This window comes from Salvelinus alpinus, chromosome 12, assembly GCF_045679555.1.
Source record: "Salvelinus alpinus chromosome 12, SLU_Salpinus.1, whole genome shotgun sequence".
NCBI classification, from domain to species: Eukaryota; Metazoa; Chordata; class Actinopteri; order Salmoniformes; family Salmonidae; genus Salvelinus; species Salvelinus alpinus.
The window spans coordinates 9889559-10033737 of NC_092097.1; the positions used below are offsets into that span (position 1 = coordinate 9889559).

Sequence of the window (144179 nt, forward strand, 5' to 3'; positions counted from 1 at the left end):
CCCTGTGTGGACAAAGTAATGGAACCTTATGACATTCAGATGAAATGAACTACATTTTTCAGAGAGAAAACCGGTCAAATCAGACATATTTTTTTAAAGGCAGTAAAGAGGCTAAATTAACTGTTTCGCTGCCAGACAAGGCTCCGCTGATAGCCAGGTGTAATTCGACCGGAACACAGTAGGAGGGTTAAATAATGATGATGACTGCTAGCTAAGATTTTGAAATATGATTTTGACATGATCAGTCCAATTAAAGCTACTGTACATACAGTATAACGTGATATGACGTCATTTTATCTGTGGCCAATGACCTTGAACCTTCTTGGATGGGCACTTCTAATGTAACTCTATGGCAGCACCCAAGGGGGTTGGATTTGTATTTATTTTTTGATTAAAATGTGGGGCTCAAAACATGACGGGTCGCCACTGGGATGGAGGGAAGGAGGTGGGAGGGAGGGGGAGAGAGAGAGTCAAAACAGCAGGTCCGGGACAAGGATATGGCTAATGCTTTACAACAAAATCAATGGGGGCCAGACTGTCTAGCTTTTATTTTTTTGATTGTAAGTTCTCAAAGATTCTAGGCTATTATAAAAAATATATATAGGTCCATTATCTTTTCTGCATACTTTCTATTGCATTTTAGTCGTTTACGTTGACAATGAAAGAGTTTTTCCATCCCGAAAATGTATTTCTAAATTTGTGCAATTCACAAAAAATGTCATCCCGTGACCCACCTAGACCCCTGCTGCGACCCACAAGTGCATCCTGACCCACAGTTTGAGAACCACTGTCTTAGCAGGCACAGAATAGGTCAGAATAGCACAATATCCATTATTAACACCAAATCTGAAGAACACTGGGCCTCCATTTTCCTTTACGGTGCTATTTTGATAACCGTCAAAGTCAAATGAATGAAGTCATCAAACTAACCAGAGGACACTGGGACTTCACTTTGCATGTAATTACGACATTGCTTCATTTGACTGCTCTGGTCTTGATTTGAGGATCATGAGGTGACCCAGCCCCTGTCTGTGACACAGCTGAAATGAGGTGCCATGGGAGTGTTCATGTGGCTGTGCAGAGGTTTATGTATTAACAGGCTTGAGGTCACAACAACTCTTTACTTAAATGATATGACAGTGACCCATGAAGTATGGGGTAGCGTTGTGTTCTACATATGTAAGATGTAAGACAAAATAATGTGATGACAGTGAATACATGTGGAAAACTAATTGAATTTGCAAAAAGTAATCAATGTAAGAGCATTTTGTCTTTTTTCAACCAAATTGTAACATAAATCCAATGACATTGGTGACCTTTTTGGTTGATTTCACCTTGAATTCACGTTAGTTGAAAACTTAACCGAATATAAATGAAAACTAGATGTTGAACTGATGTCTGTGACCAGTGTGTTGCTACAGCAGGAAAATAATCCTGCAGCAACAGGAAATGTGAATTATTATGTGGGATTATAATTCATGTACATTTTTGTAGGGGCTGATAAAAAAATGCTGGAAGGCTCTCATGCAACAGGGTGATCAAATTAAGATCCTACATCTGTAGCTCTCTGAATGCTACTTGATGTGAAATGCAACCCTATCACAGTGATCCTTAATATTTCTCTCTAAAACCGACAGATTGAACTATTTCAAACTTGGCAGTGTTGGCCATGCCCTCTCCAGATCTCTCTCCCTGGTGCCCTATTAAAATGTTTTGCATATTACCAACTCTCCATAGTACTGGCAGAAGATTAATTGAGTCAAGCTCTTTCTGACCATAGAGACTGTCATTCTCTATTTGGAGCTTTTATTGCATTTTTAATAAGACACCAGACAGCTCTTAATACATGCCTACATGTCTAGCTAAATGTGGATAGGTTGAAATACAATCAAAAGCCAATTACTTAGATACAGACCTACCAGTTTAAAGTTATATAATGTTTGTTTTTACAATTAATTTCCATTATAGTCCAGGACACCGTTACAAATCTCCCTCAGGCAGTGGTGTAAAGTGCTTAAGTAAAAATACTTTAAAGTACTACTTAAGTAGTTTTTTTGGGGTATCTGTACTTTACCTTACTATTTATATTTTTGGCAACATTTACTTTCACTTCACTACATTCCTAAAGAAAATAATGTACTTTGTACTCCATACATTGTACATTGTACTCAATACATTTGGAATGCTTAGCAGGACAGGAAAAGGATCCAATTCACACAATTTTTTTTATTAATGTAGACTACACTGTCCCGTGAATGTCCGGCAAAATCATCCCTTTGTCCCGCATTTGGGTATTTTAAATGTGTACGTGTGCCCCTGGCTATACATACACTTAAACAAAACACAACAATTTCTGTGTCTGGTTTGCTTAATATAAGGATTTTTTTTATTATTCATACTTTTGCTTTGATACTTAAGTATATTAGAAATTACAGTGCATTCGGAAAGTTTTCAGACCCTTTTACTTTTTCCACATTTTGTTATGTTAGAGCCTTATATTAAAATGGACTAAATACAAAATGTTCCTCATGAATCTACACACAATACCACATAATGACGAAGTGAAAACAGGGTTTTAGACATTTTTGCAAATGTATTACAGATAAAAAACAAATACCTTATTTATATAAGTATTAAGACCCTTTGCAATGAGACTCAATTGAGCTCAGGTGCATTCTGTTTCCACTGATCATCCTTGAGATGTTTCTACAACTTGATTGGCGTCCACCTGTGGTAAATTCAATTGATTGGACATGATTTGGAAAGGCACACACCTGTCTATTTAAGGTCGCCACAGTTGACAGTGTATGTCAGAGCAAAAAACAAGCCATGAGGTCAAAGGAATTGTCCGTAGAGCTCCCAGACATGATTGTGTCGAGACACAGATCTGGGGAAGGGTGCCAAAATATTTCTGCAGCATTGAAGGTCCCCAAGAACCCAGTGGCCTCCAACATTCTTAAATGGAAGAAGTTTGGAACCACCAAGATTCTTCCTAGAGCTGGCCACTCTGCCATACTGAGCAATCGGGGGAGAAGGGCCTTGGTCAGGGAGGTGACCAAGAGCCCGATGGTTACTCTACCAGAGTTCCTCTGTGGAGATGGGAGAACCTTCCAGAAGGACAACCATCTCTGCAGCACTCCACCAATTAGGCCTTTATAGTAGAGTGGCCAGACGGAAGCCACTCCTCAGTAAAAAGGCACATGACAGCCCCCTTGGAGTTTGCCAAAAGGCACTTAAAGGACTCTCAGACCATGAGAAACAAGATTCTCTGGTCTGATGAAACCAAGATCCCTACGGTGAAGCATCGTGGTGGCAGCATCATGCTGTGGGGATGTTTTTCAGCGGCAGGGACTGGGAGACTAGTCAGGATTGAGGGAAAGATGAGCGGAGCAAAGTACAGAGAGATACGATTTCATGTTACATGCCTTACAAAATGTCGAACTACCAGACAATCCTCAAGGCCATAACATCAACGAGGGCAATAATGAATGGTTGTCGATTTCCTTTAGTCAATCAGGGTGCATGTTATGTGTGTCTGCTATTACAATGTAACACTTTCTTTGTCAATGTGTGTGTGCGATGTGATTTGGGCAAAACTCACGCTTTAAGCAACTGTCTGAAACTTGGAGATGTTTTTTATTTGCTGTCTCAAAAAAGGTAAATCTGCTAATATCTCCATTATGGCAATTATAGCGAATAATACATTAAATGATAGAAAAAAAAGCTTAGCCTATTTCTCTTCACTGATGATATATTGTCCATGAATTCATCATACATTGTAATGAAAGTTGCGGGTGAGAAACGCCAAATTATCATTTTTGGATGTTAAACAATAGTGGACTTTATGTAAAACAGTAGGTTGCTGCCATAAAATGGCTACATGGGGTTCCAAGCATTCTGACTCGTGTTGCTGTGCTACTGTATTTCTCAAGGTTTCTCTCCTTCAGGCATATTCAGGTTGTTTTGCTCTTTCATCTGTAAGCCTGGGCTGCCTGGCACATTTAAGGATGGCAGGTTTCCATCACATTGAGCCTCGTTACTTCTCTCGTCTTTCTTTAAACTAAGCTCAGGTCAAGTCCGTTCCTCTCAGCCCATCAGGTTCAAGTGCTAGCCAAAATTCTTCCTATTTATGTTGTAATAGTGGGGTTATTAAAAGCCTTCTCCAACATAGACCAATAAAGAGTAAATATCCAAATGTAAATAGAAGCATGTTGTGTCTGACCTGATTTGATCAGCTCTCTCACAATCACGTCAACCCACAGGTAACCCTCAACACTTACACTAATACATTCATGCGTTACCAACAAAAGTAGTCCCTCAGCTTTTTAACAGCATTTCTTTTCTATATTCAATCTATAGAAATAGAACACTAATCTATCAGTGTTGCAATGTTTCTCAAATCGCTCCCAAAATAAAACCCTTCAGCAAGAAAAATCTGTTACCCCTGAAATTCACAGAGACGTGCTCATGCTTTTCTGCACTAAGGGCTTCTAATTGAGTGTTGAAGTGTTGCACAAATCTCTGCTAACGTTGTTCTAATAGAGAGCAATAGTCATTTTTATAGGCACTAACGGATGCTAACTCTGCCATGGCTCGTTGGCCAAAGGCTATGGGGAAATGAATGTTTTTTGTTGTTGATAAATGCCAAAAAATAATGTCTGTGGAAACACAGGCTTAGAAGATCTTATACATGTTGTTCTATGAGATCATCTTAATCAGTTAACATCACCTTTTTTTCAGCATTTATGTAATCAAAACAAGTAAAAAGCTAACGCAGTGCTAGCATGTAAAAAAATTCAACTACACCTCCGGTCGCATGCCTTTGACGTATATCTAACAGGCTTAGCTTACGTTATCCAACAGGCCCAAAGTCTTTTCTGGATAACATCGTTCGAGAACCGATAAAACAAGCAACTTCCCGTGGAAGAGATGTGGTTACAACCTGGCGCAATACAATGTACCATCCTTGCGTTTTCGTTTGAGTTCGGAAGCATAAAGCAAACTAGATTTTTGGTGGACTAGTGTTAGTAGTGTACACTAGTTTGCGTGGTCGGTGTAGTGAAGTGAAACATTTTGCCACTAATGTTGTAGTTCCATTTCTATGGCAGTTAGCGACTTGTTAGCAACTGATTTATTTTGAGCACATGTTATATTTATATTTTAATAATTTAGCAGATGCTCTTGTCCAGAGCAACGTACAGGAGCAATTACCGTTAAGTGCCTTGCTCAAGGACACATCGACAGATTGTTCACCTTTCCAGCTCTGGGATTTGAACCAGCAACCTTTCGGTTACTGGCCCAACGCTCTTAAGCGCTAGCCTTCATAATTCATAAAGGTCACGTTAACTGATTGATATTATCTCATAGAACAAAACGTATAAGATCTCCTAAGCCTGGGTTAACCTCAGACCTTATTTTTGGCGTATATTACAAAAATATATATATTTTTCCAAATCACTTCCACCATAGGAATGGCCAACGAACCAGAGGTAGAAAATGCTAACTAATTTTCAGTTTTAAGGACTACAAGCTGGCGAGCTATATTCCCTCATTAATTGGAGAATTTGATTTAAGATCCAGGGACCCAATAGCTCAGCTATTGTAATAGAAATTAATGTCTGTCATGCAGAAAAGATATTGAGGACTTTATTAAGCCCTGCTGACCAAGGGCTTGACTTCATTAAAAGTATATATTAGAAGTGGATTGAAGTTCAAGAGGAGATATGTTAACAAAGATATAGATCCAATAAAACCTGTCACCAAAAAAAGAAAGTCCTTGGACCAATATCAGACAAAACAAGCTAACAGCTATAGCAGATATCTACTCCCAGGACTGGGAAGCAGTGTTTGCAGTGTCATGTGAATTACAGAGCAAAGGCGAGACAGAATTAGTATTACAGTAACTTGCCTGATTCTCTATGTTCCATATAATGTATCCGCTTATGAAGCAGCTACGATGTTTGGTGTAGTGTATAGTAACACTGACCTCCATTTAGGAACCACTCTGTTCCACATTTTGTACTGTAGAATTGATGTTCCACATCATTGTGCAGTAACCTTCAGGCTCTAGGAGGTCCTGCCCTCTCTAACATGTCTCTACCGATATGATCTGTTTGAGCAGCTAGTCTCATCTTCTTTTAACACAAGCACTGAGCACGATCCTGACCTAGCATCTCCCTCAGTGACAGGCTGGTCTATGATTCCACATCAGCTTGCTGTGCAGGGCCACCAGAACAGCCAGTGGGCCAGAGCAAGAGAGCAGCAGCTACTCTAATTACCATGGCCCCTGTCAGAGAGCCTCATGTCAGCCTGAGCCTCCACACGTCTCACCATGGAGGTCCTGGAAGCAGCTGCCTGCTGGACACATTCACTGTTGCATTCAGTGAACCCTATGGTGTTGAAACAGTGTTATTCTGATGCTAGTGGTAATCTGTGGTGAAAGCACAGTTTTTTTTGCAATCAAGGATTTTCTACGAGTGACAGATTTGTGTTTATTTTTGAGTTTAATTGTAGTGTGAGCTGCAAGAACAGAGTGTTGTGGATAGCACTTTATTCGTCCATTATAGAACGCTAACGTAAATGTGTCTTTTGTGCAATCTAGATTGTTGAGTGTATAGTATCTGTGGCCTCTCAACAGCTCCAAGAAGCTATCCAGTAGAAAGGAGAGAAGTAAAGCCCTTTTCAGCTTGAGAAGGTACTTGGGAAACTTTAATCATGGAACTTTAATTCACTCTCTCAACGCTGGAGGGGATGATTAAAACAGGGACGAGGATGGAGGTCTTGTCTGTGTTCTGTAGAGTGCAATTAAAGTGGAACTATGCACTAAATCACATACCAGGGATAGACCACCAAAGTCATTTGGATGAAATAGATGAATGGTCTAAGTCACCGACTGACAACAAATGAGATCCGTTGACTAGTGTTCCATACGGAATAGCGTTGACGCGTTTGCCTCATTGCTGTGAGTCTTGGTTTGTTTTCATTTTTTACATCAAAGCAGATCAATAATGGGATTGCGTCGGTGGTGTGTGTTTAGTAGTGCATGAATGCACAAATCAGTGTGTAGACGTGTGCATGCCTGCGTATGTGACGTGCCTCTGCGTAAGTGTGAAGCAACCTTCCAAGGTGAATTTAGACTCCGAGGGGGTAAAGAAGGAGAGTTTACTCAGTCAAGAAGGCCTATATCTGTTATTCTCCTCAAGGTCTCATCACAGAGAACTCTAACAGTGCCGAGAAAGGGGATATCTACAAGACTCACTGTCATATTTTAAACTAAAGAGATCAACAAATGGTAAAACAAATCAGGTTTTGGTAGAGTAGAATGCTTGAACCAAAGTCAATACAATAGTAAAACAACTATCTTGCCGATCACAGGCCAGTGACAAAGAAAGTGATCGAAATACATCAGTCCATAGGCAATTATGTATTTAGAAATGTAACGGTGTAAACAACATGCAACTAAAGCGTGTTAGTCTCAGTGAGTGTGTTTCTATGTGACTTAGAAGTGTTTCCAGACAGGAAATGTGTAACATGTTGACTAGACCGGGAGCGTGCGTTCACACACCAGACACGATCAGGACACGCAGGTTGAAATATCTAAACAAACTCTGAACCAACTGTATTCATTTGGGGAAAGGTCGAAAATCATGAAACATTTATGACAATTTTGCTAGCTAACTTGCTGTTGCTAGCTAATTAGTCCTGGGATATACACATTGCGTTGTTATTTTACCTGAAATGCACAAGGTCCTCTAGTCTGACAATTAATCTACTGATAAAAGAGTAAACCGGGTTCGTTTCTAGTAAAATCTCCTCCTTCTGGTGTCTTCCTTCTTCTTCTTTGGACTTTTTATGGCAGTTGGCAACCAACTTTAAGGTGCATTACCACCACCAACTGGACTGGAGTGTGCACCTCAGTTTCTTTCAATCCCCCACGCGGGTATATGCTCCTAAAAACCAATGAGGAGATGAGAGAGGCGGGACTTGCAGTGCATCAAGCGTCACAAATAGAACCAAGTTCTATTTTAGTGCCTGGCTACGTAGACTCTCATTGACGTGCGTGAGCAGTGTGGATGCAATGGTTGAATAACATGTACGTGTACATTTATTTTGGGATCAGCATATAAGAGAGAGTAATTCCATTACACTGATCCCCAGTCTGCTGAAAGCATCTCAGCCATTTGTGTTCATTTACCAGGGGCGCTGTTGTGGCTTGTGAGCTTGTTGCCATAGTAACCGCAGTTTGACACCAAGGGTGTTTACACTGTAATCCCCAAGGACTTTTTAACTCAAATACTTCTAGTAAATTGAACACAATGTCAGTGAAAAGGAATTACTACTTAAAATGTTCATGTGGTACTGACTGAAAACTAAATGAGAAGTCACATCAACTCTAATGATAACAAATTAACTTTTTTTCCAGCATGCTCTACCCGCAGGTAGATAAAAAAAAAAAAATGTTTTTAAAATCTGTGTATTTGCATATACATTGAGTGATTAATCTTACGCTACACAAAGATAAATAACATATTTTTCTAAACTAATCCAATCATTTTGTTATATTTTTTAATGAAATGGTTTTTCTTGTTTTTTAAAATATTTTTTATTTTTTTTATTGACGAATTCAAGAACCATGTCACTAACAAATACAGTCATGGGTGGTACAATTCACTCAAAAAGGCAAGGCATTCCGGAAAATTATATTGGAGGTGTGGCTTAATGAGGGCGACCCCCTATAGGCAGAAGTGACACTTGAAAATGGGCAAACCACAATAAATACATGTTTACTGAGATACTGTGGCTGATTCATATTTCCTCCAATAGCAGTGGATACCTGTATTGTACCTGTTCCTGTCCTTTTCATTTTGAACTCTGCTTTGAAAGTTTTGCATTATATTTTTTGTTTCTTCCAGAAACCTGTGCATATTTTTTGAGATTGACGAGAAATAGCAAGTGCTTAGAATGACATCCATCCAAGCAGTGTTGACGATCACGTAGAGGGAACTAAAGGGGGTCATGATTTTCTAATGTACTGGGATTGTAGTGTGTGGGTATTTGAGTTGGTGTATAGGCAAGGAAGGATCGTATCATACTTCATTTGTCGCCTTTCTACAGCTCTACACAAAACAACCCAAACGAGTCAATGATCTGCCAAGTAAACATTTAAAATGATAAAGACCATAAAACATTTTCTTAAGAACTCAAATATAAAATAGATAAAAATCGCAACGTTAAATGAATTTAATTCCCCAAGAATGGTAATCTAATTGTTCCGGAGAATACCTTTTATTTAGAAATGTGGTGTCATAACAATACACATAATCTAGCCTTTTAATTGGGAAACATTTTACTGCTGGCAGCCTCTTTTTTCTGTGTCTGTGTCTCTCTGTACCCATCAGAGTACTTAAGGATGGTTCCCTACACAGTAGCAACCAAATTACATTGGATAGATCAATCAACTCTTCAAACACATCTGTTTAATAATGTATAGATACATTTAGAGGATAACCGATGCTTCAAACCATTGAGCTATCTTAGGAGAGTTCTGTACCAGGGTGAAATTGCAGCAGTACTGCAATGGTACAGATACAGATCTTCTAAAAGCTTGAGGTAAGATAATGAAAGTGGTTTAGTGTTTCTAATGGACTTGGAACCGATCAACGGGACTGGAGTTTGGTGGTTTGAGTGGGTCTGTTCTCATAATTGCTTTTACATAGTATTTGTAAGTCGCTCTGGATAAGAGCGTCTGCTAAATGACCTAAATGTAAATGTAATGTATTTATTTAGCATTGTGAGTATTCACGTGGTTTTGGGTAAGGAGAGTGAAATATTTATTTTTTGCATTGCGTGCTTGTACCAGACAGCAGAAGTCACTCCTTCAGCATAATTGCCTCAAGGTGCTGGTCTGGGCACTGTACTTATAGTAATAGTTTTTCATATTATTAGTACTGCGTACTTGAGTTTGTGCACTCAGAAGTGAATACTCCTCAGCAATTTATAACAATTGTTACCAGAAAGGTGAGTTCCAGACCTTTCTAGAACTACGCAGAATTAGTTATTGTTGATGGCCATCTCATGAAAAATTATTTCTTTTGGGTATGTCTATTTACACTGACATCTATATTTTGCCTTAACGTTCGAGAGGTAAAAAAAATCCTATATAATTGTTTTCCTATTCAACAAAAGTGGGGAAATAGGGCTTAAAATGACTGAAACACTTTATAAATATAGTAACAATGTAAGGGGTTTGTACTGGCGGCAGAGAAGTCAGGCGCAGGAGAGCAAAAACTGTGTTACAACGGCGCAGTTTAATAATCAAAACCACCGAAAACAGAACAATATCAATCAATGGGGACAAAACCCGTCGCACACCAGAATAACGTGCCAAGCACTTACAACAAACAGTTCCGGACAAGGACATGGGGGGAACAGAGGGTTAAATACACAACATGAAATTATGGAATTGAAACCAGGTGGGTGGGAAGACAAGACAAAACAAATGGAAAATGACAAGTGGATCGATGATGGCTAGAAGACCGGCAACGCCGACAGCCGAACGCCGCCCGAACAAGGAGAGGAACCAACTTCGGCGGAAGTCGTGACAAACAAATTATTAACATTTGACCTTTCTTATAACTGTAAAATAAAGATGATCACATTTAGTGACAGTACAAATTTGGCCCCATTTCATATAACTGACGACAAAGCATTTTCTGCCAAGCTTCCTCTGAGTAACGTAGATACCATTCAAATGTCTGCAGACTCCTTACAACTTCAGCTTTGAGGATGAAGTGATTTTGTCCCTCTGTGACCAAGGGAAAGTGGTCTCATTTCAATTCGACAAAATTATTTAGTAATTTTTCATGTTGAGAGTTCCAATTCTGGCTAAAAATATCAGTGAGACAAGACCACGGTTGATGAAATTGCTGGCTGTCCCCTTTCATATGCCGTCTCCCAGTTGTAACGTCGGATTCCAAATCAAAGGCCCCGGGGCTTTGTTTCTTTATATATATATTTTTTTTTTACTCCGTCGGGCTCTCAAATTTTTTGGTGCATCAGAAGGTTTTGTCTCATTATGTCAGTCACTGACAGTCACTCAATTAGCCATGTCAGCTAACAGTTTTTTGATTGGTAAGTTAGTCGAGCCAGCTATCTAAACTTGTAGTAATCATGGCCGAATACCGACCGGGTAGGGCATGCAGGGCACGTGATCCCAAATGTCCCCCAGCCAAAAAGTGTCCCTCCCCTGCGTCACAATGGCATTCGATAAACTATTAGCGTACGTTGCTATATCAACGGTGTGATGACCTAATGATTCGAATTTGGAGATCATTACAGCCTAAATTACGTTATTTTCATCATCGCTATACAAACAAGGCTGATTTCCATGATCATTTCGCTATTTAAACAAGTTTTGTTTAGCTAACAAAATGAAAACATTACTTCAAACTACTTTTGGGCACCTTTTTAACATGAAATCCATGTCTTAAACTTTGCTATGTTTTGGAAATAGTCAGATAATTTCCATTCATATGCAAATCCGTTTGATTCATACACTGGCTTGTCTGGCTGTCATGTTTTTATTTTAACCTGCCCTTCCCTTGTCTACACTGAAATAATACAATTTCAGTAGTCCTCTATTACGATTCATTTTTTTCCTATCTCGCATAGCTCATTACACCCTTGTGGTTGAATATATATACAGTATATGCATCTATTGTAGGTCCTAGGATACAACAATGAATCATGTGGAACAAATCAATTCCATCAAAGGATACCTTACAACTTACAATAATTAGCACCTTGTGAAACATCTGTGAAAACCAACCTGGCAATATTTAAGATTGTAATACATAAACGTAGATATTATTTTTGGTACAGTTGTGTCATTCATTTATTTTCACAGATTTTTTGAACACTCACATGGTAATCATAGACTAAAAGTCTGAATTCTGCTGTGTGGAATATAGAGAAGGTGGTTGCTGTGTGGGTTTGAGGTTCTGCCTGTCACTTGTTCTCAACAGACAGCCAGTCTCAGATGGGGGACTTGAAGAGGGAGACTGCAAAGTCCAGACACTGCTGCTCTCTTTGTTCTGAGCGTTTCCACTGCTAGTGTTTTTAATTCATCTGTGTATCTCAGTACTGTGCCCAGTATGATAGAGCAAGAAAACTTTCTTAGCAGTTAATGATATTAACTGTAGGTGATGTAATGAAAAGTTGGAGGGTGGTTGGTAATGGAGGAAATCAGGTGGATCCACGTCTGGGTGTTGGGCAGAGTTAAAGGGAACAGGGTAGGAGACAGACGTAAACAAGCAAACACATAAGTTAGCCTTTACTGTGAGAATATTTGATGGATTAGTGCAGTGTTATAAATGGGAGATGCTGTATGTACTTTTAAACAGTTTTGGAAGGTATAGCCTACCTCAAGCTGGTCCCCCTCACACTCAGAGCACAGAGAATCAAACTGATCTGAACTGGTTCTGGTAGATGGGATACCTCCTAGGGGTCTTGGACAGTCGATGGTCCTAAAGTCATTTGGAGAGGTAAATTGAAGTGGTACATTTTTATAAGCTCAGCATAACTACCATTTCTTGCTTTCTCGAATGTCAACCAAAGCTTAACCTACTTTGTCTATTGGGCTTAACCGAAGTGTAGGGTGTCAGTGCTTTCAGTGGTCGACCGTCCAACTGCTCCAACTGGAGAAGAATGTTGGCTTCCGCTAAGGTAACCCTATGAAGACAAAGAGAAAAATATAAGTGCTAGGGAAACTAAAACCATCTTCAGGTTATTTTGTTTGCAAATAGTTATTATCTGAGATGTTTTGTATTCACCTTAACAGATGGTGGCCCCAGCTAGGAGCAAAAGTGCAGTGAGGTTTCCCAGGTCTCGCCTTCCTTTCCTACTTCTTCCAAACCAAGTAATTCGCCCGGATGTCGAAGCACTTGTTCCCCTTCTTGATTCTGCTCCGGTAGCTCTCCTTCTGTTTCTCCTGTACCTTGTCGATGTTCAGTTTCACCTTGATTGATAACAGGAATAAATGCAATTATATTTCACATAATTTTTTACCTCCTTCCTCGGAGGCCTGGACGCTGCTGTGAATGACCTTCAGGTTGTTCTCCCACCGTTCCTGGTACCCGCCAAGGGACTTGCCCATGGCAGTCTTGAGGGTCTGGTTGGTCCATTCACCAAACCTGGAGGGGGTAGGAATGCGATATCTATTGAGAATGTAAGATATTGAAATATGTCTGATTATGTACCATGGATAAACAAAAACGAAACAAAAAAATTAAATAAAACAAACCATTGGTGACAGAATATAACCTATAACATCCATACCTTGTTCCAGCATTCATGACCTCAGTCACTCGAGGACCTCAGGAGAACCGTGGGTGTTGAAGATGTCCATCATCGCCTTGGATGTGGCCTCGCCAGTTTCGTCCTTGATGGGTATCATACAAAACAAAAATACATTTTTGGTTCCAAGCATCCTTTTTAATGGGTTACAGAAGGGAATTTAGAGTTAAGTACGTTCTCTTCCTTTACTGAACTTCCTGGATATTGCCTCCACCCACTTGGTAAAGTGATCGGTCGCTGTCAGACAGCAGCTGTTGCCATTCCTGGATTTCGTGAAGGGTCCGATGAAGTCCACCCCTAACATTTAAAGTGTTAGAGAGAATATGACTTTATTCTTATCCATATCTGTGTCATACAGTAAGCAGATTTTCATATTCGTAAGGATACTGACACACACACACTCTATAATATTGAACTCTGCTGTGGTCAAATAAAGCAACCATTACAAAACAACTTATTTTGAGTTGAATTGGGACACTTACTGATCATGAGCCATGGTGAAACACTTTTGATGGGCTTCAACTCCGGCACCACAGTCTTTACCCTCTCAAACTTCTGGCAGGCTACACAGCGTACTGACCTTTAAGCAAAATGTGACACATTTAAACATTGTGTGCTCTCTGATATGACATTAATTGAAGTCATAATAATTTCAGAAATAATTGAATGTGATTGATTAACAAAAGGTTATTTCACTTGCCCAGCTGTCCACCTCCTTGACAATTCCCTGTCAGAAGAAGCGTAGGTTGAGTTTGGCAATCATGCTCTTCAATCCGAATTGGGCAGCATGCATCTCGGTCAGCACGGCCTCCTTCTCCTCTTTAGTAAAAATCACCCTCCTGTGTGGCTGGCAATCCTTCCTCCGTAGGTACTGTGATTGCCTAACAAGTTGAAAGAGATGAGTTGTTGAAATACTCAAGTCTAAGTACATTTGCACTGCTGCCTTTCTCGCTCTCTGTTTCTCTCTCTCCATCTCTCCGTCGGTCTTCCACTCTCTTTCCACCTCTCTCACTTCCATCCCTTCTTTCTCACTTTCTTCCTCTCTCTGTGTCTGTCTAGAGAAGACACCTAGTTAAGGGCATTTGGAATTACCATAATTGCTTACACCTATCCATTTGATTGATCAGGTTTAACTTATAGCTAGACAGCTCAATATGACAGACATATAACTATACCAGTGGAGGCTGCTGAGGGGAGGACGGTTCATAATAATGGCTGGAATGGAGTCAATAGAATGGTATCAACCACGTGTTTGATATCATTCCATTAACTCCATTACAGACATTATTATGAGCCATCCTCCCCTCAGCAGCCTCCACTGAACTAGATGTACAGCTAGCAACATGTAGAGGACCAACTAGCTAGATGGAAAATGGTTGTTGAAAAATGGTTGTACATTGCTAAATCGGCCCAGTTAACTGCTTAACGTTACCCTGAATTGTGAATTTCTCTGAATGTTGTGCCTCTTGTCGAGATCGGTGGTGCCTTCATAGTACTTTGCCTGGTTGGAAAGATAAAAGAAAATCTCCTCGAGGGATGCCATTGAAGTGCAAGCTACATACAAACAGAAAGCTACAATAACAGTTACAGTACCTAGCTAGCTAACTGGCAGCTTCATTAAATAGTACCCACAAAACACCAGTAACAACAAGCAATGCAGGTGTAGAGGCACGGTGGCTAGGAAAAACTCCCTAGAAAGGCCAGAACCTAGGAAGAAACCTAGAGAGGATCCAGGCTATGAGGGGTGGCCAATCCTCTTCTGGCTGTGCCGGGTGGAGATTATAACAGAACGTGGCTAAGATGTTCAAATGTTCATAGATGACCAGCAGAGTCAAATAATAATAATCACAGTGGTTGTAGAGGGTGCATCAGGTCAGCACCTCAGGAGTAAATGTCAGTTGGCTTTTCAAAGCCGATCATTCAGAGTATCTCTGCCGCTCCTGCTGTCTCTAGAGAGTTGAAAACAGCAGGTCTGGGACAGGTAGCACGTCTGGTGAACAGGTCAGGGTTCCATAGTCGCAGGCAGAACAGTTGAAACTGGAGCAGCAGCACGACCAGGTGGACCTGGGACAGCAAGGAGTCATCAGGCCAGGTAGTCCTGAGGCATGGTCCTAGGGCTCAGGTCCTCCGAGAGAAAGAAAGAAAAAGAGAGAATTAGAGAGAGCATACTTAAATTCACACAGGACACCGGATAAGACAGGAGAAATACTCCAGATATAAGAGACTGACCCTAGCCCCCCCGACACAAACTATTGCATCATAAGTACTGGAGACTGAGACAGCAGTGGTCGGGAGACACTGTGGCCCCATCCGACGATACCCCCGGACAGGGCCAAACAGGCAGGATATAACCCCACCCACTTTGCCAAACCACAGCCCCCACACCACTAGAGGGATATCTTCAACCACCAACTTACCATTCTGAGACAAGGCCCGAGTATAGCCCACGAAGATCTCCCCCACGGCACGAACCCGAGGGGGACGCCAACCCGGACAGGAAGATCACGTCAGTGACTCAACCCACTCAAGTGACGCACGCCTCCTAGGGACGGCATGGAAGAGCACCAGTAAGCCAGTGACTCAGCCCCTGTAATAGGGTTTGAGGCACAGAATCCCAGTGGAGAGAGAGGAACCGGCCAGGCAGAGACAGCCAGGGCGGTTCGTTGCTCCAGTGCCTTTCCGTTCACCTTCACACTCCTGGGCCAGACTACACTCAATCATAGGACCTACTGAAGAGATGAGTCTTCAGTAAAGACTTAAAGGTTGAGACCAAGTCTGCATCTCTCACATGGATAGGCAGACCATTCCATAAAAATGGAGCTCTAAAGGAGAAAGCCCTGCCTCCAGCTGTTTGCTTAGAAATTCTAGGGACAATTAGGAGGCCTGCGTCTTGTGACTGTAGCGTACGTGTAGGTATGTACGACAGGACCAAATTGGAAAGATAGGTAGGAGTAAGCCCATGTAATGCTTTGTAGGTTAGCAGTAAAACCTTATAATCAGCCCTAGCCTTAACAGGAAGCCAGTGTAGAGAGGCTAGCACTGGAGTAATATGATCACATTTTTTGGTTCTAGTCAAGATTCTAGCAGCCGTGTTTAGCACTAACTGAAGTTTATTTAGTACTTTATCCGGATAGCTGGAAAGTAGAGCTTTGCAGTAGTCTAACCTAGAAGTGACAAAAGCATGGATTCATTTTTCTGCATTTTTGGACAGAAAGTTTCAGATTTTTGCAATGTTATGTAGATGGAAAAATAGCTGTCCTTGAAACAGTCCTGATATGTTCGTCAAAAGAGATCAGGGTCCAGAGAAACAGCGAGGTCCTTCACAGTTTTACTTGAGACGACTGTACAACCATCAAGATTAATTATCAGATTCAACAGAAGATCTTTGTTTCTTGGGACCTAGAACTAGCATCTCTGTTTTGTCCGAGATTAAAAGTAAAACATTTGCCGCCATCCACTTCCTTATGTCTGAAACACAGGCTTCCAGGGAGGGCAATTTTGGGGCTTCACCATGTTTCATCGAAATGTACAGCTGTGTGTCGTCCGCATAGCAGTGGAAGTTAACATTATGTTTCAAAATGACATCACCAAGAGGTAAAATATATAGTGAAAACAATAGTGGTCCTAAAACGGAGCCTTGAGGAACAATTTACAGTTGATTGTCAGAGGACAAACCATCCACAGAGACAAACTGATATCTTCCCAACAAATATGATCTAAACCAGGCCAGAACTTGTCCGTGTAGACCAATTTGGGTTTCCAATCTCTCCAAAAGAATGTGGTGATTGATGGTATCAAAAGCAGCACTAAGGTCTAGGAGCACGAGGACAGATGCAGAGCCTCGGTCTGACGGCATTAAAAGGTAATTTACCACATTCACAAGTGCAGTCTCAGTGCTATGATGGGGTCTAAAACTAGAGTGAAGCGTTTCGTATACATTGTTTGTCTTCAGGAAGGCAGTGAGTTGCTGCGCAACAGCTATTCCAACATTTTTTGAGAGGAATGGGAGATTCGATATAGGCCGATAGTTTTAAAAATATTTTTGGGGCCAAGGTTTGGCTTTTTCAAGAGAGGCTTAATTACTGCTACTTTTAGTGAGTTTGGTACACGTCCGGTGGATAGAGAGCCGTTTATAATGTTCAACATAGGAGGGCCAAGCACAGGAAGCAGCTCTTTCAGTAGTTTAGTTGGAATAGGGTCCAGTATGCAGCTTGAAGGTTTAGAGGCCATGAATATTTTCATCAATGTGTCAAGAGATATAGTATTAAAAAACTTGACTGTCTCCCTTGATCCTAGGTCCTGGCAGAGTTGTGCAGACTCAGGAGAACTGAGCTTTGGAGAAATACGCAGATTTAAAGAGTAGTCCGTAATTTGCTTTCTAAAGATCATGATCTTTTCGTCAAAGAAGTTCATGAATTTATCACTGCTGAAGTGAAAGCCATCCTCTCTTGGGGAATTCTGCTTTTTAGTTAGCTTTGTGACAGTATAAAAAATAATTTTGGGATTGTTCATATTTTCTTCAATTAAGTTGGAAAAATAGGATTATCGAGCAGCAGTGAAGGCTCTTCGATACTGCACGGTACTGTCTTTCCAAGCTGGTCGGAAGTCTAGGGAGCTAGTTTCTTAAGACACATGTTTTTTGTTTTTAGGGGTGTGACTGCATCTAGGTTATTACACAAGGTTAAATTAAGTTCCTCAGTTAGGTGGTTAACTGATTTTTGTACTCTGACGTCCTTGGGTAGGTGGAGGGAGTCTGGAAGGGCATCTAGGAATCTTTGGGTTGTCCGAGAGTTTATAGCACGGCTTTTGATGATCCTTGGTTGGGGTCTGAGCAGATTATTTAATGCGATTGCAAATGTAATAAAATGGTGGTCCGATTGTCCAGGGTTATGAGGAAAAACATTAAGACCCACAACATGTATTCCACTGGACAAAACTAGGTCCAGAGTATGACTGTGGCAGTGAGTAGGTCCGGAGACAAACCCACTGAGTCGATGATGGCCCCGAAAGCCTTTTGGAGTGGGTCTGTGGACTTTTCCATGTGAGCATTAAAGTCACCAAAAATTAGAATATTATCTGCCATAACTACAAGGTTCGATAGGAATTCAGGGGACTCAGTGAGGAATGCTGTATATGGCCCAGGAGGCCTGTAAACAGTAGCTATAAAAAGTGATTGAGTATGCTGCATAGATTTCATGACTAGAAGCTCAAAAGACGAAAACGTCATTTTTTTTGGTAAATTTAAATTTGCTATCGGAAATATTAGCAACACCTCCGCCTTTGCGGGATGCGCGGGGGATGTGGTCACTAGTGTAACCAGGCGGCGAGGCCTCATTTAACACAGTAAATTAATCAGGTTAAGCCATGTTTCAGTCAGGCCAATCACATCAAGATTATGATCAGTGATTAGTTCATTGACTATAACTGCCTTGGAAGGGAGGGATCTAACACTAAGTAGCCCTATTTTGAGATGTGAGGTATCACGATCTCTTTCATTAATGTCAGGAATGGAGGAGGTCTTTATTACAGTGAGATTGCTAAGGCGAACACCGCCATGTTTAGTTTTGCCCAACCTAGATCGAGGCACAGACACGGTCTCAATGGGGATAGCTGAGCTGACTACACTGACTGTGCTAGTGGCAGACTCCACTAAGCTGGCAGGCTGGCTAACAGCCTGCTGCCTGGCCTGCACCCTATCTCATTGTGGAGCTAGGGGAGTTAGAGCCCTGTCTATGTTCATAGATAAGATGGGAGCACCGCTCCAGCTAGGATGGAGTCTGTCACTCCTCAACAGGCCAGGCTTGGTCCTGTTTGTGGGTGAGTCCCAGAAAGAGGGCCAATTGTCTACAAATTCTTTCTTTTGGGAGGGGCAAAAAACATTTTTCAACCAGCGATTAAGTTATGAGACTCTGCTGTAGAGCTCATCACTCCCCCTTCAACAGTGAAGAGGCGACTCCGGGATGCAGAGTTGCAAAGAAAAAGCCATATCTCAGACTGGCCAATAAAAAGAAAAGATTAAGATGGGCAAAAGAACACAGACACTTGACAGAGGAAATCTGCCTAGAAGGCCAGCATCCCGGAGTCGCCTCTTCACTGTTGACGTTGAGACTGGTGTTTTTTGGGTACTATTTAATCAAGCTGCCAGACTTGTGAGGACTTGTGAGGCGTCTGTTTCTCACACTAGACACTCTAATGTACTTGTCCTCTTGCTAAGTTGTGCACATGGGGCCTCCCACTCCTCTTTCTATTCTGGTTAGAGCCAGTTTGCGCTGTTCTTTGAGGGAGTATTTCAAAGCGTTGTACAAGATCTTCAGTTTCTTGGCAATTTCTCGCATGGAATAGCCTTCATTTCTCAGAACAAGAATAGACTGACGAGTTTCAGAAGAAAGTTATTTGTTTCTGGCCATTTTGAGCCTATAATCGAACCCACAAATGCTGATGCTCCAGATACTCAACGAGTCTAAAGAAGGCCAGTTTTATTGCTTCTTTTATCCGCACAACCTTTTTCAGCTGTGCTAACATAATTGCAAAAGGGTTTTCTAATGACCAATTAGCCTTTTAAAACGATAAACTTGGATTAGCTAACACAAAGTGCCATTGGAACACAGGAGTGATGGTTGCTGATAATGGGCCTCTGTACACCTATGTAGATATTCCATTAAAAAAATGCAATTTCCAGCTAAAATAGTAATTTACAATATTAACAATGTCTACACTGTATTTCTGATCAATTTGATGTTATGTTAATGGACAAAAAATTTGCATTTCTTTCAGAAACAAGGACATTTCTAAGTGACCCCAAACTTTTGAATGGTAATGTACACATATACAGTACAGTTAAAAGTTTACACATCTAGACATTCAAAGGTTTTTATTTATTTTTACTATTTTCTACATTGTAGAATAATGTTGAAGACATCAACACTTGAAATAACACATATGGAATGATGTAGTTACCAAAAAAGGGTTAAACAAATATATTTTATATTTGAGATTCTTCAAAGTAGCCACCCTTTGCCTTGATGACAGCTTTGCATACTCTTGGCATTCTCTCAACCAGCTTCATGAGGTAGTCACATGGAATCCTTTTCCAACTGTCTTGAAGGAGTTCCCACATAGGCTGAGCACTTGTTGGCTGCTTTTCCTTCACGCTGCTGTCCAACTCACCCCAGACCATCTCAATTGGGTTGATGTCGGGGGATTGTGGAGGCCAGGTAATCTGATGCAGCACGCCATCACTCTCCTTATTGGCCAAATAGTCCTTACACAGCCTGTTGAAAAACAAATGATAGTCCCACTAAGCGCAAACCAGATGGGATGGCATATCGCTGCAGAATGCTGTGGTAGCCATGCTGGTTAAGTGTGCCTTGAAACCAGTGTAAGAATATTTCCAAGATAAATACACAACGCAGAGGACGAGAGGTCAAGAGTACGAGAGGTCAGGAGGACGAGTACTAACAATCAATGGAAATACTTGTTTTTCTGTAATAGGGAATTATTGATCAATGGTTCAGAGACATGGGAGGATTTGGCCCAGTTTTATTGCAAAGAATTCTAATTTGTCCACCACAGGCTAGTGCTGGGTTATAAAGTATATCCTGTGCATTTGTTCTGTGGCAAGAATCACAGGAGAGAACCACAGGAGAGAATCACTGAGGACAGGTGAGCAAAAATATTGACCATCCACTTCCAAGCATGATTTGTCAGCTTTGAATAAACCTATTTTCCTCCCCCTGATTTGCTTTGGGGTCTGTGTTATTGAAGAGTAACTTCAACTGCTAACATTTGGTGCCGTGACCCGGATTAATTGGTCTGAACAACAAGAAAAACTCAACTGTGTGTTGATTCAGAAGAAAGAGAGAAGGCTGAGCGGAAACCCACTTTGGCGAGTCAACTCTTAATCTCCTGATTGATGGCATAATTGCTGGGTGAGTCTAGACCAATATAATTTTAAAAGAACCAAATCAGGTTGAAATTTCTGCATGCAATGAGTGATACGTATATGTGATGTATAAGGTTCAAGTCCTTTGTTCACTATTATAGGGGTTCAAGTCCTCTATTAAATATTTAGGTACATATAAGTGTCTTATATCGTCTGAAAGCGTTCATTCTTGTTAATTTAACTGCACTGTCCAATTTACAGTAGCTATTACAGCGAAAACATGCCATGCAATTGTTTGAGGACGGCGCCCCCTCTCTTCAAAATATTTTTCCACCGGCACAGGTTTCATAAAGTCTCAAATAGCAATTATATATTCACTTTTTGAAAATCTTCCTCTGATTTGTCATCCAAAGGGTCCAAGCTATAACATGTAGTGTTGTTTTGTTAAATAAACTCCTTCTTTATATCCCAAAAAGTCTGTTTAGTTGGTGCCATTGATTTGACTAATCCCCTCATTCAACTTGCAGAGAAAGGAATCCAAAAATCTACCCCAAAACTTTGTTTCAACAAGTCAAAATACGTTTCTATCTATTCCTCAGATACCCTAAAATGTAATCAAACTATAATATTTCTTACGGAGAGAAGTATGTTCAATAGGAAACTGATTTTAGCAGGTGCGTAATGTCTTCATGGCGCGCGCAAACACACATTTCCAAGACTGTGTCCTTCTGTTAAAACTGATATTTCTTATTATTTTTTGAAGTTACAACCCTGAAACCTTGAACACAGACTGCTGACACCCTGCGGAAGCCATAGGAATTGCATCCAGGGAGCTAATTCTCAATGACCTTTCGCTTGCATTTTTAATTCTGGTTGGTTTTCTTTGGATTTTCTCCTACCATATCTATTATGTTATATACTCCTACATTATTTAAACATTTCCACAAACTTCAAAGTGTTTTCTTTCTAATGGTACCAATTATATGCATATCCTGGCTTCAGGGCCTGAGCTACAGGCAGTTTACTTTGGGCACGTCATTCAGGCAGTAAATGGGGAAAAAAGGGGCCTAGCCCTGAGAAGTTATCTATTGCTTTCAACTCTCTAATGCAGTAGGGGAAGCAAACAGAGAAGTAAAAGAGGCGTGGGGAATAACTCCAGAGGGGAGACATGACTAAGTACAAGGACAGTGGGTAATGGTAAAAAAATATTGTAGCAGGCTCAATGGTGTGGGGTTTCCACGTCACCAAGTTCAATAACAAAACATCCACCAGTAGCACAAATAGAATGCAAATGGGGAGTTTATTAGGGATTTTTATACACTGGGGAAGAAGTGGAAATTCACCAATTACTTCACAGTCCACAAGCTGTTCTCGTTGTCCGTTCCGTTCTCCAGGGGTAATCCTAAAACTCGAGTCCTCAGCCAATCCGGTTCGGGACACAAGGGGGGTAATCCGACAGTCCAGGTCACAACGGGTAATCACACAGATATTGTTCTCTCTTCTCCCACTCTTCTTAACGCACATTTTTGTCTCTCCATTCTCTGCCCCTTTCTTTCAGGTCGCTTCCTCTTTTCCCCCAAGCACTCCCTGGCTTAATGATCCACAGCCTTGCCTTGTTGGGGCAAGAAGTCCAGACTTTGGGGTGGAGCCAGCGGGTTGCAAGATATCTCCCTTCATCTCTCCCTGCCATCTGCCACAATATGTAATAGAGACATTAGGGCCAAAATGGGAAGGTCCTTATCAAGTTTTGCTCATAATGAGGTCAGAAGTAAAAATCCAGGGAAAATCACAATGGATACATGTCACTCATTGCACGGTTGTCCATTTTGATGACAAAGCAGAGCCTGGAGAATATAGAGCTGATTGATTAGCTTATCGGGGGTCAATCTCAGGTGAAGAAGCAAAATGATCACAATCTGATAAGCTTCTATGTTGTATACCGCAGTCATCACATGTTTTCCTGAAAATCGGGACATGCTAACTTAGGGAAATCTATGTGAAATATCAATTTCTCTTGAAACCAGGACATGTTACTTTCACTTTTTTGTTTCCTTCGTTACAGGTTATGAGAATCTACCGTCTGAAGCTGAAACAATATTCCTTGACCCAAGGACAGTACCCAAAATGATACAAGATCACCGGTGAATTGTTTATTAGAAAAGTCCTTATCAACTAGTGGAACAGAAGAATTCCTCTCTACTGGCAGACTGTCAGAACATAATTTCTCATAGTTATCTATGTGGGACTGATACCAGTGTGGAAGAGCTGGTCACTTTTAAAGGACTTGGTGAAGGATTACCTTGCCAATAGGACGATTTAATATTATTGTCTTGTAGACAATTATTTATTTTGTGAGTTTCCTCCTAATACAGGATGTAGTAGAAATCGTGAGACATCATCATTATATCTGTTAATACTTATTTTCTATAACTTTGTTTGAAATCTATTTCTTATTGTAACAGCAAGTACAATATGCTCTTTGTGTTTATAGAAATGCAAGGTGTTTTAATGTGAATAATTTAATGCTTACTGCTAATGTTTTTCACCGGTCTAATGTCCATTGCTCGTGTTTCTTGGCTTTTTATTGGGCTTTCTGGCACTATAAAGCACTGGACCCTGCATCAGTCGGAACCAGTCAAGAACTGCTCAAAGTCCGCTAAGTAGGGGACTTAACAGCAAAGAGGTTCTTAACAGGGAAGGAAGATATGAGGTTCTGCCCAGTTGTCTAGGACTATACATTTGTAGGATCTTAAATGAATTTATAATGAAGTAATCCTGCAGCAACAGGAAATGTGGATTACAATTTATGGACATTTTTCTGTAGCTATTGCTACATTTCCCGTATGAGAAAATCAAGTCTGACATTTCAAAGTGGAAATTACAAACTTCAAAATACTTTTTAAACCTCAAATGCACTACAAGTTTTCAAAGTTAACCTGCAACAGGGTGATCAAATTAGGATCCTACATCTGTAGGTGGAATATTTTTATATTAAGGTCCTTCAAAATCTCACGGTTTTCCATTACCTTAGCATTGTGGATTGTTTTTGACGCTCATTTAAAGCCAGATCGATCATTGTGTTCCCAAATGTTTTTTGAGTGATCTGGTGTTACATGTGCGATGAATATTTTTCATGTTTGTTGAGATAGTTGGTCAGGTTGTTGAGGTTGCAGTAGCCGCCTTCTTTCCCAAACGCTGTCCCCAGTTGAGAAGTGCAGGCAGTGGAAACCGTACAGGCAGACACTGGTAGCGCAGCCACACAGCCAATCTTTTAATTCATGCCACTTCTATTTAAACAATCTCATGATTTTCTGTCTCTTCCTCTGATGAAGGTCAGGAAGCGAAGGTGTTGGTCTCCCTTTCTGAATAATATCAAGTTTTCCTTGGAAATTACATTTTGAAAGGTATTTGAGGTGCAGTATAGTAGTAGTTTCCATTTTGTTCGGTTGTTTTTCCTAGCTAGTTACAGTAGCTTCGTTCAATTTAAGGGATGCACGTGCCAAATTATGTAGACGCCTAAATGTGCACAGCTCACCCCAGGCATTACCCACACAACATATTTAGGCAATACGCATAAGCCTAATAAACACAACATGTTTAGTAGGCCTACTGTAAGTGTTTCCTGTAGGGTTTATTAACTGCATTTGGGTCGGGTGTGCAATCCGGCAGTGTCAATTTTGCATACGCTTTGAATTTATGGCGACTTTGTGTGAAGCAAATACGCTTTGCTAAAGGCTCCCATGGACAACATTTTTGGATAATGTGCTATTTATTTTTTGGCTAATCTGATGCTGCGCATTTTGTTTAGGGCTAGCATTAGTTCCAACATGTTGTAATTTCCGGGGTCTTTTTTCGTGAACCAATGTTACTCCCTGATGCTGACCCTGTTTAGTAACAGTGACTGGAGTCATGAACCTCCACTCACATCACAATTTGAATGGATGGGGACATTGGGGATGAAGGCATGCATACCCTGGTGCCTTTCCTGAAGTTTTAGTTTATTTTTTATTTTATTTTTTTGCACAAAAACCATTAGATTAAAAAAAAGCATTCTTTTTTATTAGAATGCCTTCCCTGCCTACCCTGACTGCAAGTCACTATGTGATACATCTCACTCATATTATCAGAGAACCGGGGTTACACTAGGAACTTTAAGTTCTCTTTCAAATACTTGTTTCGATGTATCACTATAGGGATATGGCCGACTCCCATATGCTCTCTGAAACCAGGGTAGTCCCAACAGCATCACCCCTCAGAGATCCGACACTGAGGACAGTATGCGTCAATGAAGATGCATTTTTCTACGCAAAAGTGATTGAAGGCGGATGGAAGGCTGCAAGCTCCAAGGCAAGACAATTGTAATTGTTGCATACATTAGGCCTAAAGGCAGGGTTAGGTAACAAGGTCACCTTGGATAACGCCGGGGAAAATTGTAGGCATGAATGGTGAACTGACAGGATCGTGCAGCTCACTGACTCACTTTGTGGATGTAAGGGCAAGCAGTAAAGCAGTCTTAAAGGAGATATATTTAATCTTCATGCTTTTGGACAGCTCAAAAGGCTGCTGTGAAATGACGTCAAGCACAATAAACAGCTCCCAAGACGGGACTAAAGGCTTGGAGACTGGGGGTAAGTAATGCGCTCCCTTCATGAAACGACATAACAGGAGAACTGTGTTATTATCGAAGCCTATATGACAGGCCGAGATAAAGGCTAAATAAACCTTGACAGTGGAAAAAGCCTCCCCCCTTTATTGAACCAGAAAGTATGAGCAATTAATACTGTACTGACTGTTCTTTAGCTCGATAGAGCAGAGTTGCCATTGGCTCACCGAAGAACCCCAAAGACCCAGTGGGATACGGGAGTCGATCTCTGCCTCGCTCACCTAGAGTGATGGCACCCCATTGTGGAGAACCAAGGGGGTGCACTCATGACTCTGTTTCATTGTGTTCGCTTGTACACAATAGACATATTGAGGCAAAATGCATGGCAAGAAGGCCATGATAAATGGCAATCTGTCAGCCTCCTTTATTGTAAAAAGAGAGCGGAGGGAGAGTGGACATACTGACTTCTACCACTGGCTGGAACGAATGAAATGGGATACCGAGGGGAGAGAATAAGTAAGGATAGCACTTTGGGGTAAAGTGCAGGTGTGAGGTGAGGAAGGGGAGCAATGGCTCACGTTAAACCCAAGAGAGAGAGGGTAGGAAAGGGAGCCGGAGGCTTTGCGCGCTATCCTCCTCAGCCGCCAGGGCTTTGCCTTAAGTTGGCCGGCTCCTCTTGCCCCCCATTAGGGGTTTAAGAGGCCAGAACCTTGCTGCAGCTAGAGCAAAGGACTTTTTACCTGCATGTGTGCCCTAGTTCAGGGTCCTAACCTAGGTATTGGCAGTCTGCTGCGTTTCTGGGGGTTTGTTTTTTGTTTTTCCTTCCAGGCTGTGGGACTGGAACGAGTTGCAGGAACCAACTGGTTGCCATGGGGCCTATATCTGCATGACCAGACAAGGGGAGCTCCTAGCAAGGAACTTGCTGGTGACGGGCTTATCCAACAAACCCTTAGCTTCCCTAAGGCAGGCTAGGACCACTGGAAGCAGTTGTTTAGCAGGGGACGTACGGGAAGGGAGTCTCTTCCCGTCGTACAGATCCCTTTCAGGATTCTGACCCCCCAAGGGAGCCAGCCACTTGATGTCGAGTCTGGCCATGGCTCACTTGCAAGCGTCTAAGAACCCAAACTCCAAGTGGGGGAGAGCAGCTCCTTCGTCCTGTGGGCAGGGAGACATAGGGACTTGAGAGGGTCTTCACCCTCCATTTCAGACGTGAGTTTGAGGCGACTCACGAGATAATCCCGTCGTCATCCTCGCCATCACCTAGTTCGCCTTCCCCTGACAGCAAGTCGTCAGACAGTGAAAGGAGGGAATCGAGGCTATCTATAACCTCGCCCCAGCTTGGCTCAGTTGTGGGGAGATGAAGCTCAACCTTGGCCGGTGGCCTAGAGGTGAGAGCAGACCCGCCCTTGTCAGTGTCTTACACTGCTCACAGGACTCAGGGTCATCGAGTGCTGCCTGAGCATGTTCCCTTCCCAAGTAATCGATGCATAGAAGGAGCTGCAAGCACAAGAACATGGGAGTTCGAGTGCTGGGCATTGTTCAATTTGGGATGGGGTAGCAGTGGCCATTGTAAAGAACAAGGTTTGCTAAAAAAAGAGACATCTGTTGTAAAAAGCAACATGATAGCCGGTAAGGCTCTGAAAAGGCATGAGCTACTTAGGTAAAAAGCCATGAGGCTAATCGTTAGCTAGGGTGAGCACAATAAGAAAGCTGTAGCCACCAGGATAGTGAGGCATTTAGCTAGTTAGCAGCTACCTTGTGGATGAGGTGCACTGTAGCTATCACAGTGCTAGCCGCGGGGGACTGCATGGGTGCAAGATAAGACTTAGGGTTGCAAATTCCCTTGACCGAGAAGCCTAAAGGCTAAACCGGTCAGTCTAACTAACCCAACAAGTGAACGTAGGTTAACTAGGTGAGAAAAGGTAGCTAGCAATGCTACTGTGTGTGCAGGTAGGGATGCTAGCGGGAGTTGGCTGGCTAGCATCTACCTTGTGGCTAAGGTTAGCTGTAGTTAGCACAGTGCCAACTGAAGGGAACCGGGTGGTGGCAGAGTTCTATTTCGGGTAGGTGTCCTCCCACGGACGTAGAGCCGTGAGGCTAAACCGGACGATCTAGTTAACACAAATGAGTGAACGTACTGTAGATTAAGGCAGATGAGAGAAGGGAGCTAGTAATACTTCCATATGTGCAGGTAGGAGTATGGTTGGTTTGCATTCCAGCAAGCTGGCCAAGTTAGCTTAAGCCTTGCAGCGTGGGATAACCAAGTCTCGATAGCTAGCCGTGTGACACTTGAAGCAAATTCTATTTGATGCAAAACTTTCCTTTCAGTCAGTACTCAACACTATAGACAGGAGCTGGGGTCCTACGTTCAGCAGCATTAACCTTGCGGTTCATCTGAGAACTGTTAAGTAAGAAGACAGGAGTTGAGTCGTAGGAGCCGTAGTGAAACTTCCGCAAGGAAGAGAGGCGAGAATGACCAAAAGGCAGGCGAGTGGTGCCTTTATAAAGAGGGAGGGGCTCACCTCATTCGCCACTTGACCTGTCTGTCCCCAACAGACATTGTGTGATTGGACTATTTGTAGTAGAGCCGCAGAGCAAATCCCCGCAATGATACATCTAAATGAGTATTTGAAAGAGAACTACCTCTTATCACAGATCTGTTTGCCCTTTAAGATATGTTCACAATGACAAAGAAAACCATGGATATGCCACCACTAGTTATAACATCGGATGTAACTAGGGCATCTGGTCTAGCTGTGTTGTGGTAACTATGGCAACGTGTGTATTGCTGAGAGCACCAACTGCTCATTTTGGAAGTGTGAGGCCATCATCCGTGATGCGCTGCCTGCGCCTCCTCCCCCGAGTCCTCCATCTCTGAACTGTGTACTCTGGCACAGATTTGGTCCATTCCAGTCAGGGGACCCTAACCCTTTAACCAACATGGCACGGAGGTCTGAAGCCCTGTGTGAGGTGGGAACCATCTGCACCCCCCAAGGAGAGAGGCAGGTCATGCATGCCTTAGATGAATATAACAGATTTTCAGAATAGCTTAAAAAGAGCTTCTGTTGGGATTGCAATGGGACAAATGAGACCTAACACATGCGTGTTAGGAAAGTGTGATCAGGTGTGACATGTTTGAGTAACACATTTATTATCAATTTATTATACATGCAGGATTATAAATCGTTTGCCAGTAGGCCGTGACTGAGGCAATGGTTAAATTAAGGTTTCAAAGAAAAAACTGTTGAGAAACAGTGCTGAAGGATTTACAGTACCAGGAGGACTGCTCATTCAGTCATTGATGAATTATAGAGTGGCAAGCTATGTACCTAGAGAGACAAGATACTGCCAGGTAGTACACTAAGATTCTTATAAAGATTAACCTACAGCACATGAGTTGATACAGGTACATATTTAAGGTACTAATTGGAGTTCATCAATCAATACGTGGACTAATGTTTCACAGACAGGGATACAGTGAAGGAAAGCGATCACAGTTTCTGTGGGAGAAAATAGTCTTAATGTCTCTTCTGTGCTTCATGTCTTCTAATATAAACGCACCGTGCAACAATTTCAAAGATTTGACTGAGTTACAGTAAAAAGGAAATACATGAATTAGGCCCTAATCTATGGATTTCACATGACTGGGCAGGGGCGCAGCCATGGGTGGACCTGGGAGGGCATAGGCCCACCCACTGGGGAGCCAGGTCCAGCCAATCAGAATGAGTTTTTCCCCAAAAAAGGGCTTTATTACAGACAGAAATACTCATCAGCACCCCCCTCAGACTATCTTGCAGGTGAAGAAGCCGGATATAGAGGTCCTGTGCTGGCGTGGTTACACATAGCCTGCGCTTGTGAGGCCGGTTGGATGTACTGCCAAATCCTCTAAAACGATGTTGGAGATGGCTTATGGTAGATAAATTAACTTTCTAATCTCTGGCAACAGCTCTGTTGGACATTCATGCAGTCATCATGGCAATTGCACGCTCCCTGAAAACTGGAGACATCTGTGGCATTGTGTTGTGTGACTAAACTACACATTTTAGAGCGGCCTTTTATTGCACCGGTGTAATGATCATGCTGTTTAGATTCTTGATATGCCACGCCTGTCAAGTGGATGGATTATCTTGGCAAAGGAGAAATGCTCTTTAATAACAGGGATGTGAACAAATTTGTGCACAAAGTTTGAGAGGTAAGCTTTTTGTGCGTATGGAACATTTCTGGGATCTTTTATTTCGGCTCATGAAACATGGGACCAACACTTTACATGTTGTTTTTATATTGTTGTTCAGTATATAGAGATGTTCTTTTTAATGAGGATGTCTGATACATTAATTAAGATACAAGAATTAAGCGCTCTCTCCCAGACAGAACTGATCCACATATCTCCCTGTTCACAAATCAAATGTCAAGATTCACTGTCTGTGGTATGTGTTTTATGGATTTACAGAGTCGCAATGATCTTTAAACAGGGATTATCTCTTCAGAAACGGCTTTGAAGGCCACCATTAAGCCTTATATTTACAAGCCTGGCTTCAACCAATCAAAGGTTTCCATTACAAATAAAATGAAATAAATGTTTATACGTCACACACACAAGTTACAGCTACTGGGAAATACTATTGGTTTTTATGACAACAAAGTTAAACACATCTTCTGTGAGCATCATAACAGCCCAGAGAAGAAAAACACTCATAATAATATAACAGATTGAAGCTCTGCTCAATTGAATACATTGTGTGTGAGCGAGTGAGAGTGGGCAAAAAATAGAAAATTGCACTTTGCTCTGCATCACAATTGTATGTGTCTTTAATTGTCATACGTTTTTGATCATTTTGAATTTGAGCAGATTTAATTCAAATCTTGTGATGAATGAAATAAATTAAGAAATTGCAGCACTATGAATGGACTCGCAAGCAGTAAAAAAAAGCCTGCATTGACTGGATGTATACAGCCATGGTAACATACAGTACTGTAGGGATAGCAGAGCTGTTTAGCTTAGCCGCCACAGCGGCTGTGTGACGCAGATAGATCCTACTTTCCTGTCCGCTGCTCCAGCAGCATAGATAGCCATCTCATGGCTAACGGATATAGATCACATTAAAGGAACACACTGCATGGGATATTGATGGAGACACTATTCCCAATGGGCGCAATTGAGCAAAGGGTCTTCTTCATCTTAATTAGATTTTTTTTTTTATCTCCATGGACACCCATGGGATAAATGCTGGGAAAACACTTGAATGATGTGTAAGGAACCACAGGGAAACAAGATGCGTATCGTAACTCAAAGGGCTGTCCCATCGATCAATCGATGGTGATAGATTAACAATGTATCAGGCATTTGCAGGAAGCATCACCGGGACTTTTCACATGACTTTTCATGTGGTGACTTTTCTCACCACTGTGAGACTTAAGTCATAGAAACGATAGGAAAAAACGGGTGAAAGTAGAATTCATTTTTTACCGGTCAATCAAATAAAATGAAATTGTATTTGTCACATGTGTTAAGTGTTGAGAAAGTATTTACTAAAATAAACTGAAGTAAAAAAATAAAAAATAAGAAAATAGAACAATTACAAATAATTAAAGAGCAACAATAAAATAACAGTAGAGAGGCTATATACAGGGGGTACCGGTACAGAGTCAATGTGCGGGGGCAAAGGTTTTTCATGCCTCTGACATGCAGTCATGATAAAAAGTGGTGTAATAGCCTACAGTTTTCTTTGGTTTAATTATTTTGCCGGGACCCTTACGTTAAGCCCTGTGAAAAACACACATCATGTGACAAGCGATGTGATTTTGAATTATCATCAGAGAAATGAAAGATGAGGAGAGTAAGGATGACAATGATGGAATGTGTTTTTCGTCAAGCTGAATCCCCATCTATCGAGCACAGCTGCCAACATTGGGAAACTGGCGTTCTAATTAAAATATGCCTGTTTTAACAAAGGTCAGAGACACAGAATCAAATCGAATCAAATCAAATGGTATTAGTCACATGCACCGAATACAACAGGTGTAGACCATACTGTTGTCACGAATACTACCGAAGGTGACTCCCCTTCCCGTTCGGGTGGCGCTCGGCGGTCGTCGTCGCCGGTCTACTAGCTGCCACCGATCCCTTTTCCTTTTCGTTTATGTATGTCTAATTGGTTTCACCTGTTTCTTGTTGGGGTTTTGGGAGGAGTACTATTTAGGTTAGTTTCGCCCGCTAGTGTTTGTGCGGGCTTATTAAGTGTGTTCATGTTACGTTCGGGTGTGGATTATTTGTTGGTGGGTTTTCGCTGTCCAGTTCATATTTTAAACAGTGGTCTGCGGGTTGTGTTTTACGCCTGTGTTTTGGCGTCACCCCTTTGTACCTGTTCCTGTGTTCTATGGACATTAAAGCGTTTTGTTCCCGTAAAACTTTTGCTCTCTCTGCGCCTGACTCTACACCCATCATTCACCTGACGTTACAGAAGCCCGCACCACAGATGGAGTCAGCAGGAGCAGCGACCACCCCTCTCCCCACGATGGAGGAGAGAGTCCTGCATCATACGTCCATCCTACATCGCATTGGTTCGGCAATGGATCAGATGATGGAGAGGATGGATCGTTGGGAGAGGAGTGGTCTCCCTACTACCCCACCTACCCTCCCACCATCAACATTACCATCTCCTCCAGCGGGAGCCGGTGCCAGCGTCCTGCGCATCACGCCTCCGAGGGAGTATGATGGAGCAGCGGCCGGGTGCCAGGGATTTCTACTTCAACTTGATCTCTACCTGGCCACCATTCGGCCTGCTCCCTCGGATGAGGAGAGCGTGAGTGTCCTCGTTTCCTGCCTGTCGGGTAGGGCCCTGGAGTGGGCCAACGCCGTATGGAATGGACCCGACTCAGCGAGGGGTCACTACCTGGAGTTCACCCGCCGCTTCCGGGCTGTATTTGATCATCCCCCGGATGGCCGGGCGGCGGGTGAGAGGTTGTTCCATCTCCGGCAGGGGACGAGGAGCGCGCAGGATTTTGCGCTGGATTTCCGTACCTTGGCTGCTGGAGCAGGGTGGAACGACAGGGCCCTGATAGACCACTACAGGTGTAGCCTAAGGGAGGACGTCCGTAGAGAGCTGGCTTGTCGGGACGCTACGCTCAGCTTGGATGAGCTAATCGACATGTCAATCCGGCTAGACCATCTGCTGGCTGCTCGCGGACGTTCTGAGAGGGTCCTGTCAGTTCCACCTCCTGCCCCCCCCGCTCCCATTCCTATGGAGCTAGGAGGGGCTGCGTCTAGGGAGACCGGAGGAGGAGGCTCCTCCTGTACCCATTGTGGCCGGAGAGGGCACACTTCTGGTCGGTGCTGGAGGAGTCCATCTGGGAGTCGAGAGGGCAGGCAGAACACTCCTCGGTCACCTCAGGTGAGTCAGCACCACACTCTCCCAGAGCTTCCTGTTGGTCACATGTTTTTGTTAATTTGTTTCCTTAAATTTTTCCCCTCTCTCCAGCATAAGGCGCTAGTCGATTCAGGCGCAGCTGGGAACTTTATAGATCGCGGACTCGCTCAGAGGTTGAGGATTCCGTTAGTTAAGGTAGAACCCCCCTTCCCTGTGCACTCCTTAGATAGTCGACCATTAGGGTCAGGGCTGGTCAGGGAGGCCACGATTCCGTTGGAGATGATTACGCAGGGGAATCATAAGGAGCGGATTAGTCTGTTTCTTATCGATTCACCTGCGTTCCCGGTGGTGCTGGGGATTCCCTGGCTGGCCATTCACAATCCTAAGATTTCGTGGAGACAGGGAGCTCTCCAGGGGTGGTCTGATGAGTGTTCAGGCAGGTGTGTAGGAGTTTCCATCGGTGCGACAACGGTGGAGAGTCCAGACCAGGTTTCCACCGTGCGCATTCCCGCTGAATATGCCGATTTGGCAATCGCTTTCAGTAAAAAGAAGGCGACCCAATTACCACCCCATCGACAGGGGGATTGCGTGATAAACCTCCAGGTAAACGCTGCACTCCCCAGGAGTCACGTGTATCCGTTGTCCCAAGAGGAGACGTTGGCTATGGAGACATACATCACGGAGGCTCTGGGACAGGGGTACATTCGGCCCTCCATGTCACCCGCCTCCTCGAGTTTCTTTTTTGTGAAGAAAAAGGAGGGTGGTTTACGTCCGTGTATTGATTATCGAGGTCTAAATTCCATCACAGTGGGTTTTAGTTACCCACTACCTCTCATCGCTACGGCAGGGGAATCATTTCACGGGGCGCGATTCTTCACAAAATTGGACCTCAGGAGCGCATATAATCTGGTGCGTATTCGGGAAGGAGATGAGTGGAAAACCGCGTTTAGTACCACATCTGGCCATTATGAGTATCTCGTCATGCCGTACGGGTTGAAGAATGCTCCAGCCATCTTTCAATCCTTTGTTGATGAGATTCTCAGAGATCTGCACGGACAGGGTGTAGTGGTGTATATTGACGACATCTTGATCTACTCCGCTACACGCGCCGAGCATGTGTCTCTGGTGCGCAAGGTTCTTGGGCGACTGCTGGAGCATGACCTGTACGTGAAGGCGGAGAAATGTGAGTTTTCCAAACGAGCCGTTTCCTTCCTGGGTTATCGCATTTCCACCTCGGGGATGGTAATGGAGGATGACCGCGTAAAAGCCGTGCGTAATTGGCCGACTCCGACCACGGTAAAGGAGGTGCAGCGGTTCTTAGGGTTTGCCAATTACTACCGGAGGTTTATCCGGGGTTTTGGTCAGGTGGCGGCCCCTATTACCTCACTGCTGAAGGGGGGCCCGGTGCGCTTGCAGTGGTCCGCAGAGGCGGAGAGAGCTTTTTGTCGTTTGAAGGCGCTGTTCACCGACGCGCCAGTGTTGGCGCATCCTGACCCCTCTTTGGCGTTCATAGTTGAGGTGGACGCATCCGAGGCTGGGGTCGGGGCTGTGCTCTCCCAGCGCTCGGGTACGCCACCGAAGCTCCGCCCCTGTGCTTTTTTTTCGAAGAAGCTCGGGCCAGCGGAGCGGAATTATGATGTGGGGGACAGGGAGTTGTTGGCCATGGTCAAGGCTCTGAAGGTGTGGAGACACTGGCTTGAGGGGGCTAAGCACCCTTTTCTCATCTGGACCGACCACCAGAATCTGGAGTATATCCGATCAGCTAGGAGACTGAATCCTCGTCAGGCAAGGTGGGCCATGTTCTTTGCCCGTTTTCGTTTTACGATTTCGTATCGACCAGGTTCCCTCAATACCAAGGCCGACGCGCTGTCCCGACTATACGACTCTGATGACCGGTCCATCGATCCTACTCCCATCATTCCGGCAGCTAAGCTGGTGGCACCGGTAGTATGGGAGGTGGACACGGACATCGAGCGGGCACTAAGGGCGGAACCTGCGCCTCCACAGTGCCCGGAGGGTCGTAGGTATGTGCCGCTCGCTGTTCGTGATCAATTGATTCGATGGGCTCATAGTCTACCCTCGTCAGGTCACCCGGGTATTTCAAGGACAGTGCGAAGTCTTCGAGGGAAGTACTGGTGGCCTACCTTGGTGAGAGACGTGCGATTCTATGTCTCCTCCTGTTCGGTGTGCGCTCAGAGTAAGGCTCCTAGACATTTGCCACGAGGGAAATTACAACCCCTCCCCGTTCCACAACGGCCGTGGTCCCATCTATCGGTGGATTTCCTTACTGATCTTCCTTTGTCTCAGGGGAACACCACGATCCTGGTCGTTGTGGATCGGTTCTCTAAGTCCTGCCGTCTTATCCCGTTGCCCGGTCTCCCTACGGCCCTGCAGACTGCGGAGGCACTATTTACCCATGTCTTCCGGCACTACGGGGTGCCCGAGGATATCGTTTCTGATCGGGGTCCCCAGTTCACGTCCAGAGTATGGAAGGCGTTTATGGAGCATCTGGGGGTCTCGGTCAGCCTTACCTCGGGGTATCACCCGGAGAGTAATGGGCAGGTGGAGAGAGTGAACCAGGAGGTGGGTAGGTTTCTGCGGTCGTATTGCCAGGACCGGCCAGGGGAGTGGTCAAGATACATCCCCTGGGCAGAGATTGCCCAGAACTCACTCAGCCACTCCTCTACTAACATGTCACCATTTGAGTGTGTGTTGGGGTACCAGCCGGTTCTGGCACCATGGCATCAGAGCCAGACCGAAGCTCCTGCGGTGGAGGAGTGGGTGCAGCGCTCTAAGGAGACCTGGAGAGCCGTCCAGGAGTCTTTGCGTCAGGCGAGTGGACGGCAGAAGAAGAGCGCTGACCGTCACCGCAGTGAGGCCCCAGTGTTTGCACCGGGGGACAGGGTCTGGCTCTCGACCCGAAACCTGCCCCTCCGCCTGCCCTGCCGGAAGCTGGGTCCGCAGTGTGTAGGGCCATTTAAAGTCCTGAGGAGAATAAACGAGGTGTGTTATCGATTGTTACTTCCTTCGTATTATCGTATTAACCCCTCGTTTCATGTGTCTCTCCTCAGGCCGGTGGTAGCTGGTCCCATGCAGGAAGGTGAGGTTCCGGAGGTCCCTCCGCCCCCTCTGGACATAGAGGGGTCCCCGGCGTACACGATAAGGTCCATACTGGACTCCAGACGCCGGGTGAGGGGCCTGCAGTACCTCGTGGACTGGGAGGGGTACGGGCCGGAGGAGAGGTGCTGGGTCCCGGTGGGGGATATATTGGATCCAGATCTACTAAGGGAATTCCATCGCCTTCATCCGGATCGCCCTGCACCTCGCCCCCGGGGTCGTCCCCGAGGCCGGTGTCGGCGCGCTGCGGGGGCCGCGCGTCAGGAGGGGGGTACTGTCACGAATACTACCGAAGGTGACTCCCCTTCCCGTTCGGGTGGCGCTCGGCGGTCGTCGTCGCCGGTCTACTAGCTGCCACCGATCCCTTTTCCTTTTCGTTTATGTATGTCTAATTGGTTTCACCTGTTTCTTGTTGGGGTTTTGGGAGGAGTACTATTTAGGTTAGTTTCGCCCGCTAGTGTTTGTGCGGGCTTATTTCGTGTGTTCATGTTACGTTCGGGTGTGGATTATTTGTTGGTGGGTTTTCGCTGTCCAGTTCATATTTTAAACAGTGGTCTGCGGGTTGTGTTTTACGCCTGTGTTTTGGCGTCACCCCTTTGTACCTGTTCCTGTGTTCTATGGACATTAAAGCGTTTTGTTCCCGTAAAACTTTTGCTCTCTCTGCGCCTGACTCTACACCCATCATTCACCTGACGTTACAACTGTGAAATGCTTACCTACGAGCCCCTAACCAACAACATTTCAATCATATTAGAGAGGACCCCATGTGTTGTCACCCTCCAAATTGAAACATCAATTGCAGTGTTGCAAATACAAAACAAATCCCATCAACAGCATTATAGTTACTGTTGAGATAAAAAATAAATAAACATTCAACCTGCTACAATCGATCAATTTCAAATAAATTCCAACTTTTCTTTGGCCAACAAATGTAGGTTATACTGTTTATAAATGAGTATGGCCTGAAATAAAAACCCATCTCAAGTTGTCAGGCATACCATCTGTGAGGATTGCGTCACTTGAGAGCAGAATTAAATGTGCCTCAACGTTGGTTCGCCCACGGTGTTTATACACTGCACAGGTGGCCTGCGCTAGCAGACCATCCAACCCTCCATCTCACTCCCAGCAGGCTTTGCGAACCAGCTGGTTAATTTACCATCACTCTCTGCAAGTCGTCATGAATTATACAAACAAGCGACAGTATAAATATTACAGATGTCATTTGATCACCCTGTTGCAGGAGATCTTTCCTGCAACGCAGGACATTTAAAACTTGTGTATTTGAGGTTTAAAAAGTCTTCTGAAGTTTGTAATATCTACTTAAAAATGTCAGACTTGATTTTACCTTGTGAAAAATGTATTAATAGTTTGTGTTTGGTTGGAGCTTGGCTGGATCACATCACATCAGCATGCTTCCAAAGCGACCAAAAGTGCCAGGATGTTTCCGTGAGCAGTGGAGCCTCAAAGTGCTCAGGAAATTAAGTTAGTATTTCATTTGTTCACGCGCTATGTAACACATGCTCAGCTACAAAAATAAATGTTGATATCCAGCACAAATGATTTAAGTCCCCTGATGAAAAATGCAAAGGTCTTTGAGCAATGCAATTTTTACTATTGATGTTTCCTGATCATGCTTGTCAGAGTGGGGAGATGTAGGTGGGTCCATGGGCCATTAAGCCAAATTTCACAGATTTGTCCACTTTCGGGTGGCAAAGTCTAATGATGATTTTCATTAGGGACCATGTCTGTAGGTTATATTTTGATCTGATACCCAGGTATCGGAGGTAGCTAAATGTGGTTAGCACTGCATTATATGTTATGACCCCTATGCGTTAGCTGGACCAACAGGATTGAAGGTATCAATTGTAATCAACAATCTTCTCAAAATAAGGCAATTGATATGTTATGAACTTCATAATCCAACACCAATTAAGATATGAAACAATTGGAATGGTAATGAATCTCTATGTGCCCACCTCTATGGGATCAAAGGTCATACATGTAAGCATTTTTGGGTACATCGAGACAGAATAGTATTGGGATGCACTCTATTATCACATGGTACCCTTCATCAGATGATAACTACTTCAAATTTCACACAGAACCATTGGGATTTTTTTTTGGGGGGGGGGGCTATATAGAGTCCTCCTAGATTTTGTCCATAATCACTCCCAGCAAGATGGCCACCATTTATTTCAATGGGGAGAAACTTACAATGAGGACAACACAAAATGATGGCCCAAGTATGTCAGTTATATGTATTTAGCAAAATATTACCTGAATAAAGTAAACATTTGACAGAAAAGCTGTCCGAATTGCTAAGTTTTGTAGCTGTTTTAAATATATTACATTAAAACTCTTAAATGTTCGAGGAGCATTCACTGACGTCTATTCATTAACATGATATGCAATATGATTCTATATATTATGTTACAAGAAATGTGAACGTTAAACCTGCCCCGTACATTGCACCCTATATGAAATCCCGTAGGAATGCATTACGTCCAGCAAAGAGGTACAGGTAAACCGTTTTCACAAAATGTCTTCATAATGAGTGCACCAAACTTTACACAAACCTAGGAAAAGTCGAAACAATGATTCCTAGCTGTTGCTGATTTAACCACACATTTCCCAATATGGCCGCCATTCAGGTCCATTGGATTTAAATGGATTGGTCTGACATTGCTACAACTCTTTCAATAATAGGTGGAATATGCCTAATGGTAATTTAAAAATTATTATAGTTATGCAGATAACAACCAGTTTAGCCAGGTTTGCAAAATATATATTCTTTGTAAAATATTATCAACATTTTGGTCAAAATCAATATTCATGTACAATCAGGTCCAAACATGCCCTGGTACTGGGTAAGGTTCATGATGCCGTTGACCTGTGGATTTAACAGGTGACATCAACAAGGGATCATAGCTTTCACCTGGATTCACCTGGTTGGTATGTCATGGAAAGGGCAGGTGTTCCTAAAGTTGTGTACATTCAGTGGTACAAATGTTTGAATAGCTAAGGGATGATGATCTCTATGAATGCATTTTGACTATGAGCTGTCACTGATAACTACTGCATCTTTGGTATTGCATTTTGGGAGCCACTGCATTTTTTTGTAAATAAAGAAATGTAGGATATTTCCTTCCTGATTATAAGGTGTAAGAACAGATCATACCTGGAGTAAGTTATGATTGCATAAAACAGACTCTACAACAGGTTGGGAGAAGAAAAAGCCTACAAACATGTATGTCACTGTAGCTTTGTTTTGCTATTCAAATTAAGTGGACATCCTCTACTATAGCCTGTGCCCATCTATGGACAACAGGTGACATAAGGGAATTGGTGTCAGTATTTTCATACAGTAGGTGTCGGACTTTAAGAAGGAGAGGTGGGTTGTTGTATCTGCAGAGGAACATTCAGAGAATTCTAAATATTGCTATATCATTTAAGCAATACAAATAGTATCACTTGTAGGCCACAAGTCCACTCATCTTGTCCCAGAACATATTTGGATGAGGATGAGGAGCAGGGGGAAAAAATCACCTGTGTAACAAAACAACACCACTCTTGGAACGTTGCTGTGGTAACCACAACAGTCAGAGGAGGTGAGGCGAGGCTGAGGGTCAGAGGGTGGAGAGAGTAGGAGGCATCTGTTGGTGGGCGGGGAGGAGGTCAACGGTGTTCCGCCACTCTCTCCTGTCACCTTAACAGTCCTTCATCGGGATGACTCATTTTGGGAGAGAGACACTTGTTATATAATTCAAAGCTTCAGAGAGAGGCTGCCTGCCTGCCATCAGCCTAAAAGCCCCGCTGGCCCACTCTCTCCATCTACCTCCACATAATTGCAGTTAGCTGTGAATGGTCGCATCAATTTTCCTGTCAAATTTGGTGCCTGCGTTGACCCCCACTGACGAATCACCCACTTTCATGCAGAGGGTTCTCGGCAAAAATGGACCTCAAACATACAGTACCAGTCAAAGGTCGGACACACCTATTCATTCCAGGGTTTTTCTTTATTTTTACAATTTTATACATTGTAGAATAATAGTGAACACATCAAAATTATGAAATAACAAATATGGAATAATGTAGTAACCAAAAAAGTGAAAATCGATTTTTATATTTGAGATTCTTCGAAGTAGCCACCCTTTGCCTTGATGACAGCTTTGCACACTCTTGGCATTCTCTCAAGCTTCACCTGGAATGCTTTTCCAACAGTCTTGAGGGAGTTCCCACATATGCTGAGCACTTGTTGGCTGCTTTTCCTTCACTCTGCGGTCCAACATGTCACGCGAAACGGAACAGGTGAACCCAAGAGCAGACTCAGACGAGGAGACTGGGATGAGGTAACCAACATATTTATTGAAACATGGGGGGAAGATTAAGTGCAGGCTAGGGGAAGCTTGGGCGGGTTGCCGGAAACCAGGTGCGGAGGCTGAGGCTGGAGCGAGAGGTGTTGGGACAGGGTAAGTAGGTCCGGAGGGGAATCCAAGGTAGCGTAGAGTGGGAAATCCAGGACAGAGTAGCAGGACATTATTTTTTATTTCGCCTTTATTTAATGTGAGTCTGGAAGGAGAGTTTACAGTCTAACCAGACACCTAGGTATTTGGATTTGTCCACATATTCTAAGTCAGAACCGTCCAGAGTAGTGATGCTAGTCGGGTGGGCGGGTGCAGGCAGCAATTGGTTGAAGAGCATGCATTTAGTTTTACTAGCATTTAAAAGCAGTTGGAGGCCACGGAAGGAGTGTTGTATGGCATTGAAGCTCGTTTGTTAGCACAGTGTCCAAAGAAGGGCCAGATGTATACAGAATGGTGTCGTCTGCATAGAGGTGGATCAGAGAATCACCAGCAGCAAGAGCGACATCATTGATATATACAGAGAAAAGAGTCAGCCCGAGAACTGAACCCTGTGACACCCCTATAGAGACTGCCAGAGGTCCGGACAACAGGCCCTCCGATTTGACACACTAAACTCTATCTGATAAGTAGTTGGTGAACCAGGCGAGGCAGTCATTTGAAAAACCAAGGCTATTGAGTATGCCGATAAGAATGCGATGATTGACAGAGTCGAAAGCCTTGGCCAGGTTGATGAAGACGGCTGCACAGTACTGTCTTTTATCAATGGCGGTTATGATATCATTTAGGACCTTGAGCGTGGCTGAGGTGCACCCATGACCAGCTCGGAAACCAGATTGCATAGTGGAGAAGGTATGGTGGGATTCGAAATGGTCGGTGATGTGTTTGTTAACTTGGCTTTCGAAGATTTTAGAAAGGCAGGGCAGGATGGATGTAGGTCTATAACAGTTTGGGTCTAGAGTGTCTCCCCCTTTGAAGCGGGGGATGACCGCGGCAGCTTTCCAATTTTTGGGGATCTTAGACGATACGAGAGAGAGGTTGAACAGGCTCGTAATAGGACTGACGAGAAGTCAACCTGGAGACAGGGACCAGAGTCAGGGCGGGCAGAACTGTAGCGGAGAGGAAAACAGCGTCATGCAAGGGAAACCAGGCACAACAGGAACAAGCGTCTAGAAACATGGACTGTCTGGGCAGAGATTACGATCTGGCAGTGTGGAAGTGGCAGGACTGAGTATTTGCAGAGGTCTTGATTATGGAACTGGTTGTAGCTGGTGGAAATCTGCTCTGACTCCAGCACACCTGTCTCCGCCCACACAATCACACACACACACACAGAGAGAGAGGGAGAGGGAGAGGGAGAGAGCACTGGGGGAGTGGCGGCAGGTCAAGGAGACACAGGATGAGCACTGGAGGGCATGGCATTAGCAGATGTGACACAGCACATCCCAATCATCTCAATTGGGTTGAGGTCGGGTGATTGTGGAGGCCAGGTCATCTGATGCAGCACTCCATCACTCTCCTTCTTGGTCAAATAGCTCTTACACAACCTGGAGGTGTGTTGGGTCATTGTCCTGTTGAAAAACAAAGATGTCCCACTAAGCGCAAATCAGATGGGATGGCGTATCCCGTGTGGCGTGGTCCCGTGGGATGGCGTGGTCCCGTGTGGCTCAGTTGGTAGAGCATGGCGCTTGCAACGCCAGGGTTGTGGGTTCATTCCCCACGGGGGGACCAGGATGAATATGTATGAACTTTCCAATTTGTAAGTCGCTCTGGATAAGAGCGTCAGCTAAATGACTTAAATGTAATGTAAATGTATCGCTGCAGAATGCTGTGGTAGCCGACAAAGACCAGGGAGGTTTTCCAATGCCTCGCAAAGGGCACCTATCGGTAGATGGGTGAAAAAAAGCAGACATTGAATATCTTTTTTGAGCATGGTGAAGCTATTAATTACACTTTGGATGGTGTATCAATACACCCAGTCGCTACACTAATAGAAGCGTCTTAACTCTGTTGACGGAGAGGAAGGAAACCGCTCAGGGATTTCACTATGAGGACAATGGTGATTTTAAACCAGTGAGAGTAAAAATACAGAGTAAAATGCCTGGGATAGGAGAAAACTGAGGATAGAGCAACAACATTGTAGTTACTCCACAATACTAATCTAAATGACAGAGTGAAAAGAAGGAAGTTTGTACAGAATACTAAACATGCACCCTGTTTGCAAAAAGTAATATTGCGAAACATGTAGCAAAGAAATGTACTTTTTGCCTTGAATACAAAGCATTATTTTCTGGGGAAAATCCAACATCTCACTGAGTATCAATCTATATATTTTCAAGCATGGTGGTGGCTGCATCATGTTATGGAGTTTAGGAAAAAAGTAAATGGAAAAGAGCTAAGCACAGGCAAAGTCTTAGAGGAAAACCTGGTTCAGTTTGATTTCCAACAGACACTGGGAGACAAATCCTCTTTTCAGCAGGACAATAACCTAAAACGCAAGGCCAAATACACACTAGTTACTTACCAAGACGACATTGAATGTTCCCTAGTGGCCTAGTTTCAATTTTGACTTAAAATCAGCTTGAAAATCGAAATCAGCTTAAAATCCTATGTCAAGACTTGAAAATGGTTGTCTAGCAATGATTAAAAAGCAACTTGACAGAGCTTGAAGAATTTGAAAAAGAATAATGGGGAAATATTGTACAATCCAGGTTTGCAAAGCACTTAGAGACTTAAACAGAAAAATGCACAGCTGTAATCGCTGCCAGAGTGTAACGCTCGTCTGAAGAAGAGGACCAAAGCGCAGCGTGGTACGTGTTCATGATTATTTATTCAAACTGAACACTGACACAAAATAACAAAGTGGAACAAAACGAAACAGTTCTGTCTGGTGCAAACACAAAACAGAAAACAACTACCCACAAAACACAGGTGGGAAAAGGCTACCTAAGTATGGTTCTCAATCAGAGACAACGATAGACAGCTGCCTCTGATTGAGAACCACACCCGGCCAAACACACAGAAATAGAAAACATAGAACACAAAACATAGAATGCCCACCCCAACTCACGCCCTGACCAAACCAAAATAGAGACATAAAAAGGATCTCTAAGGTCAGGGCGTGACACAGAGGTCATTCAAACATGTATTGACTCAGGGGGTTGAATCCTTATCTAATCAATATATACAGTATTTGTGTTTTATTTTCCATCAATTAAAATAATGGCATTACAGAGTACTTTATGTAGATAGTTGATCAAATACATTTGAATCCCAATTTGTAATACAACAAAATGTGGAAACAGTCAAGGGGTGTGAATAAATTTCAAATGATATTCCCAAGCTACCCACTGTCGAAAGCATTTTCTCAAGAGGTGCTATTTTCCCCTTCTCATAGGTCAAAGCTTCTCCATATGTGACTCACTACCTGGATTTGGTCTTATGTAGCACAATTTGAAATTGTGTTTTATACATTGGATAAAAGTAGAGACTCAGAGCAAGAAAATGGTATATCATACACTGCATTTTTGAGGAACACTGGGAAAATAATTCTGCTTTGAAAGTTGATAAATTTGTAAACTCACTTTTGAGAAATGACCTTTGAATGTTTTGGTATCTAGTGAAGAGCTCTTTTTTGTCTACACCCATTCAGCATCGTTCACACCCTCTTAAGCTTTAGCACCACCCATCTCCTTTCGCTCTGGGAGAGTTCACAGCGCACACTTGATACTCTGGCCGATGATTTGTTTACCTCTGGATAACATGAAAACAGCCTAACCAGCTCTGCTGGCAACAAGATTCAATGTTAGCTAGTTAACATTAGGCTCTATCTAGCAAAGCAAACGGTTCTGGGATACAAATAATAACGTCTTACATGTAACGTTAGGAAGGGAGCCAGCCAGCTAACTTTAGATAGCTAGCTAACAGTACACCTTAGCTTGAAATGAAACCACTGTCTGTCAAAATTAGAAACCTGTAATATATGAAAATGTAGCTAGCTAGACTATCTTGCCTGTATATATCAACATGCATTATGGACGCGTCTCCCTGTCATGGATGCCATGCCACGGTTGCCCTTAGTTTGAAGATGTAATCTGGAGACAGGTGTTTTCTCCGTCTCTTTAGCTATCATACTCTAATTCCACTGCTTTCAAAACTCGATCCTCCAGAAAGTTGAGAGCAACACTTTTGCAGCTCCACTACACAATAAAAAAAATGTAAAAGCCGTGTTCGACAGGATTACCAACACAGACTGACCAGTTAAAATAGACAGAACCAATCCTAACTCCTCTCTCGGCATGTCCAGCCCACTCATTATCTCAGCCAATCATGGCTAGTGCGAAGGTTGCTTCCTTTTTCTGTGGCTTAACCAACAAGGCTCGTAATTTAACAATTGTATTCGTATTTACAGATGGCATACAAGTTTTTGTTAAGGCACATTAAACTTCACATGTCCCAGAAGGCATTTCTGCAACAAAAAAAACATTTTGATAAAAACTGATTTTTTTTCTTCAAATGGCTCTCCTGTGAAGTCGTGACTTGCGACATACGCCTAGTTTCCTCATAGTGGGGTTTGTTTTCATAAACTCAGCAAAAAAAAACAAATGTCCTCTCACTGTCAACTGCGTCTATTTTCAGCAAATTAACATGTGTAAATATTTGTATGAACATGACAAGATTCAACAACTGAGACATGAACTGAACAAGTTCCACAGACATGTGACTAACAGAAATGTAATAATGAGTCCCTGAACAAAGGGGGGGGTTCAAAATCAAAAGTAACAGTCAGTATCTGGTGTGGCCATTGGCTGCATTAAGTACTGCAGTGCATCTCCTCCTCATGGACTGCACCAGATTTGCCAGTTCTTGCTGTGAGATGTTACCCCACTCTTCCACCAAGGCATCTGCAAGTTCCCGGACATTTCTGGGGAGAATGGCCCTAGCCCTCACCATCTGATCCAACAGGTTCCCAGACGTGCTCAATGGGATTGAGATCCGGGCTCTTCGCTGGCCATGGCAGAACACTGACATTCCTGTCTTGCAGGAAATCACACACAGAACGAGCAGTATGGCTGTGGCATTGTCATGCTGGAGGGTCATGTCAGGATGAGCTTGCAGGAAGGGTACCACATGAGGGAGGAAGATGTCTTCCCTGTAACGCACAGCGTTGAGATTGCCTGCAATGACAACAAGATCAGTCCGATGATGCTGTGACACACCACCCCAGACCATGACGGACTCTCCTCCTCCAAATTGATCCCGCTCCAGAGTACAGGCCTCGGTGTAACGCTCATTCCTTCGAAGATAAACGCAAATCCTACCATCACCCCTGGTGAGAGAAAACCGTGACTCGAAGTGAAGAGCACTTTTTTCCAGTCCTGTCTGGTCCAGCGACGGTGGGTTTGTGCCCATAGGCGACGTTGTTGCCGGTGATGTCTGGTGAGGACCTGCCTTACAACAGGCCTACAAGCCCTCAGTCCAGCCTCTCTCAGCCTATTGCGGACAGTCTGAGCACTGATGGAGGGATTGTGCGTTCCTAGTGTAACTCGGGCAGTTGTTGTTGCCATCCTGTACCTGTCCCGCAGGTGTGATGTTCGGATGTACCAATCCTGTGCATGTATTGTTACATGTGGTCTGCCACTGCGAGGACGATCAGCTGTCCGTCCTGTCTCCCTGTAGCGCTGTCTTAGGCGTCTCACAGTACAGACATTGCAATTTATTGCCCTGGCCACATATGCAGTCCTCATGCCTCCTTGCAGCATGCCTAAGGCACGCTCACACAGATGAGCAGGGACCCTGGGAATCTTTCTTTTGGTGTTTTTCAGAGACAGTAGAAAGGCCTCTTTAGTGTCCTAAGCTTTCATAACTGTGACCTTAATTGTCTACCATCTGTAAGCTGTTAGTGTCTTAACGACCGTTCCACAGGTGCATGTTCATTAATTGTTTATGGTTCATTGAAGAAGCATGGGAAACAGTGTTAAAACCCTTTACAATGAAGATATGTGAATTTATTTGGATCTTTACGAATTATCTTTGAAAGACAGGGTCCTGAAAAAGGGATGTTTCTTTTTTTTGCAGAATTTATATTGTCGCTATCTTCCCTGGAGCATAATTTGCATGTGTGTTTCTGTTATTTTGGGCTGTTCTTTAGAGCCAGTCCCTGATGGAGAGGACCATGTTTGGGTTTCTATTGTTGTTCTGAGGCTGCACGTAGTAAACATTCCAGCTCGTGTCCCAATCTGACATGCATATGGCCATACATGGGGACATTTCTGTGGAGCTAGGTGCGCTGCAGCACATTTCAATGAGTAGCCTAAATGCCATTAGAAGTGATGGTTGTTTCCAGTGATGGATGTCTCCAGTGCTTGTTTTGTTTACATTTTGAGGGCTTGTGACATCATCACTGTCGATGATGCATCTGAGTCAGTTCTAATTCAGATTTTTTTTTATTGCCCATTTATACCCTTTGCAGGTAAATCAATTAAGAGCAGATTCTTATTTGCGATGATTTGCATTGACGGCCAAGCACAGCAATATCGATACAAACACACCCGATTCCACCTGTGCAGCCTACTTTAAAGAGCAGAATTGGTTTCCTTAATAACATTTTGTTTGCTGACTCTCGCTCATTAGCACACTTACTGTATAAAGGAGACTGTAACCCCAGGAAGATACTGTGCTGTATGGCGGTAGTTAGAGTCACTGTTGGAATTGTCTCTGCTTTCATACTGTAAAAAGGTGGCAAAGTACCATATTACCTGAGGTGAAGCAATGGCAGAGTGTGTTGTAGGGGAGCTAACATGTGCTGCTGTATCTCTTGTTCACAAGGTGTCCTGTCACATCTCTACTTTACTGCCTCTGTCTACTGTCTACTGTCTCACCATGTCTTGTTTCTGTTCTTTAACTAAACTCCTCTACTCTGCCTCCAGGAGTGGCTCAAATAAAACCCTTTCCTGCAGCCAAAACACCAACTCATCCTCTAGTGGCCTCATGGGTGGAATGTTATTAATATTTTTCAGAATTAATATTTTTTCTTTTTTACTGCAGAAAGTCCGGTATTTCTATATCAAATGTTTTTTATTATATTTCAGTCTTCTGTGATGAATATAAAGTGTAATGTTGGGATGCAAACTCAAAATGAAATACATTTCAACTCTATATCTAACATAGTACAGGTGTCTTGTTTTTTTAAGACCATAACCATGTGTGTGAGGTGTATACTTTTGTTTCAAAGTAGATTTAAGACTACCAAGAAACACTCTGTGCGACCCTGATTTAGCCCACTGTGTAAAAGGATGAAGTCTCAGTCAGGCCCCCAGTGCAACAAGCCCATCAATGTCGAACCTAATCAAACATACACCGTTCATTTCACCTCCATGGAACTGGAACTCAGCACTGCATCAATGTCAAAGGTTCTAAAATGGAACCGGGTGTGTGGTTTCATTCTTTCATGGAATGATGGGGGAAGGGGTATGAATCTTTCTTGCCTCAGAGTTATCAAAGTACAACGGCCAAAGAAGGAATTAAATGCACTGTTTGATAGCATGGATTTGTCATCCAACCACTGTATGGAGCTTGATCTGAAATGGACTTTCTGTACCCCATTCAAATTAAAAATGCAAGTTTCCTACAGGCCCCAGTCTCACTGGCCTCTGATGACGTACAATTTGCACTACATCATTCAGCATTATTCATTCATTTACTTTGCAAAGAGAATTGATAAGTGTGAGTCTCTTTAGATAAACTCAGGGAAGTCACAAAGAAGTTTTAAAATAGAATCCTTGAGAAAAAGGTTACGTTGATGTACACTTAGTGGCCAGTTTATTAGGTACACCCCCCCCCCCCCCCCTTCACGAAAATGGTTCGCTCCTAAAGTGAGTCACGAGGCCGTGGCTTGCTATATAAAGCAGGCTGACAGGCATCGCGGCATTCACTTACTTTTCAATATAATGTGATAATGGGCAAAACGAGTGACCTAAGCGGTATTGAGCGTGGTATGATCGCGGTGCCAGGCGCTCCGGTTCCAGTATCTATGAAATGGTTGGCCTCCTAGGCTTTTCACGCACAACAGGGTCTAGGGTTTACTGAGAATGGTGCGACAAACAAAAAGCATACAGTCAGTGGTAATCCTGTGGTCGAAAACAGCTTGTTGATGAGAGATCGAAGGAGAATGGCATGAATCGTGCAAGCTAACAGGAGGGCCACAAATAGGCAAATAACAGTGCAGTACAACAGTGGTGTGCTGCACGGCATCTCAAAACGCACAAAGCGTCCTTCTCACGGATGGGCTATTGCATCAGACGACCACACCGGGTTCCATTCTTATCAGCTAAAAACAAGAAGAAGCGGCTCCAGTGGGCACGCGATCACCAACACTGGACAATTGAGGAGTGGAAAAACATCGCCTGGTCTGACAAATCCCGGTTCCTGTTGCATCATGCTGATGGCAGAGTCAGGATTTGGCATAAGCAGCATGAGTCCATGGCCCCATCCTGCATGGTGTCAATGGTACAGGCTGGTGGCGGTGGTGTAATGGTGTGGGGAATGTCACAAAGAATTTAGGCTGTTCTGGAGGCAGAGGGGGGGGAGGGGGGGGGTCCGACCCGATACTAGATGGGTGTACCTAATAAACTGGCCACTGAGTGTATGTATAGCAGTAAAAGTTGTAGAGTAATATTTGATGCACAAACTCAACTGTTACAGATATTAGGAATAATTTATTAGACAAGACCTATGGAAAAGAAAGAAGTGCTGCTAACATTCTTTGTCTAATGATTCCTGAACTGTTTGTCTTCCAGTGTCAGAGCGAGGGTGGACATACAGTACCAGTCAAAGGTTTGGACACCTACTCATTCAAGGGTTTTTCTTTATTTTTACTATTTTCTACAATGTTGAATAATAGCGAAGACATCAAAACTATGAAATAACACATATGGAATCATGTAGTAACCAAAAAAGTGTTCTGAATACATTTTATTTGATAGATTCTTCAAAGTAGCCACCCTTTGCCTTGATAACAGCTTTGCACACTCTTGGCATTGTCTAAAACAGCTTCACCTGGAATGCTTTTCTAACAGTCTTGAAGGAGTTCCCACATATGCTGAGTACTTGGTGGCTGCTTCTCCTTCATTTGGCAGTCTAACTCATCCCAAACCATCTCAATTAGGTTGAGGTCGAATGATTGTGGAGGCCAGGTCATCTGATGCAGCACTCCATCACTTTCCTTCTTGGTCATATGGCCCTTACACAGCCTGGAGGTGTGTTTGGTCATTGTCCTGTTGAAAAACAAATGATAGTCCCACTAAGCGCAAACCAGATGGGATGGCGTATCGCTGCATAATGCTGTGGTAGCCATGCTGGTAAAGTGTGACTTGAATTCTACATAAATCACACAGTGTCACCAGCAAAGCACCCCCACACCATAGCACATCCTCCTCCATGCTTCACTGTGGGAACCACATATGCGGAGATCATCCATTCACCAACTCTGCGTCTCACAAAGACACAAGCTGGAACCAAAAATCTCAAATTTGGATTTCCACCGGCCTAATGTCAACTGCTGGTGTTTCTAGGCCCAAGCAAGTCTCTTCTTTTTGGTGTCCTTTAGTGGTGGTTTATTTGCAGCAATTCGACCATAAAGACCTGATTCACGCAGCCTCCTCTGAACAGTTGATGTTGAGATGTATCTGTTACTTGAACTCTGTGAAGCATTTATTTGGGCTGCAATTTCTGAGGGTGGTAACTCTAATGAACTTATCCTCTGCAGCAGAGGTAACTCTGGGTCTTCCTTTCCTGTGGCTGTCCTCATGAGAGCCAGTTTCATCATTTTGCTACTGCACTTGAAGAAACTTTCAAAGTTCTTGACATTTTCCGGATTGACTGACTTTTCATGAATTAAAGTAGTGATGGACTGTCATTTCTCTTTGCTTATTTGAGTTGTTCTTGCCTTAATATGGACTTGGTCTTTTACAAATAGGTCTATCGTCTGTATACCACCCCTACCTTGTCACAACACAACTGATTGGCTCAAACGCATTAAGAAGGAAATGCCCATCCCACCTATCTATGCTGGCCACCCTCTTCGGATTTCTATGCTCCATATATCTTTCAACTATGCTGTGATGTTTATCATACAATTTCAATCTATCTAATCAAATAGAATCCACAGATTGCGAGTTGAAGACAAATACTTTTACTAAGAGTATATTAGTAATTGACTGACCCGGTCTCTCCAGATCTCCTAACAGTACTATATCTAAGGTCAATTTTAGATCCCTGTTATGCATTTTCAGGAGGATTTTTAAGCCTTGAGACAATTGAGACATGGATTGTGTATGTGTGCCGTTCAAAGGGTGAATAGGCAAGACAAAATATTTAAGTGCCTTTGAACGGGGTCTGGTAGTAGGTGCCAGGCGCACCGGTTTGAGTGTGTCAAGAACAGCAACACTACTGGGTTTTTCTAGCTCAACAGTTTCCCGTATCAACAATGGTCAACCACCAAAAGGACATCCAGCCAACTTGTTACAACTGTGGGAAGCATTGGAGTCAACAAGGCCAGCATCCCTGTCGAACGCTTTTGACACCTTGTAGAGCATGCCCCGACGAATTGAAGCTGTTCTGAGGCCAAAAGGGGGTGCAACTCAATATTAGGCAGTGGTGTAAGGTTCTTATTAAGTAAAAATACTTTAAAGTACTATTTAAGTAGTTTTTTGGGGTATCTGTACTTTGCTTTACTATTTACATTTTTGCCAACTTTTATTTTTTACTTCACTACATTCTTAAAGAAAATAAAATACTTTTTACTCCATACATTTTCCCTGACACCCAAAAGTACATGTTACATTTTAACCGGGAAATGGTCTAATTCACACACTTATCATGTCACGCCCTGATCTGTCTCACCAGTCCAAGTGCTTGTCTCCACCCCACTCCAGATGTCGCTCATCTTCCCTATTATCCCCTGTGTATTTATACCTGTGTTCTCTGTCTGTTTGTTGCCAGTTCGTCTTGTTCGTTCAAGCTAACCAGCGTTCTTCCTGTCAGCTCCTATTGTTTCACAGCCTCTCTTTCCTCGTCCTCCTGGTTTTTGACCTTTGCCTATCCTGAGCCTGACCACTCTGCCTGTCCCTGACCCTGAGTTGCCTGCCGTCCTGTACCTTTGCCTTACCCTGGATTTTCGACTCTTGCCTGCCTTGACCTGTCTTTGCCTGCCCCTGTTGCCACAATAAACTTTGTTACTTCGACAGTCTGCATCTGGGTCTTACCCTGATCCCTGATATATCAAGAGAACATCCCTATACATCCCTACTGCCTCTGATCTGAAGGACTCACTAAACACAAATTCTTCATTTGTAAATTATGTCTGAGTGTTGGAGTGTGCCCCTGGCTATCCGTCAAAGAAAGAAAAACAAGAAAATTCTACCGTTTGCTTAATATAAAGAATTTGAATGATATTTTAGCAATTCCATTTACTTTTGATACGTAAGTGTTTTTTAAAACCAAATACGTTCAGACTTTTAGTCAAGTAGTACTTTACTGGGTGACTTTCACGTTTACCTAGGTCATTTTCTATTCAGGTATCTTTACTTTTACTCAAGTATGACAACTGAGTACTGTTTCCACCACTGATATTAGGAAGGTGTTCCTAATGTTTTGCACACTCAGTGTATAATATATATTATTTAAATACAGTTTTCGCTCGTGTGTTGCGTGCAATAGCCGACTATTTGTATAATATTCTTACTGATAATATTCTTACTGTACTACTGCCATGCTGGTCATTAATCTCTTGCTAGTACATGGTTATTAGGTCATTATTAGATACAGTCCTTGTGGTTCTATCCCATATTCTATTCTATCATACTCCGCGTGTATCTATTTAGGCCAGTGTATTTATCTCATGTATAGCTTATTCATTATCTCTGTTTCTGTCCATTACAGAACCACCCCCATGTACATCTTCATCTTCTCCTGTGGGTGAATAAAGTTTCCTGTGTGTGTGTGCGTGTTAACTCTTCAACCTCCTTACTCCCCTTAAACAGGGGTGGTGTCAGTGGGTCACAGGTCAGTAAATACAGCTTCACCTGACCCAGACATAGCCCTGGGTCCCGTTTGGGCTGTCCAGGAATCCCCTGCCCATGGTGCACCACCTGATCCAGCACTAGTCCTGGATCTGCTGCTGCTGGACTCAACCCACCGCCGTGACTGTGGGGGACACACCAGACCTCACCGCCCAGGGACACTACCTATTCCTGCTCCGAGGGTTCGAGCTGATCCACCATCTGCCCTGGACTCACCAGTATTACCTCCTGATCTGGCCCTGATCTCGGGTCTATCGTTAGGGCCTGCTCCGGGTCCTGCCCTGGGCCCTCTTCTGGTTCCTGCACTGGGGGACTTGAATGCCTCAGTTGGTGAATCGCCGCCACCAAGCCTGCTATCCTTTGCTGGGGCACGGCCCCCCTCAGTTGGAGAGCTTATGCTTCCAGTCCTTCTCACCTCTGATGGAGCACAGCCCGCCTCTGTGGGGGAACCACCGCCACGCCTACTCTGAATAGTTCTACTCAGGTCATTATATTTATCTCATATATAGCATATTCATTATCTCTGTTTCTGTCCATTACAGAACCATCCCTAAGTACATATCCATGTTCATCTTCTTCTGTGTGTGAATGAAGTTCCCTGTGTGTATTAACTCTTGGGCTGCCTTACTCACCTCTAAACTGGGGCGGTGTCAGTGGGTCACAGGTCAGCAAAGAAGTAGAGCAGGGTTACTCTCTTTCAAATGTGATAATGGATGGGGTCATTTATGCTGTTCTCCAAATAGTATTTTAGAGTTTATTAATTCTATAGGAATGCAGTACATTTGCTTTAACTTTCTTAAAAATGTCTTGGGACCTCACTAAAACTCAGACCCTGGCTACGGCCCTGGGGGGAGTATCTGTGAGTAACGTCCCGTCAATATACAGTGCATTCGGAAAGTATTCAGCCCCCTTGACTTTTTCCACAAATTTTTACGTTACAGCTTTTTCTAAAATGGATTCAAATTGATTTTTTCTCATAAATTTACACACAATACCACATAAGGACAAAGCAAAAACAGGTTTTTTGAAAATTTTGCAGAGAAACAATTTTAATACACCTGAAATATCATATTTACATAAGTATTCAGACCCTTTACTCACTACTTTGTTGAAGCACCTTTGGCAGCGATTACAGCCTCGAGTCGTCTTGGGTATGATACTACAAGCTTGGCACACCTGTATTTGGGGAGTTTCTCCCATTCTTCTCTTCAGATCCGCTCAAGCTCTGTCAGGTTGGATGGGGAGCATCGCTGCACAGCTATTTTCAGGTCTCTCCAGAGATGTTCGATTGGGTTCAAGACAGGGTTCTAGTTGGGCCACTCAAAGACATTCAGAGACCTGTCACAAAGCCACTCCTGCGTTGTCTTGGCTGTGTGCTTAGGGTCATTGTTCTGTTGGAAGGTGAACCTTCACGCCTGTCTGAGGTCCTGAGCGCTCTGGAGCAGGTTTTCATCAAGGATCTCTCTGTACTTTGCTCCATTCATCTTTCTTCAATCCTGACTAGCCTCCCAGTCCCTGCCGCTGAAAAACCTCCCCACAGCATGATGCTGCCACCACCAAGCTTCACCGTAGGGATGGTGCCAGGTTTTTCCAGACGTGATGCTTGGCATTCAGGCCACAGAGTTCAATCTTGGTTTCATCAGACCAGAGAATCTTGTGTAGGTGGCTTTTGGCAAACTCCAAGTGGGGCTGTCATGTGCTTTTTACTGAGGAGTGGCTTCCGCCTGGCTACTCTACCATAAAGGCCTGATTGGTGGAGTGCTGAAGATATGGTTTTCCTTCTGGAAGGTTCTCCCATCTCCAAAGAGGAACTCTGGAGCACTGTCAGAGTGACCATTGCGTTCTTGGTCACCTCCCTGACCAATACCCTTCTCCCCAAATGTTTCATTTTGGCCGGGTGGCCAAATTTTTCAGTTTGGCCGGGTGGAAGAATCTTGGTGGTTCCAAACTTCTTCCATTTAAGAAAGATGGAGGCGCCTCCCGGATGGCGCAGTGGTCTAGCGCACTGCATCGCAGTGCTAGCTGTGCCACCAGAGACTCTGGATTCGCGACCGGGCCGCGACCGGGAGGTCCGTGGGGCGACGCACAATTGGCCTAGCATCGTCTGGGTTAGGGAGGGTTTGGCCGGTAGGGAGACCGTCGCTGGAGGCTCTGGACTGGAGAACGTCGCTGGAGGTTCCGGACTGGGGACCGTCGCTGGAGGCTCCGGACTGGAGGCCGTCGCTGGAGGCTTCGTGCCATGACTCCTCACTGGAGGCTTCGTGCCATGAATCATCACTGGAGGCTTCTTGCCATGGATCATCACTGGAGGCTTCTTGCCATGGATCATAACTAGAGGCTTCTTGATCATCACTGGAGGCTTCTTGCCATGGATCATCACTGGAGGCTTCTTGCCACGGATCATCACTGGAGGCTTCGGACTGGAGGGACACACAGGAGGCCTGGCTCTGGGAGCAGGCACAGGACTCACCAGGCTGGGAAGACATACAGGAGGCCTGGTTCTGGGAGCATGCACAGGATACACTGGGCCGTGGAGGCGCACTGGAGGTCTCGAGCGTAGAGCCTGCACAACCCGCCCTGGCTGGATGGTTACTTTGGCCCGGCACGTGCGGGGCGCAGGCACAGGACGTACTGGGCTGTGCAGACGCACCGGAGACAGTGCGCAGAGCCAGCGCAGGATATCCTGGGCCGTAGAGAGGTACTGGTGGCCAGATGCGCTGAGCCGGCACCCTCCGACCTGGCTGGATGCCCACTCTAGCCCGGCCGATTCGGGGAGCTAGAAGGTAGCGCACCGGGCTGTGAACACGCACTGGAGACACCGTGCGCTCCACCGCATAACACGGTGCCTGACCAGTACGACGCTCGTCACGGTAAGCACGGGGAGTTGGCTCAGGTCTATAACCCGACTCCGCCAATCTTCCCTTCCTCTCGGACTTTCTTGCTAGCCGTGTTCCCTCGTAACGATGGGCCCCTTTACCAGCTGCTTCCGCTTTCCTGGCTGCTTCCACCTGTTCCCATGGAAGGTGATCCCTTCCGGCCAGGATCTCCTTCCATGTCCAGGATCCTTTTGCCATCCAGGATGTCATCCCATGTCCAGTCCTCCTTTTTACCACGCTGCTTGGTCCTTTTGTGGTGGGTAGTTCTGTCACGGCCGTTGAAAGAAGTGGACCAAGGTGCAGCATGGTACATTTTCCTTTTTATTTTAATTGTCGCCAACAAATTAACAAACGAAAGAAACAACAGTGAAGCTTACAGGGCATTAGTTCCACAAACAAAGTTAACTACCCACACTGAAAGGATGGAAAAAGGGCTACCTAAATATGGTTCCCAATCAGAGACAACGATAGACAGCTGTCCCTGATTGAGAACCATACCTGGCCAAAACATAGAAATAAAGAAACATAGAAAACAAAACATAGAATGCCCACCCTAAATCACACCCTGACCAAACCAAATAGAGACATAAAAAGGATCTCTAAGGTCAGGGCGTGACAGCTTTGTGGCTGTTATCTGGTTTTGTGATAAAACAAAGGTGTGGTTGAATTTATTCTGTGTCTTCTTATTGGCTCTGCCTTTAGTCCTATATATCACGGTCGTAAATCATATGAATTAACAGGTTATAGAGCAAAGAACGCAATTATCACAACACATTGGTTGTAATATGGCTTTTCTTGTGTGTGTGTGTGTGTAGCTGGGGGGGGGGGGGCTTACCCAGTGATTTTACCCACGCACCTCTAGTGGCAGAAACACACAGTCAGAGATTTGGGCAAATTAGACAATGTTGCCATTCATAGTTTGCACCTCCATCACTGGGTCGTGCCATACCATTGCTATGAACGTAATGTTCTCAAACCTCCCTCTGTCAGAACAGGAACAAACTTTGCCATAGTGGCCCCCAAACGTTGTGATAGATGGAGGCTTAAGACTGCTTAATCTAAATTAATCAATGGTGATCTGGAAATATTATGGCATTGCTAAAGTAGGCAATTGTTTAGAAGGAAACAACTTTGCCATCATTATCATTTTGTCAATGTACTTTAGACCGATAATGTTGTCATTAGCTAACAAAGGTAATCAAAAACAGCTGCCTCCTTTTGAAATGTAATTGTTTTTCCAAACCACTGTAATGCACTTTTGATGAATTCACTGCTCATTGACAATGCACGGAGTAGAATGCTCGATCACTCATGCTTCTCAGATAGGGTCTTGCTTGTTCTTGCTATGAGTATAGCCATAGCTAACAACTATTGTGATCCCCTCGACAGTAGCTAAATTCAGTGCATTATTCATATAGCTTGCTAGCTAGCAAGCTAGCTAGTTGGCTGTGCTATAAATTATATAATCATGCTAGCTAATTGTTTCAATTCACCTTCCAGATGTGAAATTACAAGACAAAAGGACACTTACCTAAGGCTGTTCCTCTATGACCTCTTGGATGTGAAGGTAAGGTAGCTAGCTAATTTCGTTTCCAGAGACTTCCATCAAAATGCGCTGTGTGCAATAGCCTGGGGACGAGGTTACCAGCTAGCTAACTTTTTGCGAGGGAACGCAAAATAATTAGCTTTTTTCCTTTTCTATGTGTCCCTTCAGGGGTTCCATAACATAGGCTACCATTAGCCTTGATAAATGAATGCTTTCGAGCGGATCACTTTTGTCAAGTGTCACCGCTTTTCACGGTGTGTTGCATTATAGGGATAAAAATAGTCAGACTTGCGCCAACATGTTGACTGCATTAACTTTGCAAAAAACATGTGATCAAAGATCATGAAGTTTTGATTTCAGTCAACTACAAGTTTCTGCAGTTGCTCTTCACCAACTTCATCCTGCAGCCATCGCCTGCATTGTTGGAGGCTCTATTGTCAACCAATCATTTGGGTGTTTTTGTTTGACCCACACGAACGTGACCAAAGATGACTTGAAACAGGAACCAACTTTGCCACGATTCTTACAGTGGATACAAACTAATGTGATATTAAATAAGGCTCTCTCTCACTAATTGATTATACAATGTACACAGATATGATTTCAGTTTGTGAGTGTGCGATATTGGGGTTGGGGACATGTTTATTTCGACATTATAAAGAAAAACATTTATAAACAATGGCAACACTGCCAAGTTGATCTTATCCTTGATGTTGGAAAACCACATTAGTATCCGACTTTCGGCTGTTGCAGATCCACCTCCCCCGACTTCACTCCTTGACTTTCATCGAGTCAGTTGTGATCATCAGGGGTCCCATTGTGACATAGCTACACGGCTCTGAGACCACTGTCAGACATACAGCCAAAACGCGCATCTCCCCACAATGCCCAACCAACGCGGCTCCGCTACCCGTCCTCTATTCATTTGAATGTGTTGACAGAAAATGTGAAAGGTCTGAAAGCCAACAGACCAATTTTCTACAACGCTGCTGTGCATACAGGTACACGTTTTGGACTATGATAAACACTTTAGCCTTACCCACTCAAACGCGCTCAATATATTTGCACACTCATATGCGCACACTCCACACCTTCCTTGCCTGGATGTTGTTGATGGTATTTAGAGCAGCCTACTATCGATGCGCATCCTTCCTCCTCTGTGTTGCTCTCTTTAAGAAGCGTTGACGGAGCAGATGAGTGAGGACCTATCTCTTTTATCTCACAGGGAATAAGTCTGCACTGCTAACCAACCCAGGAAAACCAAGCTCTTATCACGTTCTTTCTGCGACAAAGCACGCATAGGCTAAAGAAAGAAAGAACTGGGGAAAAAACGGCCACAATTTTTACAGAGCTAATTTCAGGTGAGTGAGCAGCATACAATTTGCAAATTGGACTTATTAAAACGTGAGATGTAACCTAAGATATCCCACACATTTTCTGGGGGCCTTCTGTTTTGGAAAATATATAAGACAGGGTATCACTAAATGCAATGGTTGAAAATGTATCCAATTGTTATACTTGAGTAAAAGTACAGAGATACCTTAATAGAAAATGACTCAAGTAAGAGTGTAAGTCAGCCAGTAAGAAGTACAGTATTTTCTTTACGAATGTAGTGAAGTAAAAGTAAAAGTTGTCAAAAATATAAATAGTAAAGTACAATTACCTCCAAAAATGACTTAAGTAGTACTTGAAAGTATTTTTACTTAAGTACTTTACACCACTGACTATATGTGAATACCTTTCTTAATGGACATTCTTCACGTTGCAGGTTTCTGAAACTGTGTGCCTGTTGTACCCCCCTCGAAGGTTAACTGTTAATTTCAGAAAGTATTGTAACAATTACATTTACTGTAAACACCTGATGGCAAACTTTTTTCATATGGCTTTGCCCAAAATTGTCTGAGATGTTTCCAATCATTGTATAACATAATAACATAGAATTTAAAAATAAGTCAGGAATTGGTGGGAAATGTACTTAATTTCATTAGAATATCGTAAGATTTGATTGCAGATGAACTATTGAAAAATACATGTGATGCTAAATCCATTAACAATGTATGACAACTGGAAATTACATTGTTTATCATGTTACCATGTTATTTGCATTGTGCGCGCGTTCCTTCCCCGAGTCATAGTAGGATGGCAGCTACTACAACCCTGTCACCTTAACTTGGGGTGCAGCTAATTACATTGTTCCACTCTCAAGTGATTTTACTGTCTAAAAGGAGTCCGATTGCGTTTGTTATAGCGATACCTCACTTTTGGGTATCAGGCAGCACCCTCAGACCCAGGAGGAATAATGATTATTCTGGTAAGTGATATGGGTCTCAGGGTAGATTTACATGAGTAAAATATGTATTTCAGTCTGGGTCTTAGCCCAGCGATCATGCTCTGCTCCCTCTGTGTGAAGTTGGGCACGGCATGCGTTCTTTAGGGCTGATAATGGGCCCTGATATGCCTGACAGGCTGTGACAGCTAATGGCCTTGGCAGAGCCTTTCTTTCAGTAACACTCGCACTTGTCTTTTCTAACTAGCAATGAGTTTGCTGATTGTTTGCTGACTGTGGCGTGGATGGAACCATTGCTTATCACTAACCCTGTTTAAAAGAGTTTCTAGTATTGTTGCGGCTGTATGGAAAGACTGAAGTGCAGAAGCACCTGGCATGTAGGAGAATTGTATTTTTATCCAGGTTTACAGACTTCATAACACTGTTTTCTCTGGCCTGTCAGTGGAGGATATTTCATGTTTATGTTTATGTAGCATGTGTTTTTATTTTGCATCCAACCGACATTATGAAACATTAAATTCTTAATTGAAGCCTGGAAAGCTTCATGTATCAGACACGAGAGGAGAGGAGAGAGGCTGTTGTTTTTTCCTAATAAAAATCCAATGTAAAAGCTATATCTCGGGAAGTTAACGTACCACCAAAATCTCCAGTAGCAGCCTATAGCAGTCATAGGTGTGAATTACCACTGCTCTATTTAATGACGTCGAAACCCCACCTCCGCAATCACCCAATTGAAAGCAGTGTATGCGTTGTCGTTTTTTGGCACGGGGAGTTAGGCACTCGCCTTTGATTCGCAAGTTCCAAGGATGGACTCTCGCATCAGCTGTTCACTCTCTTTACATATGTCAGCTATATTTTCAACCGCAAAACATCTACATTTTACATTACACATTCTCTCTCTGCCCAACTGAGTGGAGCCCTGTGTTTGTAAATCATCTTGGAATGACACAATGTCCTAAATTAGGATTAAAGGAGAGAAGTCATTTAGGATGCTGTTGGCGGTCCTGCAAGGACACCTGCCTCTCTACTTGGCTCCACTTGAATTGATGGCTGTCAAAGGGTGTGAATATTGTCTGAAACAGAGAACACCGACAAATGGCCTTTGTGTTGACTCCCATTCAAATTGACCGTATAGAATGACTGGATGTGGGTTGGCACGTCCTTCTTTGTGACATACGATGGGCAACATTCCTTGTTCTGAGAGAGGCGGAGCCACACAGGTCTGTCTTATCAGGTCAAATTAAGGAATGCGTTACCTCAGGTTAAGCGCTCTTGGGGATGCAGATCTTTTCAAGATGGACAGAAATCACAAAATACAGAGGAATTGGTAAACATGTACAGTCTGGACAACATGTACAGTCATATAAGCCGTTGCCTTTATTTATGAAAGTATTACCAGAAAGAAACTGATTTGTATATCCCCGTTAAGATCTGGCCTCCTTCTACGTATTTTTTCTCTTGCATCTCCTATGAGATGGCAGATTAAGTGAATAATTACTTGGGGTCAAAGGTGAAGGAAATAGCCCAGCAAATCAGACCATACTAGCTATGTCTCCATTAACTTGTCCAGTGATTTTTTTGTTGTTGTCGACATGTAGAAAGTTCACATTGAAAATGGATGTGCCAATTGCCTGCTATGGTCCGCTTCTATTGAATTGTCTTGTGTCGATTAACACTGCTGGCCATATTGATGTCACCCCCCCAAAAAGAAACAGTGTTGTTTTTGTTGCTTGACTGCACTGTTTGTTGTCCATAGCTTATGCCTGCCCATACCATAACCCCACCGCCACCATGGGGCACTCTGTTGACACAGCGTTGACATCAGCAAACCGATCGCCCACAAGACGCCACACACGCTGTCTGCCATCAGCCTGGTACAGGTGTTGAAACTGGGATTCATCCATGAAGAGCACACTTCTCCAGCGTGCCAGTGTCCATCGAACGTGGGAATTTACCCACTGAAGTCGGTTACGACGCCAAACTGCAGTCAGGTCAAGACTCTGGTGAGGACGACGTGCACGCAGATGAGCTTCCCTGAGACGGTTTCTGACAGTTTGTGCAGAAATTCTTTGATTGTACAAGCCCACAGTTTCATCAACTGTCCGAGTGGCTGGTCTCAGATGATACTGCAGGTGAAGAACCCAGATATGGACGTCCTGGGCTGGCATGGTTACAGGTGGTTTGCGGTTGTGAGGCTGGTTGAACGGAATTCTCTATAACAACATTGGAGGCGGCTTATGGTAGAGAAATTAACATACATTTATCTGACAACAACTCTGGTGGACATTTCTGCAGTCAGCATTCCAATTATACGCTCCCTCAAAACTTGAGACATCTCTGGCATTGTGTTGTGTGACAAAACTGCACATTTTAAAGTGACCTTTTTTATTGTCCCCCGCACAAGGTGTACCTGTGTAATGATCATGCTGTTTAATCAGCTTCTTGATATGCCACACCTGTCAGGTGGATGGATTATCTTGGCTAAGGAGAAATTCTCACTAATGGATGTAAACAAATTTGTTGAAACATTTGAGAGAATAAGCTTTCTGTGCATATGGAAAATGTCTGGGATCTTTTATTTCAGCTTATGAAACATGGGACCAACACTTTACATTTATATTTTTGTTCAATGTAAATAGTTTGTGATTACTGGCTAGTGGCCACTGTGATATTTGCGGTCAATTTGAGCTGCGGATCAAGAATGTAGCATTGCCAGCCACAACGAAGGGAAAAGCAAGGATGTAGCCTAATGTGAATTGCAAAGTAGAAATCTCTTTCGCCCCTCCACTCCTCAGACTTTCCATCTTTCACAGTGGGAATATGGCTTAATTAACAAATAGACAGTTCTCTGAGGAAAACCAAGAGGGGGAGGGAAAGTATGGTTTCATTAGGGTTTAGTCAGTCTACTAACGCAGCGTCTACATTCAGCATGCCGCTGCACAGACTCAAGCAGGGGAAATGAAAGGAAGCAATCCATTTGCTGAATGGCTGTAAGGGAAATTCACATCTCTCCACTGAGTATAATGAAACCACTGCAAAGGTCAGTAAGAACCATATTCCCATGGGTGACAATTAATAAAGCCATGGAAATCATAATGTATTATTTAAGTAATGTAGCCACACGCCTGTGATAACAACTTCTTCTGGGAAGCATCTTTTGGGTTATTAGTGTGTGTGTGTGTGTGTGTGTGTGTGTGTGTGTGTGTGTGTGTGTGTGTGTGTGTGTGTGTGTGTGTGTGTGTGTGTGTGTGTGTGTGTGTGTGTGTGTGTGTGTGTGTGTGTGTGAACATAATATTTATTTAGAGGAGATGTCAGTACATTCAAATGTCAGTACATTGCTTACCTGAGGGAAAATCCGGAAAAACAAAGCAATTGGATGAGTTTATAGAAGTCCCATTCACACAGTGAAGAGGCCGGAGAGCACTCAAATACCATTTTGAGAAAATAGGTCATTCGCCAATCAAAGAACACAAGAGTTAAAGCCCATTTTTAAAAGCAATAAAATGTGAGTAAGCACTGCTGTCAAAGAAAATCCTCACATCCTTCTGAAAGTGTTGCAGAGATCCGAGTAGATCCAAGTGCATGACTGCATCTACGAAAAGCTAAAGTTGAAAGAGAACTTTAAATTATAGCATTAATTAATATTTCACCCCCGCTTGATCCATTATGTAATTTTGCTAGATACTGTATGTCAATCTTCAACTAGTCATTGATTGGATGACTAGAGAGAGACAGATTATTACAGAACCCTATCAGTTTGCCTTCCATAGAACCTAGTCTGATACGGTTAAACCACACTAACTAATTAGTGTCCTTGTTGTATATATTTTACGGTTATTGCGTGTTTACAGTAATGTGAAAAACAGTCAACGAGAAGAAAGTGGAAGTGAGTGAAGAAAAAGTGGTCACGTCATGCTTCATGTGCATGCAGATGAAAATGATGGGTTGTATACTGGGTTGTAGGCCAACGGGTACTGTTCTTATTACAAACACAGTCTATTTTGAAGGTACTAAGATCATTCCATGAAGGATCTTCTATATTGATCTGTTGATGCGAGACGAAACATCCGTTTGTTTTGCGTCAATAAAAAACCAGCGAGGTGAGCATGACCCTAGCCAGCCACTAAATTTAGCTCTGTTCCTGCACAACAGTGTGGATGGGGAATGCGTCCATACCCCCCCCCCCCCATCCCTCCGCATGTGATGCTGCTGGTTACGCTCTAAAGGCACAGCACTGTACCATGACGCTTATGTACGACTTGGTATCCAAGGCAACAAACAACAGAACAGAATGGTCAGATTAGGCAGTGAAGCGTGAAGAAGAAGAATAGGAAAAAAATATGTCAGACTCATAACCAATAAGTCAGAAGCTGGAACACAAGGTGAAGAGGGACCTACGTCTTTCCTCTTCAATCCTGTCAACAGCCAGATCAAACAGGTAAGAAGAGCCGAGCTATCTCAGCTGTTCTCACCAGTGATTTCATGTAGTTTTCCGATTCCCTTGCAGTTCTGTTGTGGAATCTGTTGTCCTAGGTGCTGATGGCAACGATCAGTATGGCTGGGAATTGGACCTCACGATATGATATTATCACGAAACTTAGATATTTATTGCGATTCCCAGGATTCTATATGTATTGCGAATCAATAATGGGAATTTATTGCGATTTGATGTTCCAAACATGTTACTCACCATATGTCTGCAGCAGAGGGACCAGAGAGAGCCATGAGAAAACGAGTTTTGATCAGTCATGGAAATAAAAGATCTGGAAACAAATTGGCTCCTTATTTAATAAAAAGAAGATGTAGAAAAATATGTAAAGGAAGAACACTGGAGTTTTGGTGCAGGTACAGCCAACTACAGGGAAAATAAGATTGCAATATATATCATCAAAAATAATATCCCGATATGTAACTGTATCGATTTTTCCCCCCATCACTAACATTCAGGGGTGAAAGTAGATTTAATTTCTTACCGGTATGGGACTCCCTATGTGTCACATACATAAAAAGAATTATAGCATTTAGATGGAATCATCGAATTACATATAGAATCCCTATTAATTTCATATGATCTCTGTGTGCCTAGTAGACCTAGTAAAGATTTGTCATATGACTTCTAACATGTGTTATCTTTTAATGTGGCATAAACACAACCAGTCGTGATGTTTTTATCTGATTGTCAATCATTTCAAAAAAGCGCTCCTGTAGGATACCTGCGCACGTTCGTCCGCTCATCAAACAATTCCAGCATCCAAACAGTGCACTGTGCACCCACAATTTGATGAATAGAAAGAGACATCTGTTACAAAACACCTACAAGTGTATTGTAATGATACTTGTAGCCTGAATTGATGTGTCCACTGCTGTCCGCACGCATCTCGGTATTGACCACTCATCTCCACCTTGGCAAAATGTAATCTCATGGAACCACACTGTAATTTGGAGCGTACGTATACCATCCAGCTTCAAGTCAATTCGCTCATTTTCTATGCGGCTGACATGCGGCAAAGTTAAATAATGGTGTAATAGCCAACAGTTTTCTTGGCATTTTGTGTTACAGCGTAACGCCACTATTTATTTTTCCAGGATTCCGTACCAGACCGTACTGGTTTACTTTCACCCCTGGCGACGATATATGTTTGTGTTTCATCTGTTTTATACTAAATCTAGTCTGTATTGAGGTTGATTTAATCAAATTCCTCTAAGCGATGATAATACACAGTGACGGTCTTACCGTTCCAAAAGGCAACGTCTGTTTCCTAGCTTGAGGTTGTGCATGACCATCTCCCCCCTGTCACTAGTGCTTCATAAGCCTTAACCTTCGTGGGCCCCAGGCTCGTGCCACGGATCAGGCACCAGGGCCATGCCTACGTCAGACAGCAGGTAGCCTAGTGGTTAGAACGCTGGACTAGTAACCGAAACGGTTGCAAGATCGAATCTGTGAGCAGACAAGGTGAAAATCTGAACACGGCAGTTAACCCACTGTTCCTAGGCCGTCATTGAAAATAAGAATTTGATTCTTAACTGACTTGCCTAGTTAAATAAAGGTACAAAAAAATATTTTAAAAAAGACCTGGGAGACTGGGGAGAATAATTTACCTTGTTTTTGTATGGTATATACAGTATTATGAGAGAGTATGAAATGAGCTACTGAAACAGCCAGTCAAGGATCACCCAATTGTACATCATGACGCCTTATTACTCCATCACGATATCTGCGGTAAAAGATTTGAAGTCTCTGTAGCTCCCAAGCCATTACTCTCAGATAAAGACTGGCTGTGTCCAAATACCCATACCAGCGTACTACATACTTAAACTGCATACTATGTACTCATCGTCACATATTATTTAGCACAAACCGTTTAGTAAAAAGTATGCAGAATGCTACGGCCACAACGCAGTAGCAGCTCCTGACTGGCTCAGCTCTTGACTGGCTGAGTAGGTGGGGCGGGTCCGAGTGCAAGTGGATATTTCCAAATTCAACAGACAAACATCGCATTAACCAGGCTGATAATAGCTCATTTCCAATTCGATGGATTTCTCTTCAACTCTGAATTGAATAGGAATGGAGTTATAGGCCTAAATAGGCTGTTTATAGCCAGACTACCACATTCTACCTGTACTGTAGGCTATGTAATCTACCTATCCTATTTCAAAAGTACTAAAGAAAGAAACTGATTATTTAGTTTCATTTCAACATGTTTAGTGAAACCAAAGTTCTGTAACATATATAAATTAAGTCAAATAGCCAGAAGTGTTCAAATGTTCAAATCAAAAGGCTACAAATCAGAAACGCTGGACAGCAACATAATACACTAAAGCAGTGATCATTGGGAACGAGATCAGAATGACTGCTAATGCTTGATCCATAGATTAAATAGGTATCCTAGCCTACAAAACTAAAACAATCCATGTGTTCAAATCAAAAGGCCTGATTAACATGACACAAATAACGCAGCCACATTTCGAGTCCCCGGTGCCGACACAATCAGAAATCAAAAGACGGTTTAGTATTTAGTTTAGTTTAAAAGCTCTGACAAAGGGCAAGAGAACACTAAATACTTGTCAATGAGAAAACATAATTTATTTTTTTAAGACTTCCGCTTCGATGCAATAGGCCTACTTGGAATCATTTTAAGTAGAACAAAAACTATTTAGCTTACATTTGAATACCACCACAGAAGCTTTGCTATTAGGCATCTTTCCAATTCAGTAGCCACAGTTTTGTTGTTTGGCTACCTGAAGAGAACTAGGTCCTATCACTCATAGCCCACCCCTTCCAATCTACTAGAGGAAGAGCCAAAATGAGCATAACATCCTGGCATTTAACCTATACTTGATTTTTTGAAAATTTGAATACTATAAAACATTGTATTTTCGAATACTGAGAATGCGTCATGCCACAATGTTTCCCGCTATTCCTTGCGCATCCACATATCCAATTGATCAGCTGTTGTCAAAGCCAAAATTTGTGGCACATCAGGGCATTTAAAGTATACTCAAAATAATTTGAATCAGAGTAAGGAGATTGCATGTAAACCCATGCTAAAAAAAACTATGGACTACTATACAGCATGTGTATTGCAAGTTATGTTGATTATTTGATGATAAATCTCAATATACTGTAGCAGGCTCAATGGTGTGGGGTTTCCACGTCACCAAGTTCAGTAACAAAACCTGCACCAGTAGCACAAATAGGAAGTTTATTAGTGGTTTTTGTACACTGGGGAAGAAGTGGGAATTCACCAATTACTTCACAATCCACAAGCTGTTCTCTTTGTCCCTTCTGTTTTCTTGGGGTAAAACTCACACTCGGGTCCTCAGCCAATCCGGTCCGATACACAAGGAGGGTAGTCCGACAGTCCAGGTCACAATGGGTAATCACACAGATATTGCTCTTGCTTCTCTCACTCTTCATCACTCTCTTGGTTCACTGCTCCCTCCTTTGTCCCCAAGCACTCCCTGGCTTAACGAGCTACAGCCTCGCCTCGTTGGGGCAGGAAGTCCATATAAGGCCCGGGGGTGGAGCCAGCGACCTGCAAGATATTTCCCCTCAATAACCACTCCCCTCACCTCTCCCTGCCATCTGCCACAATACATATACATTTAGCATTTGTTTATGGTGTAGTTTACTGATTGTTGCACCCTGAATTGTAGTCCTAAACAGACCCTGGACCAGACAGTTGATATTACTGTAACGCAGATTCTTTGAAGAACTATAGGTTTCCATCCAATTGGCGACAGATTTTCATGCGAATATTCTAAAAATCTTCTTAAAAACAACATGGGCATTTTCCCACCAGAGATATGTTTCCATCAAATTGACTTGTTGCGGATAAAAAGCTGTGTGTGATGACGTAGTGCACATAAAAATAACTCCCATAGAGCCCCGAATTGATTATCCCTTTTATACCATGGCTATAATTTAAAAATAATTGCCACTTGAAATGTGTTAATTTGCCAGTAGAAATGTGTTCAACATTCACTGAAGTAGCTAGCAAGTTTACTTGAAAGCTTCAGTAGTTACCTTGGTAACCAAACAAACAGACTTGCTAGTTTATCTAACCAAACCATCAGTCCTAGCTTGCTATTATGAAAACCGAATTCAACAACGTCAATAATGTTTTCAATTCGTCTTTCGCTTTCAAAAGAAGCTCGAACATAGAACTATAGTCATTGTTATTCTACTGTGATATACCGTGCATTATAGGGAAATAATGCACATGCTAGAATGCCCTTCAAGCTAATCAGAAACGAGTATTCGACAATGCCATAGTCCAATTGTATTTGTCAAACGGCAGTCAAGCATCGACCATCATGTCACCAGAATAAGACCCTTGATATTTATTGGAAAGGAGAATCAAACTCATCACTGTGCACTTTTGCCACCCTGTGAAGTTCATCATCACTTATTTCATGTGTAGCCTGATAAACTGAATGCTTTTCCAAGTCATTTACATTACATTTAAGTCATTTAGCAGACGCTCTTATCCAGAGCGACTTACAAATTGGTGCATTCACTTTATGATATCCAGTGGAACAACCACTTTACAATAGTGCATCTAACTCTTTTAAGGGGGGGGGGAGTTAGAAGGATTACTTTATCCTATCCTAGGTATTCCTTAAAGAGGTGGGGTTTCAGGTGTCTCCGGAAGGTGGTGATTGACTCCGCTGACCTGGCGTCGTGAGGGAGTTTGTTCCACCATTGGGGTGCCAGAGCAGCGAACAGTTTTGACTGGGCTGAGCGGGAACTGTACTTCCTCAGAGGTAGGGAGGCGAGCAGGCCAGAGGTGGATGAACGCAGTGCCCTTGTTTGGGTGTAGGGCCTGATCAGAGCCTGAAGGTACGGAGGTGCCGTTCCCCTCACAGCTCCGTAGGCAAGCACCATGGTCTTGTAGCGGATGCGAGCTTCAACTGGAAGCCAGTGGAGAGAGCGGAGGAGCGGGGTGACGTGAGAGAACTTGGGAAAGTTGAACACCAGACGGGCTGCGGCGTTCTGGATGAGTTGTAGGGGTTTAATGGCACAGGCAGGGAGCCCAGCCAACAGCGAGTTGCAGTAATCCAGACGGGAGATGACAAGTGCCTGGATTAGGACCTGCGCCGCTTCCTGCGTGAGGCAGGGTCGTACTCTGCGAATGTTGTAGAGCATGAACCTACAGGAACGGGTCACCGCCTTGATGTTAGTTGAGAACGACAGGGTGTTGTCCAGGATCACGCCAAGGTTCTTAGCACTCTGGGAGGAGGACACAATGGAGTTGTCAACCGTGATGGCGAGATCATGGAACGGGCAGTCCTTCCCCGGGAGGAAGAGCAGCTCCGTCTTGCCGAGGTTCAGCTTGAGGTGGTGATCCGTCATCCACACTGATATGTCTGCCAGACATGCAGAGATGCGATTCACCACCTGGTTATCAGAGGGGGGAAAGGAGAAGATTAATTGTGTGTCGTCTGCATAGCAATGATAGGAGAGACCATGTGAGGATATGACAGAGCCAAGTGATTTGGTGTATAGTGAGAATAGGAGAGGGCCTAGAACAGAGCCCTGGGGGACACCAGTGGTGAGAGCACGTGGTGCGGAGACAGATTCTCGCCACGCCACCTGGTAGGAGCGACCTGTCAGGTAGGACGCAATCCAAGCGTGGGCCGCGCCGGAGATGCCCAGCTCGGAGAGGGTGGAGAGGAGGATCTGATGGTTCACAGTATCAAAGGCAGCCGATAGGTCTAGAAGGATGAGAGCAGAGGAGAGAGAGTTAGCTTTAGCAGTGCGGAGCGCTGCTTTCCACAAAACAAATCCTACTTCGTTATTTTCTCTATTATTTGCTCATAAAGATGTTTCCACCGCCATTTCTCACATAATACATTTTACAGACACAAAAAGATCCCACCTTGTATAGCGTATTTTGTTTTGTTGTCGTTTGGAAAGTTTACCGACAAAATTTGCTGTTTCCATCAAGCCTGTCGTGACATTTTTTATCCAACATGTACTTTACTCACATAAAAAGGTTGGATGGAAACCTGGTTAGTGTGTAACAGTGTTGTGACGAGGCTTTTTGCATATTCATGATTAGCACAGAGGCTCAGACAATACAGCGAAGAATGATGAATGTTTATGCATTATGCTAAGCAGTATTTCTATTAGCTATATCAGTATCACCACTGATTGATGCTGTGTCTCGCACTTGTTATGTTTGCTGAAACTGAATTCGATTAATGCTTTGCTTAGAAAACAAAATAATAGAATAAAAAGTGAACAAGGGTTATTGTTACTGTCCTCTTATTCAGACATGAAACCATTTTTAAAAGTGACCCCTGAGCCAACACTTCACTATTGGAACAATAGCTCCATAGCAAAACCATAATGGGATTGTAGAACAAGGGGGAATGTCATTATGAAGCGGTTATATAAGCTAATTTGGTGTGTGTGTGTGTGTGTGTGTGTGTGTGTGTGTGTGTGTGTGTGTGTGTGTGTGTGTGTGTGTGTGTGTGTGTGTGTGTGTGTGTGTGTGTGTGTGTGTGTGTGTGTGTGTGTGTGTGTGTGTGTGTGTGTGTGTGTGTGTGTGTGTGTGTGTGTGTGTGTGTGTGTATAAGAGTATGCTTGTGTTACACCCCCTGCCGGCGCTCCCCACAGTTTAGGAACCACTGGGTTAGAGACAGCCAGGCAGGCAGCCTTTGTGGGGTTCGTTCCCCTAGGATCCATGCTTGAGAAGGGGTCTCAGCATGTGGAGAGTGGCAGGCTGTACTTTGGATTTGAAACTACCAACAAATCTCTGTTTTAACATACAGTACCAGGGAGTGATGCTGAGCTCTGCAGCTTTCAGACGGAAGAGAAAGGAGGTGTGCATACTGTATACCGGCTGTATACTGTAGGCTGTTTATGCACAGAACATGTTTAGCTACGAAATACATATGTTTCAAACATACAGTGGGGAGAACAAGTATTTGATACACTGCCGATTTTGCAGGTTTTCCTACTTACAAAGCATGTAGAGGTCTGTAATTTTTATCATAGGTACACTTCAACTATGAGAGACGGAATCTAAAACAAAAATCCAGAAAATCACATTGTATGATTTTTAAGTAATTAATTTGCATTTTATTGCATGACATAAGTATTTGATACATCAGAAAAGCAGAACTTAATATTTGGTACAGAAACCTTTGTTTGCAATTACAGAGATCATACGTTTCCTGTAGTTCTTGACTAGGTTTGCACACACTGCAGCAGGGATTTTGGCCCACTCCTCCCTACAGATCTTCTCCAGATCCTTCAGGTTTCGGGGCTGTCGCTGGGCAATACGGACTTTCAGCTCCCTCCAAAGTTTTCTATTGGGTTCAGGTCTGGAGACTGGCTAGGCCACTCCAGGACCTTGAGATGCTTCTTACGGAGCCACTCCTTAGTTGCCATGGCTGTGTGCTTCGTGTCGTTGTCATGCTGGAAGACCCAGCCACGACCCATCTTCAATGCTCTTACTGAGGGAAGGAGGTTGTTGGCCAAGATCTCGCGATACATGGCCCCATCCATCCTCCCCTCAATACGGTGCAGTCGTCCTGTCCCCTTTGCAGAAAAGCATCCCCAAAGAATGATGTTTCCACCTCCATGCTTCACGGTTGGGATGGTGTTCTTGGGGTTGTACTCATACTTCTTCTTCCTCCAAACACGGCGAGTGGAGTTAGACCAAAAAGCTCTATTTTTGTCTCATCAGACCACATGACCTTCTCCCATTCCTCCTCTGGATCATCCAGATGGTCATTGGCAAACTTCAGACAGGCCTGGACATGCACTGGCTTAAGCAGGGGGACCTTGCGTGCGCTGCAGGATTTTAATCCATGACGGCGTAGTGTGTTACTAATGGTTTTCTTTGAGACTGTGGTCCCAGCTCTCTTCAGGTCATTGACCAGGTCCTGCCGTGTAGTTCTGGGCTGATCCCTCACCTTCCTCATGATCATTGATGCCCCACGAGGTGAAATCTTGCATGGAGCCCCAGACCGAGGGTGATTGACCGTCATCTTGAACTTCTTCCATTTTCTAATAATTGCGCCAACAGTTGTTTCCTTCTCACCAAGCTGCTTGCCTATTGTCCTGTAGCCCATCCCAGCCTTGTGCAGGTCTACAATTCTATCCCTGATGTCCTTACACAGCTTTCTGGTGTTGGCCATTGTGGAGAGGTTGGAATCTGTTTGATTGTGTGTGGACAGGTGTCTTTTATACAGGTAACGAGTTCAAACAGGTGCAGTTAATACAGGTAATGAGTGGAGAACAGGAGGGCTTCTTAAAGAAAAACTAACAGGTCTGTGAGAGCCGGAATTCTTACTGGTTGGTAGGTGATCAAATACTTATGTCATGCAATAAAATGCAAATTAATTATTTAAAAATCATACAATGTGATTTTCTGGATTTTTGTTTTAGATTCCGTCTCTCACAGTTGAAGTGTACCTATGATAAAAATTACAGACCTCTACATGCTTTGTAAGTAGGAAAACCTGCAAAATCGGCAGTGTATCAAATACTTGTTCTCCCCACTGTATATCTGCATTATTCCATATTGTTCAGAGTGCATATGTGAGCATGTGTCTTTGGCTATATTCTCTTACACCTGACTGTCTCTTCCCTTGATTTCTAGAAGTCTTCAAAAATGGCTCCTCAGATAGTGGATTGTGAACATGAACATTCTCCTTTCCCCCTTATGTTCCCCCTATAGTGTCCTATAAAGTGTTAATAATGCAGTTAATGAAATATTCATTCGGTTAGACACTACACATATCGATAGATAATCCTACACTGGAAGGGGAGTGATAAAATCCAACCTTTTTATGCGAGTAAAGTACATGTCGGATGAAAAATGTCATGTTAGGCCTGATGGATACAGTTAATTTGTCGGTAAACTTTCCAAATCAAAAGGTGGGATCTTTGTGTCTGTAAAAATGTATTATGCGAGCAATGACAGTGGAAACATCTTTAGGCGCAAATATTGATACAATGTTGATTATATGTTGTGTGGCCCTCCCACTACGACTCGGGAAAGCACGCAGTTGATTAGGCTACAGATGAAATAAGTTATGATTAACTTTACAGGGTGGTGAAAGTGCACAGTGATGAGCTTGATGCTCCTTTCCAATAAATATCGAGGGTCTTATTCTGGTGACATGCTTAGCTGCCGTTTGACAAACAGAAATAATCTTGCTCTTTTTGTTCATAATAATCTCATCATGTAAACTATACCCACACTGTATCTGCGAGCTGTTGGCTAGAACGCACATGTCAAGATCAGCGTGGGCACATTCACTATATAACGCAACATTTTTAGTGACAAAACCATCAGTAGAGTTAAATGCGATGAAAACCCATTTCACTTTTTTATTAGGTATATGGGAATTTAACCGCAAACGTTATTTTTATGTGCACTACGTCATCACACACTGCCTTTTATCCGCAATAATGGGAAAACATCTGTGGTGGGAAAATGCAAATATTGGAATATTCATATGAAAATCTGTTGCCTATTGGATGGAAACGTACCTACTGATACATACTACATAGGCTACTGTTTAAGGCTAGCCTACATTTGCATTCTCCGTATGCCAAGTGCCAATACATCCAATGTAGCCTACAGTTGACAATACTGGCCTCATGCCCTCATCATTCATACGACAGAGCAAACAGAAACACATTTGCAGAGGCTTATTTTAGGGTATGTATGGAAGGTCAAAACAAAAATGAATGTATTCACACACAAGCAGCTTATGAAAATGTGCTGGCAAACCTGCTGGCACTGCTCTTTCATTATCTCTTTACAACCACGTAGAATATCGAATATGAATGCTAGGATCAATGTGCTGCTAGGTGACAGCAGATTACAGGTCTCGTGTGGCTCAGTTGGTAAAGCATGGGGCTTGCAATGCCAAGGTTGTAGGTTTGATTCCAATGGGGGAAAAAGTATGCACTCACTACTGTAAATTGCTCTGCATAAGAGTGTCTGCTAAATGACTAAGATATTAAACAGTCACAAACATACCCCCAAACATGCATGTGTTGCTACTAAGGGATTGCCAGAGAGTACAAAGCTAATATGTCTAAAACAAACATTTGGGATGTGGTGTTGTCGATCTAATCTCAAACTGAGGAAGGTATTGACTAATTTAAAGAGCTAGAGTGTCCCACATGTCAGAACTGACTCGCTGTCAAATTTACAGCTAAAATCAAGACAGATATGACAACCCTTGTATGTCATTGTCCCTTTGTTTTTGACTTCTGAACTCTTTTGTTGTAAATTTTACAGTAGATACATTTACTCCGGGTACTGTAGAAGCAGTGTTATGTAGAAGTCTGTGGCAACTGTGATGGAAGTCTAACTGTAAGGTACAGTTAGGACTCAATGAGTCCTCCAAGCTCATCACTAAACTAAGGACCCTTTGACTGAACACCTCCCTCTGCAACTGGATCCTGGACTTCTTGATGGGCCACCCCCCATCATTAAATTTACTGACAACACAACGGGGGTAGCCTTGATCTCCGCCGACGACAAGACCGCCTATAGCGAGGAGGTCAGAGATCTGGCATCACACTGCCAACAATCTCTCCAACAACGTCAGCTAGAAAAAATGGCTAATCATGGACTACACGCCCTATTTACATTGACGGAGTTGTAGGGGAGCGGTTTGAGAGCTTCAAGTTTCTCGGGTTCCACAACACTAAGGATCTATCATGGTCCACACACACCAACACAGTCATGAAGAGGGCACGACAGCTCCTCATCTCCCTCAGGAGGCTGAAAAGATTTGGCATGGGCCCTCAGATCTTGAAAAAGTTCTACAGCTGTACCATTGAGAGCATCTTGACTGGCTGCATCCCCGCTTGGTATGGCAACTGCTTGGCATCAAGCAGCTACAGAGTGTAGTGAGTATGGCCCAGTACGTCATTGAGGCTGAGCTCCCTGCCATCCAGGACATCTATACCAGGTGGTGTCAGAGGAAGGCCATAAAAATTGGCAAAGACTCCAACCACCCAAGTCTCATAGACTGTTTTTTCTGCTACGGCATGACAAGCGGTAACGATGCACCAAGTCTGGAATCAACAAGACCCTGAACAGCTTCTACCCCCAAGCCATAAGACTGCTAAATAGTTAGTTAAATAGTTAACCAAATAGCTACCTGGACGATCTGCTTTGACCCTTTTTGCATTACCTTTTTTGACTTTGATATTGATGCTATTAGATATTCTTCAAAGTAGCCACCCTTTGCCTTGATGACAGCTTTGCACACTCTTAGCATTCCCTCAACCAGCTTCATGAGGTAGTCATCTGGACTGCATTTCAATTAACAGGTGTGCCTTGTTAAAAGTTCACTTGTGGAATTTCGTTCCTTCTTAATTTGTTTTAGCCAATCAGTTGTGTTGTGACAAGGTAGGGGTGGTATACATAAGATAGCCCTATTTGGTAAAAGACCAAGTCCATATGATGGCAAGAACAGCTCAAATAAGCAAAGAGAAAGACATGAAGTTCAGTCAATCCATAAAGTGCAGTCGCAAAAACCATCTGGTTTGCGCTTAGTGGGACTATTATTTGTTTTTCAACAGGACAATGACCCAACACACCTCCAGGCTGTGTAAGGGCTATTTTGCCAAGAAGGAGAGTGATGGAGTGCTGCATCAGATGACCTGGCCATTACGATCACCCGACCTCAACCCAATTGAGATGGTTTGGGATGAGTTGGACCGCAGAGTGAAGGAAAAGCAGCCAACAATCAATCAATCAATCAATCAATAAAATATATTCATAAAGCCCTTCTTACATCAGCTGATGTCACAAACTGCTGTACACAAACCCAGCCTAAAACCCCAAACAGCAAGCAATGCAGGTGTAGAAGCACGGTGGCTAGGAAAAACTCCCTAGAAAGGCCAGAACCTAGGAAGAAACCTAGAGAGGAGCCAGGCTATGAGGGGTGGCCAGTTCTCTTCTGGTTGTGCCGGGTTGAGATTATAACAGAACGTGGCTAAGATGTTCAAATGTTCATAGATGACCAGCAGGGTCAAATAATAATAATCACAGTGGTTGTAGACGGTGCAACTGTCACGCCCTGGCCATAGAGAGGTTTTTATTCTCTATTTTGGTTAGGCCAGGGTGTGACTAGTGTGGGCATTCTAGTTTCTTCATTTCTATGTTTTCTTTTTCCTTGGCCGGGTGTGGTTCTCAATCAGAGGCAGCTGTCTATCGTTGTCTCTGATTGAGAACCATACTTAGGTAGCTCTTTTTTCCACCTGTGTTTGTGGGAAGTTGACTTTTGTTTAGGGCACATAGCCTGTAGCTTCACGGTTAGTTTTTGTAGTGTTTGTTGTTTTGTTTGGCGTCATTTTTATTCAATAAAAGAAAATGTACCATGGTCCACTTTTTTCAACGGCCGTGACAGAACTTCCCACCACCAAAGGACCAAGCAGCGTGGTAGAGAGGACTCCTGGACATGGGAGGAGATCCTGGATGGTAAGGGACCCTGGAGGCAGGCTGGGGAGTATCGCCGTCCAAGGGAGGAACTGGAGGCAGCTAAGGCGGAGCGGCAGCGTTATGAGGGAACAAGGCTGGCAAGGAAGCCCGAGAGGCAGCCCCCAAATTTTTTTGGGGGGGGGGACACGGGGAGTGTGGCTGAGTCAGGTTGGAGACCTGAGCCAACTCCCCATGCTTACCGTGGCGAGCATGTGACTGGTCAGGCCCCGTGTTATGGGGTGATGCGCACTGTGTCTCGGTTGAGTATTCACAGGCCGGTGTGCTCGGTGCCAGCGTCCCTCATTTGCCGGGTGGAAGTGGGCATCCAGCCAGAACGTTTCGTATACATTGTTTGACTTCAGGAAGACAGTGAGTTGCTGCTTTTTCAAAAATGGTAGAGATGAATGGGAGATTCGATATAGGCCGATAGTTTAAAAAATATTTTCTGAGTCAAGGTTTGGCTTTTTCAAGAGAGGCTTGATTACCGCCACTTTTAGTGAGTTTGGTACACATCCGGTGGATGGAGAGCCGTTTATTATGTTCAACATAGGAGGGCCAAGCATAGGAAGCAGCTCTTTTAGTAGTTTAGTTGGAATAGGGTCCAGTATGCAGTTTGAAGGTTTAGAGGCCATGAATATTTTCAGCAATGTGTCAAGAGATATAGTATTAAAAAACTTGAGTGTCTCCCTTGATCCTGGGTCCTGGCATAGTTGTGCAGACTCAGGAAAACTGAGCTTTGGAGGAATAAGCTGATTTAAAGAAGAGTCTGTAATTTGCTTTTTAATGATCATGATCTTTTCGTCAAAGAAGTTCATAAATGTATCACTGATGAAGTGAAAGCCATCCTCTCTTGGGGAATGCTGTTTTTAGTCAGCTTTGCAACAGTATCAAAAATTATTTTGGGATTGTTCTTATTTTCCTCAATTAAGTTGGAAAAATAGGATGATCGAGCAGCAGTGAGGGCTCTTCGATACTGCACAGCACTGTCTTTCTAAGCTAGTCGGAAGACTTCCAGTTTGGTGTAGCATCATTTCTGTTCCAATTTTCTGGACGCTTGCTTCAGAGCTCGGGTATTTTCTGTATACCAGGGAGCTAGTTTTTTAAAATGTATTTATTAAAAAAAATTCTTACATTTTATCCCATTTTCTCCCCAATTTTCGTGGTATCCAATCGCTAGTAATTACTATCTTGTGTCATCGCTACAACTCCCGTACGGGCTCGGGAGAGACGAAGGTCGAAAGCCATGCGTCCTCCGAAGCACAACCCAACCAAGCCGCACTGCTTCTTAACACAGCGCGCCTCCAACCCGGAAGCGAGCCGCACCAATGTGTCGGAGGAAACACCGTGTACCTGGCCCCCTTGGTTAGCGCGCACTGCGCCCGGCCTGCCACAGGAGTCGCTGGAGCGCGATGAGACAAGGAAATCCCTACCGGCCAAACCCTCCCTAACCCGGACGACGCTATGCCAATTGTGCGTCGCCCCACGGACCTCACGGTCGCGGCCGGCTGCGACAGAGCCTGGGCGCGAACCCAGAGACTCTGGTGGCGCAGTTAGCACTGCGATGCAGTACCCTAGACCACTGCGCCACCCGGGAGGCTGGGAGCTAGTTTCTTATGACAAATTATTTTTGTTTTTAGGGGTGTGACTGCATCTAGGTTATTACACAAGGTTAAATTAAGTTCCCCAGTTAGGTGGTTAACTGATTGTTGTTCTCTGACTTCCTTGGGTAGGCGGAGGGAGTCTGGAAGGGCATCTAGGAATCTGTGAGTTGTCCGAGAATTTATAGCACGACTTTTGATGATCCTTGGTTGGGGTCTGAGCAGATTATTTGTTGCGATTGCAAACGTAATAAAATGGTGGTCTGATAGTCCAGGATTATGAGAAAAAACATTAAGATCAACAACATTTATTCCACGGGACAAAACTAGGTCCAGATTATGACTGTGGCAGTGAGTCGGTCCGGAGACATGTTGGACAAAACCCACTGAGTTGATGATGGCTCCGAAAGCCTTTTGGAGTGGGTCTGTGGACTTTTCCATGTGAATATTAAAGTCACCAAAAATGTGAATATTATCTGCCATGACTACAAGGTCCGATAGGAATTCAGGGAACTCAGTGAGGAACGCTGTATATGGCCCAGGATGCCTGTAAACAGTAGCTATAAAAAGTGGTTGAGTAGGCTGCATAGATTTCATGACTAGAAGCTCAAAAGATGAAAACGTCATTTTTTTGTAAATTGAAATTTGCTATCGTAAATGTTAGCAACACCTCCGCCTTTGCGGGATGAGCGGGGGATATGGTCACTAGTGTAACCAGGAGGTGAGGCCTCATTTAACACAGTAAATTCATCAGGCTTAAGCCATGTTTCAGTCAGGCCAATCACATCAAAATTGCAATCAGTGATTAGTTCATTGACTATAACTGCCTTGGAAGTGAGGGATCTAACATTAAGTAGCCCTATTTTGAGATGTGAGATATCACAATCTCTTTCAATAATGTCAGGAATGGAGGAGGTCTTTATTCCAGTGAGATTGCTAAGGCGAACACCGCCATGTTTAGTTTTGCCCAACCTAGATCAAGGCACAGACACGGTCTCAATGGGGATAGCTGAGCAGACTACACTGACTGTGCTAGTGGCAGACTCCACTAAGCTGGCAGGCTGGCTAACAGCCTGCTGCCTGGCCTGCACCCTGCTGCCTGGCCTGCACCGTATCTCATTGTGGAGCTAGGGGAGTTAGAGCCCTGTCTATGTTCGTAGATAAAATGAGAGCACCCCTCCAGCTAGGATGGAGTCTGTCACGCTGAAGCTATGTTGCGCTTGGTGACCTCTGACTATTTCATCCTAACATCGTTGGTGCCGACGTGGATAACAATATCCCTATACTCTCTACACCAGTTTTAGCCTTAGCCATCACCATCTTCAGATTAGCCTTAACGTCGGTAGCCCTGCCCCCTGGTAAACATTGTATGATTGCTGGATGATTCGTTTTTTGGTCTATTTCTGTGGGTAATGGAGTCGCCAATGACTAGGGTTTTCAATTTGTCAGAGCTAATGGTGGGAGGCTTCGGCGTCTCAGACCCCGTAACGGGAGGAGGAGAGACCAGAGAAGGCACGGCCTCTGACTCCGACCCGTTGCTTAATGGGGAGAACCGGTTGAAAGTTTCTGTCGGCTGAATGAGCGACACCGGTTGAGCAATCCTACAGCATTTCCCTCCAGAAGCCATGAGAAAATTATCCGGCTGCGAGGACTGTAAGAGGCGATTTATACTACTATCTGTACTTTTTGGTGGCACAGACGCTGTTTCATCCTTTCCTACACTTAAATTACCCTTGCCTAACGATTGCGTCTGAAGCTGGGCTTGCAGCACAGCTATCCTCGCCATAAGGCGATCGTTCTCCTGTATATTATGAGTACAGCGACTGCAATTAGATGGCATAATGTTAATGTTACTACTTAGCTTCGGGTGGTGGAGGTCCTGATGAACCACGTCCAGATAAAGCGTCTGGGGTGAAAAAGTTGAATGAAAAAAGTCAAAAGAGGGAAAAAATGTAAATATAAAACGGTAATGAAAAAATAAAAACTGTAAAGTTGGCAGTTAGCAAAGTAAGGTTAGCAACAAACCGCACAGCAGCACATAAACAAGTCTACACGGTGTGACCGGAAATTACGTCAAATCAGTCCTTGCAAAAACCCAACAAGTGCTCAGCATATGTTGGAACTCCTTCAAGACTGTTGGGAAAGCATTCCAGGTGAAGCTGGTTGAGAGAATGCCAAGCATGTGCAAAGCTGTCATCAAGGCAAAGTGTGGCTACTTTGAAGACTAAAATCTCAAATATATTATGATTTGTTTAACACTTTTTTGGTTACTACATGATGTCATATGTGTTATTTCAGAGTTTTGATGTCTTCACTATTATTCTATGATGTAGAAAATAGTAAAATAAAGAAAAACCCTTGAAGGTGTCCAAACTTTTGACTGGTACTGTACGTATATACCTCAATTAGCTTGTACACTTGCACATCGACTTGTACCCTTGCACATCGACCCCATGTATATAGCCAAGTTATTGTTACTTATTGTGTATTTATTATTACTTAGATGTTTTATGTGTTATTACTTTTGTATTATTTCTCTATTTAATTTCTCTGCATTTTTGGGAAAGGCCCGTAAGTAAGCACTTCACTGTTCACGAAGCATGTGACGAATAACATTTGATATGATTTGATGTATGTTTATCAGTTGCAGTAATAGAGTTGCTTGAGGGGAGGCTGATTATATCAGCACCACTGTGCTATTCAGCCAGCGAGTCAGGCAATGCGTATCTCTGGAGACCTGATCCTGGAGATATATAGTAATGAGTCCCACTGTGGCCCGCACTACACTCAACCTTCTCTTCTTCTCTCCTCTCCTCTGAGTCTTCATCCCAGAGACTCTCTCCTTCCCGTGCCGATGATTGATTCACAACCTGAAACAGAACTATTCACTCTTCTTCTCCTCTCTCGCTGCACAGGGTTCATTATTTCCCCCTCCTGGCTCATTACTACCAGTCTACGTGTCGGCTGGAGATATTGCCCACTCCGCACCAAACCAATGCAGGAAGGACTGCTGCTGCTGCTGCTGTAAACAGCACTGTTGAAACACTAGGAAAAGGGAATTTAATCAACGCTTTGAACGTTTTTGCAATGAAGTAGACAAAAATAACACCCTCCTCTGCCAGAGTGTAGACTGAGTAGCTAATGGCTTTTGTGTGTTAATTTCAGGAAAAACAAATTCTGGATGCAATCATTCTGGCTCTGAAATTATACTTCAGTCTGCTCTCCTGGCCCAAAGAGCTATTCTGGGAGATGGAGTGTGTTCTTTACATGGTCTAGTCAGTGGAAAAGCAGGCTTTACTGTAACAGCAAAGAAATGGCCCTTTAATTCAGTGGTGTAGGGCTTTCAAAACAAATGGCCACTGGATTGGTGAAAATAATCATGATTCTGCCAGGTAGGCAGAGGCTACTTTGTAGTTACCGTTTAGTTGCCTTTCCACCTATATGAAAACGGTTAGGCTATCATTAGCATCACTAGCCGTTACACAAAGTTGTAGATAGATAGGGCCTACAGGCATTGCACACAGCAACTGAAAACTACTGGCCCGAATGAAATAAATACTGACAGGAAAGCAAATGATGTGTGCATAATTTCAATAGCAGGTGATTTTATTACGGGCTGAGCAAGCATCCTAAGGACTTTTTCAAGCACTATTTTTTGTGGAAAAAAACTTCCCCCAAAATGTATGCAAAAAATGTGGCCTAAACCATTTGAAGAATAATTCATTATTTAACAGGCCTGCATTGACACTGACATTATTTTTATTTTCCAGAATATGTCAGAATAATGAGGGCATTGCTTGACTAAATAGACAGCATGCTCCCGACACAAACACACTAGTGGGTGGCAGTTAGCCTAGCGGTTGGAGCGAAGGGCCACTAACCAAGCGGTTGTTGGTTCAATTACTTGAGCTGACATGGTGAAAAGTCTGTTGATGTGCAAGCCACTTAAACCTAATTTGATCCAGCTGTGCCGAACTACTACAGCTGACCCTATAAAACTGCACCTGTTCATGTGGTAGCTAGCTAGTATGTTGCTAAAACTAGATGTTGTTGAGGGGTTACTATATCATATTTTAAAAGGAGAAAGCAACCAAAAACCGGGTTCTCTTTGTAATGGAACACTTTGTATGGAAAACCAAGTTGAAGCCAACATTCGAAGCTGCTCATAATAACCGCACATGGTTTTACGACAACAAGCACAATAACGCAACACCCTTCAATTGAGATGGCAGGAAACAAACGAAAGCACCTACATCTCTTAAATCAGAAATAAAACTTAACTAAATCCGCTACCATAACTTCACTGACTATTCAAGGACCAAATAGCCTAGATATTTCAGAATTTTAACCTCTACTGGATTTGTGTCCCCCCCGTGCGGCACGGTTGAGCTAACGTAGGCTAATGTGATTAGCATGAGGTTGTAAGTAACAAAAAAAATACCAGGACATAAACATATCTGATATAGGTAGAAATCTTAAATGATTGTTAATCTAACTGCACAGTCCAAATTACAGTAGCTATTACAGTGTAAGAATACCATGCTATTGTTTGAGGAGAGTGCACAATTATGAACTTGAAAATGTATTAATAAACCAATTAGGCACATTTGGGCAGTCTTGATACAACATTTTGAACAGATATGCAATGGTTCATTGGATCAGACCACAACTTTGTACATACACTGATGCCATCTAGTGGCCAAAATCCAAATTGTGCCTGAGCTGGAACAATACATTATGGCCTTTCTCTTGCATTTGAAAGATGATGGTAGAATAAAAAAAGAAAAACACATGTTTTGTTCTTTGTATTATCTTTTACCAGATCTAATGTGTTATATTCTCCAACATTTATTTCACATTTCCACAAACTTCAAAGTGTTTCCTTTCAATATCCATATCCTTGGTTCAGGTCCTGAGCTACAGGCAGTTAAATTTGGGTATGTCATTTTAGGTCGAAAATTGAGAAAAAAAAAGGGTTGAATCCATGATGACTTAATTCCAAATATTCAAACAAGACTTTGAAATGTTTAAATACCTGCTTTGCATATCTGTTCTTGCCTTAGCATTCACTGGGAGATATCATAACTTGCAACATCTTTACTAACACTAACTAGGGAGGTTTTCACTAACACTAACCCTGTCACTAACACTAACCCTGTCAGTCTTCACTCCACACAACAACCAGCTGCTTGAGAGCTGCATGCTCTCTCTGCCCGACAGATAATCTATAGGCTATATGTGTACAGCATGTGTGTGATAAATAATCGACATAAGAAACAAACAGCTTCGGGAATGCATCCGTTTTTGAATCAATTACAGTGCCTTCAGAAAGTATTCAAACTCCTTCACTTTTTCCAAATTATGTTTAGTTACAGCCTGAATTTAAAATGGGTTAAATTTAGATTTTTTTGGTCACTGGCCTACACAATACCACATAATTTCAAAGTGTAATTATGTTTTTATACATTTTGTGGTAAACCGTAGGGTGTTGGGTTGAGCGTGCAGAGATTGATACAGAGACAGGAAGGTTTTAGTCCGCAAAAACAACTTTACTAGGACAGAAAATAAACATAACAAAGAAAATCACTTAGGTTTGGCGCGGTCCTTCTCTCCTTTTGCTTGGTGTCAGTCTTGCCCCGTTCTCTCTCGCGGGGGTGCCACAGTGCTCCTTATATTTTGCCTCCACGCCTGGTTGGCACGTTCCCCTAATTACCTGCACTTGGAGCTGTCCGTGTCGGGGTGCCCAGCTCCTGTATTCTCAGCAGAGGAAGCCAACGTTGCCTCACGTACCTCCCCTCTATTACCATCCCCCGGGTAGACCTCCTGGGATACCACCATTTTTTACAAATTAATGAAAAATAAAAAGCTGAAATGTCCTGAGTCAGTAAGTATTCAACCCCTTTATTATGGCAAGCCGAAATAAGTTCAGGAGTGAAAATGTGCTGAACAAGTAAAATTATAAGTTGGACTCACTCTGTGCGCAATAATAAGCTCCTGTATTCTCACTCTCACTCTGTGTGCAATAATAGGGTTTAACATGATTTTTTAATGACTACCTCATCTCTGTAACCCACACGCAATTATCTGTAAGGTCCCTCAGTCAAGCAGTGAGTTTCAAACACAGATTCAACCACAAAGACCAGGGAGGTTTTGCAATGCCTCGCAAAGAGTGACACTTATAGATGGGTAAAAAAAAGCAGACATTGAACACTTTGGATGGTGTATAAAAACACCCAGTCACTACAAAGATAAAGGCGTCCTTCCTAACTCAGTTGCCGGAGAGGAAGGAAACCACTTAGAGGTTTCACCATGAGGCCAATGGTGACTTTAAGACAGTTACAGAGTTTAATGGCTGTGATAGGAGAAAACTGAGGATGGATCAACAACATTGTAGTTACTCCACAATATTAACCTAACTGACAGAGTGAAAAGAAGGAAGCTTGTACAGAATACAAATATTCCAAAGCATGCATCCTGTTTGCAACAATGTACTAAAGTAATACTGCAAATAATGTGGCAAAGTAATTAACCTTTTGCCCTGAATACAAAGTATTATGTTTGTGGCAAATCCAATACTACACATTACTGAGTACCACTCTCCATATTTTCAAGCATAATGGTGGCTGCATCATGTTATGCAGCCACCATTAAGCACAGGCAAAATCATAGAGGAAAACCTGTTTTAGTCTGCTTTCCACCAGAAACTGGGAGATTAATTCACCTTTCGGCAGGACAATAACCTAAAACCTAATGCCAAATCTACACTGGCGTTGCTTACCAAGAAGAGTGAAAATGTTCCTGAGTACTCAAACAGAAAACTGATTACCTAAAAAAAAAGAAGAAAGAAACTTAAAGAGCTGAAGTAAGCAGTACTACCTTCATATGAGTAATACAAATGCAGCTTTTTTTGTAAGGTATAATTAAATGTAATGTCCCTACTAAGCCACGCCTCCAATAATATCCCAGTGTGGCTTGCCTTTTCGATTGAATTGTAGAGTTACCACCCATGACTGTATTTCTTAGTGACAGCGACACGGTGAGTTCCTGGGCAAATATAAACAATTATAAATCAACTATTACATATATCATAAGGCCTTATACTGTGGCCTGAAACTCAGTTTACAGGCCACACCAGGCCTGCAAGTAGGGTTGCAAAATTGTTTAAAAGATTGTTTACAGATCTTCTAACCAGGATTTCTGGAAAAGCTGGGAAATGTACCAGAATGTTGCAACCCTATTTGTAAATCACATTATACTGGCTTGTAAAATGATGTGTAATTCCTATTGGAATCTAGCCAGCATTAGACTATCCAACAGTTGAAATGTGTATTAATCCGGAACTTGCATTCGTAATGACTGCCAGGGTTAAGCACCGTGGAGGAAACTACCTAAGCCTGTTAATCTGGAACAACCATTTCAGTAACGGGTGCAAAAATGTAATGATTGGCTTAGTTTATACTGAAAAAAAATCTAAACACATCTAAACATGCAACAATTTCATAGCTTTTGTGAGTTACAGTTCATATAAGGAAATCAGTCAATTTAAATAAATAAATGAAGCCCTAATCTATGGATTTCACATGACTGGGAATACAGATATGTATCTGTTAGTCACAGATCCTTTTTTTAAAAAGGTAGTGGTGTGGATCAGAAAACCAGTCAGTGTCTGGTGTGATCACCATTTGCCTCATGCAGTGCGACACATCTCCTTTGCATAAAGCTGATCAGGATGTTTATTATGGCCAGTGGAATGCTGTTCCACTCCTTTTCAATGGCTGTGTGATGTTGCTGGATATTGGCGGGAACTAAAAGACGCTGTTATACACGTCAATCCCGAGCATCCCTAACATGCTCAATGGGTGACATGTCTGGTGAGTATGCAGGCCATGGAAGAACTGGGACATTTTCAGCTTCCAGGAATTGTATACAGATCCTTGTGACATGGAGCCGTGCATTATCATGCTAAAACATGAGGTGATGGTGGCGGATGAATGGCACGACAATGGACCTCAGTATATCGTCATGGTATCTCTGTGCACTCAAATTGCCCTTGATAAAATACAATTGTGTTCGTTGTCCGTAGCTTATGCCTTCCCATAACATAACCCCACCGCCACAATGGGGCACTCTGTTCAAAACGTTGACATCAGCTCTTAGTGACTTACCTAGAAAGACGCACAGCTGTAATCTCTGCCAAAGGTGCTTTTACAAAGTATTGAGAAAGGCTGTGAATACTTATGTAAATGACATATTTCAGTTTTTCATTTTAAATACATTTGCAAAAATGTCTAAAAACATGCTTTCACTTTGTAATTATGGAATTCAGGCTGTAACACAACAAAGTATACAATAAGTCAAGGGGTATGAATACTTTCCGATAGATAAAAAAAATACCATTATTACAAAAGAAATTCACTGGCCCAAACGGGCCACTGACCGGGCCACTGACCGTTTCTATCAGGAATATTAATTAGGTGACACTCCGTCTTAACCCCTCCTCCACATTTACTGGATTGGTTGAACAGTGCAGAAGAGAACCGACCCCAACAGCTTCTCGTCATATGGGGCATTTGGTTTCAGGTGTTTCTTTAACACCTACAACATGACGTTAGTCCTGCTGTAACCTTTACCATCTACTACCTCTGAGGAAGTACAGTTCCCGCTCAGCCCAGTCAAAACTGTTCGCTGCTCTGGCACCCCAATGGTGGAACAAACTCCCTCACGACGCCAGGTCAGCGGAGTCAATCACCACCTTCCGGAGACACCTGAAACCCCACCTCTTTAAGGAATACCTAGGATAGGATAAAGTAATCCTTCTAACCCCCCCCCCCCCCCTTAAAAGAGTTAGATGCACTGTTGTAGAGTGGTTGTTCCACTGGATATCATAAGGTGAATGCACCAATTTGTAAGTCGCTCTGGATAAGAGCGTCTGCTAAATGACTTAAATGTAAATGTAAATGTACTAGCCATTAGTAAAGGAAGGCTCACAACGAGCATAGCAGATGCCTCATACGTCATGAATGATTGGTGTTGTCAAAAGAAAATAAGTGAACCTTAATGTACAACAAGATTGTTTCCCAATACATGTACTCACCTAGAAATGTGCATTTCTTACATAAAATGTAGTTGTACCTAACTATTTGTTACTCCTAATACTACTACAAGATTAGAACTGTTTTGAAATCTATTAGCTATTAATGCAGGAATGGTAATGGCTCATTTACAAAGGCCAAATGCCTTATTCCCTGTATCATTTATTTTTGTTGTTTCCTCATATATTCATGATCCTTCCATAAGGACGTGTTATTTTCCTCTACCACAGAGTGAAACCTCGCATTGATTTTCCACCAGAGATGAGGAATCCATTTTTCTTCTCATAATAGGGACATGATTGATGGCTCCACTGAGATGGCACCTCGGTCACTCTCCTCCTCCTCCTCCCACTATATTTCACTCTGCTTCCTCTGCTGCCAAATCAACAGGATTGTTCAGCAGCCAGAAACCCATCCAGAGAGGATCATATTCGTATTGCATGTATTCAGGGAACTGTATGCTTTGTTCAGGAAGAACAATAGCTACTGCTGCTCCTGGTGATATTAATAGTCCCAAGGCTGAATACTGAGTATGCGTTGCTGCTGTGGACCAGATTCATGGAAACCTATTCAGTTCTATAAAGTAACTTTGTAAATGGTGATTTCCCTTTGTTCCCCAATCAAAGACAATCAATGAACTTTGCTTCTGAGGATCACACTGGCTAATTAGTAAATTAGTTAGAAAAGAACAAAGAATGCTATCCTGAATTCATAAAAATATGAGCTATGTGCTGGAAATTAAATCTATGTTTTATATTGAAACATTTGCCAGCTTGTCTTTTATTACATGCATATCCCCCCCCCCCCAGACTACTGGAGACTTAAGTCTTTGTACAGTAGAGTCATGTGATGGATGAATATGAATTAATCCGGTTATTTTCAAGGTCCCATGGCGTACAATGTTCTCTAAAGATTTGAATTGAAGTCATTATCATGTTGAGTTCAAAGTGCGTGATGAACTCAATGAGCGGCATGTTCCATAAACACATTTTGAAAATGATAAGTGCATGCTGGCTAATGTGTGCATTGCATTGAAAGAATACATTTTTTGGTCTGCACCTTAGTTGTTAGCAATGACAGGCTACTTATAGACTGGATACCTCTAACACAATGCCAGGCCTGGTCTTATGTAACCTCACTCAGAAAGAGTATTGTTACACTTGTGTTCAGCAAAGTGGACTGCTACAGTAGGTAGGTGAGGGATTTAACATCCAGCAGGAACCTATTACAATTGTGCCATTTAGAGCTAACAGTGACATGCTTCCTTATGGTCCCTTGACAACAATGCATAGAGGAAAATGTAGAAATAATACAAAAATAATAACACAAGGAATAAATACACAATGAGTAACGATAACTTGGCTACATACACAGGGTAAGTACCGAGTCGATGTGCAGGGGTATGATGTAATTGAGGTAGATGTGTACCTACAGGTAGGGATAAAGTGACTAGGCGAAGGGATAGGTAATAAACTTTAGCAGCAGAGTATGTCCTGGTGCTCTTATTCAGTTGTTTAGTAGTGAGATGGAACTCGTACCTATGACCGCAGCACAGCCACGCTAAAGAAGTTGTTTAACATGCCTTCTCATGTACAATTGCTTTAATGTGTATTGTAGCAACAATATGCTCTGTCTTGTTAACAGGCGGTGCTGGTGTGATTTCCCTGTGAAGGGCAGGAGCTGCCATGCCATTTGGCTGTTTGACACTCGGGGAGAATAAGGATTACAACAATCCCTCAGAGGTGACCGATAAATATGACCTTGGACAAATTGTCAAATCGTGAGTATTCCTTCACAATGTTTAAACGACTGTTACATTCTGTATTCTGGGACTGTGACTTAATAGGAACACATATACCTCTTCCTTTCGGTATAGATTTGACCGTTTTAAAATGTTTCTTTCGTTTGTTCTTGTGTGTGGTCCTGATTAAGGGAGGAGTTCTGTGAGATCTTCAGAGCGAAGGATAAGAACACACTCAAAATGTTCACCTGTAAAAAGTTCTTGAAAAAGGACGGGAGGAAAGTGAGGAAAGCTGCCAAGAATGAGATTCTAATCTTGAATATGTGAGTGAAATTCCGTTTTGGCTTATTCATTAATGCAAAGCTTTATCCGTGGCATCTGAAATGCCACAGGAAAGCATGAATCATTCTGTTACGATTATCGATAGTTTTACAATTCACGTGTATGCAATTGAAATGGAGAAGAAAAACGCAGTGGAGATATTTAACAGAAATTAGTTAATAATGGTTACTAATTACTAAGGTTATTGTTTCTATAACATCCCCATAACATCACCATAACATTTACATAACACCAGTCCTGTTCAGCTTGAATTATCCATCTGCCTTTATCAAATAGTTACAATGAAGCAATATCTCTTGAGCAGTCCAGACTTGAATTTGAAGTAGGATCTGTAATGAAAGCGCCACAGACCCATCAGTATTTTAAAAACAAATATTAAAATGCAATTGAAACTATTGGGATTACATTAATTAAAACATGAATTAACTTAAAACTATGAATAAAATATGTCAATCAAGATTCCTTTAAATACCTAATGAAATGTCTTATTAGCATGTCAGTGGAGTACTTCGGGGCGGCAGGTAGCCAAGTGGTTAGAGCGTTGGACTAATAACCGAAAGGTTGCAAGATCAAATCCCCGAGCTGACAAGGTAAAAATTGTTCTGCGCCTGAACAAGGCAGTTAACCCACTGTTCCTAGGCTGTCATTGAAAATAAAAATTTGTTCTTAATTGACTTGCCTAGTTAAATAAAGTTAAGAATAAACTTTGGTAGTGAGACCAATCTCTAGTTTGTATTCATTAACTGGAAGTGGAAATGGTACACTCTCCATACATAATGAAATATAATCATTAATCCACACCTACAATATCACAAATTATGTCTGTTTTTAATGTCTATTGTACATTTTTGTCTATGGGGAGAGTGGGCCAAGTTGAGCCATGTTTTACATTCAGCAGCCCTCTGTCAAGGGAAATATATTATTCTTTCGAACAAAGATATCTACATACAGTATATTTCAGGATGTTGTGTATCCCCCCAAAAATCCGAATTCATGTAAACATTACAGTTTTGAAAACATAGCTTGTCCCACAAAAGTGGTCTCTTGACACAACTTACCCCGGGTATGGATTAAGTTAACCGCCTTCAAATGTATGTACTGAATGAAATATTACCACTACCTTTTTAAAACCATGTCGATCTTTATTTCCCAATAACAATTGCTTTTCTGTCTTTCAATCATTTTAAGCATCTTTTAACCGAGGCTCAACACCTAACACTTTGTACTTTTTTAAAAACACTTTTGACATAGGCCAGGCCCTGTTGTTACCTCATATCCCAGTGATAATGCCTTTCATTACGCCTGTGAAGAAAACACTTAAATATGCTCAACTTGCCTTTGGCTCAACTTACCCCAAGGCAAACATTTTGACTATATTACAATGATTCACTTTCATGCTAGGTTTAGAAACATATTGAAGCTTATAGAGACCACAACTGATGTATTGAACAATCTTAAAAATATCTACTTTGGTTTAGATACTAGCGTCATGAAACCTATACCACAATAAATTAAAGGTCTCACGGATCCACCTGTACCTGAATACCCGAGACCCAATCCGGGACCCGAGCAGGTCCGGATCCAGAATTCTAAATAATGTCACGGGTCTCAGGTATGTGTAATTTGAGCTGACTTGTCCGGAAGGACCCGTACATATCCAAACCCGAATGCTGCAGTAGAGAGAGAGAGAGAGAAATTGTATAATTTATTCTGCTGATCTTTTCACGAGAGTGGTACGTGTAGCTTGTTGTTCTCCAATCATAAGTCATCAAAGTGCCATAGATCCTCCTTATGTGGCTACATTTAGGAGATACATGACCAAAAGTATATTGACACCTGCTCGTCGAACGTCTCATTCCAAATCATGGGCGTTAATATGGGGTTGTTCCCCCCTTTGCTGCCATAACAGCCTCCACTCTTCTGGGAAGGCTTTCCACTAGAGGTTGGAACATTGCTGCAAGGACTTGCTTCCATTCAGCCACAAGAGCATTAGTGAGGTCGGGCACTGATGTTGGGCGATTAGGCCTGGCTCACAGTCAGCGTTTCAATTCATCCCAAAGGTGTTCGATGGGGTTGAGGTCAGGGCTCTGTGCAGGCCAGTCAAGTTATTCCACACCGATCTTGACAAACCAATTATGTATGGACCTCGCTTTGTGCATAGGGGCATTGTCATGCTGAAACAGGAAAGGGCCTTCGCCAAACTGTTGCCACAAACAGGGAAGCACAGAATCGTCTAGAATGTTACTGTATGCTGTAGCGTTAAGATTTGCCTTCACTGGAACTAAAGGGGCTAGCCTATAACCATAACCATAAAAAACAGCCCCTGACCATTATTCCTCCTCCACCAAACATTACAGTTGGTACTATGCATTTGGGCAGGTAGCATTCTCCTGGCATCCACCAAACCCAGATTCAGCTCCAAGTCCAATGGCAGATAGGTTTACACCACTCCAGCCGACGCTTGCGCGTGGTGATCTTAAGCTTGTGTGCGGCTGGTCGACCATGTAAATCCATTTCATGAAGCTCCCGAAGAACGTTGTTTCCGGAGGCAGTTTGGAACTCGGTAATGAGTGTTGCAAATGAGGACAGACGATTTTTATGCACTACGCACTTCGGCACTCAGCGGTCCCGTTCTGTGATCTTTTGTGGCCTACCAATTTGTGGCTGAGGCCGTTGTTGCTCCTAGACGTTTCCACTTCACAATAACAACACTTACAGTTGACCGGGGCAGATCTAGCAGGGCAGAAATTTGACGAACTGACTTGTTGGAAAGGTGGCATCTTATGACGGTGCGACGTTGAACGTCACTGAGCTCTTCAGTAAGGCCATTCTACTGACAATGTTTGTCTATGGAGATTGCATGGCAGTGTGCTAGATTGTATACACCTGTCATTAACAGTGTGGTTGAAATAGCCAAATCCAGTAATTTAAAGGGGTGTCCACATACTTTTGTACAAATAATGTATCTAATCAATGGAAGATGGAATTACAATTACGGAATTAAAAGTTAAAGGATAGGCTACAACGACGAAGAGCCAACAGGTATGCTGCTACTTAAAATTCTGAATGGAGTTGTTATTTTAATTGTAGGAAGAGAAAGTGCAGACTCAATTAGCCTAGCTTGCTAGCTAGTGCGGCATGTCAAGAAGCTGATTAAACAAGATGATCATTACACAGGTGCGCCGTGTGCTGGGGACAATAAAAGGCCACTCTAAAATGTGCAGTTTTGTCACACAACACAATGCCACAGATGTCTCAAGTTTTGTGGGAGCCTGCATTTGACATGCTGACGGCAGGAATGTCCACCAGAGCTGTTGCCAGTTAATTTAATGTTCATTTCTCTACCATAAGCCGCATCCAACATTGTTTTAGAGAATTTGGCAGTATGTCCAACCGGCCTCATAACCACAGACCACGTGCAATCACCACAGACCAAGACCGCCGCATCCGGCTTCTTCCCCTGCGGCATCGTCTGAGACAAGCCACCCGGACAGCTGATGAAACTGTGGGTTTGCACAACTGAGGAATTTCTGCACACACTGTCTCAGGGAAGCTCATCTGCATGCTCGTCGTCCCCACCAGGGTCTTCACCTGACTGTAGTTTGGCGTCGTAACCAACTTCAGTGGGCAAATTCTCACCTTCGATGGCCACTGGCAAGCTGGAGAAGGGTGCTCTTCACGGATGAGTCCCTGATTCAACTCTACTGTGCAGATGTTCGGGCGAGCGGTTTGCTGATTTTAAACAAAATGCTTAATGGTGGCGGTGGGTTTATGGTATGGGCAAACATAAGCTACGGACAACGAAAAAAGTTGCATTTCATTGATGGCAATTTTAATACCCAGATATACTGTGACGAGATCCTGAGGCCCATTGTCGTGCCATTCATCCGCTGCCATCACCTCATGTTTCAGCATGAAAATGCACGGCCCCATGTCGCCAGGATCTGTACACAATTCCTGGAAGGTAAAAATGTCCCAGTTCTTCCATGGACGGCATACTCACCAGACATGTCACCCATTGAACATGTTTGGGATCCTCGGGATCGACTTGAACGACAGCGTGTTCCAGTTCCCACCAATATCCAGCAACCTCGCACAGCCATTGAAGAGGAGTGGGACAACATTCCACAGGCCAAAATCCACAGCCTGATCAACTCTATGCGAAGGAGATGTGTCGACCTGCATGAGGCAAATGGTGGTCACACCAGATACTGACTGCTTTTCTGATCCACGCTCCTCCGTTTATATTTAAGGTATCTGTAACTAACAGATGCATATCTGTATTCCCAATCATGTGAAATCCTTAGATTAGGGCCTAATGATTTTAGCTTATTAGACTTATTTCCTTATATGAACTGTAACTGAGTAAAATCTTTGAAATTGTTGCATGTTGCGTTTATATTTTTGTTCAGAGTATCTTCTCGGTTTGATGTAGTCAAGACTGGTCCTACGTAATCATATTGGATGATAAATAACCTAACTATGGCAGGTATTATTCTACTATAGCGTGAGTCGGCTTGGTTGGTTGCTGTCTCTCATCTCTCTCTCCCTCCTCCCTGCTCCCCATGTCACTCGCTCACAGTAACACTCCCCCATCCCCTCGTCTGCTAGAGCAGCAGCTCTCTCTCCCTCCTGTACCTCGCGCTTTATCAGCTCCTGTTGATAAAGTAGCTTAAAAACGTGACTTTTCTGCTGCTTCCTTGCTTACCCCTTCTTCCATGTGTGGTTTCTTCCTTTGCAGACTCCATGAAAAGATGACCTCTTCTTAAATATTTGGTCAAATTATACATTTTGTGTATGGTTTCCTAGAAACACGGGTGGCTCTACTTACCCCTTTGGCTCAATTTGCCACACTCTCCCCTACTGATTTTATTTAGTGCATGAGTAGGCATTTCATAATCTGAATTTCACTTCAATTGGAAATGGTCTAATTCTCTAATTGTTATTAAATCATTAAACCACTGTTACAAATAGTATATTTTGTATATTTTGATGATTGCTAGTTAATCTTATAATTGCTTGATATGTAATATTGTCTATGTCTTTCTCTGTTTCCTTCTGTGTCTCCCTTTTTAACAGGGTAAAACATCATAACATCCTCCAGCTGGTTGATGTCTTTGAAACTAGAAAGGAGTACTTCCTCTTCCTGGAGCTGTGAGTGTTATTGGAAATTATTGAATGACGTTGGTTATTTTTTACGTTTTTTGTACTCATTCCCTTGAAGTCATTGTGGTTCCCTCCCACTGTTTACACCATTTTAAGGAGTGTACAAAAAGATAGCCTACATCCTGCAGACTTTTCAATGCATGCTTCCCTTTCTGAACCCCTGTGCGAAATGTCTATTTTCCATATTCTGCAGGAGAATCTCATTTTAGCCGTCTCATCTGAGAGTTGATTTGACTTCTTGAGTGTTGCAAGAGGCCTACAGTACATTTGAATGATACAGAGAAAACCACTGTCCTATGTTGTATGTTCTCTGCAGAGCTACAGGCAGAGAGGTCTTTGACTGGATCTTAGACCAAGGCTACTACTCAGAGAAGGACACCAGCAACGTTGTCAGACAGGTGTTGGAAGCCGTGGCCTATTTGCACTCCCAGAGAATCGTCCACAGGAACCTCAAGGTATACTGCACACTCAGCACACTGCCCCCATCTGGTGTTGCATAGTGGCTATTACACCACAGGCCACTCACTTGGGTGCAAGCATTAGAAATTAAGCTACTTTGCCCTCTGTCTGAAATAAACATGTATTGAATGGCACCATGAGTAATTCTTTAACCTGACAATTATGAATATTTTGTCATGCTTTCTACATAACAAAAAGAATTATGATGTATTCAAATGTACACTTTGTTTTGTCTCACACAGCTGGAGAACTTGGTGTACTTCAACCGTCTGAAGCACTCCAAAATAGTGATCAGTGACTTCCACCTGGCCAAGCTGGAGAGCGGACTCATCAAGGACCCCTGTGGAACCCCAGAGTACCTTGGTGAGGGGGTAGGGAGGAGGGCAGATCATAGACTTATGGGGGCAGATGGGTTGGCAACTTTAGAGCTGGACACCATCTTGCTACCTCTGGGCATTCCATTTTTCTATTAATAGAATATTGGATTCTGTGTGTCTTCCTGCAGCTCCTGAGGTGGTGGGTCGTCAGAGGTACGGAAGGCCAGTGGACTGCTGGGCCATCGGGGTCATCATGTATATTCTGTGAGTGTTCTTTATCACCTAAGTTCACTAACGTCTACAGTGTCTTGCACATACAGTATTAATGTCATTGCCCATCTCAGGTGACTATCAACAGTCTTGTTTTCCCTTCCTCTAGCCTGTCAGGAAACCCCCCTTTCTATGACGAAACGGAAGATGAAGACTACGATAATCACGACAAAAACCTTTTCCGCAAGATTCTGTCGGGAGACTATGAGTTTGACTCACCGTACTGGGATGATATATCTGACTCAGGTATAAAGAGTCATGTAATTTCAAATCAAAATGCAGTACTAGTATCACATTTATAAACCAGTAAAGCAGCTAGATGGAAAAACTATGTTTCTTAGGCGTGTCCACTTTATTGCGCCAGAGGAGAGAAAGAGCAGATGTGTACTGTATTGTTCTTGTCGATTTCTTCCACAGCGAAAAGCCTGGTGTCATGTCTGATGGAAGTGGAGCAGGATCAAAGACTGACTGCACAGGAGGCCATCAACCATGAATGGTATGGATCCAAGACTGAAATACATACCAATTTCTGTCTTCTCAAGTGTTTTGGTGGGTTTTCTGTTTACCTATCCCTTGTTTCAGGATTTCTGGGAATGCAGCCTCCAACAAGAACATCAGGGATGGAGTGTGTGGGCAAATTGAAAAGAACTTTGCTAAAGCCAAGTGGAAGGTACTCTTCCTTTCTGTCAAACTAACTTAAAAAAAAAATACAACCATTTCTGAACTGGGCTACACCGTAGTATGCAAAATGCATGAATGTTGTGCATATGTTGTTCGATTCATTCACTGGACAGTTTGTTCAGTTAGATGATGGTGTTCTAAAAACACCCTTCTATGGTCTTGCTCTTCCGCAGAAAGCTGTAAGGGTCACAACCCTGATGAAGAGGCTTCGAGCTCCAGAACAGAGTGACTCCGGTGCCTCCAGCCCAGTTCCAGGGGCCACTGCTGGCCCTGTCACCCCGAGCAACACTCCAGTACCCCCAGCTGATGGGTCTGAGGGCACCCCTGCCAGCACAGAGGCCTCACTCACCCTCCAGGTTCCCAATTCACAGAAGGCACCCGCCATCATCACTCTTGGTTCCCCCTCCCAGCTCCAGCCCAGCCCAGCTCCTGAGGAGCCAGAGGCTGAGCCCCTGGAACGGTGTAACGGGGACTCAGCAGCACCACTCCAAACACCCCCACAAACACAGGAGGATCAGAATGGCTAGACAAAGCAGGACCAGTGTCACCCCACCACACACACCCTGCAAATAAGGCGCTGGCATAATGATCCAGAATCCGTCCCGCCCCACTCACCCTCTTGCAGCATTAGTGCAGCAGCATCTCACACAGTCTGTTTTATCTTGAGCCTTTGCTCTGCACCCTGTGATTGGTTGAGTGGTCTGTCTATCCTTTGCATTGTTTCCTCTTACTCTTTTCCCCTCTAGTTTTGTTGATACTCATCCTTTTGAAAAAAAAGAGTGTGAGGAATACATACCTCTAACATTTGTTTTGAGCAGGTCTAGCAAATTTCTGTCTCACACTTTCTCTTCACTTAATTACTTTTTATTTGATAGAATTCTCAATTCTATCAATTTATCTGTTTGAATCTGAATCACACCTTTAGTGAAATTCTTAGCCACCTACATGTTTGTAATGGCCAGCCTCTTTGGTTCCTTAAAGGTCAACTTAGAGAGCAATCTCAAAATCTGTTTTCTGCTGTACCGTACCCAATGTTACTGAGAAATGGTCTGATAACTGCTTATATTCTCTCTGTATACTCCAGTTTTTTGGAAAGAAGAAGGAAACCTGGTGGGAAAGTCTGTATGCTTGATTATTGATCCCAATAAAATAGTGTATAGGCCTTTATGAACATTTTGCAAATAGTAGCTCATGTTGTGTGTAAGTTTAAGATAGTGTCAAGCCTGTTAAAGTGTGTGTTATTTATGTTTTAAGCATCTTTTAGCTGAGCTGAAGTGCTGCCAAAGTATTATGTACATCTATGAACTGAGCAATATTTGTATTGCTGTATAAAACTGTGACACTTTTCAGAATTTTATTTAATTGTGACTGATCCGTATGATTTATTTTGAAATTAAATGTGTTCCTATGTAGGTATGGGACAGTATAAAATATTTGAAACAGATCATAACTTTTTCACATTATTGTTTTTTGCCATTTAATTTTGCCCATGAATACCTGTAAAACTGAAAAAAAATTATCTTAATTCACTTTGTCTGATTCATATCATGGGAGCCACCACAAAACAAAGTGTAACAAATCAAAGCAATGACTTAATCAATCCTCACACATTTAAAAGTATTCTATAAGGTTAATGTATGGTGAATTATTTAACAGTATGCTTTTATTATGCATTTATTTAGCTAATGTACTTTTTCATGTATTTTGAGTCATGTCCCATTTGTAGTCTGTATTTCTTGACTGTAAGCTAAAATAAAATGTATTGTGATTCACAAGTTATAATGTTTATTTTTGATGCACAATGTACAGTATAGGTGCTGCATCTGTGCTAAAAAGGTGAGTTGGAAGACAATGTGTAGGTTTATGGTCCAGAAGCTATCAAAGGGGAAATAAACGTATCATCATAATTTCCAGAAAATACACTCTCTGTCATCACATCCTGCGTTAGGGGAGGCTGAAATTACACACACAAAAAAATGCATTTTATTGTCTATGTAGCTACCGTAGCAAGAAAGCAAGTAATGTGATTATACTTGTGTTACTTATATTTATTTGTGGTATTGGTTTGTGTTACTTTTATTTATTTGCGGTGTTGGCTTGGGTTACTTGTGTATTATTAAAAGTTGCAGGTTGAGGTTTGTCACAAAAGGTGGCTCACACTGCTTTTCCAACTTGCACAGAGCTCAAGACCAACTGAGCATATGTTGTTCGATCACCACTACCAAACAAGTTTATTAAAAGTTTAAAAAAAAAAGTAGTTTATCTAGCGGAAAGCTTTTTGAGTAAAGTCGATTTAAGCCGCATTCCAGCGCAGTATTTTTTTATGTGCATCAATTCTACCGTGTTAACCCATTACAGTCTACGCCCTGTCTAAGCCGGGGGGGAGGGGGGGGGGGGGTTATATTAACCTCTTATGGCTGCAGGGGCAGTATTGAGTAGCTTGAATGAAAGGTGCACAGAGGTGCCCATAGTAAACTGCCTGCTCCTCAGTCCCAGTTGCTAATATATGCATATTAGTATTCATATTGGATAGAAAACACTCTGAAGTTTCTGAAACTGTTTGAATGATGTCTGTGAGTATAACAGAACTCATATGGCAGGCAAAAACCTGTAGAACCTTGTCTGATGCCTCTACTGTGAATGACCTGACCATGCTCTGACCATGCGCGTTCACATGAGAGGGAGCTCTGTTCCATCGCACATCTGAAGTCAATGTAATTCTCCGGTTGGAACGTTACTGAAGATTTATGTTAAAAACATTCTAAAGATTGATTCAATACATCATTTGACATGTTTCTACTGTTACGGAACTTTTTGACATTTCGTCTGCTTTTAGTGAACGCGCTTCCTGACTTTGGATTTGTTTACCAAACACGCTAACAAAAATAGCTATTTGGACATAAATGATGGACATTACCGAACAAAACAAACATTTCTTGTGGAAGTGGGAGTCCTGGGAGTGCATTCCGACAAAGATCAGCAAAGGTAAGTGAAGATATATAATGCTTTTTATGAGTTTTGTTGACTGCACAATTTGGCCGGTAACTGTATGGCTTCCTTTTGTGGCTGAACGCTGTTCTCAGATTATTGAATATTGTGCTTTTGCCGTAAAGCTTTTGAAATCTGACACAGCGGTTGCATTAAGAACAAGTGTATCTTTAATTCTATGTAAAACATGTATCTTTCATCAAAGTTTATGATGAGTATTTCTGTTATTTGACGTGGCTCTCTGCAATTTCTCCGGATATTTTGGAGGCATTTCTGAACATGGCGCCAATGTAAACTGAGGTTTTTGGATATAAAAATGAACTTTATCGAACAAAACATATACGTATTGTGTAACATGAAGTCCTATGAGTGTCATCTGATGAAGATCATCAAAGGTTAGTGATTAATTTTATCCCTGCTATTTCTGCTTTTTGTGACTACTGTCTTTGGCTGGAAAAATGACTGTGTTTGTCTGTGATTTTGCGGTGACCTAACATAATTGTTTGTGGTGCTTTCGCTGTAAAGCCTATTTGAAACCGGACACTTTGGTGGGATTAACAACAAGTTTACCTTTAAAATGGTATAGGAATTTTAATTATGAGATTTCTGTTGTTTGAATTTGGCGCCCTGCACTTTCACTGGCTGTTGTCATATCATCCCGTTAACGGGATTGCAGCCATAAGAAGTTTTAATAAGCTATATGGAATTGTTTTAAGAAGGTCATACCAAGGATAATTTTGCTATTTAATTTTGAATTTTATTAAGACCCCTTGAAGTATCAAAAAATTATATAAAACAATTATTTCATGAACATTTTTATTTGGCCTTACTGCTATTATCCCATACAAATGCATTGCATAACAGATTCACTACATGGAACAGATAGCCCCAACACCCCCCGAAAAAATGAAAAGGAAGTGTGTCCTATATCTGAGAGATATAAGAAAGATGTATTTACTTCAATACATTTTTTCCACTGATACCTGGGGACCTTCAGAAGAGTCTTGTGAGGCCTATGGCCCTCAAAACAACTGACAGAAATAATTCAGACCCCTGACTTTTTCCACATTTGGGACTTCTTGGGTATGACGCTACAAGCTTGGCACACCTGTATTTGGGGACTTTCTCCCATTCTTCTCTGTAGATCCACTCAAGCTCTGTCAGGTTGGATGGGGAGCGTCGCTACACAGCTATTTTAGGTCTCTCCAGAGATGTTCGATCGGGTTCAAATCTGGGCCACTTAAAGATATTCAGAGACTTGTCCCAAAGCCACTACTGCATTGTCTTGGCTGTGTGCTTAGGGTCGTTGTTCTGTTGGAAGGTGAACCTTTGCCCCAGTCTGAGGTCCTGAGCGCTCCGTTTATCTTTAGGTCGATCCTTGCTAGTCTCCCAGTCCCTGCCGCTGAAAAACATCCCCACAGCATGATGCTTGCCACCACCATGTTTCACCAAGGTTTCCTCCAGGAGTGAGGATTTTGGCATTCAGGCCAAAGAGTTTAATCAGGGTTTCATCAGACCAGAGAATCTTGAATTCTGGAGCTCTGTCAAAGTAACCATCATGTTCTTGGTCACTTCCCTGACCAAGGCTCTTCTCCACCGATTGCTCAGTTTGGCCAGGCGGCCAGCTCTAGGAAGAGTCTTGGTGGTTCCAGAGGCCACTGTGTTCTTGGGGACCTTCAATGCTGCAGACATGTTTTGGTACCCTTCCCCAGATCTGTGCCTATACACAATCCTGTCTCGGAGCTCTACGGACAATTTCTTCAACCTCATGGCTTGGTTTTTGCTCTGACAAGCACTGTCAACTGTGGGACCTTATTTAGACAGGTGTGTGCCTGTGGGAAAAGTCAAGGGGTCTGAATACTTTCCGAATGCACTGTACGTGTTCGTGAGAATCTCATGTTTACATAGGTGTCATAATAGTTTGTAGGCAATCAATTCTGACACTACAGAAGATTTTGTGAGAAGACTGATTTTCAGGATGTGTCATGGTCTGACAAACACCGCTCTAGCTCTGTCACCTTTCACCACAGATGCGGAAGTGCGACAATGGTGGATGGTGGATTGAGATGCATCCAAAACAAAAAAACAGATACAGTGTTTCTAGCTTAAAATGACAGATTTTTATCTAGATTTCTTTTATTACGCAAATTTGATTCTCACGGGGGTGCGGACATCCAGTCTAGGAGGTTTTAACAGAGAGGAAGAAGGAAAGCGAGAGGCTCCACTCCTGTCAAAGTCTGTCCACGCGAGAATATAGCAATAAACCAAGTGGGGAGATGTCGCTGTCCGTTCATACTTTAGTCACACTCGACATCTCAGACACCACTGGCCCGATTTTGACGAAACTTAGGTGAATGATGCGTCTTGCCATAGAGATCTGGCATTTACAACATTACACTGATTGGCACAAGAGGGGCGCTATAGTAATCAACTGAAATTCCGAACAAGCATATCTCCTGTCCCGTTTGAGCTAGTCATGACCTTTTGTACATACAGTATATGCATCTCCTCATTGTGCAACATGTTTCCCATAAGTACTTATAAGCTCGTCGACATGACATTTTCTGCAAATTAGAGTTTTTGTATCCCACCAAACGTTGAACAAGCATATCTCCTGTCCCTTTTGAGCTACCGTTATGCCATTTTGTACATACAGTACCAGACAAAAGTTACTCATTCAAGGGTTTCTCTTTATTTTGACTATCTTCTACATTGCAGAATAATACTGGAGACATCAAAACTATGAAATAACACTTATTGGATCATGTAGTAATCAAAAAAGTGTTAATAAAAAAAAGTGTTATGTTTGAGATTCTTCAAAGTAGCCACCCTTTGCCTTGACGACAGCTTTGCTCTCTCAACCAGCTTCATGAGGTAGTCACCTGGAATGCATTTCAATTAACAGGTGTGCCTTGTTAAAAGTTAATTTGTGGAATTTCTTTCTTTATGCGTTTGAGCCAATCAGCTGTGTTGTGACAAGGTAGCCCTATTTGGTAAAATACCAAGTCCATATTATGGCAAGAACAGCTCAAATAAGCAAAGAGAAACGACAGTCCATCATTACTTTAAGACATGAAGGTCAGTCAATCCGGAACATTTCAAGAACTTTGAAAGTTTCTTCAAGTGCAGCCTCCAAAACCATCAAGCTCTATAATGAAACTGGCTCTCATGAGGACTGCCACAGGAAAGGAAGACCCAGAGTTACCTCTGCTGCAGAAGATAAGTTCATTAGAGTTAACTGCCTCAGAATTGCAGCCCAAATAAATTCTTCACAGAGTTCAAGTAACAGACACATCTCAACATCAACTGTTCAGAGGAAACTGGAAATTGCCCTCGCTGGAAGCCTGTGTTTCTGACATAAGGAAGTGGATGGCTGCAAACTTTCTACTTTTAAACTCGGACAAAACAGAGATGCTTGTTCTAGGTCCCAAGAAACAAAGAGATCTTCTGTTGAATCTGACAATTAATCCCCTCTCTCCACTGGGATTCTCTGCCTCAAACCCTATTACAGGGGCTGAGTCACTGGCTTACTGGTGCTCTTCCTTGCCGTCCCTAGGAGGGGTGCATCACTTGAGTGTGTTGAGTCACTGACGTGGTCTTCCTGTCTGGGTTGGCGCCCCTCCTTGGTTTGTGCCGTGGCGGAGATCTTTGTGGGCTATACTCGGCCTTGTCTCAGGATGGTAAGTTGGTGGTTGAAGATATCCCTCTAGTGGTGTGGGGGCTGTGCTTTGGCAAAGTGGGTGGGGTTATATCCTGCCCACTTGATAAAAAATTACAGACCTCTACATGCTTTGTAAGTAGGAAAACCTGCAAAATCGTCAGTGTATCAAATACTTGTTCTCCCCACTGTATATATAGCATTCTATTCTAAACGCATCAGCGTTTGTGTTGTGACGACCAGCCCGGTACTGTATCTGGTAGTCGTACTCATGTAGCTTTTCTATCCAGCGAGCCACCTGGCCCTGTGGTTCTCGAAAGTTGAGGAGCCAGGTGAGTGAGGCATGGTGAGTAAGGAGGAGGCCTTAGGTCCCGTATAGGTAGGGTCAGAAATTATGCAGTTCGTCGACCACAGCCAACAACTCTTGAATTGTGACAAAGTAGTTGCGCTCTGCAAAGTTGAGGCTGCGACTGTAGAAGTTCACCACACGTTCACCATCTGGCCCCTCCTGCGACAGAACAGCCCCAATGCCCACATTGCTGGCATCTGTATCCATGATGAATGGGTGTTGAGGGTTAGGGTACGCAAGGACCGGAGCCTTGATAAGGGCCTGCCTTATCATGCGGGACATGCGGGGCATGTTCATCTTTATCAGCTGTGGCAAACTGGGGGTATCTGCAGCCCCGGTAACAAGGCTCTAACCTCCATTTCACTTGCAACTTGCTAGCTTCTCCCGCATGCTTTTGCTGGAGTCTCTATTGCCAAACCTCTGCCTCAAGGTGGTAGTTAGGGCGATGTAGTCCCTCCACTGGTCAGAGCTGAGGTCTAGTACGGCCCCTACAGGGGCAAGCTGCACAGCCATTTCCTCTTCAGCCCATCCATTTTACCACACGGCTAGCTGAAACTGGGCTAGGTAGGGTTCCTAGGACTCAACCTTCACTGTCCGGATGGGCACCTCATTCCTTGGACCCCTTTCCGCCGAGACTCAGCACCTGGAGCAGAGTGCTAATTTCCTCCTCTTCTTGCCAAGTCTTCTTCATCAGATGCTTCGCAGGCTTGGGTGTATAACTATTCCAGTTCTGACACCAATGTAGTGGTGACTGTCTAGTAGACTTTTTGGTATCACATGCACTTACTGTATGTCAAATCCTCAACATGTTCTACAGCTGTACCATTGAGAGCATATTGACTGGCTGCATCACTGCTTGGTATGGCAATATCACCACCTTCGATCGCATGGCGCTAAAGAGTGTTGTATGGACAGCCCAGTACATCACTGGGGCCGAGCTCCTTTCCATCCAGGACCTCTATATCAGGCGGTCTGAAAAGAAGGCCCGGAAAATCGGCAGAGTCCAACCACCCAAGCCATAGACAATTTTCTCTGCCGCCGCATGGCAAGAGGTACTGGTGCATCAAGTCTGACACCAAGACGCTCTTGAACAGCTTCTATCCCCAAGCAATACGACTGATAAATAGCTAACAAAATAGCTACACGGACTGCCTGAGTAACCTCTTTATTTACCTTTATTTCCATCCTTGCTGTAACGACGTGCACTGAGAGTCGGGAAGCAAGTTCAGGGAGTGAGTGGTTTAATAAATAAACGTAACATAATACAAAACAAGAAAACACGAACAGAGCACCAACCTGATACAGAAACAGAAACAATGACGACTGGGGAAGAAACCAAAGGGAGTGACATATAAAGGCCATGTAATCAAGGAGGTGATGGAGTCCAGGTGAGTGTCATAATGCGCTGATGCGCATAACGATGGTGACAGGTGCGCGCCATAACGAGCAGCCTGGTGACCTAGAGGCCGGAGAGGGAGCACACGTGACACTTGCACTATTTCTAAGCACACTCATAGGGCCCTACACACTCACATACATTGTCACTCCAACACACAAACACTCACTCCATCATTTGCACTCAAACATAATATGCACATAGATTTATACTGACTCTACGTACCTGCACACCCACTCACATACAAACTGATGCTACTGTATCTTATATCCTGTTGCCTAGTCCACTTACCCCTATACATATCTACCTCCATCACTCCAGTATCCCTGCACATGTAAATATGGTATTGATAGGGGAAGGGGGTGTATCTGATCTCATCTAGGACTTGACAATGGTTAATTAATCAAATATCCCCCATTTATGTCAATTTTGCATGCCTTCTCAAACAGCTGCAACTGTATATGCATTCTTAAATCAATTCCTTTCTTGAGTTGGGCTCAGGAATGGAAAAACTATTGAGCATCTGAGTTTATGGTTTGTTAGTTTGTAAGGAAAAGGAGTTGAGTGTGTATGGGTGTGTGTGTGTGTGTGTGTGTGTCTGTGTGTATGTATCCCACATCTGTTGCTAGGGAGTAGTGATGTTAGGGACAATACAGGAGGAATCACAATAATTGCTTGCTAAAATAATAATTGCCTGCCAAAAATCTTTTTTTTGTAATGGCAATCCTGGTTAGAGGTAACAATCTTTTGCATGAACTCCCTACATTATTACATTTACATTTACATTTAAGTCATTTAGCAGACGCTCTTATCCAGAGCGATGTACAAATTGGTGCATTCACCTTATGATATCCAGTGGAACAACCACTTTACAATAGTGCATCTAACTCTTTTAAGGGGGGGGGGGGGGGGGGGGGTTAGAAGGATTACTTTATCCTATCCTAGGTATTCCTTAAAGAGGTGGGGTTTCAAGTGTCCGGAAGGTGGTGATTGACTCCGCTGACCTGGCGTCGTGAGGGAGTTTGTTCCACCATTGGGGTGCCAGAGCAGCGAACAGTTTTGACTGGGCTGAGCGGGAACTGTACTTCCTCAGAGGTAGGGAGGCGAGCAGGCCAGAGGTGGATGAACGCAGTGCCCTTGTTTGGGTGTAGGGCCTGATCAGAGCCTGAAGGTACGGAGGTGCCGTTCCCCTCACAGCTCCGTAGGCAAGCACCATGGTCTTTTTAAATCCACAATTTGGATCCCTCCACAGCTTCATAGAGGATCTAGATAGTTTTTCTAACCTCTCTGGATTAAAACCAAATTATGATACGTGTTCTATATTACGTATTGGATCACAAAAAATTAAAAACGTGTTACATTACCGCGTAGTTTACCAATAAAATGGTCTGACGGTGAAGAAAGAAAGGATCTCACTACAATACATTTTTATAGAAAGTTAGCAAAAATAGATAAGCTCTTGCTGCCATGGAATGGAAAATACCTGTCTATTTGTGGAAAAATAACTCTGATTAACTCTTTAGTCATATCCCAGTTTACCTATTTGATTATGGTCTTTCCTACACCTAGCGACCTGTTTTTTAAAATTATATCAGCAAAACATATTCAATTTTATTTGGAATGCCAGACAAAATTAAAAGGGCCTATTCATATATTGAATATGAATTTGGAGGGCAGAAATGATTACATATTAAAGCATTAGACCTCTCACTAGAGTCATCAGTCATACAAAATGCTTAATTCCGAACTGGTTCTCTAGCAAATTAGTAAGAATCTCTCAACCCATGTTCCACAATGGCCTTTTTCCCTTTATTCAGATTACAACCTCTCACTTTCGGATATTTGAAAATGAAAGAATTTCCAAAATATCGCTATTTGTAAAACAAGCCATGGAAAGTTGGTTGCAATTTCAGTTTAATCCACCAGAAAAGACAGAACAAATAATACAACAAATATTGCGGTTAAAATAAAATATACTAATTGATTTAAAAAACTAACGGCAGAATCTTTGTAAATTATATCATAAATAGGATTGGTGGAGTTATGTCACACATGTGTCACACCAAGAATCCAATGGCACTCTGACAGAGCTCTAGAGTTCCTCTGTGGAGATGGGAGAACCTTCCAGAAGGACAACCATCTCTGCAGCACTCCACCAATCAGGCCTTTATGGTAGAGTGGCCAGACGGAAGCTACTCCTTAGTAAAAGGCCGCTTGGAGTTTGCCAAAAGGCACCTAAAGATTCTCAGACCATGAGAAACAAGATTCTCTGGTCTGATGAAACCCAAAAGATTGAACTCTTTGGCCTAAATGTCAAGCGTCACGTCTGGAGGAAACCTGACACCATCCCTACGGTGGAACATGGTGGGGACTGGGAGACTAGTCAGGATCGAGTCAAAGATGACAGAATGGCGCCGGAGTAGAGCTGCCGTCTTGTCGTCTCGTCTTGTTTGTTGTTTAGTACATAATGTTGCTGCTACCGTCTCTTATGACTGAAAAGAGCGTCTGGACATCAGAAGTGTGATTTCTCACCTCAAACTGGACGAACAGTTCTTCTTCAATGAGGGATACACTACTACAGACACCCGACCAGGCTCAGATCCCTGTGATTCGCTGGAGAAGGAAATTGAGATCTTGTGGGAAAAGATCCAGGTGCCTTGTGAGGATCAGGCGACGAGTGGTTAATCTGCCCTTGCCTTCCTACCTGCTAGCTAATGTTCAATCGCTGGAGAATAAATGGGACGAGCTGAAAGCACGAATATCGTACCAACGGGACATTAAAAACTGTAATATCTTATGTTTCACCGAGTCGTGGCTGAACGACGACATTAAGAACATACAGCTGGCGGGTTATACACTCCATCGGTAGGACAGAACAGCAGCCTCTGGTAAGACACGAGGCGGGGGCCTGTGCATATATGTGAACAACAGCTGGTGCACGATATCTAAGGAAGTCTTGAGGTTTTGCTCGCCTGAGGTAGAGTATCTCATGATAAGATGTAGACCACACTATCTACCGAGAGAGTTTTCATCTGTATTTTTCGTAGCTGTCTACATACCACCACAGACCGATGCTGGCACTAAAACCGCACTCAATGAGCTGTATTCCGCCATAAGCAAACAGGAAAACACTCATCCAGAGGCGGCGCTCCTAGTGGCTGGGGACTTTAATGCAGGGAAACTTAAATCAGTTTTACCGAATTTCTATCAGCATGTTAAATCTGCAACCAGAGGAAAAACAATTCTAGACCACCTTTACTCCACACACAGAGACGCGTATAATGCTCTCCCTCGCCCTCCATTTGGCAAATCTGACCATAATTCTATCCTTCTGATTCTGCTTACTAGCTAAAATTAAAGCAGGAAGCACCAGTGCCTCAGTCTATAAAAAAGTGGTCAGATGAAGCAGATCCTAAACTACAGGACTGCTTTGCTAGCACAGACTGGAATATGTTCCGGGATTCTTCCGATGGCATTGAGGAGTACACAACATCAGTCACTGGCTTTATCAATAAGCGCATCGAGAACGTCATCCCCACAGTAACTGTACGTACATACCCCAACCGGAAGGCAACATTCGCACTGAGCTAAAGGGTAGAGCTGCCGCTTTCAAGGAGCAGGACCCTAACCCAGAAGCTAATAAGAATCCCGCTATGCCCCCGTCGACGAACCATCAAACAGGCAAAGCGTCAGTACAGGGCTAAGATTGAATCTTACTACACTGGCCCCCGACGCTCATCAGATGTGGCAGGGCTTGAAAACTATTACAGACTACAAAGGAAAGCACAGCCGAGAGCTGCCCAGTGACACGAGCCTACCTTACGAGGTAAATAACTTCTATGCTCGCTACGAGGCAAGTAACACTGAAACATGCATGAGAGCAGCAGCTGTTCTGGACGACTGTGTGATCACGCTCTCCACAGCCGATGTGAGTAAGATATTCAGAGGTCAACATTCACAAGGTCGCAGGGCCTGACGGATTACGAGGACGGGTACTCCGAGCATGCGCTGACCAACTGGCAAGTGTCTTCACTGACATTTTCAACCTCTCTCTGTCTGAGTCTGTAAAACCAACATGTTTCAAGCAGACCACCATAGTCCATGTGCCCAAGAACACGAAGGCAACCTGCCTAAATGACTACCGACCCGTAGCACTCACGTCTGTAGCCATGAAATGCTTTGAAAGGCTGGTCATGGCTCACATCAACACCATTATCCCAGAAACACTAGACCCACTCCTATTTGCATACCACACCAAAAGATCCACATATGATCCAATCTCTATTGCACTACACACTGCCTTTTCACAACTGGACAAAAGGAAAACCTATGTGATAATGCTCTTCATTGACCATAGCTCAGTGTTCAACACCATAGTGCCCTCAAAGCTCATCACTAAGCTAAGGACGCTGGGACTAAACACCGCCCTCTGCAACTGGATCCTGGACTTCCTGATGGGCCGACACCAGGTGGTAAGGGTAGGTAACAACACATCCACAACGCTGATCCTCAACACGGGGGCCCCTCAGGGGTGCGTGTTCAGCCCCCTCCTGTACTCCCTGTTCACTCATGACTGCACGGCCAGGCATGACTCCAACACCATCATTAAGTTTGCTGATGATGACACAACAGTGGTAGGCCTGCTCACCGACAACGATGAGACAGCCTATACGGAGGAGGTCAGACCTGATTGTGTGATGCCAGGACAACAACCTCTCCCTCAACATGATGAAGACAAAAGAGATGATTGTGGACTACAGGTAAAGGAGTACCGAGCACGCCCTCATTCTCATCGACGGGGCTGTAGTGGAGCAGGTTGAGAGCTTCAAGTTCCTTAGCGTCCACATCATCAACAAACTATCATGGTCCAAGCAAACCAAGACAGTCGTGACGAGGGCACAACAAAACCTATTCCCCCTCTGGAGACTGAAAACATTTGGCATGGGTCCTCAGATCCTCAAAAGGTTTTACAGCTGCACCATCAAGAGCATCCTGACGGGTTGCATCACTGCCTGGTATGTAAACTGCTCGGCCTTCGACCGCAAGGCACTACAGAGGGTAGCGCGTACGACCCAGTACATCACTGGGGCCAAGCTTCCTGCCACCCAGGACCTCTATATCAGGCGGTGTCAGAGGAGTGCCCTAAAAATTGTCAAAGATTCCAGCCACACTAGTCATAGACTGTTTTCTCTGCTACCGCACAGCAAGCAGTACCGGAGTGCCAAGTCTAGGTCCAAGAGGCTCCTAAATAGGTTCTACCCTCAAGTCATAAGACTCCTGAACAGCTAATCAAATGGCTACCCAGACTATTTGCATCCCCCCCAAAACTATGAAATAACACATATGGAATCAGGTAGTAACCAAAAAAGTGTTAAACAAATCAAAATCTATTTCATATTTGAGATTCTTCAAATAGCCACCCTTTGCCTTTATGACAGCTTTGCACACGCTTGGCATTCTCTCAACCAGCTTCATGAAGTAGTCATCTGGAATGCATTTCAATTAACTGGTATGCCTTCTTAAATGTTAATTTGCGGAATTTCTTTCCTTCTTAATGTGGTTGAGCCAATCAGTTGTGTTGTGACAAGGTAGGGTGGTATACAGAAGATAGCTCTATTTGGTAAAAGACCAAGTCCATATTATGGCAAGAACAGCTCAAATAAGCAAAGAGAAACGACAGTCCATCATTACTTTAAGACATGAAGGTCAGTCATTATGGAAAATTTCAAGAACTTTTAAAGTTTCTTCGAAGGCAGTCACAAAAACCATCAAGCGCTATGATGAAACTGGCTCTCATGAGGACCGCTACAGGAATGGAAGACCCAGAGTTACCTCTGCTACAGAGGAGAAGTTCATTAGAGTTACCAGAAATGGCAGCCCAAATAAATGCTTCACAAAGTTCAAGTAACAGGCACATCTCAACATCAGCTGTTCAGAGGAAAATCAGGACTCCATGGTCGAATTGCTGCAAAGAAACCACTACTAAAGGACACCAATAATAATAAGAGACATGCTTGAGCCAATAAACATGAGCAATGGACATCAGACCGTTGGAAATCTGTCCTTTGGTCTGATGTATCCAAATTTGAGATTTTTTGGTTCCAACCGTGTCTGTGAGACGCAGAGTAGGTGAACAGATGATCTCTGCATGTGTGGTTCCCACCGTGAAGCATGGAGGAGGAGGTGTGATGGTGTGGGCGTGTTTTGCTGGTGACACTGTCTGTGATTTATTTGGAGTTCAAGGCACACCTAACCAGCATGGCTACCACAGCATTCTGCAGCGATACACCATCCCATCTGGTTTGCGATTAGTGAGACTATCATTTGTTTTTCAACAGGACAATAACCCAACACACCTCCAGGCTGTGTAAGGCCTATTTGACCAAGAAGGAGAGTGATGGAGTGCTGTATCAGATGACCTGGCCTCCACAATCACCCGACCTCAACCCAATTGAGATGGTTTGGGATTTTAGCGAAGGACAATCAGCCAATAAGTGCTCAGCATATATGTGGGAACTCCTTCAAGACTGTTGGAAAAGCATTCCAGGTGAAGCTGGTTTAGAGAATGTCAAGAGTATGCAAAGCTGCCATCAAGGTAAATGGTAGCTACTTTGAAGAATCTAAAATCTAAAATATATTTTGAAAGGTTTAAAACATTTATGATTATTACATGATTCCATATGTGTTCCTTCATAGTTTTGATGTTGTAATATTAATAAGATGCAATAAAAATAAATAATAATAATAATAATATGCAAAACAAGACAGATGTCTTCACTATTATTCTACAATGTAGAAAATAGTGAAAAGTCAAGAAAAACCCTTGAATGAGTAGGTGTATCCAAAGTTTTGACTGGTACTGTATATATTTACAAAAAAATATTTGGGGGATGGGAAATTATGCAGAGTTACATTGACAGAAGCTACAACCCATTTGCAATATTAAAGCTGATCTATCCCCTAAACATAAACATGTCAAGAGTATATATATATATATATATATATGTATATATATGGTATTGGAACTGACTTTTTAAATATTTCCTGTATTTTATTTTATTTATTTATCCGTTATTTTACCAGGTAAGTTGACTGAGAACACGTTCTCATTTGCAGCAACGACCTGGGGAATAGTTACAGTAAACAATTGTAAAATTGTAAATTGTATATAGTATGGTTACTTACTTACTTACTTTATTGTGTATTTCATATTTCCTATTCTCATTTCCTGTGTTTTTTTTCTAGTAAAACATTGTTATTGATTATTGCATTGTTGGGTTTTGAGTTTCCAAGAAAGGCATTTCACTGTACTTGTGTATGTGACATTAAAACTTGATTCCTATGAGTTGGCAGCAATCAGCCAATGAAGAAGAAGAAAACAGACTACTTTAAATGGCGATAGCCTTAATGGTGCTGCCCATGCTGTCACAGATACAAAGACGAGTTCTCTATCAGTCTCTATGTCCTGTTGTTCACACGTATATCTACATTTACAGTTTAGTCATTTAACAAATACTCGTATGTTTGCTTTGGTTGTCAACAGCCTTGTGGATATTGCAGTCTTTTGACTGTAGAAAAACAGGGATCTCTAAAAGTTGTCCAGGGGAGGCCGAGGCAGGCAGCATGCGATGGAGGGCCAACTTCTCAAGCCGTTAGTCGGTCTGGAACTCGCCCACTGGCCGTGTTCGAGAGCATCAAAACCGTGTTGTATCATGGGTAAATTGTGACTGACTGACCCTCAAATAATAATGAGTCGCTATTTATGATGCAAGGTGCTTTGTAGATCAGTCCAACTGCAATGTCGAACAGACCTATCGTCTCAGTGGATAGTGTAGTACATATTGCCAGAGGACTACAAATCCCACCAAAATATTACCCCTCCCTGGATACCACTCTTTAAAACCTCCGGTCTCCATTTTCTTCCCGATTGATTGAAGATCTCAGAACAAATATAAGGTGAGCGTCTCCTATTATAAATACTTAGAAATTGATTAAATATGGTTATTTCCGTTCATATCAACCTTTATCATCAAATAAAAACATAACCTCGCGTACATTTTGAAAATCGACGCTTACCTGCCAGGATATTAGCTCGCTAACGTTAGTAGCTTGAAAACCAATCCGGTGGAGGCAGCTAGCTAGCTGACAGCAGAGAGGAACGGCGAAGCGAGAGGGTTTACTTCCTTCAAAGTCTTTCCACGATAAGCAGACTGCCTGGTCTGCTTTCCCGCCTATGGGACAAGACTTTCTCGTCATTATACACAGTATCTCTGACTTTAGCTACTTAGAAAATGTCGCCAGCACGGCTAGCTAACTGAAACGTCGTCATTAGCGTATCTGGCCTTGTAATGCACGCCAGAGTGTACCTTGATTGTTTATCAAAATACTTGATAGTTAGCTAGCTTCAACTGTACCACAAATAGTGGAGGAAATATTGACTGAAAGTAACTAACGTTATCTAGCTAGCTAACTTAATTTAGCTAGCTAGTTAACATGTGTAAGGCCTAGCTAGGGAATAACATAATGTCACATTGCTAGCTAACCCATTCCTTGGCACAACATACGATGGTAAAGAATGGTGATACCGACTATTGTGTCAATGCCATCTTCCTTTGTAAACGGTACACTGGTAGTAATTTATTTCCTTGAATTTGCTCATTATAGATGCTTATCAAGCCCCTGTAGTTCATTGTTATACTGAAGGTAAGTAACACTGCATTGAGTCAAGCTACTGTCTGCGATTTAACATGAAAACGTTTTACTCTGTCAGATAAATTTGGTGATTGAAGTTTGGAGAAATATGTGGGACGGACCCAGGAGAGGACCACAAGCGGGACCACCCTTTCGGTAAGCAGACAGTGGTAATGGCAGTATCCACAGAGCTGTTTTTATAGTCATATGAGATGAGGAACAATAACGTTTCAAGTTATTTTCATTGGTTGCTTGATTTGAAAGAGGTGCTCAATTGAAAATGTTTGTCAGTAGCTAGGATGCTATCCAATTGGCAATAGATTTTCATGCAAATATTCTAAAAGCCACCAGTAGTGTTTCCACCAAACAGACTTCTTGCAGATACAAATCAGTGCTTGAGGATTTAGTGCACGCAATGTACATTTTAGTTTTCAAGTACTGAATAAGAATCTAAAGTTCAATGTGTTTCCACCTCATTTTCAACTCTACCGATAGTTTTGTCAGAAACTGTTGCGTTAAATAGCAAATGTGCCTATTCTGGTCTTGGCATGTGCTCTCTAGTCAACAGCTTGCAGATACAGTGCGCGTAGGCTAGTCTACATGAAATTATTATGGATAAGAGTGAGAATGTTTATTTGTCAAGCATGGATCATCATGTCACCAGAATAAGACGCTCTATATTTATTGGAAATGAGCATCAAGCTTTTCAGAGTGCACTTTAACCAACCTGTGAAGTTCTTCATAACTTATTTCATCTGTAACCTAATAATTTGCATGGTTTCCTGAGTCGATATGGTGTGTGGTCCTCCCACTACATCACGTGACTCCAAGTTTACTTTGATATGCTTATTATATCATGGCTATTTCTTGCATAATTAATTGTACCGACACAAAAAACATACCACCATTTTTTTTGTTCCAGAGGGGGCAATCGTGGAGAAATGTTTGGGGACCGAGGTGGAGCTATGCCCAATTTCAGGGGTCGAAATGGGATGAACATGGGTCCCAGGGGGCCACAGGATCGGGGGCCTCGTATGGACATGAGGAGGATGGATTGTCCGTCTGATATGAGGGGTCCGTCTGATATGAGGGGTCCGTCTGATATGAGGGGTCCGTCTGATATGCGGGGCCATGTTATGGAACCGCTTGACATACGAGGGAGAGGAGAACCACCCAGGGATTTCCTGGGGAGACCTGGGGAGGAATCAGACTTCGGCCTCCGAAGGCAGTATGAAATGGCAATCCGAGACAAGCTGCTAAATGCAGCAGGTAGTGGTGGTTTCAAGGGGCCAGGCCCAGGCATGGGAGGGAGAGGCATGCCACCACGAGATCTACGAGAGCCAAATGACAGATTTATAGATATGAGAGATGGGGAGATATTCCGCAAGGATATGCCAGGTTTCAACAATCCCAATATGGATGGAAGGCGTGGAGGATTTTCCATTGAGCCTATGGGTAGAAATGAGGGGTTCAGAGACATGCGTGATAGAGACAGGCCTCATATTGACAGGCCCCCGATGGGCATGGATGACATTGATGGGTTTAATATGGACATGCCTCCACGGGACTCGGACAGGGGAATGATGAACTTCGACAGGAGGGGTGCTTCGTCGTTGAATCCAAGGAGAAGATTTGAGTCTGATCTGGACTTCAGAAACCGCGTTGGACCCCAGGCTGAATACAGAGGAAGGGACAGATCTCCTGTAAGATTTGGCGACAGTGAAGGTGCGCCAATGGATGTCAGGGGAAGTCCTGGTTGCCCTCCAGATCTTGGTGGGCCAAACAGACCCAAGTTTATGGGTAAAGATCCAAAAGGCACTCTTAGAGACTTTCCAGAAATGGAAGAGGTGTCGCTTGCAGAGGAGTGGAAGAACCGAAAAATGAAGGACAGTCTTCCATCTCCTATGACCAGAGGTCTTCCTCCTTTCAACATAGATGTTCAGGGACAGCGATTCCCTCCAATGTCCAGAAGGGGCGGTATTCTTGGAGAGCCACCAATCTTTAAAGAAAAAGACAGACCATCCACAGAATTCCCAGGGAAAAAGGATGGGCCTCCCTTTGGCTTTCCTCACACCGAGAGAGAAGCTCCAGGTTCCCAGGACTGGGATAAAAAGCTCCCCCCAGATTTTCCTGTCATGGATTTGCCATCCTTTGGCCGTAGAGGTACCCAGTACCCTCCCTTTCCACCCATGGGTCCTGGGCTCCTGCCAAACACCCCGAACAGAGAGAATAACAGCAAGCGCTGGCCTGGAGACAGAGATCCCAAGCAGAATCAAAATGTACCAAATCGAGGTGACAGACCCCCATACCTCTTAGAGATGGACAGGCCCCCATATCTCTTAGAGAAGACTCCACCAACTCCACTGGGCCAGGGGCCAAAAGGTAACACTAGTTTCAAAGGGCCGAAGGATGCATTGCTTGAACAAGGCCCAGAGAGGGATAAGCTGGTTCCAGGGCCAGACTTCCAAGGCAAAGACCAGGACTACAGGGACATTGACTACAGAACAGGCCCAGGGAGAGTCTTTTACCACAAACCTGAGGAGCTGCAAGTACCTAACGAAGTTCTAAAGGAATCCAAACCAGTCCAGACTCCCAAATTCAATGACTCTGGTTCCCAGGTTAGTAAAGCAAATGTATAGACTAAACCCCATAGAAAATGCAAAACAAAAATTTTGCATCCAAACCAAATTCCATACAAATTTACAAATCGGTTGTTTGAGTGTTCCCCTTTGTCATTTATGTGATTTTTTTTTTCAATTGCTTTAACCTGTTATTTAAATCTGAACTGTCAACCAAAGGATCAGGATTACAGGAGTGCGACTGTGAAGGACAAGGTTACTCATACAATTTGCATCACTGGAATTCCTAAGACAGCCACAATGGAACAGGTAGGAATCAAATCAGACATTTTGCTTTTGACTTTTCTGATTGCGTAAAATCATCTAGTTAGAAGATGAAAGTTTTTAGTTATAGACCTATAAGTGTGTGTTTCATTAAAGGTTAATGCCTAACAATATTTCACTCTCTTCAGATTCTTGGTGCCTTTGCAGTCCGTGATGGTGTCCCAATGCAGGGCATGAAGATAAAGAATGTTGTGCCAGGTGAGACAAAGTCCCTGTGTGGACATGCTCAACTCGAACAGTATCTCAAATCTCCTACGAATTGTTTCGCTATTTCCCTATACGACTCATATACGCTTTTCAAAGTGTCTTTGTTGCCTCCGGTGTTCTCGATCTTGATGCAGTCGCGCTTCAGTTCAACAGCCAGGTTTTCTTAGTATTTATCCATTAGAGTTTTTCATTCCTGATGATGTAGGAACACGTTCAAAACATTTTGTAGAAGCTTTCATCCTCAACGAAGCCATCTTTGACAGTGACTATCTGTCACAACAGTTCATGTGACAAGCATTTCTTGCGTACACACCATTTGTTTCATTATACACAATTTCCTTTTTTTAAATAAATCATTGATTATAAACGAATGTAGACAGCAAGCCTGTATTAGACCACTCTTAAGTGTTTTGCTGAGACTTCAGGTTCTTGGGGTTGCGTTTCTCATCATTCAGCTTAGACCAAAAGTTTTTAATGATTTGATTGTAGGACTGCTTCAGCCATCTACTCCCAACTGTTCATTCACATGCTTACCAAAGAACATCACATTAATAAATGCTGCAAGTTGAGTTTACACTGTGTTCAGTTGAAAAGGGCTGAGCTCATGCAATGTAAGGCGTTACATTTCGGATCCCTGAGACGCTACAATACCATGTTTCTGAAATGACAAAGTTTAGATATGGCAGCAAGACAATTCATCAATGGCATAGCCTATGTTTCATGTTAAAGAGTGTCTTTCATACACCGTAAGCCTATGCCTTAGTAGCACATAGGTCATACCTTTATGCTTGCAGGAACGTCCCTTTATGGAAATGAAGCTATAGTTGGCATACTTGGCAGGATGTTTAGAGACAACGTTCAGTCCATAGTTGGATTAGGAAAAGATGTCGGTACTGGCAAGTAAATACGGACAACATTGACAACTCAAATGCAAGATAAATGACTAAAATGCATGTTGTGCTGCAAACGTACTTACTGTATTAGTGGAGATATTGGCATACATGTCTCAACATGAATAATTAGGACAATGTTCTATCCCCCCCTCCCCATGTAGTCATCTAAATGCACCACCATCACCACAAAAATGCTGAATGTGATCTCCTTTCGTGATGTGCTCATGAACTGCTGTCCTTACTGGCATTGACTAACTCAAACCCATCTGTATTTCAAATGCTGTCCCCAGGTTACAGCTACGATACGGCCTATGTGGAGTTTTTAAACCTCGAGGATGCAGTCCACTTCATGGAATCCAACCAGGTGGCCCATCCTCGTCTCTCTACGTCGGCTGTGCCTTCGGGCAGGAAGAAGGCTTGGGCTGGGGGGGCTGGCATTTTATAAGGGTTAGGGGAGGGAGAGGTGGGAGCAGGGTTGGTTATTGTTTGGGATCATTTGTCGTAGTTACTCCCTACGTGTGGGTGTGTGAATTTACACTGTTGGTGTAGGTTCAAGGATGCTGAGAATAGCTTTTTGGGAAAAATTCCACTTTTCATAATAGTTCAATAATACGAGGTCGAGTAGGCGTGTGTCTGGTGCATTGTACACTGAGTGTACAAAACATTAAGAACACCTGCTCTTTCCATTACAGACTGACCAGGTGAATCCAGGTGAAAGTTATGAACCCTTATTGATGTTACTTTTTAAATCCACTTCAATCAGTGTAGATAAATGGAAGGACACAGGTTAAAGAAGGATTTTACAGCCTTGAGACAGTTGAGACATGGATTGTGTATGTGTGTCATTCAGAGGGTGAATGGGCAAGACACAATATTTAAATGTCTTTGAACGGGGTGTGGTAGTAGGTGCCAGGCGCACCGGTTTGTCAAGAACCGCAGCGCTACTCGGTTTTTCACGCTCAACAGTTTCCCATGTGTATCACGACTGGTCCACCACTCAAAGGACATCCCGCTAACTTGGCACAACTGTGGGAAGCATTGGAGTCAACATGGGCCAGCATCCCTGTGGAACACTTTAGACACCTTGTAGAGTCCATTCCTGACATATTAAGGCTGTTCTGAGGACAAAAGAGGATGGTGCAACTCTATATTAGGAAGGTGTTTTTAATGTTTTGCTCACTCAGTGTATGTCTAGGCCCATAGGCATGCTACATAATGTCTTGTTCCTGCATTCTTGGTCCTCTGTCCATCGAAGTCCTAAGTTGGATTGGTTTTCTTTTAGTGATCTCTTTTTTTCATTGTTAGGTAGCAATGTCAAGGCGAGTAAGGCAGCCATTTCTGCGCTAGCGTTCAAGTCCATCTTAGGGTTTGTTTTGTTCTCATTTTTGCACAGAATTTAAAAATACGAGAGTTGCTTTTTTTTTTTTGGTGGCAATATTGGAAAGTTGATCTCTGCCTTTCAGACTGCTGTGCCCTGTTGACTTATACCTTTCTGGCAATATCTTGCCTTAACCTTTGGCTATCTACAAGCACAACTTTACCCCAATTACTTTGGGGTACTACATTCTAAAATACTCTGACTGTTTGTTGGGGGTTTTGCTCATTCCTTGTTCTCAAGTCGACAGTAATGTTCTATTCCATTCTTCTTTCTTTACACATGGAGAGCTGTGCAGCAACCATGGTATTCTTTCGCGGTGCTGAATGGATAGACTCTGTGCCTAAATGCGTCCTCCACATCAGATCCACTCTTGTCTGCTAAATACAAGTGTAAATCTGCTCGACACCCGTTCACTTGACACTTGAAGTCTTTTCTCTTGACCACAGTTCTTTGCTCACTTTTTCCTTTTGGGGACTGTGAGGCCTTCCTTTTGGTCAAATTGGTATAGGTTCATGTAGAGTATCAGAAGCCTGCATTGGTTGGTTTTTAGCCATTTTAGCACAGGTCAATGTCAGTGGTGCACTCCACCAGTATAGGTGACTCATATTCTCCCAACCATATTGGCCAAATCTGGTACCCATATTGATGGACTCATGACGCACTACAATGTTAAGCAACAGACAATCATCAAGGCTAGAGTCATATCTGGCTCTGATCAAGGCTGGAACGATGCAGAATCAGTGACAGGTGTTACATGTTCCTTTGATCTATCCTCTATGTTAATTTACTAATTGGGTAGCTGGTTGGATTTTGTAAAAATCATTTGGTTACATAAGATTTTAAAGACATGCATTTCCTCTCAATTGTTTAATGAATTCGGCTGTATCTTTTTACCCATCAGCAGCAATAAAACGGTTGAAGTATTGTCTCGGCAAGTGGGGTTATTGTAGATATAACTGCCACTTACCATTTTAGATGTACTTGCAGTGCATTCGGAAAGTATAGACCCCTTGATTAAATAAATGTTTTTCCTCCTCAATCTACACCCTACCCCATAATGACAAAGCGATTACAGGTTTTTAGATTTTTTTTTTAGTATTATTCACACCCTTTGCTATGAGACTCGCAATTTAATTTTTCAGCAGCAGGAGCTGGGAGATTAGTCAGGATCGAGGGAAAGATGAACGGAGCAAAGTACAGAGAGCTGCTTGATGAATACCTGCTCCAGAGCGCTCAGGACCTCAGACTGGAGTAAAGGTTCACCTTCCAACAGGACAATGACCTTAAGCACACAGCCAAGACAACGCAGGAGGGGCTTCGGGACAAGTCTCAATGTCCTTGAGTGGACCAGCCAGAGCCCGGACTTGAACCCTATCGAACCCTGTCTCTGGAGAGACCTGAAAATAGCTGTGCAGCAACGTTCCCCATCCAACCTGAGAGCTTGAGAGGATCCGCAGAGAAGAATTGGAGAAACTCCCCAAATACAGGTGTGCAAAGTTTGTAGAGTCATACCCAAGAAGACTCAAGGCTGTAATCGCTGCCAAAGGGGCTTCCACGAAGTACTGGGTAAAGGGTCTGAATACTTATGTAAATTTGATATTTCAGTTAATACATTTGCAAAAACTTCTAAAAACCTGTTTGCTTTGTCATTATGGGGTATTGTGTGTAGACTGATGAGGGGGGGAAACGATTTAATCCATTTGAGTAAGGCTGTAACGAAATGTGGAAAATGTCCAGAGGTCTGAATACTTTCCGAATGCACTATATTAGTTAAACCTGAGATTATGTTAAATCTGCTTTTTCTTTTGTCTTTAAACCAACAGCATGCATGTCAGATCCAGCACAGTCATGCCTTTAGGCAGATTAGTGTCATACATTTACAATGCACTGCCAACACAATGGTCTATTGAATTTCACATTTTTGAAGTACAAATTTGAGTCCTGCACTGTCAAAGAATATAGATTTGTATCTTTATCTAGTAAAACGAGTGATATGAAATTCATAATCTCTGCTTTTGATAGTACTGTACATAAAAGGTTGAATTACCTCCTGGGAAACAGTAATGCGATTGCATGGAGGAAGTTCTTTGGAAGGTATTGGTCGACATGGCTTCCATATTTCTGTCAGAACTATGTTTGTCCTACTACCCTCTCCACTGAGGAGGACTTAACCTGCCACAGTGCATGATGGGAGTCTGTTCTCTTTGAACATTTAGAATTGTGTCACTTGGTTGGCAAGGAAGCAGATTACTCAGTTTGGATCTAGCGAACTCTCTTCCTGTTTTTCAGGGATCGCTGATGGTTGGCACTAAAACGGCTCTCATGAGATACGTCCAGCCGGACAGAGGTGTCAAGGAAGCTCAAGTAAGTGTTGTATATCACACAGGAAGGGCCTGCTGTGGATGGCAGTGATTTATTCATTCCCTTTACATTGGTCCATAGACCTTTTCTTATTTTTAGAATGCTAGTAGCATAGGTATTTTTATGCTTGGTGGTATTTACCCCAAGATTTGTATGCATGGTAGAGTTGTTTTGTCTGTATTCCTTATGTTGGTTAAGACAACGCTGTAGGTTAAGACAACTGCCACTAAGTAATTGATGTGGCTCCTCTCGCTGTGTTAGGAACCAGGCCCTCCGGCCCAGGAACCCCTGCTGCCAAACCCGGGCCAGCTCCTGGTCAACAAGGCCAAGAGTGACCACTACGGCCAGAATGGCTCACAGGCCAAGGCCCCAGTGGACCCCCTGTCTCAGCAGGGCTCGTGGCAGCGCAGCTCAGACCTCACCCCAGAGGCCTGGCAGCAGCAGGTGGACCAGCAGCTCAGACAGCAAGAGGCTGAGCAGCAGGCAGAGTCCTGGGCCAGCCGGAATCCCCCTCGCCAAGCTCCTGGCCCTCATCAGCTGGACCCCATCTTTAAGGAGAGCAAGAGTGAGTATTATTGGGCAATATTGGGATAGTTGGTTTGAGGTGTGATTGGACAATAATACATTTGTTTGTCTATGGATAACTGTTAACTCAATGTGGTATTATAGCTCCCGAGTTTATAGATCAGTGTGCTTGTTCTCCCCTCTTTTGCCCTTCAGCCATGATCATAAAGAATGTGAAGCCCACCACAACAGTGGAGACCATCCTGAAAGCCCTGGACCCCTTCGCCTACCTGGATGAGAGGAACGTCCGTCTGGTTAGAGGCAAACCCCCGGGTGCCAAATGCTTCTGCTTCATTGACATGGACTCTCATGAGGTATCACATAGCTGCCATAACATGTCAATTGGGCACTTTGTCATGGTTTATCACATTCCTGTTTCCACCTGATATGTGGATTTGAAATGTCTGAGTTGTACCCCGCTTAATGGATGTCATGACGTGGCCTTTTTTCCATCCTAGCAAGTGACCCGTCTAGTTGACCTGCTCACCAAGCCCAGGCCTCTCTCTATCGACGGGGTCCGGGTTTACGCCGAGGTCGCCAAGCCTTTGAAGAATCAAAAGTGAGTTCTGTAGCATGTTATATCATGTAGCCACAGATTTCAGTGCACTACTGAGGATTTGATGGTGTCTTCTCCTGCTAGCTACAGAAGAGAGTTTGATAAATCCAACACTTCTCTCCTGGGGTTCCCACCTGAGGCCAGTATGATGGAGGTAAGTTAGGGTTTTGCTATCATTTTGGGTTTTGAGTTTGTGTGTTGGTTAGAAAACTGAACATGTTTTTGTGCTCTAATTCCAGCCGCAGCAGTACTACAGTTCATCCCAACCTCACAAGCAGCCATCAGGAGCTCCCCCACCTAACATGCAAGGTAAGTCCTCTCTGTCAGTATCCACATTCAAACACTATTCTGCCTGAGGATTTGCACATGCATTTTTCAGCTCAACATGCTTCAATCATCAGGTAATGTTGAGTCCAAAATGATCTGTAAGAATCCATCTTCTTATAATTTTTTGACCTAGGAGACCGTTTGGGTGGGCCGATGAGCTTAGACATCCCTCACTCCCATTCATCTGTCTCTCACTTGAACTCCAGCATGGCTCAGGTGAGATACTATTATAACCAACTTTATTCTAAAGTGAAGACACACGCATCCGTTCATGCTACGCACATACATTGCTGCTGCTGCTACCAGACCCTTTGTCTTTAAATTGTGCAGTATTTAGCAATAATAACACTTGCGCCCTCCTCTTCCCCAAAACACGTGTAAATATTTGACTAGAAATTGTGCCTTCCTGTATTATACTTATGCTAAAATGTTTATTCCATTCAACTGCCGTGTACTTTTTGTTTTCTATTCTTATCTTTCATTATTTCTTATTGTTGTTGCATTGTCGATGGAACCTACAAGTAAGCGTTTCATTGGACAGTGTATACCATGCGTGTCCTGTACATACTTGAAGCGTTGATAATGATTGACAGTTTAAACAGAGGAAACGCCTGAGTGAGTGTCAGTGTGAAATGCCCAGGTAACCGATGTTTCCCTCTTCTACATCCCAGGGAGGTGGCTATGGCGAACCTCCATTAGTTGTTCCCTACCAACAGGCTCTGCACCCCCAGGTCTCCTCTGCTGGAGTAATGGCAGCTACAGGAGACCATAGCACTGACGGCTACAGCTACGGTAAGGCCAAGCAATAATGCCCCTCTGACATCAGGGGAAAGAATGTGAATAGACAGGCATTTTATCAGTCTCATCTTGTCATGCTCTTGCAATAACTGACCTTCTCATTTCTCTAGCTACTGAAACTCCTGACGTGACTAACTACCTGTATGATGCCACTTCCGGGTTCTACTACGATCCCCAAACTACCTTGTACTATGACCCTGCCTCTAGGGTAAGAGTGCTGCACAGCAGCTCATATATGATCTGATGCATGCTCTTGTAAATGATTCTCTTTGTTTGTCTGTGCTTCATGTCCTGTGTCTATGTGTGCAGTATTTCTACAATGCCCAGACCCAGGAGTACCTTTACTGGGACAGTGCGTCCAAGACGTACATCCCCGTGCCCGGAGGACACTCCACAGACACCCAGCCCCCCGTGGCCCAATTTAGTGTTGCCCTGGCACCTGACGTACAGGCCATTCTGGCCAATCCAGTAGCAGACGCTCCACTGGACATAAAGAAACCAGAGCCAACCCCTCACGTCGACCCTCCCCCAGTCCTGAACCCTACACCTGCTCTGAACACCATGCCTAACCCCAACCCTTCCCCTGAGAGGAGAGAGGAGGAGGACACTGCACCTCACATCCTCGACAAGAAAGACAGCAAAGACAAACCAGGAGAGAAAGAGGAGAAACCCAGGAGCCTAGCCGCAGTCAAAGTAAACCCACATTACCACATTGTACTCATGTACAATGAAGCTATAGGAACAATCCTCTTGCCCAAATACACTACCTCATAGATGGTGAATACATATGTGTCTGTCTCAGGTCATGAAGGATATGGAGCGCTGGGCTAAGATCCAGAACCGTCAGAAGGACAGCGTCCGTTGCCCGTCCCCCGTACTGAAGACCTCCGTGGGTGGGCTGGACGACAGGAAGACCTCCAAGGCAGCTGATGCGGCCTTCGCCATCTTCGAGAGGAAGGTGGGTGGCGAGTCACGGTTACATGCATGCAAATGCTTTGTTGTGTTTATTTTTACTCTTCATGTGTAGTGGGCAGTAATATTTGACGTGTGTATACAGTGTATTTATATACAGTACCAGTCAAAAGTTGAGACCTACTCATTCAAGTTTTTATTTAGTTTTAGTTTTAGTTTTTTTTTACTATTTTCTTCATTGTATAATAATAGTGAAGACATCAAAACTATGAAATAACACACATGGAATCATGTAGTAACCAAAAAAGTGTTCACCAAATCAAAATATATTTTAAATTTGATGTTCTTCAAAGTAGCCACCCTTTGTCTTGATTACAGCTTTGCACACTCTTGACATTCTTTCAACCAGCTTCACGAGGAATGCTTTTCCCAACAGTCTTGAAGGAGTTCCCACATATGCTGAGCACTTGTTGGCTGCTTTCCCTTCACTCTGCGTTCCAACTCATCCCAAACCATCTCAATTGGGTTGAGGTCAGATGATTGTGGAGGCCAGGTCATCTGATGCAGCACTCCATCACTCTCCTTCTTGGTCAAATAGCCCTTACACAGTCTGGAGGTGTGTTGGGTTATTGTCCTTTTAAAAAACAAATGATGTCCCACTAATTGCAAACCAGACGGGATGGTGTATCGTTGCAGAATGCTGTGGTAGCCATGCTGGTTAAGTGGGCCTTGAATACTAAATAAATCAGTGTCACCAGCAAAGCACCATCACATCTCCTCCTCCATGCTCCACGGTGGTAACCACACTCAAATTTGGACATATCAGACCAAAGGAAAGATTTTCACCTGTCTAATGTCCTTTGCTCGTGATGCAACCAGTCAGGATGCTCTCGGTGTTGCAGCTGTTGAACCTTTTGAGGATCTGAGGACCTATGCCAAATCTTTTCATTCTCCTGGGGGGAGAATAGGTTTTGTTGTGCCCTCTTCACGACTGTCTTGGTGTGTTTGGACCATTCTAGTTTGTTGGTGATGTGGACACCAAGGAACTTGAAGCTCTCAACCTACTCCACTACAGCCCCGTCAATGAGAATGGGGGCATGCTCGGTCATCCTTTTCCCGTGGTCCACAATCATCTCCTTTGTCTTCATCACGTTGAGGGAGAGGTTGTTATTCTGGCACCACCCACCCAGGTCTCTGACCTCCTCCCTATAGGCTGTCTCGTCGTTGTCGGTGATCAGGCCTACCACTGTTATGTCGTCTGCAAACTTAACAATGGTGTTGGCGTCGTGCCTGGCCACGCTGTCGTGGGTGAACAATGACTACAGGAGGGGACTGCGCACGCACCCCTGAGGGGCTCCAGTGTTGAGGATCAGCATGGCGGATGTGTTGCTACCTACCCTCACCACCTGGGGCGGCCCGTCAGGAAGTCCAGGATCCAGTTGCAGAGGGAGGTGTTTAGTCCCAGGTTCCTTAGTTTAGTGATGAGCTTTGAGGGCACTATGGTGTTGAACGCTGAGCTGTAGTCAATGAATAGCATTTTCACACAGGTTTTCCTTTTGTCCAGGTGGGAAAGGGCAGTGTTGAGTGCAATATAGATTGGATCATCTGTGGATCTGTTTGGGCGGTATGCAAATTGGTGTGGATCTTGGGTTTCTGGGATAATGGTGTTAATGTGAGCCATGACCAGCCTTTCAAAGCACTTCATGGCTATGGACGTGAGGGCTGTGGGTCTGTAGTCATTTAGGCAGGTTACCTTAGTGTTCTTGGGCACAGGGACTATGGTGGTCTGTTTAAAACATGTTGGTATTAGACTCAATCAGGGACATGTTGAAAATGTCAGTGAAGACACCTGCCAGTTGGTCATCCCACGTCCTGGTAATCCGTCAGGCCACACGGCCTTTGTGAATGTTGACCTGTTTAAAGGTCTTACGCATGTCGACTACGGAGAGAGTGATCACACAGCCGTCCGTATGGCTCGCCACCATTGGACTCTGGAGCAGAGGAAATGCCTTCTCTGGAGAGATGATTCATGCTTCATCTGGCAGTCCAACGGACAACTCTGGGTTTGGCGGATACCAGGAGAATAATGGTCTGGGGCTGTTTTTCATGGTTTGGGCTAGGCCCTTTAGTTCCAGGGAAGGGAAATCATAATGCTACAGTGTAAAATGACATTCTAGATGATTCTGTGCTTCCAACTTTGTGGCAACAGTTTGTGGAAGGCCCTTTCCTATTTCTGCGTGACAATGCCCGGTGCATAAAGAGATCCATACATAAATGGTTTGTCGAGATCGGTGTGGAAGAACTTGACTGGCCTGCACTGAGCCCGGACCTCAACCCCATCGAACGCCTTTGGGATGAATTGGAACGCTGACTGCAAACCAGGCCAAATTGCCCATCCTCAATGTTCTTGTGGCTGAATGGAAGCAAGTTCCCGCAGCCATGTTCCAACATCTAGTGGGAAGCCTTCCCAGAAAAGTGGAGGCTGTTGTAGCAGCAAAAGGGGGGACCAACTCCATAGTAATGCCCAGGATTTTGCATTGAGATGTCCATATACTTTTGGTTATGTAGTGTAATAAGACTATGCAATTAGCCCATTTTAATGAATTATCTGACTCCATAAAGATTATTTAGCAATATGCAAGAACACCATAGTTGAGTTACAGTAATAGGCAATGAAGAAATGTCTGAATGGAATTCTAAATACAAGTGTATTTAATTACTTTGAATGGATTCGCATACAAGGCATAAAGCTTAAGTTACAAAGCATTAACTGGCATTCTAGGAGAGGGAGAGATCTCGAAGACCCTTTTATAAGCATCTGTGTTTGGATTACAAATCTGAGTTGAACAATAGCGTTACTGTACCGTTAACCTCCAATCAGATGTCAGACCTACATGATATAATCACAACAGAACTGCTTCTCAGAGGTGTGACCTTGGGGGCTGGCAAGATCAACACAGAGAATGCGGAATTCTTAAGAACACAGGAAATTCTTGCTTACAGCTGATGAGTCACTTCGAGAGCTGCCCTACACATGATTTATTTACCATGATTTTATTGATTCTACTGTAACTCCTCTGTTTCCACATACAGGGTGGAGACGACCCCTTCAAGAAGCCTATGGCTCCTCCCAAGAAAGAGGGGAAGGGCTCAAAGGTGAGATTGGCTGGATGATTCATGAGCGGTCACCGCCAAATGCCTAGAATGTTCTGTGGTGTGAGCTGGGGAAAGAAGGTGTGAATTTGTTTCCAATTCATAATGTCTGGGCTGTTTTCCTCACTCCCTGGTGAACTTGTTCCTGAACTTCCTGCTCTCTCCACTCTACCCAGCAGTCCATTGGCTCTCTGGGCCTGCTGGCATCAGACTATGCAGCTACAGGCAGTGACGAGGAGGAGGAGGTGGTGCAGCACGAGGCTCCTCAGGTTTCTAGGAGCCAGTCCCAGGACGAGGAGGACAAGCTAACAGACTGGAAGAAGATGGCCTGCCTGCTGTGTAGGAGACAGTTCCCCAATAAGGACGGCCTCGTGCGCCATCAGCAGCTCTCTGACCTTCACAAGCAAAACATGGAGATCCACATGAAGATCAAAAGGTCAAAGAAGGAACTGGAGGCTTTGGAGAACCAGGAGAAAGAGGTTAGTGGAGGCTTGATTTTTCGTCACCTTTTACATAAGTGTGTACACATTTAATATGTAGCTGTAAAGCAGTTCCAGTAGTCGCAAATAGCTAAATCATAGTTGCATCAGTCTCTAACCTCCTCAGCTTGCCAATTATTATATACTGGCAACGGACATAATCAACAAACCGGACAGGGGAGTTTGTCATCTGATACCCCCCCCAGACTTAGGAGAGAACTCCACAAATCGACCTTTAAATACAGACCTGTCACTGAATGGATCTCCTTACCTACTAGAGCTGGGACGATAAACCAAAATGAGTGAAACGGACCATTTTATCAAGGACATTTTAACATTTCACTGATATCGACAATAACGGTTAGTAGCCTTTTACTAGGGGAATGTGAAGTTAGTAATAGCTCATTCAGTTTCATTTCAAACTGGACAATTGGTAGCTACGTCATTCAAAGTAGTAGTAGTTTTAAGGGTTATATAAAAGAAAGTAACTGCACATTCATGTTAAGAATTTATCGTTCAGTTTATGGTTAATTATGATGATTGAGTCATTTTATTGTGGTTTTTTTCCCCCATGTTGCCCAGCTCTATTACCAACTCATATTTCCCAAGCGAAAAGCCTTTAAGAAAATATAAGACATCTAATGAGATACTGATCCCTGAAATATGGACCTTGACCGTTAAATGTTACCTTTCAGGTATTTTAAATGTCTAGCTGTCGGTGTGGCGTCAGCTAATGGGGATCCTAATAAAGTATGTTATTTTTAAATGTCATATGACTGATGTATTACTGTGTGTAGTCTGTCCCACAGCTGAGTGCTGGCGAGTCCAACGGCTCCCCAGAACAGAAGAGAAGGAAGCACCAACATCAACACCAGAATAGCTGGGCCGGTGGCTCCAGGGACATGCACAAAGGCAGCGAGAGACCTGGGTTAGGCTCTGAACCTGTTGAGGTACGTCTGTAACGCAGCCCTCCAACTCTGTTCCTGGAGAACAACCTACAGGACGGTATTCACTCCTACCCTTAATGTAGCACTAATTCTAATAGTTAGCTGGTTGATGAGCTGAATCCGGCTAGTTACAACTGGGTTTGGAGCGTAAACCTACAGGAGGGTAGCTCTACAGGAACAGGGTTGACGAGCCCTGGTCTATAACATTTTGTATTTTTCTGTCTGTAGTCTTCCAGATGGGTTTCTTGGTGGGTTTTTTTTAATTTAGTTTTTTAACCCTTCGTGATGTTTCCTCTCTCTTGTCTCAGAGGAAGAAGAAGGAGCCTGTTGTCTGGAACCATGCCACCTACAAACAAGCTGTGCGCAAGTCCATGTTCGCACGCTTCAAAGAGCTGGACTGACCCCTTCCTGTGAACACCAGGGGTGCGTTCAGTTCTCCAGTATGTTTTGTGCTCACCATTCTTCAACAGTCTGAGGTTTGTTTGCTGGTGGTGGTTGTGGCCTGATCAATATGGATGTAACCTTTCGAAATCGCAAAACTAATGTAGCACAACGTACACAATCTTCCTCCGTTACCATAATCACAACATTCTTCAACTGGTCGTTCAGAAGGGCGCTGTTTCCGTTGAATCAAACGTTGCACACCGTTCTGTTCTACTTAACACACCCAAGATCACACACTCTTGTGTGTTGGTCAACATAATGGACTTGCCATGGCCAGCGGAGCTTTTGGACTGAGCTCACCTCTTACTGTACCTGGTGGACCCACTTCACTGTACTACAAGGACTTTGACTCCCCAGCAAAGAAATCAGGCCGTGGCCTGCCCACTCAGCTCAACTGTTGAGACCATGGAGCTGTAGGGAGACCGCTAGGGCCTCCACATTTCTGGAGTATTTTCTGTGCTTGTTGGAGGGCCCCGTTCACCCATCCCTATCCCAACGCTGTACTAACTGCAGGAGCGAGGTAGAACCAGTGGCGTTGGGGCTAAACTGCTCCACAGACTCACCCCAAACATCAAGCTGGCTTTGACTGGCTCCTAATCAATCCTTTTTATGGATGTAGCTTTGTTTTGCTGATGTGTAGTATTATTGTGACGTGTACTCAGCAGCCAGATCTGCCATTGTAGAATCTCTGTATGCTACCAGCTGGATCCAGCTACACACCATCATTTATTTTAAGATGTTTTTATATGGACTTATTCCTTTCCTTGTTTGGGTAATACTCTGTATGTGTACACGTTTACATTTTTAAGTAAACAAAAAAAAATCACCTTGTCTGGTTTATTTATGTGTACTGTTAGATTAGGAATGTGTGCAGTGGTTTACTTTGTCTAGTCGCTAGACATCCGGGTTTCCTCCAATAATTTTCAAACGTTCCAGCTTAACACATCTGTATGTAATCAAATGTCAGTTTGGCATACAGGAACTACGTCACTCCCATCCCGGTACAAATAGTTTTTCCTTATCGAAGTTGCCGAAAGAGTCCGTCATTGAAACCAGATCCTATTCACTCACTGCTGTTGCCTAGGGTCGGGTTTACAAGACTGTTAGACAGATTCTATTCAGGACCTCTCCATTGGGTGGCAGCAGTGTTCTTTAGATATGTGTACCATCACTAAATCCGAATAGTGTTGGACATTCCCATGATGTTATATGGTTAACCCTTCAGATAATACAATGAACTGGAATATGTTTCATTGTTTGAACAGGGAATTGTCGCAATGATCTCTACGCTTGTTGGTCTTGGTGATTTGTTGAAGGTGATGAGAAAAGGATGTCTTAATGCTGAGGCAGAACATCATGAGGATGTTCAATTTTGTTAAACATCGGTATTACCCATAGCACTGGTGATACAGGGAAGGAACAAAAACTCTCTTAGCCTCCCTGATTAATTTGCTTCTGTTTTGTCTAGGTTAGGATTACTAAACCATCCTGTTTTGAGTCCAGAGGGTCAGTGTAGAATCAGGTGGTTTACCTAATGTTTGTGTTTTCTAACATTTCATATAAGTCCCATTCCTGCTCTGCAGGTGTCAGAATATGGGCTCTACTCCCACGTGGGTTTAGCTACGTAATTGGAGGATTACCTGGGTTTAGTGTTCTCCGAGTTCCTCTGATCACAACAGGAACCAGACCAAGGTGGAGCCCCAGGGGCCACATGCAGTCAAAGCAGAGCAGAACAGGAGGAACACAACTGAATGTAGGGGCTGCTTAATCCCACTGATGGTGCTCTGACTTCGTAGTTTTTTGCCATTGGATTTTTTTCCCTCTTAGTTTAAACCAGCGATATCAAAGTTATTGCACGGAGGGCCGAGTGTCTTCAGGTTTTTCCTTTTTAAACAGAAATGTAATCATGAGCACAGAGAATGGCAAAAAATGATACTGTCCAGTGGAATAAACAAAATCGGAAACAATATTGCTGCATCATTATTTTTGCTCAGTATGATCAAATTTGTGACTAGATGACATTTTCCAGGTAGTTTGTGATTCATATGGTGCAAACCCCATTGTAATGTACAGACTCGGATACAGTAAATGACTCCCCACTCAGGGGAAAACCCATTGTTTTGTGATTTCAGTTCCCATCAGCAAATGACTTTGGACTCAACTTTACTGTCTGCCATCCAACCTGCTCCTTTTCTCTTAAGTTGCTCCAACAAGGAGTGGTTAATGCAGTTTCTAACCAGAGGCATTGACAGTGAGGAGCCTGTAAGTCTGGAGACAGACATGCAGGGAGGCAGCACAACTCCCTAAACCCTGCTCTGTGGCTTGGCAGGGAAGCAAGGGTGAGTGCATAGTCACAAACACAACAAAACAACCCCACCAATAATATACAGTAAAAAGGCCATTGGACTTGAAATCACTCGACTTGCTGTCCGACATTTGTTTTTGGAAAGTGCTATGGTTGAGTAATTTACATACTTTAAATTGCAACTCTTATCCCTCTGTATTATTTTGTTCATGGTGACGTAGCCAAGTGTTTGATTATGTCAGAGCTGATGGCAGAGCAGCATCCTCATCGCTCCTGTGTGGTCGGATAGAAGTGGAGGTGGTAAAGTATGATTGGTCATGCCATGCTGGATCAACAGACACTCCATCATGGGTAACCCACCATGGTCAGGAGGCTGACAGCTGCAGAGTGATCCTGGAGTTGCCCCACCATAGGCTGGTCATAAATCACTGTCCTCTGGCTTGCCATGGCGCTCTCCTCTCACTGTGGACAAGAGAACCACCCTGTCCATCATGTTCTGCTTTGTGAAAAGGCTCATGCTTGAGTGTCCGTCTGGGCCAAATGTCTGACTTTTTCTGAAAGACTGAACACCAAGTGCTGTTCACCATTCACACTGGAATCAAACCAGTCAACTTTTCTTACATAACAAACTAGTCTATAAATATCAAATCCTAATTTTGGAGCTGACTATTTGGTTCCTGCCTCTTAAAGAGCTGTGGAAAAACGCAAAGAAAAACTGCTGAGACACTCGTCTGTGGTATATTTTTTTATTTTTTTAATCTGTTATTTTACCAGGTAAGTTGACTGAACAATTTCTAATTTACAGCAACGACCTGGGGAATAGTTACAGGGGAGAGGAGGGGGATGAATGAGCCAATTGGAAACTGTGGATTATTAGGTGACCGTGATGGTTTGAGGGCCAGATTGGGAATTTAGCCAGGATACCGGGGTTAACACCCCTACTCTTACGATATCGCTATGTTGCGATATCTGTGGTTCTAATAGCGAGATTTGTGCTATGTCAAGTATAGCTCTTTGCAGCAGTACAGAGGGAAACACATCAAACGTTTCCGTTTCCCTTCTGATATCGAAAAAATTACACTACGCTTTTAAGTCGGTGTGAAATCTATAAAGCTATGTGTTTTATAAAGCTCAGTCCTTGGGGTGTAAGTTATACAGTACATCAAATCACAATTTATTTTAAGTCAATTTATTAGTGTGCCCCTTCATCGAAGTATGCATGCACACCACTATGTAGCATGTGTCTATCTGTAGCCTTAGTGTAAATTAACTAATGTTCCTGCTTATCCTCTCACGAAAGCTCCACTGACTCAACACATTTTGTATTTAAAAACATTACAATACATTCATAACAGATTTCACAACACATTACCTGTGTGCACTCAGGCCCCTACTCTACTACCACATATCTACAACACAAAATCCATGTGTGCGCGTATGTTATTGTGTGCTTATGTTTGTGTTGCTTTACAGTCCCTGCTGTTCCCTAAGGTGTGTTTTTATATATTTTTTAAATCTATTTTTACTGCTTGCATGATTTACTTGATGTGAAATAGAGTTCCATGTAGTCATGGCTCTGTTGTACTGTGTGCCTCCCATAGTCTGTTCTCGACTTGGGGACTGTGAAGAGACCTCTGGTGGCATGTCTTGTGGGGTATGCATGGGTTTCCGAGCTGTGTGCCAGTAGTTCAAACAGACAGCTCGGTGCATTCAGCATGAACAGTAGTCCAGGTGCAACGAAACTAGGGCCTGTAGGACTTGCCTTGTTGATAGTGCTGTTAAGGTAGAGCAGCGCTTTATTTTCTTAGCTACTACTGCATCAATATGTTTTGACCATGACAGTTTACAATACAAGGTTACTCCAAGCAGTTTAGTCACCTCAATATAGTGTTGTCATTCGCATACATAGAAGCCAGTGGCATGTCGTTAGTAAAGATTGAAACAAGAACGGGGCCTAGACATCTGCCCTGGGGAATTCCTGATTCAACCTGGATTATGTTCGAGAGGCTTCCATTAAAGAACACCCTCTGTGCTTTATCCACAATATAGCAGGGGGTGTAAAGCCATAACACAAGTTTTTCCAGTAGCATTCTATGATTGATAATGTCTAAAGCCACACTGAAGTCTAACAAAACAGCCCCCACAATATTTTTATCAACAATTTCTCTCAGCCAACCAGTCATTTGTGTAAGTCCTGTGCTTGTAGAATGTCCTTCCCTATAAGCGTGCTGAAAGTATTGTCTATTTGTTTACTGTAAAATAGCATTGTATCTAGTCTAACATTTTTTTCCTAAAAGTTTACTAAGGGTTGGTAACAGGCTGATTGGTTGGCTATTTGAGCCAGTAGGTAGCGGAATTACTTTTGCTTCCCTCCAAGCCTAAGGGCGCACTTAGTAGGCTTAAATTGAATATATGGCCAATAGCAGTGGCAATATTGTCTGCTATTATCCTCAGTAATTTGCCATCCAAGTTGACAGACCCCGGTGGCTTGTCATTGTTGATAGGCAACAATACTTGTTTTCACCTCGTCCACACTCGCTTTACGGAATTCAAAATTACAATGCCTGACTTTCCAAATTTGGTCAGATATACTTGGATGTGTGGTGCAAGGACAACAACCTCTCCCTCAAAGTGATGAAGACAAAGGAGATTGTGGACTACAAGAAAAGGAAGACCGAGCACGGCCCCTTTCTCATCAACGGGGCTGTAGTGGAGCAGGTTGAGAGCTTCAAGTTCCTTGGCGTCCACATCACCAACAAACTAACATGGTCCAAGCACACCAAGACAGTCGTGAAGAGGGTACCACAAAACCTATTCCCCCTCGGGAGACTGAAAAGATTTGGCATGGGTCCTCAGATCCTCAAAGTTTTACATCTGCACCATCGAGAGCCTCCTGACGTGTTCCATCACTGTGGTATGGCAACTGCTCGGCCTCCGAACGCAAGGCACTATAGAGGGTAGTGCGTACGGCCCAGTACATCACTGGGGCCAAGCTTCCTGCCATCCAGGACCTCTATACCAGGCGGTGTCAGACTCCAGCCTCCATAGTCAATGACTGTTCCTTCAGCTATCGCGCGTTACCGGAGCGCCGAGTCTAGATCCAAGAGGCTGAACAGCTAATCAAATGGCTATGTACATAATTACCTCGACACTAACTTGCCTAGTTAAGTAAAATATATATACAAATAAAATTGTCAACACAAACCTAATGCTGCACAAGCCCAGCTGCACAAGCCCAAAAGGAACCCAAATAAATTGGGTGGTTCCCATCCTCCTTATAATACAAACTTTGTTTCCAGATGGACATTGAAAGGATTATAATGAGGTGTCCTGATGTTATTTTTCTATTTCAGAGGTTTGATCTTCTCCAGGGCAGGTTCTTTGATTCACCCAGGTTGTTCATCCCTGTAGATTCCCCCATGAAACAACAAGCTGCACAGGCATATTTCCATTGAGTAATTTATGGAGCCAGTGGCACTGATCAAATGAATATTGTCAATGCCACACTTGTATTTTTTTTTATATATCTATTTGCATATAGATTGAGAGTTGATCATTTCCTTGAATATGGTATGCTGTATGACTTGGACTCTGAACTGAAGGCTCAAAGAGATGTCTAGAACCAAAGTGTAATTGTCTGGAAGATCTGAATGGTGTTATAGATAGACAATGCAATACAGCAAGCTTCCACGCTGTAAGCTATAGCATAACATTAACATTGGTTAGTGCTATAAGACGACAAGGTGCTCATACTAATAGACTCTCTTTTAAAACTACATTGCTGTTGAATATGCATATTGGGCAGTGGAAGCTCCTCAGAGGAGGAAGGGGTGTAACATCCGCAGTGAATTTCATAAAAATGGTGAAACATTTAAAGTTATCCTTAGAATAAAACATTGTTTTGCAAAGAAGGTCTACAGTAGCATTGCACCAAGGTGTAGTGGGAGAACAGCTAGCGTCTGTCCTGCTCTGGGAACATTGACTTCTATACAAAACCTAGGAGGCTCATGGTTCTCACCAACTTCTATAGACTTACACAGTAATTATGACAACTTCTGGAGGATGTCTTCCAACCTATCAGAGCTCTTGCAGCATGAACTGGACAGGATGTCCACCCAATCAAAGGATCAGAGAATTAATGTAATACTGAATGCATAAGCTAAAGCTTGCTAGCACTGCAGTGCATAAAATGTGAGTAGTTGACTCAAAGAAAGACAATAGTTGAACAAATACATTTCTTCCAAAATTTAAGGAGAAGCGAGAGAGCTATATTTTGTTGCATTAAAAAAAACTTTCACTTAGTTAGCATATGCAGCTAGCTAGTTTCGCCTACTCAGCATCCCTCCGTTTGAGCCTGGTGTTTATGTTAGCTAGCTGGCTAAGTCAAGGTAAGCTTTTGGTTTTGTTCATTTATTGCCACTGGGGCCAACTGATAAACTGCTTTCTGACTACACTGTACTGCTTGATTGTAGCGGGTTTACTAACGCATTAGTTCTAGTAGCTATGTTGACTATGACTTGACAACGATGTAGTCTGTGTAGAGCGTTGATGATATGAAGGTCACAGACAGCTGATGTGTTGTGCGCTGAAGTCCACAAGTGAAGGGAAAGGTGAGAGGAGAAGAACGCATAGCTGTGGGAAGGAATGATCTATACAATGAGCAAAGTGATCATGCTATTTTTATGTGGCTGCTATGAAAGTTAACTGTTTGTTTCCCCCAACAGAATCAGAGGAATGAATACACCCCTGATCACTCGCAATCTTAAACAGAAGCAAATGAAACGGAAAGGGGATAAACATACCTGAATTTGTCCAATAGAAACTCTAATTTGCTACTTTTGGACTAATGATTACACCCTAGATCAGCTAGATGCAGGCAAGAGTGTGCAAGGCAGTTTTGAATGTGTCCCTCTGTCACCTTGATTACTCAAAATTCTCTCGACCTCTACACCTACATTGTAAACTTTCATTCATAGGCTAGGTTGTAGAAGACTCAACTTTTCCCTGTACCCATCATGAGTTATGTAATAGGTTATCTCAGTTACATTGAGCTGGGTGACTGGGATATGAATGACAGTCATCCAATATGCTGTAATAGAAATCAGGCCATGCTCATTAAAAAAAAGAATCATCTTAAACGGCACCGATATCTTACGCTGACAAATAAATTATAGCATATTATGTATGACTCCTAGGGGGGGCATTAGATTGTGACCCCTTAGTGTATGAGCTCTTATTTCATTTACAGATTGAAAAAGTATAATACCAAGGAAATAGTTATCTGGAGCTGTGGCTTGCAATGACGGGTCATAATTCTTAGCAATTTGACATGGCATAGACAAATAGTTCGTTAAAACGACCTGTTTGTCGAAGGGATTTGTGTTATGCAGATATCTCTCAATTAAACCCAGTCAGAATCTATTAATTTACTATCTGGCATCAGATGGCATCTTTGAAAAGGGGTATCATATGGTTTCCTTTGTGTTTCATGGTCTGATTTCCAGTCCTCTTTATCTCCCGTCTGTCACAAGCCCCCGGTGTGACAGATGTCATCATTACTGACCGACGGCCGGCGTGTCGCAGTCGATTTGAATATGAAATGACTTGATGAGGGACCAAACATAGAGGTGGTGGGGTCCAAGGGTGGCGAGTCACAATTTTGTAATCCATCCGCGTGCTGCGGGAGCTTTCAGGCACCCGGGGTGGCAGGGATGTAGCTCGGGGACCAATTATCCCAGTCGGACAGCTGATGGGCGGAGAGGGAGCAGGACCCTCCGATATTTAGATTTTCTGTCAGTCTGCACAGCAGAGAGAGGCGGGAAGAGGCTCTTTTGATCACCATGAATACAGGTTTTGAAACGGCAGCACTTCCAGATAGGTAACCATGCACCACATTATGTGCAAAACAAATTAAAATGTCCATGAAAACACGTAAATGATGTGAGCATTCCATGTTTTTATTCATGTGACAAACGGTGACTCCATGTGGATAGTGCTGGGTGTAATGACTGTTTTTTTTTAGTAGGCCTAAAGTCACTGTAAATGTGGTCTTCATTTAGCCATTTTCTGCTAGTCACTTCAGTACTCCCAAATCATTGTTGGAATATTAGTGTATAGATTAGTTTGCCTCAAACAGCCTAGGATCAATTCTACTTTTAATGTCCACTTTCAGAGTTTTAGATTTCCTCACTGTAAAATTGATGCAAGCGAAAATCAATTTATACAGTATTCCGGATGACATGCTGGATTTACTTCTGAAATTCAAGTATGTAACGAAACCACAAATGTCCGTCTATTTTGTTTTATGACAGATGGTAACATGTACGCCTCATGTAAACGATTCCCCTTAAATAGTAGCATGTGTTTTTTTTGTCATCTGTCCGTGCAAACAGAGTGCTGAATGTCTAGCAACCGGACAAAGAGAAAAGTCTGACCATGCTTGTCTCTACATAATCTCCCTGGTGTTTTTCCTTTCAAGTGTAAGTAAAAACAAAAATTGAGTCTACCATTGATCTTATCCACATGACGTCCTCTTAAAAATGTCCTGGTGTTCAGAAAGGGACCGGGCTTCAAAGGGCAGCTTTGATTCCAGAGACAGTGCCAGTGGCTGGTATAACAGGACTGGTTCCGTTGTCTGGACTGTCACTGAGAACATTATAAATGATGGGAACGCTTGGAGATGGTGATGTCATTGGTCTTCGCCTCAGCTCAGACATGAGAAAAGACAGGAGTGACAGCCTTGAACAAATACGGAAAACAGGAGGTTGGAACCATTTCCTTTGATGGAGCTCTCCAGCGCACACTGAAATAGTTGACGAAGAGAGAACTTTCAAGAAAGAAATGGAGAGATTTAACTTCTCTAACAGTTATTTTGAAGCAAGCAGCTCAGATCATAACTTTGCTGTCAAGCCACCACTCCGTTCTCTGTACGTTGAGGTTGTAGAAAGAACAAGGAGAGGTGAAGTGTTGGCCTTGTCCTCTTCTGGCTGTGTTTTCTTAGCGTCACAGCGGTGTGTGTCTGACACTGGGAGGAGGTTAAGAGTGACAGTTCACTGACCTCGTTCACACTCATCACTCATTTCACAACGCCTCTCTAAACATACTGTACAAAACAGCTCCTCAAGCTACATATCAGTGATTTACGAATCGTCACCTGAACCTATGCTTCATTACAGATCCTATCATATACTGCATCCAGTCGCCAGCGAGTTTATATTTTTGTCATTGATAAAATTAATGTCAGCTGTCATGAAACTGAACGTTTTTTTAATACTCCATAAATCAGTATCTTCCAAACAATTACATATTAGCCATGCTTCCACTGCAGGAGCTGAGAGCAGGTTTCACAAAGGCCAGGAACTATGGGATAGCTACTGCGTTTAGACTACCCAGGCTAGGCTACTGTACAGCCACTACTTATCACATGGTGTTATTTACCAGCTCCCCTCCATCAAGGGAGGGAGAAGCATGACAATAACAAAGTGCCTCTATGGCAACTGTGAAGAGAGACCACAGCAATTATGGTTTGATGGGATGAATGCAACAGTGTTGTTGTGTGCGTGTGTGACAGGGCGTTTCTATGTTGTGTTAGCGTACCTGTTAGCTTGAGGTAATAAGATAATTACTCAGTTATGTTTCATTTTCCACTCTCTCGACTGATACTGAGATATGACTAGGTCATGTGTTTTAATAGATTCCACCGCAGTCATGGGGTGTAAACAGTCAAAGACCTGCCTGGCCTGACATTTTAATCTTTTAGCAGAAACTCTTATCCAGAGTAGAGGTCTACCGATTATGATTTTTCAATACCGATACCGATTATTGGAGGACCAAAAAAAATCCGATACCGATTAATCAGCAGATTTGTATTTATTTCTTTGCAATAATGGCAATTACAACAATACTGAATTAACACTTATTTTAACTTAATATAATACATCAATAAAATCTATTTAGCCTCAAATAAATAATGAAACATGTTCAATTTGGTTTAAATAATGCAAAAACATTATTTAAGAGCTGCTGGCAAAACGCACGACAAAACGCCTACCATCACTGTCAGACTGCTCTATCAAATCATAGACTTAATTATAACATAACACACAGAAATACGAGCCATAGGTCATTAATATGGTTGAATCCGGAAACTACCTTCTCGAAAACAAAACGTTTATTCTTTCAGTGAAATACGGAACCGTTCCGTATTTTATCTAACGAGTGGCATCCATAAGTTTAAATATTCCTGTTACATTGCACAACCTTCAATGTTATGTCATAATTACGTAAAATTCTGGCAAATTAGTTCTCAACGAGCCAGGCTGCCCAAACTGTTGTATATACCCTCACTCTGCGTGCAATGAACGCAAGAGAAGTGACACAATTTCACCTGGTTAATATTGCCTGCTAACCTGGATTTCTTTTAGCTAAATATGCAGGTTTAAAAAAATATATACTTCTGTGCATTGATTTTAAGGCATTGATGTTAATGGTTAGGTACAGTCGTGCAACGATTGTGCTTTTTTCGCAAATGCGCTTTTGTTAAATCATCCCCCGTTTGGCGAAGTTGGCTGTCTTTGTTAGGAAGAAATAGGTTTCACACAGTTCGCAACGAGTCAGGTGGCCCAAACTGCTGCATATACCCTGACTCTGTTGCAAGAGAAGTGACACCATTTCCCTAGTTAAAAGAAATTCATGTTAGCAGGCAATATTAACTAAATATGCAGGTTTAAAAATATATATTTGTGTATTGATTTTAAGAAAGGCATTGATGTTTATGGTTAGGTACACGTTGGAGCAACGACAGTCCTGTTTCGCGAATGCGCACTGCATCGATTATATGCAACGCAGGACACGCTAGATAAACTAGTAATATCATCAACCATGTGTAGTTAACTAGTGATTATGATTGATTGATTGTTTTTTATAAGATACGTTTAATGCTAGCTAGCAACTTACCTTGGCTTCTTACTGCATTAGCGTAACAGGCAGGCTCCTCGTGGAGTGCAATGTAAAGCAGGTGGTTAGAGGTTTGGACTAGTTAACTGTAAGGTTGCAAGATTGAATCCCCGAGCTGACATGGTAAAAATCTGTGTCTGCCCCCGAACAAGGCAGTTAACCCACCGTTCCTAGGCCATCATTGAAAATAAGAATGTGTTTTTAACTGACTTGCCTAGTTAAATAAAGGTGTAACAAAAAAATAAAAAATAGGCCAAATCGGTGTCCAAAAATACAAATTTCCGATTGTTATGAAAACTTGTCACTAATCGTCCATTCCGATTAATCGGTCGACCTGTAATCCAGAGCAGTTAGGATTAAGTGTCTTGCTTAAGGGCACATCAACAGATTTTTTTTTTACCTCGTCGGCTCTGGGATTCAAACCAGCGACCTTTCTGTTACTGGCCCAACGTGTTTAACCGCTAGGCTACCTGACCACTTTCACCTCTCTCTTATTCTATCTGTCCCAGTTTGTCCTTATTTGTATATCTGTTAGACTTCCTCCCTCCCATTCTTCCACTCTTTTTATTTATTTTGAAAAATAGTGCACTATTATCATTTATCATCCCACAGCCCTAATTTCTCTCACCTTTTTCTCTGATTTTGTTGCACACTTTTCTCTCCATATGGGCAAATTTCACGAGTGTTTTGTAATTCTTTGTGAGCGTATGCCGTTATTGAGCACAATGCACAGACTCCCCCATTAGATCAGGAAATACCCAACTCCTACCGTGAGCTCTCCATCCATCCCCAGTCTGTAAGGTGGTGCCCAACTCCCGTTGAAACTAGTTGATCCTAAACGTGCCTTGCATTCCTAGCTCTTAATTTATTGGGTGTTATACTTATATTTTGGATTTTCCATGGCATTATGCTGTGATGGGCATTTTATAGAAATACCAAAACATTTTCCTAAATTACCTGATGAAATGATGTGTTTGTCAAAGAATCTGTGGAAGATTAAAAGAGATGGGGATTCAATATCAATCTGTGGTCATTACCAGGCCTGTTCAATGTGTCAGATGTAGGATCTACCCTGGAAGATAAAGCCGCATGCGTCCACGAAGACAGAAGACTCAATATCCCAGCAGCATCTAAATCGTCTTGAGGTTCAGGTCTCTGGTTAACCTGACTTGACTCCTCCTAATATACTGTCATCTCCCACCACAGGAGGTTTATGTCAGCCCCCTCTCGGCCCCTGGGGCAGCAGCAGGTAGACACAGAGGGGGAGAGAGACTCATCCTCCACCCCATGTTCTGGCAGGCCCAGAGGCAGATCCTTCTCTGTAGTATCTGGTGTTTCCTGGTTTTGTCCAGCTGCCAGGTTTCTGGGTAGAAACATCTGCACTTTGGGAGAGGGCACAGAGGGCAATGTCGAAAGAATGTTATACAGCCTGTTATACTCTCTCTCTCTCTCTCTCTCTTCACTCATGCTCTTTGTTTTAGAGACACTACATGGCCAAAAGTATGTGGACACCTGCTCATTGAATATTCCAAAATCATAGGCATTAATATTTAAGATTTGGTCCCCCCTTTTCTGCTTTAACAGCCTCCACTCTTCTGGGAAGGCTTTCCACTAGATGTTGGAACATTGCTGCGGGGACTTGCGTCCATTCAGCCACTAGCATTAATGAGGTTGGACCCTGATGTTGGGCAATCAGGCCTGGCTCGCAGTCGGCGTTCCAATCCATCCCAAAGGTGTTCAATGGGGTTGAGGTTAGGGCTCTGTGCAGGTCAGTCAAGTTCTTACACGCAGATCTCGACAAATCATTTCTGTAACAGGAAAGGGCCTTCCCCAAACTGTTGCACAAAGTTGCATGTAGTGTATCTGTGGTCTTTGGATCCATACACATCCTTTTCTCATTGCCTGAGAAGCACTTATAGCCATTGGTGTTGAGTGGAATCCATGTTTAGTGTCTGGTGTGTTAGAAAGTTTGGGAGGTCAAACCCGGGAGGGTAGATCTTGACGAAGCGTTTTCTACAGTACAGTAACAGCTGGTAAACAGCTCCCCGTTATAAACCTGTGATGATAGAATAATGGCTGTGCCCTTGGCCAGTCTCCTGCTGCTCACAGGACAGTACCTGTGTAGCGGGCCCTCTAAATGTGCACTGAATCAGGGGGTGTTGAAAGGTGCTTACAACACTAGCGCTTTCTCCCAGTCCTGCTCTGCTCTCGGTTCCTAGGCCTCTCCTCCGTGCCTCTCACGCCACACATGGTTGCTTTCATCATCAGCCGTTTACAGTACATGTTTTCCCGCAGCAGATAAACCTATCATCACACAGCATTGTGAAACAGATGTTGCTTTTTTTTTTCTTTTTTTTTTACAGTATTTTCCCCCTCCTACCCTCGTTCCATTGAAGAGAACTGATTATCTGTTAGTTGACCTATTAGGAGGAACGTCAGTCCCCTACCTCATGTTTTGTGAAATGCTTGTGCAACGGTGGTAGTGTTGTATTATGAACCTGAATTATTTTAGGCCAAGACCCTGAAAGAGTCTGATTCTGGCACTATGCTCCTTTCAAATGAATAATCATCCTACAGTTACACATTTAGTTGGTCTAGCCACTGTGATCGCTTTTGTGAATTATTAGAAAGACTAGTGTCCTTACCTCTTATTTTGTAATTTAGTTCATTTACCTATGTCCCTCAATTCAACTGTGGTAGGCTATCTATTTTCTGTTGCAAAGTTCAATATGGTGGGAACAAAAAAAGAAACAGCAGTGTGTTTCTATAGGTTTTGTAATTAATTATATTGATTTTACCGGTTATATCTTTCCAATTAACACAGTGTGTATTTGCTCAGTGTGCAAATCTGTCATGGAACCAAGTAGGGGCACTGGATTCGGTAAAACCGAGCAAGTGGTTGATGTGCAAAGACTGTCAGAACATTCCATTTTTTTCTTACTGTGTCTGTATGGTCTATTTTAAGCTATATCAGGCCTAGTTTTGTCCTGTCAGTTGTTCCTAACTACACATAATTACAGTGTTTTCTCTGAGTGTGAAAATAAGCACATAAAAAGCTATGAACTCATTCTCATGTAGATGTAACAGCATACACAGCCAGCCTCATGTTTTGGGAGTGCCATTTAAATGTGACTCATCTAATCAATAAAACTAACCACAATTAGGTCAGCATTTCATGCAACTTCGTAATATTTATGGGACTTCAATGGGCCATTCCATAAATGTAAGAGAAATGAAAAACAACATATTTTCTGTTGGTCATCTTCCTTGCACTGCACGGATTGTTTCCATCACAGATATAGTCAAAGGTTTCCAGTCTTGAAAACAAAGGCCTGAATCAGCCAGCAGGATTAATCTCACGTTTGGGAGACTTTGACAAGAAATATATGACCAGCATAGACACCTACAGTGCATTCGGAAAGTATTCAGACCCCTTGACTTTTTCCACATTTTGTTATGTTACAGCCTTATTCGAAAATTTATTATTGTTTTTTCCCTCATCAATCTACACCCAATACCCAATAATGACAAAGCAAAAACAGGTTTTTAGAAATGTTTGCAAATATATACAAAAATGAACTGATATACCATTTACATAAGTATTCAGACCCTTTGCTCATTACTTTGTTGAAGCACCTTTGGCAGCGATTACAGCCTCAAGTCTTCTTGGGTATGACGCTACAAGCTTGGCACACCTGTATTTGGGGAGTTTCTCCTATTCTTCTCTGCAGATCCTCTCATGTTCTGTCAGGTTGGATGGGCAGCGTTGCTGCACAGCTATTTTCAGGTCTCTCCAGAGATTGGGTT

The 144179-nt window shown here is 43.1% G+C and overlaps 2 protein-coding genes and 1 long non-coding RNA gene across 6 annotated transcripts; 2 read left to right on the forward strand and 1 right to left on the reverse strand.

The window, feature by feature from the left end:
* Nucleotides 1–11608: 11608 nt before the first annotated feature.
* LOC139535217 (uncharacterized) lies at nucleotides 11609–13195 on the reverse strand. The gene is made up of 5 exons (XR_011667080.1): nucleotides 13122–13195; nucleotides 12831–13015; nucleotides 12626–12729; nucleotides 12422–12524; nucleotides 11609–12259 (listed from the first exon to the last, which is right to left on the reverse strand). It is a non-coding gene; the product is annotated as an uncharacterized lncRNA (long non-coding RNA).
* A 44949-nt stretch (nucleotides 13196–58144) lies between these two features.
* On the forward strand, nucleotides 58145–97883 carry LOC139535478 (caM kinase-like vesicle-associated protein). Of its 2 annotated transcripts, none has more exons than XM_071334907.1 (11): nucleotides 58145–58546; nucleotides 88777–88912; nucleotides 89065–89196; nucleotides 94295–94369; nucleotides 94698–94836; nucleotides 95083–95203; nucleotides 95346–95421; nucleotides 95537–95673; nucleotides 95845–95923; nucleotides 96010–96097; nucleotides 96282–97883. In XM_071334907.1, the coding sequence occupies exons 2-11, from the start codon at nucleotides 88818–88820 to the stop codon at nucleotides 96633–96635; spliced, it is 1296 nt and encodes a 431-aa protein (XP_071191008.1). In that variant the 5' UTR covers nucleotides 58145–58546; nucleotides 88777–88817; the 3' UTR covers nucleotides 96636–97883. The 2 variants fall into 2 exon arrangements, with proteins under 2 accessions (XP_071191008.1, XP_071191007.1); XM_071334906.1 differs by lacking the exon at nucleotides 58145–58546 and adding an exon at nucleotides 63698–63910.
* A 14390-nt stretch (nucleotides 97884–112273) lies between these two features.
* LOC139535463 (RNA-binding protein 5-like) lies at nucleotides 112274–129938 on the forward strand. 3 transcript variants are annotated; one of them, XM_071334878.1, is made up of 21 exons: nucleotides 112274–112455; nucleotides 113270–113346; nucleotides 114113–115808; nucleotides 115989–116078; nucleotides 116222–116291; nucleotides 117484–117557; nucleotides 120861–120935; nucleotides 121194–121497; nucleotides 121653–121810; nucleotides 121955–122055; nucleotides 122137–122206; nucleotides 122292–122361; nucleotides 122513–122595; nucleotides 123051–123171; nucleotides 123288–123385; nucleotides 123487–123870; nucleotides 123980–124135; nucleotides 127183–127245; nucleotides 127422–127721; nucleotides 128519–128671; nucleotides 128977–129938. In XM_071334878.1, the coding sequence occupies exons 2-21, from the start codon at nucleotides 113300–113302 to the stop codon at nucleotides 129067–129069; spliced, it is 4206 nt and encodes a 1401-aa protein (XP_071190979.1). In that variant the 5' UTR covers nucleotides 112274–112455; nucleotides 113270–113299; the 3' UTR covers nucleotides 129070–129938. The 3 variants fall into 3 exon arrangements, with proteins under 3 accessions (XP_071190979.1, XP_071190980.1, XP_071190978.1); XM_071334879.1 differs by having other exon boundaries at nucleotides 112276–112455; nucleotides 122143–122206; nucleotides 127419–127721; XM_071334877.1 differs by having other exon boundaries at nucleotides 112278–112455; nucleotides 127419–127721.
* Nucleotides 129939–144179: the final 14241 nt, after the last annotated feature.

Bases quoted from the DNA above. Each gene is read 5' to 3' on its own strand.
- LOC139535478 (XM_071334907.1), top strand. From the start codon at position 88,818: ATGCCATTTGGCTGTTTGACACTCGGGGAGAATAAGGATTACAACAAT. The intron at 89,197-94,294 runs GTGAGTGAAATT...CCTTTTTAACAG, and splicing joins GAGATTCTAATCTTGAATAT to GGTAAAACATCATAACATCC. The intron at 94,370-94,697 runs GTGAGTGTTATT...TGTTCTCTGCAG, and splicing joins TACTTCCTCTTCCTGGAGCT to AGCTACAGGCAGAGAGGTCT.
- LOC139535463 (XM_071334877.1), top strand. From the start codon at position 113,300: ATGTGGGACGGACCCAGGAGAGGACCACAAGCGGGACCACCCTTTCG. The intron at 120,936-121,193 runs GTAAGTGTTGTA...TCGCTGTGTTAG, and splicing joins GAGGTGTCAAGGAAGCTCAA to GAACCAGGCCCTCCGGCCCA. The intron at 123,386-123,486 runs GTAAGAGTGCTG...CTATGTGTGCAG, and splicing joins ACTATGACCCTGCCTCTAGG to TATTTCTACAATGCCCAGAC.